At 46.9% G+C, this 140,541-nt stretch overlaps 4 protein-coding genes and 1 long non-coding RNA gene across 6 annotated transcripts; 1 reads left to right on the plus strand and 4 right to left on the minus strand.

Annotated features, from left to right (window-relative positions):
• Positions 1-11,620: 11,620 nt before the first annotated feature.
• SPARC (secreted protein acidic and cysteine rich) lies at positions 11,621-21,882 on the minus strand. Its single transcript, XM_066196825.1, has 10 exons — positions 21,776-21,882; positions 15,822-15,890; positions 15,574-15,624; positions 15,334-15,418; positions 14,797-14,918; positions 14,479-14,599; positions 14,174-14,307; positions 13,870-14,018; positions 13,152-13,300; positions 11,621-12,917 (listed from the first exon to the last, which is right to left on the minus strand). Exons 2-10 carry the CDS (start codon positions 15,876-15,878, stop codon positions 12,889-12,891), a joined length of 897 nt encoding a protein of 298 aa, XP_066052922.1. The 5' UTR covers positions 15,879-15,890; positions 21,776-21,882; the 3' UTR covers positions 11,621-12,888.
• Positions 21,883-36,363: 14,481 nt separating this feature from the next.
• Positions 36,364-41,182, minus strand: ATOX1 (antioxidant 1 copper chaperone). The gene is made up of 4 exons (XM_066197251.1): positions 41,111-41,182; positions 39,723-39,798; positions 38,303-38,459; positions 36,364-36,581 (listed from the first exon to the last, which is right to left on the minus strand). Exons 1-3 carry the CDS (start codon positions 41,114-41,116, stop codon positions 38,329-38,331), a joined length of 213 nt encoding a protein of 70 aa, XP_066053348.1. The 5' UTR covers positions 41,117-41,182; the 3' UTR covers positions 36,364-36,581; positions 38,303-38,328.
• Positions 41,183-43,294: 2,112 nt separating this feature from the next.
• On the plus strand, positions 43,295-61,087 carry G3BP1 (G3BP stress granule assembly factor 1). Of its 2 annotated transcripts, none has more exons than XM_066197065.1 (12): positions 43,295-43,383; positions 53,596-53,709; positions 54,893-54,974; positions 55,347-55,520; positions 56,287-56,377; positions 56,875-56,968; positions 57,337-57,541; positions 57,984-58,085; positions 58,481-58,592; positions 58,918-59,043; positions 59,131-59,261; positions 60,008-61,087. In XM_066197065.1, the coding sequence occupies exons 2-12, from the start codon at positions 53,615-53,617 to the stop codon at positions 60,212-60,214; spliced, it is 1,419 nt and encodes a 472-aa protein (XP_066053162.1). In that variant the 5' UTR covers positions 43,295-43,383; positions 53,596-53,614; the 3' UTR covers positions 60,215-61,087. The 2 variants fall into 2 exon arrangements, with proteins under 2 accessions (XP_066053162.1, XP_066053163.1); XM_066197066.1 differs by having other exon boundaries at positions 59,152-59,261.
• Positions 61,088-74,994: 13,907 nt separating this feature from the next.
• GLRA1 (glycine receptor alpha 1) lies at positions 74,995-112,251 on the minus strand. Its single transcript, XM_066196976.1, has 9 exons — positions 112,040-112,251; positions 96,835-96,965; positions 92,678-92,745; positions 84,063-84,286; positions 81,072-81,154; positions 80,281-80,418; positions 79,354-79,568; positions 78,623-78,769; positions 74,995-75,384 (listed from the first exon to the last, which is right to left on the minus strand). The coding sequence occupies exons 1-9, from the start codon at positions 112,093-112,095 to the stop codon at positions 75,094-75,096; spliced, it is 1,353 nt and encodes a 450-aa protein (XP_066053073.1). The 5' UTR covers positions 112,096-112,251; the 3' UTR covers positions 74,995-75,093.
• Positions 112,252-129,688: 17,437 nt separating this feature from the next.
• On the minus strand, positions 129,689-138,705 carry LOC136297473 (uncharacterized). Its single transcript, XR_010723179.1, has 4 exons — positions 138,643-138,705; positions 138,497-138,549; positions 131,476-131,570; positions 129,689-130,580 (listed from the first exon to the last, which is right to left on the minus strand). It is a non-coding gene; the product is annotated as an uncharacterized lncRNA (long non-coding RNA).
• Between the last annotated feature and the right edge of the window lie 1,836 nt (positions 138,706-140,541).

Below are 140,541 nucleotides of genomic sequence, written 5' to 3' on the forward strand. Positions count from 1 at the left end.
AACCACTAAATCCAAGGGGCTTAAGGTGAACAGAAATGACCTGCTGGGCTATGCTCTCCTCCGGGGAGATGCAGTTTCAGGGGTGAAGCAGGTGCTGAGTGACTGTGCTGGGCATGCACTGTGACTCTGGCTGTGAGTCCTGGGAAGCAGGACATCCATCAGCAGAAGAGCCAAGGCTGGTGTAAAGTGAGGGGCAGCTCCTGGTTCACAAAACAAGTGCCTTGAGCCAAAGCTTGCAGTGCTCCTGGAGAGTGGGGCAAGTCAAGAGGCTTCCTGTGGCAGCTGGTGTGCCTGCTGGCCAGGCTGGCTCCAAATGTGGCCCAGTGTGTCCAGCAGAGAGTGTGTGCATGGACATGAGCCCCACAGTGCCCAGCAGGGACATTTGCTTCCTGGCTGCAGGACTTGACATTCTTCTGCCCTTTGTTTTCCGGCAGAACAGGAGAGTATGTGGATCCTCAGGAGTTCTGGTATCTCTGATTTATCTCCTTTCTCTTCATACCTGAAATCACTAAGGGTGGGGAGAAGAAAGTCTGACTGCCAGCAGCACTGAAAGGGCTCTCTATATTACCCTGTGGTTTATAATTTCCCAAGTGCTGCTGTCCAAAACGACCAGAGGGCAGAATGGCTGTAGGGAATGTGGAAACAACAACAGGATGGCCACAGTTTACTCTTGTTTATACAGGAATGGACCAGCAAGGTAGTGGGAGCAAGGGTTTTCAGCAGGCATGTGAGTGCCAGATGGACAAATCCCTGGGAACTCCTCACATGGCTGTGCCTGGCCAATGTCCTTTTCTGTGGCGGATTTTTGCATGTATGGACTGTGTAAACAGAGGGTAAAGGCAAAGTGACCACAGGTTGTGGTGTTCCACAGAGGAGTCAATCTTCCTGAGTGTGCTTTTATTCTTAAAGAGCCATGTGGACCTGTGTGGGGCTCAGGAGACAGTAAACTGAAGGTGGGGGAAACTATTCTCTGCCAGGGCCTTTGATGAGAGCCAACTCTGAAAGCAGAGTTAATTCCAAGGGGAAGAACACAGATGTTTGGGTGTTTTTAGGATCAAGGGATTGCCTTCAAAGCTGGTTGGGCATCTTAGGCTAACCTAAGGTAGGTGTTGTAAATAAAACAAGTGACCTGTAAAATACATCAGGTCTTCACATCTCTGCTTTCTCTTCTGCTGGGCAGCCAGGATGCAGAGGCTGGGGCAGGTTGGGGGGGAATGGTGCTGATCCAAGGATATGACACCAGCAGTGGAGAAAACCATGCCAAGGTTGTGCATGTACAGAAATGAGTGGTTTTAGGGACACAGGATAAACACTTAATGCACACATGTGTCAAAACATCTCTGTAAGGTGCAAAAGCAGCTGTTGATGCAGAATGTATTTATGTGGAAATATGTCTGGAGGTAGTAAACAGCAGTTTGTGCTCCTCTCCATGTATGTGCACAGATGCCTTTCGTGGCATAACATGAACATGACTGAAGGGGAGGTCTGGTAATCGAGATGAGAAAAGATATGGAAGCACATAAAAGGCAGAGATTACACATTCTTGTAAAGCCTTCAAAGATGAATTCATGCACTGGTATACAAATATGCAGGGTGAGGGGGAAGAGATGTACCCAAACACATCAACAGGGAATTATACCCACAGAGAGATGAGCAGTCCCCCTCTCTTTTTGGATGTATGTTTAATACCTTTGTGATGATAATTAAAGCCCCTGTTTGGGTGTTGCATCTTGTGATTTACTGCGGTCTTGTAAATCTTTCAGCAACTTGAAATCTGCAGGGAACAAAGGTACTGCAAAATTTGGAAAAGAAACAAAGAGAAGGAGATGCACCACATTCAGCAGAGGGTACCCTGGGCTATCTGGAAAGAGTGGCTGACAGGCAGGGAGGGTAGGAGGTCCCACAGGGCTTTCCAGCTGAGGAAACCAAAACCCGTTGCCTGTGGACCCCAATTCTTCCCACCACAGGGAGGCACCCATCCAAAGTACCTCTCCCTCTGACTGGCTTATGGAAGGGGATCTGGGTCAGGCTGATTTCTCTCCAAAAGGGCAGAACCTTTTCTGATGGCTCCATGCCCTCCTAGAGAGCTTGAAGATGAGAGGGCTGAAGGTGGGCAGGGAAAGCCACGTGTGAGGTAGGCAGTGCTGACGGAAGCTGTGGGTGGAGGTGGGCAGAGAATACACTTGAGAGCAGACTGAAGGGCGGTGGAGGTGGATTTTGGGGAGCTGGGGAGGGAAATGGAGCCAGTGAGGGATGTGCTGGTGCGTGACAGAAATAGAGCAAAAATACTTAGATGAGATGTGTGAAATGGGTGGCTGTGGCAAGGGGCTCTGGAATGCAGAATTAAGATGGTGAATATGGTAGAGTCTGGAAGGAAGAGCCAGAGATCTGGAGGACTGTATGGAGACACACAGAGGAGTGGAAAAAAAGATGTCACAGTGGGATAGAGAACAAAGATGAGATCTCCATCTGAGGATGGACATGTATGAGAGGCAGATGGGCCAGGAGGACTCCACTCCACCACAGGACATCCCTGCTGCAGATCAGGGAGTGATGCTGAGGAGGGATCTCTTCCCATCCAGTCTGAGCCTCTGACCCGCTGACAGTGGGAGCATTGCAATGGGTGTCTGTGCACAAACCACATCTCCTCCCTACCCTCTCTGTGACCTTGGCAGGGTGCTCCCTCGCCTTGCTTCCAGGAGCTGAGCAGGCTGTGTCAGCAAGCCAAAGCTTGAGGGCTTGGTCTAAGGTAGAGCTGTGGCTGCAGCGTGATGGGTGGAGGCTGAGTGACCGTCAGAGGAGCTGGATGGCTCCTAAGTCTCAAAAACAGAAGCTGTAGCCCCTTTTTGGAAAGCACAGCTGGGAGGCAGACAGGAAAGGGCTTAGAGGCAGGAGGGGGCTCAGGTGAGAAATGCAAGCAGAGAATGGTGCAGAGCAGTGGTTGCATTGCTGGCCTCCTCCCAGGACTGAGAAGGGACATCCTGAGGGCTGCACCAGAGCTGTGGTGCCCCAGCCATGGATGTGCTGTTGCCTGGGCCTGCTAAGGGACTGCCACAATGGGGGAAAGAAGAGGTGACTGGGACAACACCTGGAGTGCAGAACAGCCCCCAGCTCTGTGGATGATGTCCAGGCTGCCCTGTCATCATGAGAGCAGGGAAATGGGGAAGGGACAGTGCAGGGATGGGCTTGTTGCAGGGAGACACGATCTGCCTCTGGCCCAGCAGCATCCACCACACCACATGTGCCATCCCAGCCCTTATCAGACAGATTGCTTGCTTGTGCCACCCTTCTTCGGGGTTTGTTTTGCTACTCTGACACTGAACTTTTTTTCTTCTACTTTTTTTGGCCAGCTTGCATGAGGTCCAGTTGGTATTTGGTGGCAGAGTGGCTCTGATAGCAGTCACAGCCATGACAGCAGTCCTGACTATTCCTGCCAAGAAATCAAAGCTGAAGAATGTGGAAGTGGAGGTGGTGGTGGGACTGAGGGGTGGAGAGGCATGACTGATCATCTGCAGAGAGCATGGGGTGGTCTGTGCACTTGACAGTGACAGTGAACACCATGACTTGCCTGGTAGAGATGGTGATTTCTGGCTTCCTTTCTAGAATGAGATCATTCATTGGATTCCCACCAAAAAATCATCACTCCCTCCCACAAACAGTTCAGCCCTGCTGAGGGCATCTGTGCTGGTTTTTGCTGTAGATGAGTCTCCAAGAACGCCGAGGGGCTGATTCTTCAGGGAATCAAAGCCTGGCCACGTGTGGGTGGAGGAAAAAGGAAATAAAAGGATGAAGAACTTGGTCAATCAATGCCTCCCAGTGCTGAAATCATGCTTGTCATCATCGGAGTCAGGAGAAATGGGAGGCACTGGAAATGAGCAAAACTGGAAATGAGTAGAGGTCAGTGGAGGTTTGGGGTAGTTTTTTTTCAATGATCACCTCTATGCTCATTGTTTCACCACTCCCAAAACAGCACATGACTAAATTATGAGTTCTGCAAGGAAGAAAAATGTTGTTGCCAGGCTACTTCTGATACCCTAAATAATCTACAAGAAATCTAACCATCTCTTCTTCTGCAATGAAGGGTCAAGCTAAAAGTACTCAGATAAGAGCTGAACCGCACAGCTAATTCCATTCCTGGGGTGCCTGCATATGAATCAACTCAGTTGGAAAGCTGAGACCCTTCAATTTGTGTTCATATTTTTCAACTTTTCTCCTCTGCAGGTCTCTAGGCAGAGGTCACAGGCAGGGTCCTGGTAGGAAGACATGCTGAGAGATCAGTACCTGCGCTTTCCCAACACCTGAGGCTGAGAGGGGAAGGAGAGACTGATGGGACCGGGAGAATGAAGGCTGATATTCCCCTGTGGGTGAGCAAGGGACTTGCCAAGAAGGTGGGGAGCAGAGCCTCCCGTTTAGCTCTGGGGGAGAGTTGACTTCACTCCAGAGGGATGGGGGTAGTGCTGGGGTGGCTGCTGGCTGTGGCACGTCTCTGGTGATTTAGATTTGGAGATATGTAGGTGGTTTCTCTGACTCCCGGAAACTCCAGCACAGAGAGGCAGAAAATCCCTTCCAGCATTTCCTGGGAAGTCTGCTGGGTTCTGGAGAAGGCAGGATGGAAAGTGGGCAGGACAAAGGGGTCTTGGGGTGCTCAGAGTAGCTCAGAGAAGCTCTCCAGCCCTGTGTGGGGACCAGTTTGGGGATAGCTGTGGCCCTGAGGAGCTGGCTTGGTGGGATGGGATGGAGGCAGGGAGAGGGAGTGCAGAGATGGACATGGGGTTTGGCTGGCAGCAGGGTTTGAATGGATGACTCCCACACAGGGGCACTCACCCACCAAGAGCTGTCTCTTGGGTTAACAAGCCCCTCTCCTGTTCTCTGTGGGGCTGGTGTGGTGCCCGTGGGGCTGGGAAGAGTCAGAACCACCTGGACTCAGCTTTACTCTCAGCTTAATTCACTGGGATGGAAGGAGTTGTGCAAGGATGAGCTGAGCCCGGGGAGGGGCAAGAGAGGGAACAGAACGTGGAAGAAGTAGAAACTTGTCAGATAACCCAAGAACCCCTGTTTGTGTGTGGGTGTGCACATGTGTGTGTGAGGCACGGCTCTGCCATGTGGTCTTGGTTCAGTCTGCGTGGAAGGGGAAGATTTTTGCTCTCCCACCTGGATGGAAAGAGGAAACATTTACAAAGAAGCAAGGATGCCAAGGCAGGTTCATTCACTCTCTTCACAGATCCTTTGGCCCCCTCACAGAGGGAACCTTTTGCAGCAGGGGCATGTCTCAACCCCATCTTGTTTCCTGTGTTTTCTGTCTTGTTCCCTGTGGCTGCCAAGCAGAGCCGACTCCATCCCTCGCTGTCTCCTCCCTGGGTCCATCCACAAGCCTTCCCAGACAGGGCTGGATGAGGAAGCCAGGCCTCTCCCAGCTTAGGCAGTCCAAGGCTGGCCTTTCCCCAGCGATTCAGTCATTCCTTCTCTCCTGAAGGGAACGTGCCCCAACACCTTTGCCTTGAACCGAGCTATGTTCAGGAACCCAGGTTTGCCCACACATGTTGGAGGTACAGCTGCAGGCAGGAGCAGGGGAGCCAACCACAGCTCCAGCGTGGAGGAAAAGGGGAGCCCTCAGCAGAGCCCCGAGCTTGGGGCTGGGGAAGGGGGGCTGGCTGCTGGAGCAGCAAGGTGTGCCCTGACATCCCAGCCCAGCTCCTTTCCAAAGGAGTTCCTCCTCAGCTAACATTTGGCTTTTCAAGCCAGAATTGAGCCTCCTTGGGGAGAGAAACCATCCAGAGTAGGATGACTGGGTCTGCCAGGGGGTCAGTGCTGTGGCACTGCAGCTGCATGGTGGTGATGGGGTCTGGAGATGGTGGGAGAAGGGATGGACACAGCAGTGTGGGCGTGCTGGGGGCTGTGAAGGCTGCTGGGCTCCCGCCCGTGCTGTCCTCCCTGGAGGGCTGCCCCTGTGGGCAGCACAGGCAGGGGTTTGTAGCTGTGAGCTCTCGGTGCAGCACTTTCATCCCTGCCAGTTTTTAGGCAGAGGCAGCCAAGAAGGAGGATGGTCTTCTCCTCCAATCCTCTTTTGCCCTTTGCATATGGAGAGGGAAATTTATTCCCCTTCCAGTCAGTCCATCATGCCAAGATCTTCAGGGGAAATGAGTTTCCATGGCAGGGGTTGAAGTTTGCCAGCACTGGCTTGAGAACATCTGTATGCACAGGCCCTGTGTTATGGTTAAGGTGCAAGGGATATGGACATCTACCTCTGAAGAGGAGCAAACCTCTGGAGCCCTCCAGATTTCCCCTCTGATTATTACAGCATGTTTCTTCCTGCCACAGGTAGTTCATCCCATGCCAGCTGCCAGGCAAAGGAGAAGGATGCAAACATGTTAAGTAAAATGCTCTTGGATGAGCAAGCTGTAAAGGAAGAGGAAATTATTCCTGTGGAGCAGGATAAAGGCTCCCCAAACAGACAGCATGTGGGCAGTGCTCAGAATAGGGAACGGCTCTTTGAAGGACACGAAAATCCTCGCCAGAGCTAAAAGCTGGAGCTGGCTCACAAATGATGGGGGAATCATCTGATGGAAGATAAAGTTTTCATTAAGAACACCATGACCAGGAGGAAACAACAGGAATCCTGCAGGATGAATGGTGCTCCTCAAGCCCAAGCAGACAGGGCATGATTGCAGGTGTGGTTAGTGCAGAAGCGCAGCAGGACTGGGTCAGACCAAAGGTCTGCCCTGACTCATCTCTGCACTCAGGAGCAGATGCTTCAGGGAGAAGGAGTAGAGCAAACAAGTGGTGATACTTGACCCAGATATTAAACCAGCTTCCAAACTGCATCCAGTTCAGCCACTTGTGAGCTGAAGGGGAACTTTAGTGTTGGAGGAGAAAGAGCCTCCAGTTTCCAGGAGATCCCTCATTTCATGGGATGGAAATGCATTACATGGCTGCTCAGCACTGGATGCTCAGTGTAGGAGTCCTGTGGTGGTTTTACACTGCTCCTGGCTGTGAAAAGAGCCAGGTACAGCCCCAGCCACCAGGAACTGTCCTGCCAGGCATGGTTGTGATGCCATGACTGCCCTGGGCAGCCGCAGACAGTCACCATCAGGCTGTGGTCAGGCTTGGCTTTGTGCACAGAGAATCTCGCCCCCAGAGCTGGCTGCAGCAGAGTCTCCAAAACTCAGGCAGTCAAGGTGATCAGTGAGGTGTTTGGACAAGAAATAACAAGAGACTTGTACAGTCTCTTGAATCCAGATGGAGTAGCAATCAAAAGGAATAAGAAATTAAGAAAAATGTAGGGAATGCACATAAAAATGTGTCCTGGGGCGAGTTGTTTCCCAAGAATCACAGAATCAGAGTTTCTTTGATTAGGAGCATAAAACTAAGTCTGAAAAAAAAAATAGGCTGAGTTGGGAAGTGGCCCTGGTTTATGTGGCAGGACATAAAATAGAAAGTAATGGAAGATCTCCATGGGCAGTGCAGAAACTGGATAAACCCTGACACAAATAATTACTCACTGTGCAATTACCTTGGCACCAGAGCATCAGGCTGAGCCCAGCTCCTGTTAGAATTCAGCATCACTGTGCAGTGAAGTGCTTGTCTGTCTGTCTGCATCCTCTCTCTGTCCTCGGGCCACCTGAAGGAACACCATGGCTGTGGTTTTATGCCCCACCAAATCAAGTTAAGACCAGCCAGTGGGTTCAAAAATTAGAGGGAATGGTACTGGGAAAGACAGACCAAGCTGCAAAACACAAAGCTTGGAATCATATAAGTCATGAGTCCTTTAGACTGCTAAATCCTCAAAATGCTCCAGAAGGGCTGTGGGGTTTGGGCACCTCTGGGTGAGATGGGATGGTGTCGTGAATGAGTGGCTTAGGTCACTTAAAGAGTCACTGACAAAGGTATGAGCAAAAGTAAGTTTGAATGTAAGTTTGTGAAACTGTAACTTGACAGAGTTTGATGAGCAACATCCACTCTATCACTTCCTACATGGATGAAGCATATGGAGGAAAATTGACCAAAATCATTTTAAAAGGATTTTCTTGGAGACCAGAGGCACAAAAAGGTAAGTGTACACAGGGTAAGGAAGACCTGCCCATTGAGTCATGAGGTTCAGAGTTGACCCCCTGGCCAAAACTAGCCTCAGATTTGATCAACTGCTTTGTGTTACAGTTCTGGTTTCTTTTCCTCTGCCGAGGTCAGGATACACGGGAAGCATAGGTTCTCGAGTTTGGCCATGGATATTTATTATTTCTTATGTACTTACAGACTCACGAGGCGTGAGCTCCAACTAGCGAGTTAGAGAGAGGAGGTGCAATGGACTGCTTCTAACTCTTTCCAAGGTTATTTAAGCTCCAAATACCCAATAACAAGATGACACCTATATTATTTATATTTTTGACCCAATAATGACCACCCAAGGCCCGCAATGTAGGCCTTTTTCACCCAATTAAAGAAAACCTCCCAAACCGATGAGGAAGAAGGAAGAAGAAGGTGAAGGAGAAGGATTTAGACAATGCCCCAAATCCTCCATCTTGCCCCACACACATTATACTATATACCAAAATCCCAAAATCCAAGTTTCCAGAATTCCAACAGCTTCGTGTCTAAGGGATTTAGCAAATAGGACGGGACGGGATGTGATGGGACGCGGTGGGATGCGATGGCCGAGCGTGGTGGGGACGTAGCCCTAAAGGGCCCAGGGCTCTGAGCCGCTCCGCTGCGAAGGGCAGAGCCCTCAACTGAGCGATGCGGGAGCGGGTCCCTCCTGCCCCCGGTGCCCGGACACCCCCGGGACAGCCCGCCCGTCCCGCCCCGCTCCGGCAGAGCCTCCCCGCAGCGCCCGGCTCCATCCCCGGCCGCATCGCTCCCCCCGCCGGCCGCTCCGCGCCGCTGCCGCCGAAGGCGTCGGCCGGGGAGGAGCAGCAGCAGCGGGAGGAGGAGGAAGGAGAGGAGGCGCTTCTCACACTTTCAGGGCCAGATAAAAGTGTGTCTTTCTGCTTTCTTCCCTTCCGCCCGCCCTCCAAGCCGGCCGCAGGGAGATGCGTCCCTCCAAGTGTTTTCCCCGGCATTTTCTCCTCGCTGGAGGTTGGGCAAGATTTTACTGAATTCGTCCATCTTTGAAATAGATGAGATTTCAAGACAAAAGGATGCTCCGCAGTGGATATAGGCGGATTGGGAGCTGCCTCTCAAGCCGGAGCTGGGCAGAGGTGTGGAGGTGATCCTGGCACTGGAGGACACTCTGTGCCAGACCCATGATAAGACCCCCCTCAGCAGTAATTCTGAGTGTGCTTGAGCTGCTGTGAGAGAGACCTGTGTGTGAGATTCCCACTGGGAATGGTAACTCCATCAGCCCCACCATGCTGGGTACCTGGACACGGGTCAAATCCCTCAGTTACATGGTTCAATCTTCCTTTGCAGGGCCGATTTTAGCTGATGAGACTTGAACCTGTGTGAAATACCAGCCTGAGGGAATGATGTGAAGCTCTGTCTGGGGAAGCTTAGGAGGATATTATCAAATATCCAGAGGGTGTTGGGCACAGTGGTCACAGTGCCTGCCTGCTTGATTTCAAGAAGCATTTGGACAACACTCTCAGGCACGTGGTGTAATTCTTGGGGTTGTCCTGTAGCAGGAGTTGGACTCAGGGATCCTTGTGGGTCCTTTCCAACTCAGATTTTTTTGTGATTCCATGACTCTGTGCTGTAGGATGAATTTAATTCCATGGGTTTCCAGTGTCACTGTTAGCTAGAGTAGAAGCAGCTCCAGGTGCAGCTACACCTTGCAAACAATAAGGCTCTGAGTCCCCAGGTATGTGACTGGAGTAGTCATGGTGATCGCTGGCTTGTCACCTGCATTTTGTACATAATGCAGTGTTTATGCCACAGTTTGTTTCTCTTACAAAAGTAAGGGTCGGCAAAACAGACAGGACAGCACAAATCTCTACAGAAATCTTTGTCTGCCCCATCTTTCCTCTCTTCAATCCAGGACATGGCTCAGTGAGTAACTGCACCACAAGGAACCATCTCTGCAGAGGCACCATAGCACTCAGGTCAGGCTGGTGCTGGTTTTGGATCCAGATCTGTCTGTTATTTTTCTATTTCGGCTTTTTTTTTCAGGTTTGCAAACTGTGTCCTCAGTCAGCACAAACCACAGGGAGAATTTCCACTGGGAAAGTACAGGAGAGTTTCTTTACTGCTGTGCAGGCACGGGAAGGCTCGATTTCAGCTCTAACAGGGAAAGGGCTGTTCTGTTCCACCCTTGCTGACTGTCTGGGTCTGAAAGCTCAAAGAGGCCAGCTTATTCCTCAAGTCCTGACATAACCCCTTGTATGGCATTTGCCCCAAGGCAGTGAAATTCCAGCCACTTGATACTTCAGGCTGTGACCTTTGAAGGGTTAAGAGAGCCTCAGCTTCAACCTCCTGAGCTCATTCTGATGCTCAGCTAAAGCCAGGGCAGCTGCAGTTTGTTATAGCACTGGGCTGGCTCCTTTGGGCTCTGCCAGACTGCTGGGACACGAGCGTTGTCCCATGGGATGGGACATGGCCTTGGAGATGGATCACTGCCCCTTCCAGGGCTGTGATAACCAGCTCTCCTGGTGCAGCCACATGGCTTTCCTGAGCTTGCTGAGACTTAGAGCTGACTTGTGCACCAGAGGGGAAGGCAGGGGAGAGGAGGGCTGGAAAACCTTCCCTTGCAGCACTGGCAGTGGTGCTGAGCTGGATGGAAAGCAGCTGCATGGAAAGCAGCTGCATCTCACGGGGGGGTGGAGTGAGGGTTTCTGGCTGAGAGGGAGTGAGTGGGAAGCAGGTTTGCACAGGATGGCTGATCTACTCCAGCCCCTGCCTGTCTTCCTGTCCTCTCCCCGGCCCAAACCTTCCCTCAACAGCTCTCCAGGCTTGGAGGTGGGTCACATTCAGCTGGCTCTTGCAGTTGTGCCCCTCTCTGTGTCAGGTCTGCCAGTCAGCAGAGCAGCAGCTGCTCCCACAGTGGAGAGGCATTCACTGTGTCTCCACTGAGAACCCCCCTTTGGCTAATAGCCCTGGGAATGGGTGCTGTGCTTCAAGGCAGGGGTGGAAAACCCTCACCTAGCCCCTTTGGGCAACAGCTTTCCCACTGGGGTCCAACACCTTGGCAATACCATGTGAGTGTTCTGTGGGATGTGCCCAGGGCTCTGCAGCTGGGAGTGACCCTGTTCAGGATCCGACCCGACAGCTCTGCTGGGAGCACAGCACATCCCACAGGGGCTGTCAACAGCGACCTCACAGCTGAGCCAGAGCTCTTGCAACTTGGCTATTTTTAGCCCGTGCAAATGGGGGTGGTTTTTTCCCTACTGTTGTGTCTTTTTGCCTTTCCCAGGGATTTTATTGCTGATGAAAGGAAGGGCCTGAGAGCAATGTGAGTGTCTGTGCTGGCTGCTGCAGTGACCCCGTCTCTGCCCATGTTATCCGTCCAATATTCCCCAATCCCTTGACAGTGATGGGCTGGAATGGGCAGAAGCACCTCAGCTTGCCTTGGACCAGAACATTTTTAGGGGCTGGGAGACCTGTGGTAACAACCTGAACCCATGTGTGAGGCTGGTGTTGAGGGGGCAGTCCCTCTCACCAGGATGGGATGAAACAGAGGAACATTGCAGTCTGGTTTATTGTCGGTGTTTCAAATCAGTATTTTTTATTACAGAGACTCATCAGGTTGCTCACACTGTGGCAGGAATTTAATAATATAAGGCACAGGGAACATTCAGAGGTAAAAAAAGAGTTCTCAGCCTGTGAGATTTAACCATCACTTTGCTCCTGTCAGGACCCTCTCTTATAAGGCAAAATCCAAATACCTTCTCTCTTCCATCCTTTGCATCCCTTAAATCCACAACAGGAAAAAAAAAAAAACACATTACAGTCTTTCCCTCGAGCATGTGGCAATCTTGCCACTTTCTGGGCAGGAAAAACCCTTCCAAGTCTGTCACAGCTTCCCTGGGAAAGCAGGGCTGGAATTTAAGCACAGGCAAGGCAGAGGGGTGGGAAGTGCTTAAGGGCACTGTGATTTGGGGAGAGTCAAGAGCTTTATCTCACCTACAGCTGAATCACAACATCAAGGTGAGCCACACACACCCCGGGGAACAGGCACCCCATCTCACACAGAAAACACGACGACAGCGTGGTCATTGAGTGATGGTGAAGCATTTAGCACTTTCAAACCTTTATTATTCAAGAGGGGTTTTACAGGATGGGAATAATTTCGTTTTATCTGTTTTAAATTCTGTGCGCTTCCCTATTTGCTTGTTCGATTTATCTTTTTTTTTTTTTTTTGTGCCCAATAACTGCTAAATTCAAGCCCTGGCAATGGGAGGGATTAAAAAAAAAAAAAAAAAAGGAAAACAAAATCCTACCACTCTTTGTCTTTCTTACCCCTTTCCATACTTCCTACCAAGAGCTGGGTGGCCACAATGTCACCTGCAGCTGCTCTGCTTGAGAACCCAATCCTCCTACATCCTCTGGCTCTGCTTTCCCTCTCTGGCATCTGTGACTGGGGTGCTGAGCCAGCTGAGAGGGTTTCGTGTCTGACGTGTCCAGGAACGTGCTGTTAGTGAGAAGTTAAGAGAAGTCGATCCGAGAGCGGATGGAGGCAGGGCGGATATTTAGCACAGGAACAATCAGCGGTAAAGACACGTCGGAGAGAGAAAAGGCTGGTAAGAGTGTGTGGAAACAGCTGGGTGAGTAATCTAGTGGTAATAGATAAGGCTATGAACGAGGACTGTTATTTCTCTTAGCACCGTTACTACATATGTTTAGACCTATATTAGCACCTTGTTCCCAGGGAAGAACAAAACAAAACAAAAGCAGTTTTAAACCCAAAGGAAGTGGGAAGGTTAAAACATGACAAAGTTGGCAGCAGAGCAGGAAGGTGAGCGTTTAGATCACAAGATCCTTGTCTATGTCCTCTGTGGAAGGAAAAGAGAGAGACACAGTCAGGAGGTGGATGCTGCCAAGGTCCCACTGTTCCTGTACCCTTCCCACTCCCCCCTGCTTCCCCTCCCCCAGGGCTGATTCCTCAAGTCCTGACATAACCCCTGGTATGGCATTTACCCCAAGGCTGTAATGCATTGCTTCATCCACAGTGGGGGCACTGGGGGTGCCTCCCTCCCACCCCCATTCCTGCCCTCCTCAGCACTTACTCTCCTTGATGCCAAAGCAGCTGGCCCACTCCTCCAGGGCGATGTACTTGTCGTTGTCCAGGTCACAGGCCTCGAAGAAGCGAGTGGTGCAGTGCTCCATGGGGATCAGGGGGGCACGCAGTGGGGCCAGCTCGGTGTGGGACAGGTACCTGCCGAGGTCACCACAGCATCACAGGAGGGAAGAGGCTGGCCCCAGCTCTCTGGTTTGCCTGCTTGTCCCAGTGCCCTCCCAGTATCAGCCAGTGAGTGTCAAGGACTGGTATTTGCCTTTGCAGCCAGTTGTGCTGGTCACAAAATAGCCACCAGCTGGGGGTCCCTGCCAGCTGCCCCCACCCCACAGGCTGTGTGTGTGATCACTCTCATGCCCATCTGCAGCCCACGGCTAAGCCAGCAGCTGCTACTTCAGCTGCTGAAGTTATCTCAGGGCCTTTGGACTAAGATATTTTAGGGCACTATCATAGAACAGCAAATCTGAGAAGAGAGAAACTCCCCACCCAAGGGAGGTGGGAGCAGCAGGGGCTGGGAGAGGCCCTTCTTCCTGCAGAAGACCAGTTTGCAGAAGGCATATCCGAGCCTGCTTTGCTGCAACCTCTGCCACCAGCCACCCACTTGTGTCACATCTCCAGCCTGCCTTGACACCTTCTACTACCAAATCACCCTGGTCCTCAGGCAGGGAATGGTTCTGATGGGGTCCTTGTCCTGCTCTGCTGGCACTCACCCATCCATGGGGTGTTGGTCCAGCTGCCCGAATTGCCAGTGCACAGGGAAGATGTACATGTTGTAGTTCTTCTCGAAGTCCCTGGCCAGGAGCTCCACGGTGTGGTCACCGGCCTCCAGGCGCTTCTCGTTCTCGTGGATCTTCTTCACCTGCAATGGGAGAGGCCTTGTCAGCAGGGAAGTGCAAGGGGGCACCTTGGGAGGGTCTTTACAGGGATCCCACAGCTTATTCTGGACAGGCTCCCTGTCTGTGCTGGCCTCCCTTGTGGGGGTGAGCTCCCAGGCCCCCTCCCCTGTCCCCCAACCTTGAGCTTCTGCTTCTCGGTCAGCAGGTTGTTGTCCTCGTCGCGCTCGTACAGAGTGATCAGCACGTTCTTGAGCCAGTCCCGCATGCGCAGGGGGAACTCGGTCAGCTCTGTGTCCAGGCAGGCTGGGATGACTGCAAGTCATACACAGGGGTCAGTGCAGCACCTGGACATGCAGCTCCACACCCCAGTGCCCTCCCACTTCAGCCCCGAGCTTGCCAGGACCTTTGCTCTCCATCAGGCTGTGAACACGGGGGCTGTGCCCAGCTAGGGATCCCCTTGTCTGAGGGAGTGGCTCCACTTACATTTGCAGGGCCCAATGTAGTCCAGGTGCAGCTTGTGTCCCTTCTTGGTTCCCTCCAAGGTGCACTTGGTGGCAAAGAAATGACAGGAGGAGTCGTAGGTCTTGTTGTCAGTGCCACAGACCTGCACAGGAAGGGGAGATTCTGCGTGAGAGGCAGGGACAGTCTCCAAACGAGATGTTTAACTTGTTTCCTGGGGTGGGCAATGGCTCCTTCTTCACCACCAGATGGGGACCAGCCACCCTGACTCTGTCTCCATCTGTGGCAAAGCCCATGTGGGTCCCTCCCTGCCCTGGGCCACAATGCAGGTCCTGCCCTCACCTTCTCGAAGACGCCGGCGGTGGCGGGGCAGCTGGAGGGGTCCTGGCACACGCACATGGGCGAGTTGTTGTCATCCACCTCGCACACCTTGCCGTGCTTGCAGTGGTGGTTCTGGCAGGGGTCTGCAGCGGGAGGGGAGCAGTCAGAGCCAGCCACATCTTCACCTCCCACGAGATGCTCAGGGCACCTCAGCACAGAGGGTAGACTGAGACTGCCAAAAACAGCCCCCAGCATCTAATCTTGTGCTGGGAGGATTTGAGGATTCTCAGAAGTTCATATTAGCCCTGGGGCTAATCCTGGACTCCTTTCTGTAGCCACATCAATGGCTTTTCTGTTGCAAAAATGGGCTTACAGAGAGCCCAGGGCTGGAAGGGGCCATGTGCCTCTTTTGCTTTACATGTGCATCCAGGCTGCCATCGTTCTTGTGCTACAGCCCTTCCCAAAAGAGCCCCTCACTGTTTGGGGTGGCTAAAGCTCCCTCACACAGGGAGGGGACAGTGTCCCTGCTGGCTGGAGGGCGGGGGAAGAGTGACTTACTCTCTGCAACAATCTCTTCTACATCCTCCGTGGGCTCCTCAAACTCTCCCACCTCCACCTGGACGGGATTAGCCCCCACGGGCTCCTGCAAAAGAGGTCGGTGTTTCTGCTGTGGGTGCACAGCCCCAGCTCCTGGGAGTCAAAGCAGCCCCCCCATGGTTCACCAGAGCTTTGGAGATGCTCTTTCCAGAGCAGTGGGTGCTGAGGGGACGGGTAAGGAGGAGGGACAGAGCCACTTACCTCTGTGGTGGGATCTTCGATGACCTCTGTCTCATCGGGCAGAGCCTCCTGCTGCAGAGGAAAACGCACATGAGCGGGGGGGTCCATGGGACAGTCCCAAGGGGGGTGACCCACTGGAACAGGCAGTAGGGCCACCCTCAAGTTGTCCCTCATTCCTCAATACTTTATTTGTTATAAAGGAAAATCCACATCAGGTACTCCAGATGGACAACCCTGACAGGAGAGGCTCTGCTGTCTCCTGCACTTACCGGCGCTGCCAGGGCTTTGCCTGCCAGGCAGAGAAGGAAGAAAATCCAGGCCCTCATCTTTCAGCAGACCTTGAATAAAGCAGAGGAAAAGGAGGGATGAGGAAAGAGGCCACCGTGTGCCGCTGGGCTCCAGGCTGAGCGCTCAGACACTTCGAGAAGGGCGTTCTCTCCATTTCCTGCCTCGTCTGTTCAGTATTACAGACCCACATGCTGCCTTTTCTAGCCAAAACCTTGGGCCAAATCGTGTTTCCAAGATAAATTCGTTTGATTTAGCAAAATGAGACATTGGGGTTTAGATGTCTGTTACTCTCCTGGATGCCTCTAGGAAAATCACAGTCAAAATGGCTCTTCCCTCCTCTGGAGGCTTTTTTTTTCACCAATCCTCCCACATTTTTCATGTTAAAAATCCCCTGATATGAGTGCCAGGTACAAGGAATAAAACTCTATCATCTTAGTTGTCAATCAGAAAAATATAGAAGTGGATGAAGGAAAGAGAGGACAGAGAGACAATGAGACAGAGCACTTGAGAATTAAATCCTTCAGAAAACCGCTTCCCCCATGGACACAGGCATCCCTAGGGGTATCAGAGACCAGTCCCTCATCCTCAGCACCCCAAAATGTTGGGGTGCCTGTTGTTTTTCCCTTTCCTGCTCAGACCTGAGGGTCCCCAGACTGGGTTTGAGAGATCCAAGACACTTTGGGGTTGTGTCCTGCTGGGAGATGAGCTCCAGAAGGATGAGCCCTTTGCACCCTGGGCTGTTGCAGAGCCTCTGTAGGACAAGGCAGCCCAGCTAACACTGGCTCTGATGTGAGCCAGGAGGGCGCAGATGGTGACATCCCGGTGTCCTTGTCCCCCCCCGGTTCCTGTTTGGCAGGGCTGAGCCGCTCTGTGTGCGGGCGGAGAGCAGCTCAGCTGGCTGCTTAATATGCGGGTGGCATCCCCCTGCTGACAGCCAGGGCTGCCCGCTGCCTTCCGCCCGCGGGGACACTGAAACACCCCCGTTCTCTCTCCTGCCAGCCAGGGCACCTGTCCCCCTGCCAAGTCTTCCCTTCCTCCTGCCCTCCTCCTCCTCTCCACCTGCGTGGCCGGGGCACCACAGCCCGCCCTGGGGCCACAGAGAGGGATTTGCTGGGACAGAAAGTGTTGGACAAAGTTTCTTCTTCTCTCCCAGGATATCTAATATCACTGTGGCCTTTTCCTCCTCATACACAGGAGCTCTCTGGGTATAAACCCACACCAAACCTGTGCTGCCAGGACACCAACCAGGCTGGGCTCTGCTTCCTGATTTAGTGAGGTTTGGCCACTCAGAGAAAATCCTATTTCCCATCTCAGGACCTCACCCAGCTTCTAGTGGGGTGTCTGTGCAAAATCGGGGTCAGGGAATGGAGGGCAGCTTTCTTGGGATGTCAGAGGGCTGGGAGGTGCTGGGAATGGCTGCTGTGGTGGTGTCAGGGGGCTGTGGCAGAGGAGCTGTGGGGTGGGGTGATGTTTTGCTGATGTTTTGCCCTTCTGCTCCATCGAGGCTGCAGCTGAGCAGCTCCCTCCCCTCCTGCTTGGTGTGAGCTGTCCCTTCCCTTATCTTGATTTGTTCTGGAGACTTCTGTGAGCTCTGTTGGCATTTGCCAGCAGAGATCACTGGTTCTTCACTCCTGGAAGGTTTGTTTGGGGAGGGAGGTGGAAAAGTACAGGTGATTCTGGCCATCTCCTCCTTTGCTGGTATCCCCTGGCTAGTAAAGGCTCCTCCTGGGCTTCTCCCAGGGGCCTGTTTGCTTTGGAAGGTGCTCTGAGGTTCAGTGGTGCTCACTGGGCAGTGCCCAGCCTGGAGGAGAGGGCAGTGCATGCACATGTGGAAGGTGACACTAAGAAGAACCCAACCCCACACCAAGGCTGTCTTAGATCATTTCCCTAAGCTTTAAAAAAAGCCTTGAATTTCAAAATCTGGGCATGCAGTAAGTGGGGTCAGGGAATTACATGTTTGCTAGGAGCCAGCAGACAGTTGGAGCTGCTAGTGTTGTGTTTGGAGGAAGAAGGAGCATGAAAAAGTCTGAGCAAACAAGCTCTGCAGAGCTGTCTTGTGCCTTAGATGGTAAAACAAGTTTATTATAAAACAACAACCTTTTGGAGGCAAAGCCTGAGCAGTGAGGACATTGCAGTGTCTGTGAGCCCCTGGCAGGGTTGCAAATGGTCATTCCTGAATGCCTGGTGGTCAAAAGTCCTGAAATAACAGCTCAGGAGCCCTGCACACAGGGTTGCTCCATTGGGATTACGTGGTCCATGGTGCAATGTCCCCCCTTGTGGAGCAACCCTGGTCCTGCTAGTCAAGAGGATGCTCTTTGGGGCTGGCACCTGGGCCACACCATGAGCTCAGCATCTATCCCCCAGCTGGAGGGACTTGGGAGGATCCCTGAGGGGCTCTGCACTGGGAATGCCTGGCACTACCCATGGAGGGCAGAGGGCAGCAAGGAGGGTGCAGCCAGGGGGTCATCTTGGACAGAAGGAAACAGGGAGAAAGATTTTAGCAAGCAGGGACTTAGGCCCTTCTGCATCCTAAAGGAATCGACAGACATCAGCACTTTGCAGGATGCTGGAAACCAGCAGAGAAAGGGCTGCTGAATATGGAATAAGAGAGGCTCCATGGTCACCACCCTCTCCTCAGGCCTGCACTCTTGAATGCTGTGGATTGAGCAGACAACAGGGCACCCATGGGCTGTGCAGACTTTTTAATGCCTGATCCCACTTGCATCCTACATGGGGACTTCAGCTCCCAGTCACTCCATTAACAGAGCCTGAGGGCTCCCAGAAACCCCTCTCAGTGGTTCAGCTCTCCAGCACAGCCCTCAGCACCAGCTGCTCATTGGATTTCACAGTCATTCCCCAAAGAAGAAAACAAGAGGGTGTAGAGAGGTCTGAGGCTGACCCTCTGAACCTGCACAGACTCAAAGCCAACTGCACTGGGGAACTCTTTACCACTCTCTCCCCAAGGTTGTGGCACCATCATCAGTTTCTCCTGATGGGGAAAATACCCCGCAGCGATGCACAGAGGATAGTCTATGTCACTGGGTCTGTGGGTCTCTGATGGGGACCCCAGCCTGGGGGCCTTGGTGGCTTGGGGGAGGGCACTGAGGAGGCGGGTGCGGCCTCCAGGAGAGGCTCTGTGGTGGTGGAACATGGTCCATGTGGCGCTGGCCCTGTCCAGGGTTGCGTAAGCCCTTTGGGATGCCACGTTAGCGTGGGGAGGAGTCTCTCCCAGGCCACTTTGACAGCTCCTCCTCGAGGCCACCGGGCTCACCCCAGCTGCCACCTCTGCTAACCAGGGTGAGGGTCTCTGCTGCCTCCTCCCACTGCAGCCATGGAGGCAGGAATGGGCAGTGGCTGGGCAAAACCCTCCCATGCCTCAGCTCCTGCCTGCACCCCAGCCTGGCAGCAGGGTCTCCTGCACCCACCCTCCCTCTGCTCACTGCTTTTCCAAGCCTCTGGAGGGTCTGACATTCCCCCACCTCACAGTGAGTGTAAAGGCAAAGCTGGTCCAGAAAAAGATTCTGCCAAACCCCGCTGGGGCCACAGTTTTCAATGTGTAGGTGGGTGACGAAGTGTGACCCCCACAGAGACACAACACAACACTGCCTGGCCCTGACCTCCCTATGCAAGAAAGACCCTCTGAGCTTAACTCAGGAGCCACTCCCAGGCTAAAAATCCATTTGAAGCCAGAATTGTTTGTGTGAGTCCCCATAGAGCTCCCTGCTGAACAGGTCCCTGCATGTTCAGTGCCGGCTCAGCCAGATGTGCTGTAGCTGCCCTGGGTGCCTGGGCAGCAGGGCAGGGGACTGGGCAGAAGCCAGCCTGGCTCTTGCCACCTGCACAGACCCCTCTCACACACTGTGCAGGCTCAGAAAGCCACACAAGGTTTAGGTGGAAGTGAATTTCCCTTTAGCACACACGCACACTTACACACTCCAGGTAAAACATGGCAGGGAAAAAAATCTCCCTACCCCATGTGCCCATGTAGAGTCACTAAAGACACGGGCACAGTGCAACACTATGTGAACCCATTCCCTGCTCTGGGAGCTCAGCAGCTCTCTGTGAACCCAGAAATGCTCAGATCTCACAGGGCTTGTTGATACAACAGCAGGAGCCCAGTTCCATCACAGCTGTGTGCTGAGGCTGTCACTGTTTCTCCAGGTTGCAGATTGAATCCATAATACAAAACACTTAAATTAGTACCAAGAAAAGTGCCTGGCTGAGCCGTGGGCTGCAGGCAGCCCCTCATGGATGAGCCCTGTGCAGGCAGGTGAGACGTAATTTTGCTGTCCTGCCTGAACTTTTTCTTTCGTATGGGCTGGACCTAAGGCAGTGTCAAGAGCAGCCCGGATGTTTCTGTGCCAGGTGCGGGAGGTCCCTCCGGCCCCCGGGGGTGCAACCAGCTGATCCCGCACAGCTCCACGAAGGAGGCAGAGAATAAACTGTCAGATAAATATCCTGCAAAAATGCAAACCATCCCCAAAGCATTCCCTGGACCTGCCCTGCTGCAGCGATAACAGCCCCGACATCCCTCGGACCAGAGGACCCAGAAAAGGTTTCCATGGGAGCCGACATTCCTCTGGGGCTGAGTCATGGAAGAGTAGAGTGTTGTGGAAGGAGGGGCTTGAAAACAAAAAAAAAAAACTTTGAGAAGTTTATTTCTGCTCTTCCCCCTCCCGACACCGCCCGCACCCCTGCTCCTGCCTATGTGGCAGACAATGGCTTGGCTTTAGCTGCTGCGCCGGACGCAACAGCCTTTCATTTCCACTTAAAACTCGCCTGATCCACCCCAACAAACGGCTACAATTAACTTTTGTCCTTTTGGAGGGATGCTGAGTTTCTGGGCTGTTTCAAGTTGGTCGTCTCTGAGGACTCAGGAGTAGTGGTGACATTCCTGGTACCCCCGGTTTCATTCCTACTTGAAACTTTTGCCTTGCGGTTTGGGTGGGAATTCAGCCCCTAACCGGTTAAATTTCCCTGTTTTTCGGCTAGAGGCAATGGAGTGGAGTTTTCTTAGAGAAGGGACACAAAGAGCAGAGTTAGATTGTCCCATCACTGGGCCGGGAAGGACAGCGGCTGCCTTTAAAGGAAACAAGCTCTCGTCTCTTCAGGGTGCACCTAAAATTGTGCCTGACGGAACCCAAGTTCTTAAAAAAACACCCCAAAAAAAGAGCTTTGCTCCTCCCCTCCTGCAATCTCTGTCTCCCTAACAGTCGATCAGCAAGAGTTCGGCAAGCCAGGGCAGCAGACTTGAAAGGCTTTCAAAGTTTGCTTGGAACAAAAAGCCGAGTGTCTTTTTTTTTTTTTTTTTTTTTTTTTTTTTTTTTTTTTTTTTCTTTTTCTTTCCTCCAGAGGAGAAATAAGACCGGCTACACTGAAAAAAAAAAGAAATAAAACGGCTGAGATGAAGTCGACAGCTCTTTTGTTCTTCCCCTGGATACTCTGGTGAGTTAAACATCACCTGCCAGCACACCTCAGGCTGGGAGAAGTGGGGACTGTTCGTAACTAGATCTGATTTTCTCTGCAGGCTGGTTTGAAGTGCCCAGACCCTGGTGCCAGGGATCTCGCTAAGGAACTACTCACCAGCTGAAAACCCAGAGGGGAAAAAGGGAGCGGAGAGAAGAATGAGGGCGAGTTAAACCTTTACAGTCAGATGCCACCAAAGCAATACAGCTCTGGCAGCGAAGTTGAGTAAGAGACAGTTTAGAAATGGAAATGCTGCGAAGAGGAGAAAGGGGTGAATTTAGGGGGGTCTCTAAATGCACAACTTGGGGTGAAGAGCGTCCAGCTCGCCATCCCGAGTGACGCATGGCCAGCACTGGACACATCCCCGGGCCGGGACAGCGGGTCCCGGGCCAGGGACCCCCGGGGCTGTGGGGACCCCCATGCTGGGAGGAAAAGCGCAGCAAAGGCAAACGCGAAGCTCGGGCCATACCTCGCAGTCCCGGCAGCACGGCTGAGGGAACTTCAGGCTCTTGGAGAGGCTGGAGGAATCTGCAAGTTTTAGAAGGAGGCAGGAGGAAGCCAAAAGGTGGGCTGGGTTTCCCTCTGCCTCTCCCCCTCCTCCTCCTCGCTAGCTCTCCAAATCGGTCTCTTCCTCTCCTCCGCTTCCCAGTGGGCAGTCCCTGAGCCTGGCTCCAAAGGATAGACCAGAGAAATCAAGCTGGAGATCAAAGGGTCCCTGTCAGGGGCAGACCAGCCCGCAGCGCAGCGCTCCCGGCAGAGTCTGCCACAGCACCTGCCTGCGCTGCTGCCATGAGTGTTCAGTTCTCTGTCTCTCCCGGACTGATAGCACTGGGGGATGGGGGAATGCCATCTCTCTGCCTGGTTTTGCACCTCCGAGCGCCTTTACCTGCCGCGATTATAATGTTAAATTCTGTCATTTCTCAGCAGAGTAGCTCAGTCCCTGAGCTGGTGTTTCCCATCCTGCAGAGGAAAGCAGGAGAGTTTTGCTCCTGCATCCTGTCTCCTAACATTGCTGATATCTATGGCTGCCTTGTGGAGAGGGAAAGAATGACGCAGAGAATGTGGAGGATAAAGACATATCTGAAATGCTGTAAGCAGGCAGAGAAACGCTGGGCTGGTAGATGTGACTCTCAGCAAACTGGTTTCTCTGCTGTGGTTGTTGTCCAGCAGATCTGGACTGATTGAACAAAACCCACAGTCAGAATTTCCAGTCAGCTGAATTCAGTGGTCTCTTCAGACATCACTCACTATTTTGACTTTTACAGGACATAACTCAGCTGGAGCAGCTGCCCAGCCAGGGGCAGCCAAGCAGCAAAGCTGTTTGGAGTTGAGTTTTCCCATCTGTTCCTCTCATGCTCAGGGTGAAAACCCAGCTCTTCTTTCCTTACTTCTCTCCATGGCTGAGAGGATCTGAAGTGCATCTGCTCCCCCAGCACCAGTGTGGCCTTGGCACTGCACTGCAAAGGAGAACCAGTAGCCAAAAATTGCTACAGTTTTGGCACCCCTAAAGAATGTCTCCCTGCCATACAGGGTTGTCCTGAGCCCTGTGGATAATCCAGCTCCTTGCACCTAGTGATCCTCCTGTGGCATCAGAGCTCACCCCAGGGCTGCTCTCCAGGGTTGCTGGAATGATGGTGTCTTGTGTAGCCAGCAGGACTGGGGACATCTGGGCACCAGCAGTGTGATTGTGGATGCTGGGTGAAGGACACCCGAGATCAGAGCAAAATTCAACATTGTGTTTTGTCTTGGCTGCCTGGGGTTTGGGTTCATTCTTGTTTATGTGCTATCTTTGAGAGGGCTGAGACACGGACCTGGGTGCTTAACTCTTCCCACTGATGTTGCTGAGGATTAAATGTCAACACAGGGCCTGGACTCTGGTGACCTGCCAGGCTGTGCCGGCTCCTTGCTCTGCAGGATGCCTTTGTTTCTGTGGCTCTGTATCAGCTCACTCCTCATCCGGCCCATGGCACTTCTGCTGCGTGTGAGAGACCAGATGTAAGACTAAACATCCCACGGCCAACAAGGAATGAAACATAAACAGAACAGAAAGGGAAGGCAGAAGGGAAGGGTTCATGAAAACCCATCATCACTTCCCAGTGAAGAGGTTTATCTCTGTGATCAGGCAGCTCAGGAGGCTGGTGGCAAAGGGCAAGAGAAGAAAAATCTTCTTCACCCATTTCTTTACTTGGCTGCACAATTCCCAAAAGCCATCCCTGGGTGCTGATATGTGGATGTTGATACCACTCAGAGAGACATCCATAAATATTCCACATGATCCCCCTCCAGGTCCCTGTGGAAGCTGGATTTATGACGGTGTCTAGGACTCCATGGGTCCTTCTAATGCAACCAACTGGAGCACCTTGTCCTCCCACCACAAGTGTCTGTAGCTCCCAGTGCAGCCCAGAGCCACTTGTAGGTGCAGTTTGGCTCCAGAGGTCACACGTCCCCTAAGCCAAAGTTTCATTTGCTTGAGCCATAACCCAAGGAGTTGAACACAGCTGTTGAATGCTCTCTGCAGTGGATTAGTCACGGCTCGCATTGAAATTGTACCGCTGCTGGTTCTTCTCCTAAGGAAAAAAAAAAAAAAAAAAAAAAAAAAAGACATCTGGAAAAAATTTTGGAGAGAAAAAAAAAAAGAAGAGAAAAGAAACCACGACTTTTCTAACTGACAACGTGGCAATTGCTCTGCACTGTAGTTTGAAGTTAGGCCCTCTGCTGAGGGCTTAAACAAATGATAGTGCCACGGAGATAATTATAGCAGGGGTTTCTTTATGGATGTGGTGGCTTAGCCCCTGGGTCTGAGCGAGAGCAAAAAGCAGAGATGCAGTCACATCTGGAAATGGCCCCCAAGCTCATCCAGTGACCCCAGGGGGGTGGGAGTGAGGGGTTCTCACCGTGATCTATGCACATGGTGGGGACAGCCAGGTCCTGCACCTTGGGAAGGACACATTGCCAGGGATCAGCTGTGGGATGGAGGGGGATCACAAAGAGCCTGGAGCTACTGGCAGGCTCTCTAAACATAGCAGCTTTAAAGAGCTCCAGAAATGACTGAGAGCTTGCAAAGGAAGTCCTGGAAAGTCCTTTCCACTCTTGTAAGGCTTAGTGGGGTCATCAAAGAGGAGATTTTGGTGTCAGGCTGCCAGGAGGAAAACTGGACCTCTCACCTATTTAAAAAGCTGTCTTATGCCATCTGGGGCACTGGATGGGCAGGAGATTCCCCAAGGTCCAGCTCAGGCTCCTGACCCTGTGCCAGGGGGTGCTTTGGGCACAGCAGATGAACCCCAAGGCTCCTGGTGCTCAATCCCAGCTCAAGTGACTGCACAAACTCCGATGCAAAGAGCAAACAGGGCAAGACCCTTTGAGGCTTGAGCGCATTTTACAGCAAAGCCAAGAGGTCAGGAGGGGTGAGGTTTGAACTCCAGCTAACCCCAGTTCAAAATCCAAATTTCTTCATCCTGCTTTGAGCCAGGCTGGGCAGATCTGGGCTGGTGCAGTGCTTTCCAAGAGGGGAAAAAATTCTCTCTGTAAGAGATGGAGAAAAAGACAAGTGAGCAGCTCTGTAAGAGTGATACAAGTGTGGATTAATAATCCTGCTGTCCTCTGCTCACAAGTCTCTCAGTGTGAGGAGCCTTTCCTTCCCTCTGCTCTGGGAGGGATTCTCTAATGAGTTTTACTCTAGAGGATGTGTCTGCATTAATTTCTGATGGATGCTGCAGCAAAACAATGAACCTGAAGTGCAGATAAATAAACAGGATGCCCTGGAACCACTGTGGGAAAGTAATTTGCTAAGTCTTCATCCCTGGGTGTGTGGCTGAAGCTCCTCACAGGTGTATGGGCAGTGTGGGGGAAGTCAGTGGCTGCAGGGGTGGGAGCCCAGCACCCAGCTCTGGAAAAGTTGAGAATAAATGCAGAGCAGAGAGGAATCTGCTTATCCCAGGAATTTCCCATCTCTCCTGCTCTCTGGGAGTGTGTCAGATGGAGGCTTTCTGTTTTTTTCCATTTCAGAAGCAGATCAGAGGCAGAAGGGCTGTGCTCTCTGGGCTTGCACCAAGCAGATGCAGGGCCACTGGAAGCACCATCTGCACAGGGCAGGATGAGCCCAAACTGCCCCTGGAACATGCCTGAGAGTGGCTGTCTTTGTCCTACGTGGGGCAAGGAATTCTTCCCAGGGGGGTGGACTCTGCCCCTCAGCTGAGCTGTAGGACTGATGCCTGGTTCAGGTGGAGCAGATGGATGCTCACAGTCTCTTCCAATGCCTGCACTGGGGTGCTGGTCAGAAGCAGAAGGAAGAGTGGATGTCATTGCAGATTCTCAGCTGTAATCCAGAGGCCAGCAGGGCAGGGGATGGAAAGGCAGCTGTGCATGGCTCTGCAGTGAGTCATGGCCTGGGAGCAGGCTGCAGAGCTAGAAAGCAGGACAGGCTTACTGTGGGGTGTCTTGTTCTTTCCATGATGTGTCTGGTCTCTCACAGCTGTCCCAGGGTTCTCTGGTAGAAGGCTCTTCTGTGGCCCACGGGGAAGGTGTCTCCTCTGCCTCCCTCACACTCCCCCTGCATTATCATCTCACTCACTTGGAAATGTGTGGGGCTGCAGGCTTGGTTTCTGTCCTCCCTGAGACCAAACTGAGGCCAAAGAAGCAGGGGAATAAAATCCATCACCTTCCTCAGCTGTGGTGCAAGACAGCAGCTCTGTGTGCTGCAGCTGCCCCTGCACTGCCCAGGATGCTGCTCCTGGGCATCGCATCTGAACACCCAGAAAGGCTGGTAGATACATAGATAGATAGATAGATAGATAGATAGATAGATAGATAGATAGATAGATCGATCCCCTCTGGCTGTAGCCCCCCACCCTGTCCCTGTGACACTGTCCCACAGCCCTGTCTGGTGACATCACACCAGGCACCAGCACACAGGACACGTCCTCAGCTGATTTGAAACTCCCAGGCACATCCAGCCTGGCTGAGCTTGGTCCCAAGCCCAACCCCTACAGTATCCAAAGGGCCTGAATGTCTGTCCCAAAAGGCCTTTCCCTTGCTGCAAGGGGCTGTTCCCTGTTCATCCTGGGCACAGGGATGTTGTGTGCCTGAATTACAGTCGGGTGTCTCAGCCCAACTCTGCTGTTGCTTGAGACCTTGTGCTGGAGTTGTGCCTGTGACTTGCAAAAGGTGAAGTAAAACTTCTAGGAGGGAAGTGCTGCTAACTCCAGGTAGTCCCACCTTGCTCCTGGTGTTTACCTACGATGCAATTTTGAGTCCTCTTGAGCCTGACAGATGCGGTTTGGCAGCTTTTGAAGGATATGAATAGAACTGCTTGAGGAAATAAACAGGAATCCACTCTTGAGCCCCTGAGACATGTGGGGAGGGAAACTCCTGGGCTGCAGTGTCAGCTCTTTTCCATGGAGAAGCACAGTCTAAAAGGCAGCTTTGATGGGAGTACCTACGCAAAGCTGTGGCAGGCCCAGAACATCCAATGCCATCTGGAAAGCAGTGGCAACAACCATGGGTGAGGAAAAGACTAGAAAGGCAAACTCCAGAGCTCACAGGGCTCTCTAGGGCCAACTGCATTTGTTTTTTTGGGTCAGGAGTGTGAGGTCCTCTAAGAGAAGCTTTATTCTCAGATGAATTGGCCACTTACCCCACAACCCTTTTTGATTTCATCAGCCACACCAACTGACATCTAAGGGAAGAAAGCAATGGTTTTCCTGGGCCATGTCTGTGCTGGGAGCCCATTTACAAGGCTCCCCTTTGGGATCGTGGTGCAGTGGTCAGGCTGGTGAGTGTCCAGTGGGGCCAAGCAGTGATGGGGCAGAGCTGCCATGCACTGGGATTGCAGCTGAGGCAAAGTGGGCAGTGGGGCTTGGTGTCCTCAGCATCCAGCTGAGGACAAGGGCTGTAAGCAAGGGCTGCTTTCGCTGCGGGCTTGTGCATTGCTGGAGGCAAAGAGGAGGAAAAGCCTGTCTTGGCGAGGGGGAGGCACACTGGTGACAGGCAGGCTGGAATATGAGTTGAAGCCTGGAAAGTTTAGCAGCTCCCCGTGGAGGCTGAAGAACAGGACTTTAGTGTCCTCCTATTAACCCTCATTGCTGCCAAAAGCCTATCAAAACATCCCCGCTCCTGGGCAGCCCTGCCCCGCCTACAGGAACTCGGTCTGTGCCCGCTCTGCGCTCCCAGCTCCTCCCCATCCCCTGCCCTCTGCCCCGCGTCCTGCTGTGACACAAGCCCGGAAAGGCTCCGGACAGAGCCATTCCCAGGGGCCACATCCCCTCCAGCACTGCTGTGGATGAGCTGCTGCTGGATGAGCCCTGGCTGAGCTGTATCGGAGCTGTGGCTGCATCCAGACAGGACTCGGTGCTTGAGGTGCCTGAGGTGCTTGGGCTGAGCCTGCCCCATCCACCCTGAGAATCCACATTTTTCTGTCAATTGCTCTGACACTTTCTGCTCGAGCTGAGCTCACTACAGAACAAGCCCTGGCTTGAGATGTACCAGACGACTGAGCCAGATGCAGGAGGCTCAATGAACAGGGTGTCCCTTAGAGGAGACAGAACGGGATTGGTTTTGGCAACGTGCATTTGGAAGGGTTGGGTACAGAGGGAAAAGCAAGCAGCTGTGTTGGTGCTTGGCTGCCCACTGGGGTTACACCACCATAGCCCGTCACAGGCAGCCTTAGAAGCTGGCAAAGAAGATATTAGGCGAGAGAGTAGGAAATATATTTTGACAAGACTTTGGGGCAGGGTGTCTTGCGAGCCTGAGCCACCCCTGTTGTGCAGGAGCCGTGTGAAGGGCTGGAGGGTCAGGCAGGCAGGGCTGGTAGGGGCAGTGCTGGGAGTCATTCTAGGATTTTAACATCTGGTGACTGTGATTTACAAACACGACCACTCCAGGCTAACACCAAGTGCAAGCACAGACCTCCACACCATCTCTGCTTGCTGGCTCCTTTCAAATCATCTCCTGTGCACTTTTGAACCTCTCTAAGCTCCCCTGTCCAGTCTGGATTTTACCCTGGGGAGTTCAAGTTCCTTAATATCTCCTTACCTTGAGCAATTCAGGTCTTTAAGGCCACGTATAGGCATTCTGTTCCTAGCAAGGGCCAGTCAGTGGAAGAATCATTCACATCATCTGTGTGGAGCTTGATGGAATTTCACCGATCAGGGAGTAAAGGAAACCCAAGAGGACACAACCCCCTTAGCTGGATGAGAACACAGCGGACATATGTGGGGAGAAAATACCTCGTCCATCACTGCTTCGGTGTGATGAGTCCTGGGGATCTCAATTTAGCCCCGAGGCTTGTTTACTTCCCTTCAGAAAAAAACCATTCCCATTTGCCCGGGGTTTGGCAGGAGCGGTGCTGTGGGCAGGAATAGCTGGGCTGTGGGAAGGCTGGGGACTGGTGCCACACTGTGTCTGTGGGCTTGGGGCAAGGTGGGATGTGGGTAGCCCCAGAATAGCAAGGTCATGTGGGGCCCTGAGCAAACGCTGTGACTTTCCATCCTGTGCCTGGCCCAGAGCAGGGTCCCTCCCTCAGGACCTGCTGCTAAAATTAGCAGTGCTTCCCCATGCTGTATGCCCTGCATATGTTATCAGCAGCTGTTTAAGGAGACCAGAATCACAGTTTAAAAAAAAACTATTAGATACAGAGACCTCCCCTTTAAGCTTCTATTTTATGGGAAAAGCAGGGAGAAAACATCCCTCCTGAAATGTGGGAGAGAGAGAACACTGGACTCTTTCGTGTGTGATGCTGCTGTGAGACTGCTAATGAACATTAATTGTATCAGGCATCTGCAAAGACTAACCAGAAAATTTCACAGATGAGACACAAGCATTAGTGCTGTCACTCCCCAGCCCCTTAACTTCAGATGTGTTCAAAGGTACCCACTGCATCCTCTCTCCCGTGCCTGCCCACATCACCCCAGGGAGCAAGATAGCCCAGGATTTACTACCAGGATTAATGGAATAGATTTTTAATGGCATGAACATTCAAAATATTCTGTTGTTTACTTAGGAGGAAAAGGTGGGAACTGGGAAATTTAGGAAACAGCAGCTTTCTCACTGAGTGGGGTGGTGCAGGGGATTGTCTGGGACCCTCTACAGGTACTTAGCTGCAAAACAGGAGAGAGACCACACTGTGCTTTTGGATTATTGATGGTCACCCAGTTGAATCCAGGCACCAAACCTGTCGTGGGGATGTTCATCTGTTCCCTTCACTAATGCACACAGAGGCTGATGAAGCTGTGGACAGTGAGGGCATCTGGGCAGCTGCTGAGAGAGCTTGGCTCCTGCCTGTTCCCATGGGATCCTTTCCTGCTCCTCACCCCCAGCCAACTCTGGAAAATCCCAGAACCATACAAGAATTTGGATTGGAAGGGACTTTTAAAAATCATCCACTGCAACCCCCAAGAACAGAGGTCCTCACTGCCTGAGGTGTGCCTGGCCTGACATTGATGCCATCTCTCTCAAGGCTGGCCCATTCATGCTGGTTTTCCTCCAAGGCATTAGAAATAGCGAGTGCTACCAAGGGAATCTGCGCTGCTTCTGGATGGAAAGTGCAGGTGAAAAGGCTGGATGAGAAGTGACACCTGTTTCTCTGACTCAAATCTCTCTGTGTTCAACCATTTCCAGCAGAATCAGAAAATTCATCCCTCTTGCTGACTTTCTGGAAAAAATGAGGGGAAGAGCAAGATCTTATCTCCTGGCCCCTCTTTTTGCACCTGCCAATGGCCACATCTGGAGCGTGGTCCCAGCCTGATGTGTCTGGGAGGGGGCTCCAGCTGCTGGCCGCCAGCCCAGGAGCAAAGTCTGCCCTGCAAACCAGGGAGGGTCCATTGCAGCTGGGACAGGGACACTTTCCCTCCTGTTCCCCCACATGCTGCGAGGCTGAGACAGCCAGGGACAGAGGGACAATGCCAGCATGGGGAGCAATGCCTGGCTTTCAGTTTTACACAGACATACAAACAAGTTTGCTGCTCTGGCAGGAATTGGCTGCTCCTCTGTTGGGGCTGCAAATCTGGAAATAACAGCTGGAGGTTTTCAGCATTATCCCACACCAGGGATGAATTTTAAAACCCTCTGGCATTGGGTTGGGTCTATTGTTTTCCACGGCAAAGAGCAGTTCATGCCCAGCTCCCTTTGCCTCAAAGTGGCCCTTCAGTATTGATCCTGAGTGCAGCTCCTGCTGTTCATTGGATCTCTGGGTGGCCCACAGAGAAGTTTTGTTGGCTTCATGCAAGGCCTGGGATGCAGCTGAGCCTGTGCCATTCCACTGGCATGCTGAGACCCTGTTTGGGGGAATTGTGAACAGTTCTCTGCCAGGGAGAAGGAAAGCTAGGGTATGGCAGGAGGGGGTTGGAGACACTTTGCTGAGATGATTTCTGGACTTTGTGTTTCTGGTTTTCCTCTGGACATACCAGGACTTGTATCTTCAGCTGTTCATAGCAGAGGTGACCTGCACTAGTGGTAAAGGATGGTGATTCATACCTGGGGATACACGTCTGTATCTTCAGCACTTGGACCCTTGGTGGGAAACTCAACACAAAGTCTTTAGAGTCAGAACTGGCCTCCTGCCTTCCTGTGCTCTTGCTTTGACCATCCTTTGACATATTTTGACCTCAGGGCAAGGCAAGCTTGGAGGGCTGCTCCTGAAACTGGAAAGCTAAAAATCCTCCAGCAGTTGTAAAGCCAGCTGGGAGGACTCTGGATGTGCCACATCTCTGCTTTTTTGGCCTCTTCCCTGGCAAAGGACAGGCTGAATTAACAAAGCAAATGGAGAGGAAACTGTAGAGAAATAAGAGCAGCTCTGTGAGTCAAGGACACTCTGGACTCAGTCCCGTCCCTGTTGCCGTGGAAATTGGATCGTTCCCACTGAGCTGCCTGCTTTGCTGGCTGTTCCTGGGAGGGCACAAGCATGGAGCACTGGACAGATGCAGGGGAAGGAAAAACCACAGGGAAATAGAGATGCAAATGCTGGTGTCAGAGTTTTCTCCATCAAAGGGAGACCCTTTGTCCCATGCCTTGGTGGGGATAATAAAATAGTAATACAATAATAATAATAACCAGCTCCCACCAGCTGACAAAGGCAAGGGAAAAGCCAGAGGGCCTTAGGCTCTATTTGCAGAGCAGCACAGCACAGCACAAGCTCTGTGGCTTGCCCACAGAATCAGGGACAGCCGGGCTGCTCCCCAGGCACCCCCGCCCTGAGCCCTGGAGACAGCCCCGTGTCCCAAGCAGACCGATGATGCAACCGGTGGGATCACCCTGACAATAGCTGCGTGGGCTGGGGTTTTTTGAAGCTATGCACAACAGATTAAGCTCGAGGCCCCTGTTGTCATTGCTGGGCATTGTGCACCCTGCTGACATTGGCTTCTTCGGGCCAAGCTCTGCCCACAGCCTGCAGGAGCTTCAGAGGGGGGAAATTGTCCATCTGAAATGGAGCAGGAGGATACTTGCACAGAGTGGATTCCTGCTCCATTCAGGCATCTCCTTTCATTTACTAGGGGATGAGTTGTGTTTGTTGTTTTAACATTTTCTCACCCATCTGTTGAAAGTAGGTGAGCAGATCTCAGCTGGGCTGAGAGAGATGGTCCTGCCCTGGGAATTTCATGCCAGCCGGGAATTGTGGAAAAGTCTGAAATGCTGCAGGATCTCTCTTCTGGCTGTGTCTTGCGCAGGTGACAGCAACCTGCTAGTCTAGACTGGTGAAGAGAAAACATGAACCCAGCTTTGCAGCACCCAGCAGTGCCTTGGGAGGTGCTCAGGAACAGACATGATGAGCAGAGGGACAATAGCAGGAAGGGCCAGGCTGAAGGCTCCCATCTATGCAGACCAGTTTCCCTCATCCCTTCAGGGGACCTGGGACAGGCCCTTGTAGGAGAAGTCAGAGGGCAGATCTGCTCCCCCCAGAGCAGCCAGGGTCCCTATATCGTGTCCTGTGGATCCCACAGCCCCTCTGAGGGAGCTGCTCATTTATCAGAGCTGGCTCCCACCACTCCTTGCCGCTGCCCCAACGTGCCACTGCCTGCAGCAGCTGTGGGGCTGTGAACCTCGGCTCTCCAGAGCCCAATAAAGTAAACCTTAGTCCAAAAGGGGCTTGGGCTGTCTTTTGCAAACAGAGGCTGCACAAAAGCTGCCTTTCTCCCTCTCGGTTGACTTTGTTTTCTCTCCCTCCCCATCTGCTTTTAGCCAAATGGTTGAATAGCTTCAGTATATACTGTGGGAGCCTAAAGCCAAAGACTGGAGCATGGGGAAGGATGCAGAACAGCAGTGCCCTGTGGCCGCTGCCTTCCGGAGGGGCTGGGAACTGTTTGCTACCCTTGCTCTGTAACCCAGCCTCCATCACCTTACTGAACTCTTGGAGAAAGCAGCTCCAAAAGAAAATATTTGCGCTCTGGCAAGCACACGTGTGCACATTTCCTGCTCTTGAAGTCCTTAATTAAGCCTGGTTTTTGTTTGTTTGATTTGTTGGGCGTTTTTTTTTCTATTTATGCTGCCACAGTCTTGGAGGGGGAGTCTGTCAGAACGCTGTGTGTTTTCCTGTTTAGGAGGGGGAGTCTGTCAGGTTCCTGTGCGTTTCACTGCTTTGGAAGCTGCAATGTGGAAAGCTGCCTGTGATAATCACTCAGGGAATCTGCATGTATCAACAGGGGACTTGGGAACGAGCCAGGCCTTTGATGTTGCTCTGGATGTCAGTGCTGCATTGGGACAGTTCTGCAAATCACTCAGCACAGAGGGGCCTCAGCTCAGCTGTGGCCTCATGACAAGGTAGATTGGTCTTTGCAGACCTTATTGAAAAGATTCAAGACCAGCACATTTAGTTCAGAGAGACCACCAAGCTTTTTCCAGCCACTCTGGAGTCCTTCTGAGGGACCACGTCATTTGCCGAGATGTTTGACCACTTCAGGTGATGCTTTTGACTTTGAACACCCAGTCCAGGGCAATCTCCGGGTCCAGCTGCACAGCTTTAGCTCAAAAAGCAGCTGCTCAGGGCAATGTTGCTGATGTTGACCCCGAAGGTGTGGGGGCATGATCCTGCCCACCATCCCATCAGTCACGGTGCTCATCACCTCCCAGCTCTGCCACTGCCATCTGTGCCTGGGCTGGGAACAGGCAGGTAAGAGAAGGTGGAAGCCTGGGCTGGGTTGTTTCTTACAGCAAACATTTAAAAGCACAGTTAGACTAGACATTACCCTGTCTTTTGGTAATGAGTCCCCCATGTAACCACGTGTCTTAACACCCAGACACACCACGCCTGTGAAATTCCTGAGATTGCTGCAAACGAAACCCTTCTTTCCCACCCTGAAATTTCACCTCTCCAAGCCACCAGGAATCACCATTTGCAGGCACTGAGGGGGATCTCCTATCCCTTGCCTGCTTTCTGCAGCCTGTGGTACTATTTTGGGTACATTTACTGGGTGGTTCGACTGAGTTCAACTGCTCCTTTGGCTAAAATCATCTCCTGCCTGTCATCAGGTAATTAGAAAGAGCCCAAAAGCCAGTGGTGCTTAAGGCAGCCCTGGGATAACCACGGCTTTTCTTTTGTGGATAAAGGACTGGGCTTTGGACTGGGCTGTAGGCTTTTCCACTGAAATTAGATTTTTGTTTAAAAAGCGGGGGAAGGTAACGTTGGGTGAAAAATGACACCCAGAAGCATGGCAGCAATGCTGCAAACACACAGATGGGTGAGAAAAGCAAATGCTGTCGGCTGGAAACACTGTGGAGGGGGGGTCGGGGTAAAAAAATCATTTTGAGGCAGGGAAAACAAAAGAACTTTTAAAGCCTGTCCCTCAGGGTTTGCCCAGTTCTTACTGGTGCTGCAGCTAGAGGCCGTTTGTGGATTCTCACTGTTCAGCTGGAGCTGTGCTGAGACCCTTCTGAAGAAACCAGAAGTGAAGAAATGAAACAAAAAGAAATAAGAAACCAGCAGTGAAGTCTCCCTGTGGCTGGGATGACATATTTATGGATGGCAATGCACCATGGACCTCACCAGCTGCTCATCCTGCTGACACATCACTCTTCCAGCAGGTCACTGGGATGTCCTGCAGAGCCTGGGTGTCTGTGGTATAGGAAAGCTCCTTTTCCAAGTGCCACCCTTTCCTGTTTGCATTGCAAACTGAGCATTTCCTTGTCTGAAAACAGCCTCAGTGTCTGGCATATTGTTTCCTGTGGAAAATACTGTGGCCATGTTATCCATATGGGCTTGTCAGGGTCCCTCTCCACGAGATGTAGTCAAGTTCAGGCTAACATGATAAATGAAGATGTCACAGTTGGGCAGTGGTGGAACAAAGAAACTTTGTTTAGGTAATGACTCTCTTATTCTTTCAGTCTATGAAGTTGTTTTTTCTCCCAAAGCTTTTCCATAAACCTTTCAGGCAGCCACTCTGCAGGCCTGCAGCTCTGTTCAGACTCAACCATCCTGCCCTAATTTCCCTATCCCAGCAGTATTCAGCCCAAATGCAGCCCACACTCCAAGTGAGGACTGTCACAGGGTGTCATTACTCAACAGGCAAGAGCTTAAAGCAGTGTCTGGCCTCTCTGCCCACAAGGGAGGGGAGAGCTGGGAGACTGCAGCCCTGCAGATGGGTGCTGGAGCTTCAGGTATCTGCATGCACCTCCTGTCTGGCTGTGGGTAGAAACCTTTCCTTGTCTGCATCAGAGATAAGCAGGCTTTACCCAAAGCAGAGCAAGGAGAAGGGAGCAGAGCAGCCAGGGGAGCGTGGACAGCATAAAGCTGCACCCCAGACACCAAGGACAAGCAGCCTGCTTTCAGCAAGACAGAGTGGGAGTTGTCCTGTGTGGGCACCACACTGCCACTGCCCCCTGCCAGCCTGGCAGACAGCAAGTGCCACAAGGACTGCTGGCTCCAAGGCCACTGTGCCATCCAGCTCCTTGCTAGGCTGCCAGCACATGTCCTCCCCCAGACACTGCCACCAGAGCTGAGCCACCGGCACTGGTCAAGCCCGGGAGGAAGATGAAAGCAATAAATAATAACTGAGATTGGCAAAGCAATAAATAATAACTGAGATTGGCAAACACCAGCTCAGGGCAGCAAGGGCAGTCTAGGGAAAGGGATTCACTTGCTCCCCAGGACTCTGGAGGGGTCACACCGGGCATCTGAGTGCATGGACACAAAGCAGAAATAGGTTGTGGTTCTGGGTCTTGGCTCTGGAAACTTCCTGCCAAACTGGGAGACTTTAGGGCAGGAAAATAAAGCAATGATGTTACACTTGTAGCCTTTAGCTTCCCTTAATTTAAAAATAAAAATTGTCAGCAACACATTCCTTGAAGTGCCTCTCCAGCCCCCTGCAAGTGCATCTACAGCAATTAATCATGCTTAGATCAATGGTAAAGAAGGACTTTGAAACAGTAAACAACTCTAAGAAAGAATAAATTGCAGTTATTTCAAAACTAATCTAAATTAGTTACAAAAAATCTCTAAAATATAAACCTTTTCCTCCTAAATTTTAGCTGTTTTCCTTTCTGTACAAGCCCCGTGTGAATGGCAGGCGTGGGAGACATGCCCTGTGTGAAACAAGAGACAGCAGACTGGGACACACACATGCAATCCCTCCACTGGGCTGAAAACCTGAATTAAATGAAAGCAACAGTACAGGCCAAAAGACTGGTAACTGGGACAGGAAATAAGAGACCTTGGATATGCCCACACCCTTCTCCTTCCTCCATCCCCTCTGTATTTCTCATCAACTCAGGCATTCTCTTTGGCACACTTGTGCCTCAAGGCCACATCGAGCTCAAAAGGACACTTGGTTATTCTTGACTTACAGGGGCTGCAGAAGTCCCTTCCTCCCAGAACTTGCATCCCAAATGGAACATTTGTTTGTTCTGTGATGGAAAATAACTTCCAAGATGCAGATTCCCTGAATCTAAGTGACATTCAAGCATAGTTCTCCTGAGACATGTCCCTCAGGCAGAGGTTGCAGTCAGCTTCTCAGGATAGCTGCAATTTCCTGTGAGTCCTGTCTTGCATGGAAGGGGGAGTTTTCCACCCTAAAAGCCGCCTCTTTGACAGAAAACCACTCAAAGCAGAACAAAGACACACAGGACACACAGACATGCACTGAAAGGCAAAAGCAGCGCCTCAATTTACTGTGGGACAAGAAACAGCACAAAACCTCCTCCTCCAGACCCCTCCACTTCTGGAGGACAAGGCCCAGCTGTCTCCCCCCGCCAGCCCTCTGCTCTCCAACATCTGGCAAAGGTCAGACGACGCAGCAACTTGGGAAACACTCAAACAGTTAAAACAACTTTTTGCTGAAGTCATGTTTGAGTTCCTGCAAAGTAAATAAATAAATAAGCAAATGAATAAATGAATGGAAAAGAACACCAAGGGCCCAGAGGAGATAACGTTATACAGAGATGCCCTCTGCCGGTCAAGCAGGAAGAAGGCCAAAGGAAATCTATCCGTCAAAGCCAAGGATTTGCGACTTCCCTCCCTCCTTTTACAGATGGGCTCCTAAAAACAATCCCGATGTGGTGTGCAAAATTTTAATTTGGTGGATTTTTTAGCCTGACTGCTGAAGTGATCTTGCAAAGGCAGTCCAGCCCCCCACTCTCCTTTGTTTTGCGTCTCAAGATCCTTGGGTAAGTCAAAGAGCTTCAGTTAAAATGGAACAGGAAAACAAAGGCATCCAGAGAAATGTTCTGCCACGCTGGCCAGCTGAACTGACTCACCGGCTGCCTTCATGTCATATAAGGAAAGAAATGGGAAAACTGGGCCAGGAAAAGAGACACATCTCCATTATTTGAGACTGACTTTGCTGTAATAGTTGAATTCTGCCGGCACTTGACACATAGTCCACAAGTCCCTGCAAGCTGTAACAGGCCTTGTAGTCAATACCAGGAAACTGAAATACACTGAAAACTATTTGAGGCACTGATCATATCAGAGCGTGCCTCCCACTGTTGAAGTGGGGTTATTATTTGATTACAGCTATGATTTTAAACGATTTCTAAGAAGCACCGAGAGCTTGCTCAAAATGAAACAAGCTGCAGATTTTAAATCTGTTGTCAGCCTATTAAACAATGCAGATCTATTGCACACATATCACTATCAGCTCAGCTCTTTTTTGTATCAGTTTAATTCCAGCTGGTATAAATCCCTGATTTAATTTACTGACTGGAAATTAAATCAGCATGAACTGGTTTCAGTGCATCTGTGCTGGGTATTTGTGATGATCCAACTAGACCACAGGAAAAAAAAATCACTGGATCAGAAAGCTCCACTGACAGAAACAAATTCTTAGGGGGTGCCATGTAGTAATTTTGCACACTAAAGAACAATACATGCAGTGAGTGGGCAGCCCTCTCCCACTTTACTCTTTTCCACTGAAATTGAACCTTGCCTGCCAATATATTTTACAGTCAGCAGAGCTTTGTACATGTCTTTATAATGCTGGAATTCTGGGAAAATTGACAAGCTGCAACAATCAGGTTGTCACTGGAGCAGACGGCTGGCCAGGGAATGCGTGTACTGGGAGCTATTCTGAAACCCAACATTTTACATCCAGGGAGCTGCTGTTTTTCCATCCTTGAGTGTAGTGGAGGATTAACATCCTTATCAAGAGAATCAGCTGTTGGAGGTCCTTGTGCTAAGAGCCAACCCACAGCATCACACACCCAGAGGGATCTTTGTGTCCCATCACCCTCCCTTCTGTTGCTGGGCCCCATCATTCTCTCTGGCCAGCTGTTAAGTGTGTTTGGGATTTGTTTTCATGCACAATATGCTCTGGCACTCTTTAGGTTCACCTGGGAATGGCACAGAGGCTGTGTTCTACCTCTCCACTACAGCCAAGGCTGGGATCACACAGGCTGTGCAGAATAGCTAAGGGGTCCCTGTGTGTGCTCCAGCTGCTTCTCTGATATGAGGGGTTTGCTGAGGCTGGACCTGCAGGTCTTTTTAAATTTGTGCTTTCCAGGAAGATGCCTGTTTTACTGGGAGAGCTGGAAAAAGCTCAGATGTCTCTTTTCCCCACTGGATACAGCTGGTATATACCTAGCTCCTCACACGAGGCAAGGCTACTATGCAGACTTCTCCCCAAGGTAGGAAGCATTCTTTCCAGTCTTCTTGAGGGTTTCCAACAGGGTGTCAACGGTGTGCTCCGAGTCAATACACACCTTCTTGTTGGACAGGTCAATATCAAAGTTGACACCTATGCGGAAAAGAAATTTTCACAGTTAGAAGCAGCCAAATGGTGTAAGCACAGGGAAAGCTCACCTTCACACATCTGTGCTCCCCAGGGCATCAGTCAAATGGACATTTATATGCTGCCAGCACACTGATACCACCACCAGCCAGCAAATCCAACCTGGTGTCCTGTCAGGAGTGCTACGAAGGAAGTCAAATCTGCTCCAGCTCCACATCAGGCACCACAGTCTCTCCACTGCTCCAATCTGCTCACCCCACCTTGGGTCAACACAATCACTCATGCAGGAACCAGGGTAAGCTGAGTTCAAACCAACCCCTAAAATTTCCATCCAGATCAGTCTGTGCTCTGGTTTAGTGTGGACAGGGTTAGGAAAGGCTCAGGACAAGATGCCTAAACTGGTGGAAGTAAAACAGCTGGAAGTAAAAGGAGGGAAAAGACATTGTACCATGTGGATTTCCCAGTGCCTAATAACGGTGAACCACTCTCATCCCAGTGAAAGGAACTGGACACAGTGTCTCTATCCAGTTACCTGTTTTCACAAAACTTGTAAGCATGTATCAGCTTTGAGAGCTACACCTCATCATCACATGAGGCTGATACCGGCCAGCCTGTTGAAGAATGATGGAGGTGCTGACAACCACACACAGAGATAATGGGATTGTCACAGCCTAGTAATGGGGTCTGGAAGAAGTTGCAATGCCTTTGCCTTGATGACTGGAAACTGTTCTCCTTTGGAGGGCAGCAGGTCCTCACAACTGATGAGTACAAGCCACAGCCTTCTCTTTTGGAAATGCCAGCAAACAGGAGACATGGGTTATAATTTTTCAGGTGGTATTAAAAATAGGCTACACAGACAACCACCAAACGCTCTGCTCAGCAGCTCTTCACTGTCACTGCTGATGACACATCTCGGGAAGCACCACAGCCACCCCAGGCCTCCTTGGAAACAAGGGCAGGCAGGACATTCACCTCCCTTCCTTCTGGCAGCCTGAGCAGGGGTCTACCAGTGTCCTTCCTGAGGGTTCAGGGTGAGGTCCTGGTGACTCAGAGCCACCTGCAGCCATGGCAGCTCCTCCCTCCCTTGACACTTCTCCAAGGGTCACAGACCTGCAAACAACCAGCGACTTATTACCAGCTAAGGAGCAGGATCAGAGCAGAGCAAGAAGTCTCCAACTTTCAACTTTTACCCACAGTGTTATCCTTCAGGATGGAGGACCCCAGGGCAGTGCCCTGGAGCTGGCTGTCCCACACCCCGCACTGACTCACCTCCCAGCTTTTGCAGGACACGGGTGACTGCATTGGAGCAGCCTTCACAGGTCATGTCCACGAAGAACTCGTGCTTCTGGAAAGAGGCAGTTGAGGGGTCAGGGAGAGCGCAGCTGGAAATACACCATGAGCACTCCACACTGGCCTTTTTCCTTGGGCAGGTGGGGTCAAAGCCACCCAAGCCAAAAGGATCATATACATCCCACTAAGGGATCCTCACAGCATAATCCTGAGGGGCCTTTGGAGATTGTGTGGCTACCTCCAGAGTCAGCACAAATCATCATCTCCATGGCCTCTGCTGGACTTACTCAGCTCATCCAGGGGAACCAAGGAGAAGCAAATCTCCTGCCTCCAGCTACTCCCTCTCCTGACTTAAGTCTGTGAGGTTTTCAGTGCTTCCCCATCCTAATCTTCTTGTGTCTACAAGGCTTCTGGTCCCCAACACAATAAAAATACAAGCAAACCAGAAATTTAAGGATCATTAGTGCTGTTTTTTCATCCCTCCACTCCACTGGGGCCCCAGCAATATCTTCATTACTTGTGAGCAACAGTGGGTCAACAAAAGGCTGTTTGCCTGTAACTAACCACTGCCTTCAACCTTTGGCATCAGATGGGTCCTAATTTCCTTCTCTCGCATGTGCTTTTTACTTTCCTTAAAAAAGAAAAGTAAAACTACTGTTCATTTGTCAACTGCAACCCATACTTCCTTCTATTCAGAACCACCCTGTGCCCCCTGCCACTCTGAGGCTAAAACCCTCTTGGGATCATTCACCCAGGAAGGAGCTTGGGGGAGAGGTTCCCATTAGGGTTTTTTTCAGTGTAATTGCCATTTTCTTAGTTTTTATTTCCCAAAGGCCCTGTGTGCTTTGGGAAGGTGTGTGGGCAGGGAACAAGGAGGGTCCCATCTGTGTCCGGGCCCTGGGAGTTGGGGGGAACCTGGGGTTTGGGGGAATTTGGGACTGGGGGAGCTCCGGGAGACTGGGGGAGCCTTGGAATTTGGGAGAGCTGCAGGATCTGGGGGAACCTTGGGGGGCTGAGGAGGCTTTGAGGGCTGGGAAGCCCTGCGGAACGAGGGGAGGGAGCACCGAGGGCTGGGGGAGCCTCGAGGACTGGGAGAGTCGGGGGCTTCGGGGGAACCCCAGAGGCTGGAGGAGCCTCGGGGGACTGGGGAGGCCTCAGGAGGGCCGGGAGAGCCTCGGGGGCCGAAAGAGCCGCGGAGGTTCGGGGAACCTGGGCGACTGCGAGAGCACCGAGGGTCGGGGGAGCTCCCAGTAGTGGGCAGTGCCCTCCCAGCCCCGCCACGTCCCGCGGCCCCACAGCGGCCCCACAGCGGCCCCACAGCGGCCCCACAGCGGCCCCACAGCGGCCCTCGGGGCCCCCACACCCACCGGCATGGCGGAGCAGCGCTGGCGGATCCCCGATCGCGGAGCGGAGGAAGGGGCGGGCCGGGCCCGCAGGAGGCGGGGATGCCACGGAGGGCGAAGGAAAGAGCGGTGGAGAGGCTTTGGATGGTGGCTGGTCCGTGTGGGGCTCCGAAACGGGTGCTCTGCTCGGACAAATCAGCGCGGACAAATGGCTGCGGGAGGGAGGTGGGGAGAGCCATGAAGATGGGGCCGGGCTGCTAAAGAAAGCTCGTTCCTCTCCGTCTTTTGAGGTTTTGAGATTTATTGGCTTGGGGGAGCTCTGGTAGACTGGATATTGAGGGCGGGAGGTTTGGGGGGAGTCTCTAATACAGGGCAGGTTGAGAAGAAGGGTGCTGGTCCCTGAAGATGTGTCTGCTTTGGGTGGGGTTGTTTTTTTTTTTTTTTTTCCTTCCCTGGTTGTATGGTCGTTTGAAGGAAAAAATGAGCCCCTTTCTGAAAAACTTGAGTCAAGGTGGAGGAGGCTGTGGCGGGGGCTGGGAGCAGCTCAGGTGCTTTCACGGGGAAGCTGGAGAGGGGACAGAGCATCACATCAGAGCTGACAAGAGCTGGCAGAGCTGTGGTGTGTGTGGCACTTCTGACCACTTGCTGGGTTTCACCATCTTCCTGTCGAAACGCCCAACCTGTAGCAGGGAATGTAAGCAGCGTGTGCCTTGTTTTCTGCCACACCAGCTGAGGGTCAGGGCATTTCTTTTGAGGTGCACAGGATGCCGCTGCTTGTACTGATGGTTTTATAAAAGAGGAATTCCCTGCCCTGCTATTGCTCTGCAGAGAGATGTCCAGAATCCCCTTGTCAAGAGTTTATTCGGGACGAGCTGTTATGCTGGGTCACTGGGCTCATGTTAAACTTTGTAAAAGTCCGCGGTGCTGATTTATGAACTGGCAGATTGCAGCGTGGCTTAGGCTAAAAATAGCCAGGAGGTTTTGGGGGAGGATATTACTGCCGAACGTGGCCCCAGGCCAATCCACTATCTGTATCCCTTGCTGCAAGGCATAGCAGGGAGGGGTTTAGGCAGCGCCCAGGGATGCGGTGGTGGGCAGGAAGTCATTTTTATAGGGTGAAATCTATCTCTGAGTGCTTCATGTCATAGATACGTGTGGGACAGGACGGGACACAAACAAATGGAAAGCTATGGTTGCCTGGAAGCTGCTAAGCCCTGGCTCACTGCCTGCTCCCATTCCCTCCTGCTCTCCAGTGTGCCTGGACCAGCACCTGCTGGCGAGCAAAGGGATCTGAGAACGTCCAGACCTTTCTTCTTTGTAGGTGTGTTAGAAAACGCTCCTGCTTGGATTGTTTTTCCTCTGGGGCAGATGATGCTGAGTCTGCGTTGCTCAGAGGCTGTGAGGGAAAAGCAGCAGCTGGATAAGCCTCCCGGGCTGGGCAGGGTTCAGTGACCACCAGTGACCACCACCTTCCGCTTCCTGTGAGCGGCCGGGGCTCTGTGTGGAGGAGGTGCCTTGGGCTCAGCACTGGGGGTTTCTCCCAGGTGCGTGGGCCAGGTGAGCACCAAGCAGCCTCTGGAGACACAGCCAAAGCGGGCGGCCACCGCCTGTTCACTGCTGGGGGTCCGCAGCCCTCGGCCGTGGGGAGCCAGGCCCTGGGTGCCCCCTCAGCCCCGCACATGGCCCCGCCGCCATGCCAGCGCCTCCATCCTCCAGCAGGGGGCGGCGCGGAGCGCGGGACGCCGCCCCGCGTGGCGGCCGCCGGCCCCTTTAAGAGTCGCGGTGGAGGCCTGTCCGTCAGCGCCCTCCGCGCCCTCCCATTGGCCGCCGCGCCCCGCGGGGCCCGCCCCAACTATAACGGGGTTTACCAGCACCTTCTCAAGGGCGCTGCAGTGCGGCTCAACCACACTGCGGCGTCCGGCGCGCGCCGCCTCGCGCGCCTGCTGGCGCGGGGAGCGTCGTCCCATTGGCCAAAGGGCGACTCTATCAGCAATCGCCCAGCGTCCATTGGCTGGTCCGCCTGTCAGTCACATTCACCCGCCCGCGGAGTGCTGCCGCATGGTTGGCTGGCTGAGCTGCCCTTTAACTCTTTCCCCTCCTCCTCACGGCTATGGGCCAACCGGCATCCGAATGAGGGCGAGCGCCGCTCTCTGACTGGCTGGACCGCGCCCGCTGGGGTAGGCTGCGCGCCGGATATATGTAGCCGGCGGCAGAGCACGCCGCTGCGTGAGGCGCTTCTCGTCCGCCGGGCCCTGTGGTGAAGCGGCGCCTCCGCTCCCGTCCCGCTCTGCCCGCAGGTGAGGGGGGTGGGGGGCGCGGGGAGACGCCGGCGCGGCCGCGCCTTCCCGTGTGGCCGGTGGGCCGCACGCACCGCCCGGCTCCGCGGCGCCGCCGGCTCTCGGTAGGCCGCGGGCTGTGCGGGACGGCGCTGCCGGCGCCCCCTCCCCCCTCCATCCCGCCCGGGCCCCGCGGCGCTTTGTGGCGGGCGCCTTCCCGCCGGACTGGCGGCCGCGCCGCCCCCGCGGGGCTCCGGGAGCCTTGGCCCCATCTCCCGGTGCCGCGGCGGCCTCGGGGCTCCCGGCGGGAGCGGTGCGGGGCAGGGGGGCGGCGGAGGATCGGCTGCCCGCGGGCCCGCATTGTGCGAGGCGAGGTGTGCGGGTCGAGCTTTGTTCTCGGGTTTCCAGGCTCTGAGGCTTTTTCGTCCTCCGCTTTTGGGTTTTGTTTTGGGCAGGTGGGGCTGCGGAGGAGCCCACCCAGAGGCCGAGGTGTTCCCGCTTCATAATGAGGTGTAACCTGATCGAGGGGCAGCGCTGGGTGCTCGCACGGTCCGGACCTGGGCATCAGCTCCGGGTGGCTCCCTGGGTGTAACTTCATAGGTGAAGGAAGTTACAATTCGAGCAGGAGAGCATGACCTTGGCTGAATCCGAGATTAAGCTAAGATTTAAATGCGAAGTAGTGCTTGTAATGAGACTTTCCAGCATCCTGTAAGGCCCCAGATGTACGTGCTGGTGAAGCCCCAGAGAAAGGGTTTCGGTACATCTCCCAGTACCTCCTGGTGCTGATCTGGATGTTCTAACGTGTTCCTAATTCTCAGTGGGCTTACCTGGTGACCTTCTGGGCTAAGGCTTGTATGCGTATAATAAGTACTCCTTACCAAAAAAAGGATTTTTTTGTTCCACCATCGGGAGAAAGCAGCATTTGCAGCGAGCCGCCATGTTTCCAGTGTGTGCTATTTTTGGCAAGCCCCTGCTCTCACAGCCAGGAGTGACAGCTTTAGGAAATCTGGACACTGCTATCAAGCTTTGGAAGCTGATGCTTCCAGATGCCATAAATCAAACGTGGAGAGGGATGTGTTGGATTTTTTTTTTTTTATTTTTTTAGCTAACAAGGCTTGTTAGATTGATGTCATAAAGGGAAGTGCAGAAGTTGACAGACAAAAACTGCATTTCAGACCTTTCTTCATATTCTTCCCTTTGACCAGATTTTCACTTTTTTTATTCACTGTCTGTACAGAATAAGCCAAATGTAGATATAGCCCTGTGTTACTTCTATGATGCTGATGGCAGCATCTTCTCATCCTGTGAACTGAACTCACCTTTTCTGGGGTGTTCAGTCACCATATGTAATGATATAAAGTTGTGGGTCTAGCTTTTTTTTTTTTAAAGAAAAATGTTTAGTGGATGGCATGTGTAGCTAATCTGAAGGTTGGCTGGAAGTATTCATGTGCTTAAAGTCTTGTATCCTTATCTTTCTGATGGAGATCTCACGACCTTTTTGACAGCATCACGTGTTGCAGGGACTGGTTTGCCTGAAAGGCACTACTAAAAACCTCCTAGAAAGTGTAACTGTACAAAGTCTGTTAGGAAAAAAAAAAATCAGTGTTGGAACCTTTACAAATGTATATCATAATTTTATAAATAGAAGTCTTCCAAAACCTTAATCTTGTATACCTCAGGGGGTGAAGAGTGGCCCCAGTTCCTGACTGGTATTTTTTTGCTAGGTTGTGTTCTTTCAAGTGTGGACACCTTAAGTTGAAGGCAGGGAAGCATAATTAAAATTAAACTAGAAAACCTGGTTTTCTAAGCCCAGTCAGGATCTTCTGTTGGGAACTTTTGCTTTTGCAGTCTGAGGAACAACAAAAGCACACGAGGATTTGTTTGTGCTGTGGTGGCAAGACCATTGCTCTGCTGGCACAACAGCATCAGTCGAGTTCAACACAACTGATGGAGCTTGAATATCTGAATTTTAAACAGAATCTTTATGCACTTGATGTACCAGCAAGTTCATTGTTTCAGAGATTTATTTTTCAACTTGTGAATTTTAAGGCGAACATACAGAGCAACACTTTTTACTGAAAGGGAAATAAAGCAAAGGTGATGCTGCTTTAAGTACCTCTTTGTATTTGTGTTCAAAACAGTAGGACCTGATTAGAGAGCACTAATAAGATTGGCATGAATGGCCTGTTTGAATTAGAAAACATTATTCTAGTTTTTAATATTTGCACCTGGGCCATTTTGTCTGACTAAAGTGATGACTGAAGAATCAAAGAGGAAATAAATCCAAGCAGAGCAGGACTTCAGCAGGGTGGTGCTGGTTGCGGTGCTGCCTGTAGTCTGCTCTGCTTGGAACAAACCAAAACCAAAAGTGATAATTTGCTGTAGAAGACTGGGTGAGTTTTTTTATGGGTGCCTATATAAAATCTGCAGAGTTGAAGTAATTATTGGATTTCCTGGGGTACCTGCTAGTAGACTTGATAATCTTCAGCTACCTCATAGAGTAATTAAAAAGAAAAACTGAAGTCTGATCCTCAGGTACCATAAAAGAACGCTCAAGCTTTGCAGGTAGTGGGTGTTGCACTGGTGGAGGTCCCAGTTTTGCTCCATTCAGTCTGGAGCTCTTCCAGGAGGTTGTGGCTGGTGCAGTGAGAAGGAGCCCTGTCAGTGCTGTGGGAGTGATCTGTGATGAACCTCATTCCTTGCTGAGGCAAATGTGCAGCACTGCACTGGGGAATGCTGGTGCCCGTCTTCCATTTTCATCTGCTCTGCCCTATGTTGTTTCCTGGCTGCTCTGGGCTGACTTTGTTCTGTTTTTGGTGTGACAGTGCTGTGCTGGGTCAGTCCTGAGTGCCAGGATACAGCTGATACATCAGGGTTAAGCCTCTTCTCTGACCTCAGCGGGCAGAGGTGAAAGAGTTGATTCTCTTTACAGTTATCTGTTGCTTGGCATGCAGAAAATATTTTGAATCTTAATCTTGGTGATTCTAATCCAAGTGGCATTAAGCTTGAATTTCACTGTAGTGTTGGTGTAGCTCAGGGCTCTGATCTGCCTCTTCTGACTGCTGATGAGTAACTTTTGCTTTTTTACTTCAAGAAGCTGCACTGGAGCCAAATGGAAAATTTGCAGACCTAAGGGAAGATGGCTGGACCTGCTGCCAACTTCATGGAGATGTTGGAGCAGCTCTTGGATGTCAAAACAAAACCTGTTCTAATGGCAAAATCACAGGGTCTAAGTAGCTGCTTTATCATGAGGCAGTCTGGAGAGCAGTATAGGCAGGAAGCTGACTTACTTTTTGTTAAAGAAAGAGTAAACAAACTGTTCAGCACTATCCTAGGGCTCTTTAGGATGAAATTTGCATGTTTAATGTGTAATTTTGCAGAAAAACGTTGCTTCTAATTGAGGGTAAGTGAGGTTGAAATAGGTTCAGTTAGTAAGGCAAGTCCTTCCCCCCACGTTTAGGATAATCTGATTTCAGGATTATTAAAAATGGAGGAATATTTCTGGGAATTCTCAAGGCTTTAAGTTTTCAGAGAAGTCAGATTTTGAAGAGGAATTCCTTTTGGACTTCTGTCAAATCACAACGGCCCTGTGTTTTGCTGAAGTTCTAAATCCAACAGAACTCTTTTTGTGAGGATATGAAGTGTTGCTCATTGGGCTCAGTGCAGATCACCTTTGCTTAATGTAACTGCTGAGTAAAAGTGATGATTGAGTGGTATCAAGTAGAATCTTGGAAGCCAGGTGAAACAGCTTTAAAAAGGAAGGGAAAAACCCCCAAACCCACACCATATTAAGATGAGCACCCAGGGGAGGCGGAGTGTTTCGAGGGATGAATAAAAACCCCCGAACACTTTGTTGAGAATTTCCTACTCTATCACTTAGTTTTAATGGCAAGTTTTCAAAATTCTTCTGGGTTAGATTTTTTTCTTCTCTTGTGAACAGGACCTAATTTGTCTTTGGAGCTTTATGCTCTTAGCCACAGGAGTAGTGTCTGGTATTGTTTTCCTTACCCAGATGAATGTTCATCCTTTACTGTAGGGGTACAGATGCTGATCTCAAATACCCTGACTTACACGTCAGGTGATCTTTGTGTTTTCAATCTGCTTTTGAGCTTAATGCCAACGAAATAACATTTCTCCAAAATGATCTCTTTTCTTTTAGATTCTTTCTGATGTCTGAAAGCATTAGAAGTCTTGATTTCTTTTTGCTTGGTAGAGCTGAAAGACACAAGAAGTGCTGATTTTTGTCTAAAAAATGCCAGACTCCATCATACCCATCAACGTGTGGATCACACTTAGGTTTGTTAGCAAAAACACAGGCAGATTCTACACTGACAGCTCTTCAGCAATTGCTGGTTTGTTTATTTGTATTCTCCCAGTGTTTGAAGGGCTGTGCGTTGCTGCTGAGTAAGGCTTCCCATCTGCCACTGGCAAGCAGAGGGGTTTTTTTGGTGCTAGCATGGGCAGTGCTGAGTGTAATTCTGAATTATTTTTTAATCTTGGGATGAATTTTTTTTATTGTGCTTGAATTTTGTTTGATTGTTTGGATTATTTGATTAGAAAATAGTTAAGCTTCTAACTTAATTTTTCTTATCCATATGTTGGTGTAATATATGGCTTTTCTAGAGTGTCCCTTGTCAGTGTGTCTCCAAACTTCAGAAGGGGCTCAGGAATTGCTCTGCGTTTCTGTTGCATCTGGATAATTATGCAGAGAGAGCTGTTTGCCTGGTGATCCTGGTTGCTGTGTGATTATTTTTTTGGGATCCAGTTCCCTGTAACACCTCAAGTATCTTATGAATGTAGGCACTGCCTGTCTTTGTAGGTTGTGTGGGTCATGCAGTGGAGATGAGTCACAAGTGAAAGGAGAAATAGCTGTGCTAGGTCTAGATCTGTGTTTTATTAGGTGTTGGTTTGGAAGAGTATTCAGGGCAGTGTGAATGAAAACATATCATGCAGACAGAGGAGCTTTTTTAAGTGCCTGCTTCTGGAAGTTCCTGGTGAATGCATTCATCTCACAGACCATCTCAATGTTTCCTGAGGTGCTAGAAAGAATTGAGTGGTGATAACTTCAGAATTTGTCCCAGTTTGATCCTCAAATATTTATTTATTGCATAACTTATCCCATCATTGAACTTCCATTGACTGTGCCTCCTGTGGAATAGTGCTGACTCAAGATAACTTCTCCCAGGCTGAATACTTTGCCTCTGAATCTGTCAAAAGGCAGAAGAGATGAACTGGTTCCAGGGAGGCTGCTGTAATGGCTTGTCTGAAATCCAGGCTGTCCCAGTGACATTGTCTGCCTCTGCAGCCAGTGGGAGGCAAATAACGAGACCTGTTTTTTAAAGCAGATTAGTGTTTTGGGACTTAATTTGCTTGCTTATTTGAGGTGCATTTTCAGCTCTCTATAATTTAGGCTCAGGTCAACAATTGGATTGTTTTGGGTTTCTTTGTTCCCCTTGGATAGTTGAGGCTGTATTAAAATGAGGGTATGTCAGTGTATCTGCAGTCTTTGTGTTTTAAATATACATTCACTTAACATCACTCTTCCTACTTGAGAGCAAACTGGCATGATGATAGAAATCGCCAGCTGAGATGGGCCCTGGAATTTGCCATGGGATGCAAGTTTAGCTTGTGTTCCATTGTTCACTGTAATGTTTTATATCATGGTTCACACAGGTACCAGCCTCATGGGTTTTTTCTTGGATTGCTTACTCAGCAGCAGAGCAGATGCTAGTCATGTAAAATGCACAAAGAGTTGGAATTAACTGTATTTGTTGTTTTCTTGGTTAAACTTTCAATCTCTTATCATGCCTCTTAGAGGCCAACTGGGCACTTTTTTTCCCATAACAGCAGCACTAACTGCTTCTAGAGCTGGTTATTCCATCTAGATAAATGGTTCGTGGCTTTGACCATGCTCACCTGTTGCTAAGCAACTTGGAGAAATCCCAAATGACACTTAATTATGCAATCCTATTAACTATTGACCAGACCTTTAATTTTCAGCAAAATTGCTGTTTGCCACATTTGTGATGGTGTTGTGCTTGGATACAGACACCTTTTTTCCATGTGAGATTCTCCTGCTGTTTCTTCAGTTTCCAAAAAGCCTTTTTAGTGAAGGAATTCGCTGATACCAGAATGAGGGAGTGGAGCTGTGTGAGGAGTTTGGCATTCTGAAAGGCTGTTCTGGCACCCTGGAAACTCCACCAGTTTGCAGAGATGGAAGGACTGGAGTTCAGATGGTCACTTTATAGCACTTGAGTAGCCAGAGGAGAAGGGGTGAACTGCTGTGGAATATTCCAGTCAGGACTAGAATGCATTGTAGGAACTTTGGGTTTCTTGAGAAAGTTCCTTGTATTGAAATACAAGTCAAAAAAGTAGTTTAAGATGGCAGAGAACAAAGAAACAGGGCTAATGTTAAAAATACACAGAGGATGTTGACATTATGATTCAATTTTAACTTGCCTTCTTGTTAGTTCTAACTTTTTTCTTGACAGATGATGTTTAAAATTGCCAGTCTTTGGGAAGTGAAATTTGGATTTGGGTCCTTTGGTGTGTTACATCAGGCCAAGGGGCTTTTGCTTGAGTCTTGGGACTGGTTGTCCTGAGAGCCCAGACATGCTGTGATGTGCATAAGACACACTTCTGTTGTGTAGGAAGTAGAAGTGTGCACAGTAGAAGCAACATTCATTAAAAAAAAAAAATAAAAAAACCCTAAATCAACAAAAACCCCCAACAAATCGAGTTGGGACAGCAATGATTAGTTTGCTTTCACCATGTTGCAGTTTGGTAGGAAAACAATAACCAATGCTAGCTGTGAGTGCTGAGTCCATTTTTCTGAACAGTAACATTCTAATAGGTTTTGTGGACCTAAATCTGAATTTGCTAATGTGGAATTTACATAAATGGCTCTAATTTACATAACAGTATTTTAGAAATTCAGTGCCTGACATTGATTTTCTGCCAAGTGGGAGCATTGTAACAGATGGTGGAATTTTCCACCAGCCAGGTGATAACCACTGTAAAGGAGGTATTTGTCTTCCTCTAAGTCCTTGGCTTAAGGAAGGGGCTCAGTTATACTGCAGAGTTGTCATGGTGCACTTGTTATAATTTCACTCATCCAATTTGTTTTACATATGGGATAATAGGAAAGCATGATTATGAATGAATCTTAAATAATCAGATTTTCAGCTTTTCCTGTCAATTTTCACCCTTTCATCATTATGTCAATTGACAGGAAAATGTGTGGATAAGCTTTTATCAGGAGTAGCATAGTGACAGTTCAAACATTTGGTGCTATTATGTGCTGTGCAATGAAAATGTAGTATGGAGTATTTGCAGTTTTCCTTGGATCAGGGAATAGTGGAGTAGTAAATTGCTCATGAGTGGTAGGGAGCAAATACTCTCTGAGGAGATGCTTGGCTTCCACCATTCAGGTTGTGCTGGCTGGAGAACAGGAACAGATGGCAGCTGGCAACGTAGCAGCAGGTGCAGCAGCAGTAAAAACAGATTGTTGTCCTCTGATTAGGTCATGTAAAGGTTTTCCCACTTCTTTTCAGATCTGCTTGAGAACAACTGGGCACTCCACAATTCCTCTTTTCATGTTAGGAGTTAGTTCTGATAGATTTTTCACCCTTAGCTGGAGGGAAGTTCATTTTTAAGCATGACAGACCTAATCAAACCACTTCACTTCCAATATTTCTTGAGACCATCATGGAAGATGATGTGCCTGTGGGTTAATGCAGGTGAGGCTTTCACTGAAGAGCACCAATCTGAAAGGGCTGTTGGTGAATCAGCTGTTGAGATTTGAGTGCTACAGGAAGATTTTGCCATCATGTGAGAATGTCAGGCTTTGTACATTAGTGTTCTGGGAAGCACTTGAAAATAATTCTCAGAAGAGCCCAAATCATCATTTATCAGAACTGAACAGAAAACCTGCCTATTTACATCTGTAGGAATAAGCTTGAATTCCAGGGAAACTATATCTTCACAAAGAAATTAAGTGTACCTCCTGTCATTCTCCAAATGCTGATCTTGGTATATGGTAGGACTGGTTTCCTGGCTGTAAACCGACAGCAAAGAAGCAAATTTTTTAATTTGTGGAGCAAATAAATCCTGCATTGACAGTTGAGCTGACTGGAGCTAAAAGTGCAAGTCGTGTCTGTCTGCCATTTCTGCTCCCACTGCTTCAGGGTTGGCCTGCTCCTCCTGGAGCTTCACAGGTACTCAGGAGGAAACAAAGTGGGATGAGGAAGTCAGCAGTGGTAGCCACCACTTGCTTAGCTGTACTTTACCTCTGCTGTGTTTTCTTATTGTCTGATAATATTTTATGGAGAGCTCATTTAACATGCAGTAGAAGGCAAGAGTTCATCTCTTGGAGGTTTCTGTCACCTCAGACTGTGCTGTGGGTTGGACATCTATATCTGTAATACATTACACTTAGAGTTCAAAGGCTTCTGCAAAACCACAGGTAGTGGAACCTTCCTGAAATGAAAGTGGTTTGCAGGATCTGAGCATTTCCTGCAGGTCATATCCAGCTGTGGACTATTTCTCCCTTTCTGCATGGTTAGCTCTTGAGAATATCCTCAAACAGCTGAAAACTTCTGAATGCTTTGAAAAGCCTCTTAAAATTCTAGGTCATATTTAGTCTTATTTTCTCTGCACATTATCATGTAGGTAACATTTCTTTGTGTGGTGGTGATAAACACATGTCCTGCTGAAAGAGAGGGAGTTCATGGACATGTCTTCTGGAGCCCACCAGATCTTTTTCGCTGTGTTTAAACTTAGAAAAAAAAAGGTGTGTTTTAAAATGGAATGGGAAGACTTCTCATTTATTCTAGACTTCAAAAGATGATAAAGTGTGATAGTATTAAAAGCAGAGCAAAACACGTCAATGTATAGAAAATTACAGCTCTGCTGTTATGTCTTCTGGCTTGACTGTGGCTGCATTCCTCCAGCAAAGCTGGGTGCAGTGCATTCTGGCCACTGCTGGGAGTTTGGGTGTGATCACATCCTTGGGTCTGTTACCTGGATGTTCTGACAGGGTGGCTAAACATTGCCTTGTCCCTCACTTATTGTGGTGGGGGGTGTTCGACCTTTGATTGAGATATATGAAATTTACCAGGTTTGTTTGGACTTGGCTTCACCCAAAGTACTAGCTCCCATGGCATCTTTGTCTTTAGAGCTTAAAGCTTCTGTTTTGCATTCCTGGTCCATCCAGCAGTGTGGTTGTGACTTTCCTTGCAGCCCTGTGTGTGTGTTGTGTGTTTGAAACTGTCACTGTAGTAACACCAACCTCATCACCTCTGTCTTCTGAAACTCTGCTCTGTTGCCAGTTCTTGGTGTCTAAAGAACAAATTCTCTGAAATTCATTAAATACAGTGAGAATCAAACATTTAAGTTTGATTTAGGTTATAGTTTAAAACGGTTTTGAATGAGTTTGAACAGTGTTTGAGTATTTAATTACAAGGAAATGGAGGAATGTGTTTTGGTTTGGGCTGGCCTGTCCTGAAGATACGTGTATTGTGTGACCTACCTGCAAAGACTTAATTTTTGTAACTTACAGATCTGAAGGGTAGGTAGAAGGTACCCAGATGGATTTGTCCCTGGGCATGGCTTGACTGGTGGTCTGAATTTAAGTGAGATGTGACTTGCTGACATTGGTGGAAGCAGGAGAAGAACAGTATGTGTTTGTTTGTAGCATAATTATTTTAATATAATCTAATATTCCTCCAGAGCGCTTGACACTCACAGCAAATGGTGCTGGGCTGCTGATAAAAATAGATTGGACTTATTCTGACCTTCTAAAAATGCCCCTAATACAGTAGCACAGGCTTTGCCTGAGAACATCTGACTTTTAATTCTGATTGTGAAGTCAAGTGAGGTAAGTAGAATTTAGATTGACTGTAAATGTCTTAGCCACTTAGCAAATCCTCTTGAAGAACCTTACTTGCCTGCCACCTGTTTTTTACTGAGGATATGTGGGATGATTAACTACTGGCAGGTTATGAGTTGACCTCCCTTGGCCTTACAGCCTCTCCCACCTCTGGTTTGGTACCCAGGAATCCTCTCCCTGGCACCAAAACTCTGATGACTCTGAAAACACATTGCTTAAACTGCTTACAGGGGTGAAACAGTCCTGATGCGTGCTTCGCGCTGTGATTAGGTGGCTTGTGCTATCAGGATGTGAACTGCCATTTGAAATGCTCATGGTTGATGGAGGCTTTTGTTTTTTTCCAGTTTTCAGTTGACCAAAGAAATGGTGATGGAGAAGCCAAGTCCCCTGCTGGTCGGGCGGGAATTCGTGAGGCAGTACTATACCTTGCTGAACCAAGCACCTGACTATTTGCACAGGTAAAGCTCTGCTTCACTTGAAGCTGGTTTTCTGTGTGAATTTCTTAACATGTGTGCTAAAATTGATGAATGGTCTTATTACTGTGTCTTAGCTTGCTGAATTTGATCAATTCAGAAACTGATTTATTCAAGATGCTGAGTGTTGTTGACTTTTGGTTTTGATCAGCTGGGTTAAAAGATGGATAATAAAGATTACAGGAATTCTTTAAATATCTGACTTCTGGTTCTAACTGAAATGGTGCTTGCCACTTCTGGTTGTAATCAATATAAATTGAAGTTGGAGAAATACCACTTAGTTGTGCATTTCTGTAGTTTTGGCTTGATAAAATGCCCCCTGACTAGGAGGAAACATTGAATAAGTTGTGTGCTTGTGTATTGGTCTCTCTTGAGAGTCACACCAGCTCTTACTTAAAGGGAAGTCAGGAAATTATGGATATGCAGCAAACTATAATCCATTATGTAAACATGTGGGTCCTGTTTGTTTTGACAGGTATCCTTCCCAAAACTAGTCCTGTTTATGAAGACACACTTGGTTTTGCTGTATTTTGAGTAGCCAGATGGTTTCTGAATCCTTTCCCTTCCAGTCTCAGGAACAATTTCTCAGAGTGTTTCTCCACTTAGGTGGCCAGCTGCCCTCACCCCTCTGGGTCAGAGGAGAGTTGACTCTGTGCCATGGAATCCATTCCAGTCTGTATCTGCTGGCAAGTGCTGTACCATGGTGCTCAGGGCATTTCAGCTGGTAACCCCTCAGTTACAGAAAGGAACATTTACCTGCAATACTTCTTTTACTGTAGAAGAGCAAAACAGTCCCATTGCTCCTTGCTCAAGCTTGGAATTAGAACTTGATGGGGAGCCTTCAGCATCCCACATGTTCAGGGTGTTGCTTTGGGGGACCTCATACAGAAAGGGGATAATGGGATTGGATCACGAGCTCCCAGGAGACTTTGGTTTTGGCTGTTGGTGCCTGGGTCTCTGACACATGTGAATGCTGCAGCTTACATGACAAAACTTTGTTTTCCCTCCATCTCCAGATTGCTAACAGGATTATGAGATTTTGTGGCTTTATTCTAGTGATTCAAACAGGAAGCTTACTTGAAAGTGTATTATTTGTACTGCACTCTAATGTAGGGACTCAATGTTCTTACACAGCACAGCTTGGCATTAAAATATTTCTTTCCAACAGGTTTTATGGAAAGAACTCTTCCTATGTCCACGGTGGCTTGGATTCCAATGGAAAACCAGCTGATGCAGTCTATGGGCAATCTGTAAGAACTTTAAAAAAGAAAGCTGTTATTTCCTTTTATTTTGTTACCTTTATTGAGGTTGAGAAGAGAAATGTATCCAGCTGTGATTCCCTCCCACCTTGTTCAAGTGCTTTCTGTAAAGGAAAAAATGGGGAGAAAAAAACCCTCTGGACTGTAGACAGCAACAGTTGGGCAAAATGTGCTTCCTTTGTAGAAAGCTCATAATTTAAAATCGCTTGCAAAGCAAACTTAACAAGCCTCCTGCCAAGCTTTCTCTCCAGAGTTAGGGAATGTATCTCAAACCATTTTTTTACGGCTTTGCTTTCTCTCAAAGCCGCTAACTTGGCAGAAACGGCTTCTGCAGCATCACCCACGTGTGCCATTCTTCCCTAGGACATCCACAAGAAGGTGCTGTCACTAAACTTCAAGGATTGCCACACGAAGATCCGCCACGTGGACGCCCATGCCACGCTCAACGACGGTGTTGTGGTGCAGGTGATGGGGGAGCTCTCCAACAACATGCAGCCTGTGCGCAGGTTCATGCAGACCTTCGTGCTGGCCCCTGAGGTGGGTGTGCTGGCATCAGGGAGCTCTGTCTGCCTCAGGGCTGCAGTCTGAAGGGTTAGACTGGGGAGGTACCTTGCCACAAAATCCAGCAGTTATGGAAATTCCTACTTCTGTATGATTGGACATCAACCTTGGGTATTGAAATCGGTTATAAATATTCTGACTTTGGACTCCTAGGTTAGTGCAACACATTTTTGTCTTAAGCATATTAAAATTATGTTCTCTTTGATTTGCTATCTTAGCAACTGGTCTTTTTACTGAAAAAGAAGTAGTAAAGAGTGGAATGCTTCCTGTCACTTGAAAATATGGGTTCCAGATTTTCTTGTCAACAAAGTGCTGACTTAGCATGTGAAAAAATGGTATTTTTAAATAGACTTTTTTTTAACAAAGTAGTTCACAGAGAAGAAAATGATAGTGAAAAAGGAGTGTTACAATGTCACTCTATTTTCCAGTATGACTTGGAGATACTTTAGACACCAGGAAGTTATCACTCATGCTTCTTCAGTGTTGTGAGCTGTTGGAATTAAAAGCACTTCAGCAATTTCTTTTCCTTTTTTTTCCATCCATACTTGACTTGTTAGGAGTGATGTCTTTTTTTCTTTCTTGTTTTCCTGTCCCAAATAATGTTTTCTTAAAAGAGGCAAATTTGGGTTAATCATGTGGGAAGGATGATTTGCTCAAACCTTTCTTGTTTTCACATTATTTCAATTTTTACTTTACTGGGTTGTTGTAATTGATTCAGTCCTTCCCTTTGATTTGCTTTTAGGGCTCTGTTGCAAACAAGTTCTATGTCCACAATGACATCTTCCGCTATCAGGATGAGGTTTTTGGGGACTCTGATACTGAGCCTCCAGAGGGTAAGTGGCAGAAATTTTTGGATGGTTCTGTTGGTGTTTAGTTCTTGATCTGTATCAACATTCTATTCCCAGGTCAAAGGAAATCTTCTTGCTGGAGAAGACAGATCAGTGTTAAATTTCACGTGTTTGTAGGTTTTTTCGTTGGCTGTAGTTCTGTACAGTCCAGCAAGGAGTTGTGACATGCAGATGATTATTTTTCTGGCATAATCTTTCTATTACAAGAACTGTAAGACTTATTTTGGCAGTTGCAGTCAGATCTGTAGGTTATAAATCTGGTTTTCTAAACTATTTGGAACATGTCTTTTAACCTTGGTCAAAACTGAGTAACCAAAGTGATAGTGGAAATATAAAAAACTGTATGTTTCGTGTCAGATCTCAAAAATCCTTCCTGTGTGCTCTTTGGTAGAAACTTCACCTGTATTTTGTGGTAGGTGCCATGTGCTTGAGCCTCATACTAAAGATGTGTTATTTTTTTTTTCTTTTCTAACCTTGTTTAGAATCAGAGGAGGAAGGAGAGGAACCTGAGGAAAGACAGCAGACACCTGAGGCTGTTCCTGATGATAGTGGTCCTTATTATGAGCAGGCTGTCAGGTAATAATATATTTATAGATGAAGTCAGGTGTTTTGTGAGACAGGCTGCTTGTAGAACAGGTCACATGAATTTATTAATAGTTTCCTTCTGACAGTCAAAATTTCTGTTTATTGATCAGCTGGAATCAAAATGCTGTTAGGCTGAATATGGAGGCTCTGGATTTTCTTTTTCTTTTTTTTTTTTCTGCTTTATAGTGTACCAGTGCAAAATTTGCATCCCTGTGTAATGTGGCCTTACTTGACCTTGTTCTTCTTTCAGATGTCATGTGCCTGACTTCTGTATTGGATAAGTAGCACTGCTTATCACCAGTAATAGAATAAATACAATACCACCTCTTTTTCCTGCTTTTTGTGCTGCTCTGTAATAGCAATGACATTGAGGAACACCTGGAAGAGACAGCTGCAGAGGCAGAGCCTGAGCCAGAGGCAGAACCTGAACAGGAGCCTGAACCGGAGGTGCAGGAAGAAAAGTCTGAGCCAGTATTAGAGGAATCTGCTCCAGAAGAGACTGTGGAAAAGAGTCCTTCTCCAGCTCCTGCTGATCCAGCTCCTGCAGTGCAAGAGGATTCCAGGGTAATGGCAATGGATCTCTCTTTTCTCTGATGTGGTTTCATCAGTTATGGTTCTCCTGTCTATTTACAGAGCTTTATTTTTACCTGGGGGGTTTTGTTACTTCTCAGTGTTAAGGAAGGTAAAAGTGGACAGATTGGGACTCAGGAATCCAATACTTTGGTTAACCTTGATGTGATACTTGGTGGTGGGCCACTGCTGTGTCCTCTTTCAACTCTGGAATTCAGAAACAGAGTAGAAGTGTGACTCCATTGTCATTACACTGAGTCTTTTGAATTTAAATAATTTGAAGGAAATTGTGGGGAAACTGCTATTGGCTGGCTCCTGATTTTCAAGTACAAGTTAAAATTTGTTCCTGTTGTCCTGTGTCTGTTAGCTGTCCTATCAGTAATATATTTCAGAAGGAGATGTAGTTAAGTTATCATTCTCTTTTTTTTTGTTTCAGACATTTTCCTGGGCATCAGTAACCAGCAAGAACCTTCCTCCCAGCGGGGCTGTCCCAGTGTCAGGAATACCACCTCATGTTGTGAAAGTACCGGTCTCACAGGTACGAATCCAGCACCTGGAGAAGTTTAAGTGCTAAACTGGCTGACAGGGGAAAAAGGGAGTGAAATCTACTTGGTTCTGGTTTGACTTCCCAGGCCCCAAAGACTTAAACCTTCTGTGATTCCTGATAGACTTTATGAAGATGTTATTCCGTGGTTTTGGGTTGAGAATTAATTGTTTTTCATGGAGGAAAACAGGGAATGTTCATGTGAATGCTGCTTGCTTTTAGCATATAAGCCAACATGAGCTAACATGTATTTTAGTCACAGGTGGGAAAAACTATTACCTTTTCCTCCAGTTTTTTTTATTACCAACTTGACTGTGTGCTCTTAAAAGCTGATGCTGCTGGTGTTTCTGTCTGACTCTGAACTGTTGACTCCTTTTGAATTGATACAGCCCCGCCCTGAGGCAAAGCCTGAGTCTCAGACCCCCCCTCAGAGACCTCAGAGGGATCAGCGAGTGAGGGAGCAGCGGACGAGCATCCCACCACAGCGGGGTCCTAGACCAAGTAAGAGAAACTGCAAAGAAGCTGTTTTCTGTTGCTTAAAGATTTTGGGGAAGCAATGTGATAATTAAAGCTTTTAAAAGCTCATTATTTTTGTCAGTAAGCAAACAATTTGTACTCAAGTGAAAATTCAAGCTTGGCCTCAGCCACGTGATAAAAAGCAAATAGTTACACACTTGCTCCTGTAGGATGCTTTACTTTTTTATATATGAATGGATAGACAGTGTGAATTGATTCCTTTTAGTGATGATAATTCTGACCCTAGCTTGTTTTTCTGTTTGTTGTGGGGACTGACTTTTCTAAAATCAGTTTTGCTTTTCTGTTCAAGTACGCGAGGGTGAACAAGGCGATGTGGAAACCCGGAGGATTGTGAGATACCCAGACAGTCATCAGCTGTTTGTTGGGAACCTTCCTCATGATGTGGATAAATCTGAACTAAAAGACTTTTTCCAAAGTAGGTTGATTGCGTTGCTGTCCTCTGAGGGGTTGGGGGTTGCAGCCATGGGCGTGGTCAGCAGAGCATTCTAATGTATGACCCAAGAACTTGGCTTCTCTCTTGCAGGCTATGGCAATGTTGTTGAACTCCGCATCAACAGTGGTGGAAAGCTCCCTAATTTTGGGTTTGTGGTGTTTGATGATCCTGAGCCAGTTCAGAAGATCCTTAGCAACAGGGTAAATAAATCAGTGGGTTTTGGTCTGTTGACAACAGACAGTGTTTTTCAGCTTGACGGGAAGAGATTGTACTTGGTTCCTTTAGGTTTTTTTGAGCATATTAAAGTAGGTGTGATGTTTTTCCCTCCTATTACCAAGATTTGTGCAGTCTTTTGTCACTGAAGGAGCTTGTAGCAGCTCATTACAAAGCCCTTTTCTAGTGGGAGGTTGCTGAACACAGGAAGTGTATAAATAGCTTTCAGGAAGACAAGGTAGAGAGAGTCTGATTCTATGGACAAGTAGAATCTTGTTTGTCAGAGCTGAAAGGAAGAAGCTGTATTGGTGTGCATGCTGAAAAGAATTTTGCTAACAAAGGCAGGAGGTACCTGCTCAGCCTGTCAGCAGTGATTGCTAGTGCAGAATGTGTGCCCGTGCCTGCCTGCTGTGGTAGGCAGGGACTCTGGATGTCAGGCATGCAGTGAGCTTGCTTACAGCCCAGCTCTTTTCTAAAGCACATCAGAGTGTTCAGTGTTAAGCCTGAGATGGCTTTTCAAGGGTCACTCCTTTGCGTCTTTATTTTCTCCAGTAAACCCTCGAGACTGGATGCATGGTTTGGCTATTGTCATTGTTTAGTTGAGTAATCAATCCTAAGACCTTTCAGTCTTTGATGGAGAGGAGGATATGAGACAAAGTTGCAGGAATCTGCTTGACCTTGAAATGCTCCTGGTGACCCAGTAATGACAGTACCTTCTCTGCTTCTGTTGCAGCCCATCATGTTCAGGGGAGAGGTGCGCCTGAACGTGGAGGAGAAGAAAACACGAGCTGCCAGGGAGGGTGACCGCAGAGATAACAGACCCCGTGGACCTGGAGGCACTCGTGGGGGGCTGGGAGGTGGGATTCGAGGGCCTCCACGTGGAGGAATGTCCCAGAAGCCCGGATTTGGAGCTGGAAGGGGGATCGGGCAACGCCAGTGAATTCATCGCGGATGTTGACATGGTGGCGCAAACCGTTTTTCCTGCAGATTTGTGAATTTCAGCCTTGGGTATCTTGGAATGTGGCCCTAGCCTGTTATAGACTGCTACGTTTGATACTATTTTGCCCCTTTTTGTTTGTGTTATGGTTCTGTGATTTATTTTTTTTCTAGTCCTTGTCCCAGATTCCAGCTTTGTGGAACAACGTTTTAGGAAAAGTGGATTTTAAAAAGAAAAGAACTGAATTTTCTTGTTCACCTCAAACTTACGGACTGATTTTTGGTTTTTTTGGTACCAGTGGTTTTTCCTAGAGGAATGTCTCTTTCTTTTTTCTTTTCTTTTTTTTTTTTTTCTCCCCTCTTTCTACTGAATTTGGGTGCAGTCAGTGGAATAATATTTCACGTGCATGCGTTCAAGAGCCTGTAGGAAAACATAGTTCTTGGCAAGTATTCCAAGGGCAGAAAAGCAAAACTCTTGGTGTTTCTTTGAGGTCATATGAACATCCTCCAGTCTGGAGACATTGCCACATGAAAAATTGACTTTCACCTTTCTCTCTGTGGCGCTGTAAAAGTGGAATAATGGGTATCCATAGAATCTCTTTCCTTTTGATACATGATCACAGCAAAGAATTCGAACTACTGTTTTACCACTTTGAAATTTTGGATTGTGGGATAGGTTTTAAATGTCTAGAACTTGACTCTTCAAACACTTTTCCTGAACTTGTGAAATTTTTTATTGAAATAGGGAGTTTTTTTCATGTTTAGTTTGTATTTGTATAAAAAAAAAGCAAAATTGTTGTGCCTTCTATTTATCTCTCATTCCAGTTTTGGCAAATTGTTTAAAAAAAATAAAAAAGGTCTAGATTTGCTTTATCAAGTCAAGCGTATGTTGGAGTTTTTCCAAGGGAAAGAGGCTCCTCAGTCACTAGGTTTACAAGGCAGAGGTGGTTGTAGCTAAAGCTTTTAATACCTTCTGTGCACCACTTTGGCTGCATTTAAATTACTGAAAACAAATACTTTTTGGATGCAGAAGTTAATAACTTGAACTTGAAGCCGGTCCTGTAGTAACTATTGCAAAAGTATAAGCAAAGCAGAAATACCTGTGTCACATGCTTTACAGTTCCAACTGCTGTAAGTAATAGTTATTTTTGCAGTACTCCATTCCTTGCTTCACACCTGAAGTGGATAAGAAGGAATTTTTGTGCGAAGTATGGAAGGTGTTTGTCTGTCCTGGTGTTAAGATGCTGAATGCTCTCCACTGCCTCTGAAAGAAGATGAAACTGAAAATAATATACAAAACTGGGTTATTTCAATCCAAGAGATCCTGTAAGATGGTGCTGCACAATACAGTATTTCTGTAATGCCTGGTGTTAAACATCTGGATGGAAATGGTGGATCTGTGCCTACACCAGACCTCCAGGTCTCTTGGCAGCACGATAGAGCTGCGTAGGAAGTTTGCTAATCTATGTCAGGTGTCACTGTTTCCATGTTTTTTTTGTTTATGACTATAATGACTGTGCATATGCAGTGTATCATCTCTTGACCTGTGCTTGCTGTAAGCTCTGGAGCAGAGCTGCCCTCGGTATTACCTGTCCCCAGCAGTCATGTTTTGCCTTTTCTGTGCCGGACATACTGGTTGAAGCTGGTTGTACTAAATGTTGCTAGAGTGTTGGTTTCTGTTTTATTTTTCTCTTTGCATTTGTTATACTGTTTGTCCCTTCCCTCATTACAAGTGTCTTGGATTGGCCTGCTTACCATGTGCACCTGGAGATTTGATACCTTAGTGAACTGGGGGGGAAGAGTATGAGCTGTGGTGTGCTCTCACAGCCAGCCTTTGGGGAAATTCTGCTGCTTCCTCTTGTGGTGGTAACTGGTATTTTTTAAAAAAACAAAAGCTCTCTGCATTTTCCTATCAGGAATGCCTGTGAGATGAAAGTATGCAATGGAGATCTTTCACTGAACCCTGTCCTTGTTGTTTGTGATATGTTTTTTTTCCCCTTTGTTGGGTTTCTGCTGTTCTTGACATTAAATCCGAAGACTGCAGTAACAGGTTGCACTTCAGACTTATCAAAGTGCTTTTAATAGAAGCTTTTATAGCTCTTAACCAAATCTGCAAAAGCATCCGTAAGCTTGAACACCCATTTCTGTAGTGGGAGCTGGACAGTTCTGGCTCATTGCTGTCTGATTTGAAAGAAGAGTGTCAGTAAAGAATTTAAAAGGGTGAAGTGTGTGCTTGTTCTCATATGAATCATACTCAATATGTTGACCCAGAAAGTCATGTTCTTATCCCAAGTTGACAGGCAAAATAAAATATTTACGTAAAATTCTGTTGGAATGTCTTGTAAAGGAATACTTTTCAAAAGCAAGTTACGTTTGTAGAGTGACTCTTGATATTTGCATTTTGGTGGCTCTGTGTCTTGCTAATAACAAAGTCCTCTAAAGAGACCTGCTGTAAAATGTTGCACATTGTTTTTGATGTTCAGGCTTTCTGTAGCCTCCAACCCTTCTGGTTTCTGCCTTGCTGTTCTGTTAAAACCTCAGTTTCTCTTGTCTAAGGCCTCCAGTGCTTGGCATACATGCTTGAAGATGACTGAAGAAACCAGGATTTGATTTGCCTCAGCTGGCTGCAGTGGGCTACACGAGCTCCAGGAAGGCTGACCTCTAATAACCAAGGTGTAGTCCAGCTCTTTCTAGGAAGCAAATGCTACAGTCTGAAATAAATCAGACTGTGTATATGTCTCCTTCCTAGTGCCTCCAGTCAAGATGAGGTGGTGGTACTGAAGTGCTCTTGGTGTCTCTGCTCTGCAGGGAGTGAAGAAAAGCTGTCCAGAGCTGTCAGACTTTTGCACCCATGGCAACCACATGGACAGATTTGGAATAAAACCTTCATGATCATGATACCTTTATCTGCCCTCCTGAGAGTACAGAAGTACAAAGAGTGTTTTGTGTCTGACTGGTGTGATCTGGCCTCTTCTGGCTTATCTTAATAGCATAAGACAAATAGAAATAAGGGCATTTCACTTGCAGGGGAGTTTTGTAGTACCCAAGCCTGAACTGGAAGCCATGCTCTGCCTCTGCTGCCTTCCTTCAAGAGCATTGCACAATTAAAAAGGTTTAGTTGCTCCTTGAGCACAGAGGAACATCCTATGGAGTGCTGGTATGTACCAGCAGACTTGGCTGGGGCTGTTTTGTAAAGCTGAACTGAGATCTTTGTGTGTTTGGGAATGCAGATATTGATGATTTAATTTCCCAACAGTAAGATCTTTATCCTTATTTGCATGTTATATGGAAGAATGGAGGAAGGTGGTCCATTAATAACTTTCTTGGTTATGAGATGTGAAACTGAGTAAAATTCTTTCAAACTTCATCATTACTTAAAGACAGTTTTTAGAGTAATGGCATGTTCTCAGAATAGATTTGAAGGGCAGGATGCTGCCCTTCTATTTTCTGTCACAAAATGCCATTTGCAAGCCAAGAGGGATCTGCTGTCCCACTGGTGATATTTCAAACTTGACAAAGCACCTGACAGTGGAAGGAAAAATACTTTATTGTGACCATCTTTGTGATTCAGTGTGAGAGGCAGTCCTCCTACATTCTGAAATGTCATTTTGGGTGTTTGCACCAAGGTCACTCCATCTACTGAAGAATTTTAAAGCTGTGTATAAATAATGGCCTAGCTTGAAAAATAGTACCATAAATACCTTTTTCTTTGTGTTTCCAGCTGCTGTGTGGAACCTCCAGCAGTAAAAATCCATGGAGAGAAATTTCAGAAAAATCTTTAATTTTTTTTATTGGAATCAGCATGAATGTATGATTCAATAAATATATTTTATATACATTTAACAGCAGAAACTTTACATTCCATCTTCAAACTGCTGAAATAGAACTTCTGTTTTAAAATTATTTTACAAGCCAGAAAAATAATTTGCCACTGTGGCTGTGTGGTCATGCAAATTGTCTTAAGTTACAGTTTTATGTCTTCATGATGTAAAAATACTGATTTGAAGGAAGCAATTGCTTTGCACTCTGACCAATGCAGCAAAATATCCTTAAATGGAGTGTAAGGCCATACCAACTGTGTGTGTGTGTAGATTTATACATATGTATACGTAGTAAATTCATACAGAAAATACAGGGGCATCCCTTTCTAAGGTGGGTAGGGAGAAGACATGTAAGTACTTCGTGATTTAAACTGATGTATTCCTTATTGAAGAATTTTACATCTTACGTTTTAAACACGACTGCACTTCATATTTTGTATTTCTCACATTCCTCCTTTTTTTCTTGAAGGGAGACTAACGTGAAAATTAAAAAGCACTGACTTTTCCATTCTTTTTTCAACTTGTGTAAATGAACCAGTAGAGGTACTCAAAGAGCACTTGCATTGCCCATTTCTTTCCTCCTTCCTACGTTAACTCCAGGGATTTTACTCTGAATATTTTTCTGATGATCTGTGAGATGCAGATACTTCAGTGCCCACCTGGCAAAGAAGAAAATGAGAACAGCTGCATATGCAGCTCTTCCATTGTCTGTTTTAATGATGCTCATGTAAAGTTAAAGGGAGAGATGAGTTTTGTCCTATTAAGAGCACCCACTCCTATTTACTAGGCTGAAGAGTTGATCAACCGGGGCCAATTTAATGTCACTGCTTCTCAGATCTCGATAAGATCCAAGAAGGAAAACACTCTGACCTTGTTGCCATCTTTTTTTTTCTTACATGAAAACCCCATAAATAGCTCAAATCTGAATACTTATAAAAGAACGCTGATAAAGGGGCTGTGGTGGACATGAGGGTCTGTCCTACAGCCGAGGTTTGGGTCTGTGTTGGCAAACCCCACATTCCTACCCTGAGTGGGGGGTGACAGGCATTGCCCTCCCGGGGCACAGGAAGTGCTGGCACAGGGATGGGGCACCCCGTAACATCTCCCACTGCGGCTGCTGAACCAGCCCAGCCTTTGGCTGCCCCTGCTGTAAACAGCATCAAGGAGCTGTTGTGTTTGGGAACAAATGGGCTTTAGTAAGCCAAGCTTTGGAAACAAAGGTTTTCTTCATAAAAGTGACTTGCAGATGGGAGAGATACAGAAAATGGGGCAGCACAATGCCACTGCTTAATAGGCTTTTTTCAGAAGTTTTTGTGAGGTATTCTTCCTCAATACCAGATTTTGAGGGTTTGACTAGTGAAGTAAATGCTGAGGGAAACTCAGATAATGTTTATCAAGGACATAAGGAAAATGCTGTCAAGGTGCTGAACTGTTCCCACTTCTATTTGTTTTGCATATTTTCAACTGGAAGGTATTCCTGCTGTGTGTGTTTTTATCTCCCCTCCAAAGCAAAACCAAATGTGCAATGGTTGTCCTGAAGAGAAAGATCTTAATATTTTTATTTTTCTTCTAAATTCATTTACAAAACAATGTAAATGGGTGTGCGTTTATAGTTGGATGGGAGAAATTCCTGGGTCCTCCCTCCCCCCCCCTTTTTTTTAACGTCATTTAAGTCTAAGCTTTTCATTACTCCTTAGTTGTAATATAACAAGCATGATATGCTGTACACTGGTAAACGGTGAGAGACGACACAGTCCATAAACTGACACTGTCCACGATGTTTAGCCTGCCAATGGCTGTGGTTTGATCTCAGGTGGGTGGTGACAAACAACTGCTCGGGACAGGCTTGTGCATCTTCAGGGTTCCAAGGCTGCTTCCAGAGTGGTGTCACCAATGCTGCAGGATGGCAAACTGCGATGAAATGTGGTGACCTTTGCATGTCAGGCCATTTTTGGGTGAAGTCCTCTGTGTGTTGCTTTGTCTTTACATCTCTCAGTTCTCAATCCACTGAAGTTTTGCTGTGTCTCACACACACAGACACAAGTGTGAATGGCTTTTATCACAGTTACGTCCTATTTCAGTTCTTTTGAAACAGTCAAACCTTTGCTGCAGCTCGATAAGTCCATGAAAGAAGAGGTGAGCTCTGGCCATAATTAGTGCTGTCAGTATGTCACGACCAGATTTGGGAACCACACAAGCTTTTCTTTTTGTGTGGGAATTCCATTTCACTGTAGGCTTGAGATGCTCCCTCCAGGTGGTGCATTTTTCAGGATCATTCATTCCACAAATGCATGTGGTGAGGTAAGTCCCTTGGCCTTTGTGCCTCGTGTACCTCTGTAGCTGCCGGTGTCCCCTGACCCCCTGCCCTGCTCACAGGGAGCACCAGGCTGGTTGTACAGTGGGAAGGAGCTCAGAGGCAGAGTTCAAGCACAACAGGTCACTCTTCCCAGCGAGGGGAAGGTTAATTGCTTACCTGCCTCTCAAATTCTCACATAACATCACTGTTTGGATCTTCATGTTTGTTTCCCAAAAGTTACAATTTGAACAATCCCAAAGCTGACAGATCCCCAGATTAACCTGCTGTAGTGACCTGATTTAAGGATGGATGTATCAATTACGGTTCTGAAATGTGTCTTTTAAATGCCCTGTCAGGTTAAGGGGCACTGATCAGGGCTGGAGGGCTGTGAATGAGGGGTGGGAGATCAGCCTGGGTGTGGAGGTGCTGTTTTTACATTTTCCACTCTGAGGAGGTTAACTTGGGGATTTGTCAGCTTGGCCCACACTGTTTCTGAGCTTATTTTCTCTTCTGATCCCACCCTGAAATTGGAAGAATTACAATTTTGGACAAAAACATGGCAGATGTGGGAAAATTGGAATAGAAAGGAAAGTACAAATTCAGTGTAGGCAGAGCAGAGTGTTTCAAAGCCCTGGTTTAGTTGTTTCTCTGGCCTAGATAAGCACAAGGCAAAGGAACTTCTGCTCCCTTGTGCTAAGATTTTGTTGGGTCAGCCTCTAGCTGAGCATCTCTTGTATAGCTGAGCTCTACTGCTGTGACCAAAGGCACTGGCCACAGTCACTTAAAATGGTAAGGAGATGATATAACAACATCCTAACTCATTAGTGATTTTTTTCTTTTCTAAATATTCTAGTTATCCTGATCAAAAGTGGGATTGATGGCAAGTGGAGGCATGCATCTGACCGAGGACTTGCCAGGATAGTTACACTCCTGCCTGTGAAGGATGTACCTGTGTCCCACACCTTGGCATGCAGCAAGATGCATTCCCAGCACCATTCTTACATAACAGAGCCTGCTCCCTCTCCACTTCCTTTCCTTGCTGGTTTCTCGAGCCCTGTTTTCAGAGGTGACACATGCCCATGTCTCTTCCATGGGACAAGTCCAGCCTCCTGAATCCTCTTTCCAGCCCCTCAAGGATTAAGCAGCAGTATTTAAAGCCTTGTCTCCTAGGAAGACCATATTGGTTGTAGTGACTGCACTTAACTACAGCAAGGAGTGAATACTACCGGTTCCTCTGCCTCACATAATCCTTGATCTACTCTTCCTTTCTCTTTTTGGATCCCTGCCTTCACTCTGCTCTTGGCTGGGGAGCCGAACTCTTAGGACTCTTCTACATTCTAACAGTGCAGCCTCAGCAGAGCAGATCTGACTGAGAGGCTGTGGCCACAACAGGGTTGTGGCACATCTCAAGCTCTGCTCTGGCCCTGCTCCTCAGGAACTCATGGGTTCCTCATCTCAGCACAAGTGACTGTGGTGAGGATACTTCTGAAAATGTGTCAGAGCAGACCCAGGAGAGGTGGCTAAGGCACCGCCCGTGGCACAATCTTCAATATTGCATAGTTTTTGTTCAATAAAGGTCAGTGTTTAGGGATTAGGTGTCAAGCAAGAAACACTGGAGCCCAGGCCCCAGTTCTGTTATTGTTGCAGGTCATGCCCTGCTGATATCTGCAGGGTTCTGACAGGGCAACGCTGCTTTAAGCAGTTACCAGGCCTCCACTGTAATTGTGACTGTGATGGTGTCATCACTGCAAGGGTGGTTCAGACTTGAACCTGGACCTGTTATTTAGTGCCCAAATTCTGTGGTGTGTTTAACGCAGGCCATCTGGCTCAGCTGGTTTGCAGCCTAAAGCCTGATTCATGTTTTTGTCAGACAGGTAACCCAGCAGTGCTGCAGTATCACCAAGTGCCTGGATAAGGCAGATGTCCTCCTCCCACAGACCCTCTGGGGAAGGGGGTTGGGATTTTGGCTTGCCACAGTGCTAACAGTCCCCGGCCCAGCTTCCCAAAAGCCTTAGCAGAAAAAACTACCTGTGAGTACTGTGTCCCTCAGACCTGGCAGCTCCAGACAGCTCTACCTGCCCCTGCTTGTGCCAAACTTGCCTCATCTGCCACAGCAGTGACATGCTCACAGCCTGGGCACGTGGTTACTGATGATACCTCCTGCCCCAGTTTCCTGGATAGGTGAGGAGGATGTCCTTGTTTGACTTAAGCTACTTACGCAATTCAAGTGGCAAATCTGTAAATAAAAGCTAAATTCAAGCTGTGCTGATGGCTTATTTATGCTGGTATCATCCTCTGCCCAGGAAAACATGGATGATTTTGTACTGGAAGCACTGACGTACTTGACCCTCAATCTGGGGACAGGGTTTGTGTCCCCTCTCCTGGCTGGGAACTGCTGCTGTCAGGGAGCTGCTGCTCCCTCTCCCTTGCGCTTTTTGTGGCAGGAATGCTCTGAGTGCTGCAGGGATTGTTAACCCCACACACAGCAATCCCCCTGCCTTTCCCCAGAGTGGCAACATCAGCTCGTGCAGGATCTGTTCCAGCTTTTCCCTGTGCATGGTCTGGGTCAAACCACGGCTGACCCAGCTCCAGGACCCAGTCCTGTCCCAGGATGAGCTTCAGCACTGGCTGACGGACCCAGGACCAGGAATATCACAAACCTGAGTCCCTTATCATTTCTGCTCAGAAACCTGGCAGTGAAGCACACAAGGACTGCTGCTTAGGTTTGCCAGACTTGATGGTCTTATTTTAATACAATCATATAGTTCCTACTGCCTTGCACCATGCTGGTTGGCATTGTTTGCCTTGGATGGCAGGAGTGATGCAAACTAAACCTCTCCTAGTGCTTTTCCTTCCCCTTCCCCCTCTCTGCCACTCTTGGCCAGGATCCTCATTTGACAATGTAACCAGTAATAACCAGCAGTAATTTCCTCTGCTGGGGGCTGAAATAATCCCTCTTCTTGTTTCCTGCCCTGTGGAAATGTCCTTTCCAATGTTTCAGCAGCAAGCAGAGTGATGCTGGGACAGTGTGATTGGGTGAGGGACGAGCTGGACCAGGAAAGCTGCAAACAGAGAGGTCCTTGTTCCTGGGCTTGGGGGCTCTTCGGCTGCGATTTCTCACCTGGCTCAGGCTGTCTTCCCACTGCTGTGCTGGCTTTGCTACCCAGTGCTCCTGCAGCCTGGAATCACCCAAGGGCAGCACCCAGGGCTGCTCATCCCAGCGGCTCTCAGAGAAGAAAGGCTCACCCTCTGCAAACACCTGCAGGCAGAGCTGGAGCAGCAACGAGTGGGTGCTCTTCTCCAAGTGCAGCAGTTCCTTCCATCCTGCCTGGTTCACAGCAGCTGATTTCTTGTGGGGCCCTCTGCTCCATACCACAGTAGGAGACCGAGAGTGCAAGGACCTGATTTCCTATAAGCAGCTGCTCTATAGCTGGATCAATGTAAAACAGGGAGCTCTATAGGAATAACAGAGCCAGACACTGAATTCCCTCTAACTTAGGCTGCTTTGCTTTCACAGAGATCAGTCAGAAATGCCCTTAGTGGCCACCTTGGCATTCCCCAGGAGTCCTCTCCATGCCTGGTTGGCTATGAGAGCACTTCACTGGGAGCTGTCACCATGCCTGCCTTGGGAATGGTTTTAGTGCTGTTTTTGCCCTGTATTTCCCAAGACACTGATCCCAGGCCCTTCAAAGTTTGCAGTGCTGAGGAACTGAGCCCCACAGGAATGAAGAAAAGGGAGATGAACGCAGAAAAGTGCATTAGACTCGAATGAAGTGAGAGACTATTGTAGGTTCATTTGAGCAAGAGATGTGCAACTGCCCTTAAGAAATAATTGTTAAGGAGGAAGAGAGAAGGGAATGGGAAGACTTAAAGAACCTGAAGTAATTTAAGATGCTGAAATTAATGACTACTAGCTTCTGCTTTGGTGCTCATCCTAGCACCCTGAAGAACAATCAAGTATCTCAATTTTCTACTTAACTAGTACACTCTCTCCATGCAAATCATGGAAATCTATTGATGTAGCAGCAGCACAAGATGCCCCTTCCATCCACCTCCTTTAGAGAAAAAGACAGGAATGTGTGGGTGCTTCCAAGCTGGGAATGGATCAGATAATTCCTTTGCTGAGCTGAACTCAGCAGGATTGGGGTTTGAGGTACCCACACTGTGCTGTCCACTGCTGCCAGTATCAAGGTTTTGGAGTAAAGAATGGGATATTGAAGGAGATTGTCTGTCTTTGGCACAGGGATAGAACTATGTTTTATTAAGTAATGGTAGTATAGTACAAAAATATGCTTGTATACAATCTGTGAAAAATATGGCACCACTGAAAACAGCCTTTTCTCCTTTTGTATGTCCCTTTCTTTTAATAAAGATATATTGTAAATTCTTCTAACCCTTTTTCTACCAGCACTGGGAAATGAAGCAAAGTCTTTAAATCACAGTCAAGATAAAGGGCAGCCAACAGTGTAATTTGAATTGTCTTGGCTTTGCTTTAAAATGAAAGATCTTCAGAAGAATAAGAAAAAGCTTCCAGAAAAGTCTGGTAAAAACAACGCCAAAAAAAGTTCTCACATTGGAGGATGTGAGAATATTCGGAGTTTGAAATTGTTTGATGATTTTAGGAGCAGTCTCCCAGGCCAGACAAGCATAGGCTTCTAGGACAGGCGAATTAGGGCACCACAAGGGCCATGGAGGGAATGACCTGAGTGTTCCCAGGCAGCTGGTGCTTGGCCAAGGCCAGGGCTGAGCTCTGCAGTTTGCAGCATCCCACATGCTCACTGCTCTGTCCTGGACCCTCTTCAGCACCTCTCTCATTTCCATGGCACTGGAATCCCAGACGGAGCAGGGATTAAAGTGGGAGAAACTTTTCTACCTGATCAAAATATTGTAAGATGGTGGGGTTTTTTTATTCTGGACAATTACATTTATGTGTAAGGAAAAAGAATTTCGGCTCACAAAGCATTACATCTCCAGCAACATCTGGAAATAATATTTGGGATAAAGCTGTCTTTTTCCAAAGAAGCCAAGTGAATTAGGACCCAGTTTTCTCTCTTTACTGCCAGACAACTGCTGTTTTATTCAGAGGTTTTTCTTCTGAGCCTCATTCTTAAGAAGAGATAACAATTATGGAGTTAAATTCAATCAGTATGCCTGGAAGTTACCCTGTAATATCAAACCCTGTGCATTCTTACTAATAAATATAATTGCTGGCACCATTAAAGTAGCCTACTTTCAGGATGAGATAAGTTATCAAAACGAGTTCTTTTGCAATACAGAGACTAAACACAACCTGGTACAGATGGAGAAAAACCTTTGGTTTTGAAAACTACCCAGACTTGCCAGGGGCTCATAGGACAGTCCAAAGTCTTGTCTAGGTGGTGAAACTCTCTGGCAGGACATCCCTGGGACAGTTATCTCAGCACTGGCACACCTCCACCGAGATTTCCAGATTCCCACGTGTTTCCTGCTGGGATGTGAGTGCTGCTCACTCTCACCCTGCAGGCAGCCCTGGGGCTCAAAATGGCCCAAATGGAAACTGGCTGCTTAAGGAAGAGAAAATAACATTGCTTATGGTGGGCATCAAACGTGCCCAGTGCTGGGCAAAGCTGAACTGGAAGCCAAGACAGGCTGGTAAGAGTGTGATTCTTATTTCAGTCCCTAAACTTCCATGGGCTCTCCTGCAGCTCAAGTGCTTCTGTATGGGCAAGAAACAGCCCATCATCAACTTTCTGATGATTTTTAGTCCCTACATGCCTTTCTCCAGCCTTTTTCTGTGCCCAGAAGTGGCACTGGAGCTCTAGTGAAGCAGTAGCTGTGACATAACTACATCTGCACCCAGGAGTTTTAGGATGGACACAGAATTATTCCATGTACAGCTGGAGCAGAATGAAGTGAGGTGGAAATCTCCTCCTCCTCCTTGCCCTACTCCTGCCCTCAGTCTTTGGGTTTGATGTAGGACCAAAACTCAGCTAGGTGGGAAGATGCTGCATGGAGTTTGTTGACCTACAGGCAGGTCCTTCAGGAAGGAAACCTGCAGCCCTGCTGTCCCCTGGGGGGATGGAAGGTGTGTGAACCACGGCCAGATTACCCCACTCCAAAGTGCAAGGTCCAGGCACCGGGACAGGATATTTTTACCCAAATGACAGCAATTTGAGGGCGTTCACCTGCATGAGGAAGGAGCTGTGGTATGTGGGTTGCCAAGCCTCTGCTGTGCTGCTGGGCAGGGAGGGAAATCCCCTGGATTTGCCTTTCATCTCAGACAAGGACACACCGTTTGAAGCAATCGCAAACCGCAGCTGGCACAGCCGGCCCTGGCGCACGCAGGGAGAGTTCAATAATTCAGCAAAAAAACTCAGAGCCAGCAGCAGACTTGGGCTCCAGCCAAGGCTTGGGACGTTGTCCCAGCATCAAATAACGCCTCTGCCTGAGATCTCCCTTCTTGGGAAAACACTGTCTGCCAGGGGAAGGAGAAACCCTCAGCCCACAGGTTTTCTGCTGCTCCAGTGGAGGGAAAGGCTGATGTGCCCGTTCATGCTCCCACTGCATGACCTTGTGACCTCTCCCTGTCTCAGCAGTACAAAGGGACTCAGAAAACTGGGTGGCCTTTGCCAGAACATTTGCCCCGGTCCACACAGTGACCACTGCGGTTTTAATCTTTTTTTTCCTCCCTTTTTTCCTCTTTCTATCTTTGTCCTTTGTTTCTTTCTTTCTTTTTCCTTTTTTTTTTTTCTTTTTTTTTCCTCTTAAATTAAAGTGTGTTTAGTGCTGGTGAAAGGTGCTGAATTGGCAGCCTTGGAGATGGGTGTCCCTCTACCCAGCCCCAGCAAGGCCTGGTGTTTTATCTGGTGCTTCTCCCCCTGGCATCCCCCCTGTACAGGACAGCTGGCAGGTCCCAGGCTCTCCTCTCCTCTCAGCTGCTTCTTTCTGTGCTGGCTGGGACCCCCATGGCTAAGCATGACTTCAACCTCCCATCCCAAGCTTGGGTGCTGCTGACCTGGGCCAGCCTGGACCTGGCAGTGCCCCAGAGCACTTTGCTGTGAGCTATTCCAGCCTCTGCAGGAGGGAGCCTGGCTGCTCCCACGGTAGGCAGCAGATCCAGCTCAGATCAGCTCTGCTCCCATCCTGAGCAGGAGAGGGAGGAGAGTGGATGCCCTCCCATGGGTGCCACTTTTCTCTCTGCCTCCTTTTGATGCCTAACCCAGACCTGACCCCAAGTGCTTCAGTGCAGACTGATTGTCTCTTCCTTCGTGCTCTCTTTCACCTCTCTCCCTAAAGTGCAAACAAACACAACGGAGCCACCCTGGGTGCTGCAGCCAGCTCACACCCAGGGGCCCAGAGGGACAAGTGGGACATCAAGCCCTTGGCTTGCCCAGAGGCCCCAAGCCAGGCTTTCAAGTAACACCCTAAAGGCATTTGACACATTTGTCCCCACCCCAAACACCAATGCCAACCTGTGCTACCACCTGGGCAAAGAGAAACCCCTTTGCTCACCCCTTCCCACCTCCCTCCCCCCTTTCCCCATCCCCACCAAGCTGTGCCAGCCTCCCCCATCTCTGCCAGGCAGAGAGGGGCAAAGCAGCCTGCTCCATCTTCCCATCTGTGTTAAAGGTAAATGCAGCACCAAAATAGATACAAAAATAGAATTTTGGGTCCATCGGCCCAGCTTCACTATTAATATAACTGTTATGAAATGTCAGAAAATAAAAGCTGCTCTCTCTATACACACCTTCCCCCCACCCCCCTTACTGACAGTATTGCCACACGCCCGGTCCTGTCAAAACAAGGCATCAAGATGCCTGTTTTCTCTATATTTTAAATACAATTGCTTCCAACCCCCCATTGTAAACAAACATGGCAGAAAGAGGTTTGGAAAACAAACAAACAAACAACCCCCTCCCCATTTTAAAAATCCTTCATCCTCTCTAGTGTTCTGATTAATATTTCTGCCTCCTGGGACTCAAATCCTGCCAGGTTATTTGAAAGGACAGAAGGTACCTGTGATTTCTGATGAAGGCCCTGATGTCCTTCTTGGTTTCCTTTGGATGCTCTCTGGTGGGGACGACAGAGATAATGTATTTGCTTTCCTCTATGCAAAAGTCACAAAGTGTTTGATCGGCAAACCCGTGACTAAAAAAAGTAAATGTATAAAATAAACAGCAATCCACAGTCTCTTTCTTAAGCTTCCCCATCTATCCAGTTTTCAAAATGCAAAACCTAGAGAAGCACAGAATGATTTTCTGGTGTTTTTCTGGTGTTTTTCCCTTTTTGTTAGGGCTTTTTCTCCCCACGTGCTTGACTGGAATGGCCTTTCTATAGCAAAAGTCAGAAAAAGCGTAATTACAGTAGTTTCTGCACATGGAATCATGAATCATTCCAGTGACTTGAGAATCTAAGCTGTTAATAGGCTAAAAAAAGGATTTTTTTTTGTTGGTCTTTTTTTTGTTTTGTTTTCTTTTTGCATTATAATTAAGCATGAATATATATTACTATATTACACTGCTTGGATTGCTGGAGCAATCCACACCTTCCTATGCTGTAAAACTAACTCCCACCCTGCACTCCCCAGATCAAGAGCTTCTTTTCTCCTCCCTGTGCCAGTTACCCTCAGTTCACATGATTAAAAGTCCCTCCCCAGGCCCCCTCCCCCTTTTTTTTTTTTTTTTTTTTTAAGTAGATATTGCCGCATTCTTAAATTCATGCATTGCTGCATTGCTATTGCACATATATAAAGGATTGCTCGCTCCCCTCCCGGCGGCTCCCCTCCCCTCACTGGTTGTGCACATCCTCTCTGCGGACGATCTTGTAGATGATCCAGTAGAAAATGTTGAAGATGAGGAAGGCCATGGGGAAGCCGATGCGGGAGATCTTGTCGATCTTCTTGGCCCTCTGGATGAAGAGCTTCCTCATCTCCTCGGGGGAACGGGATGGCGGCGGCACCGGGTTGGCCGTGTTGTTGTTGTTGGCTCCCTTGACAGAGATGCCATCCTTGGCCTGCAGGCAGGCTGGCCCCATCCCGTAGGCGGTGAAGTTGAACCTGCCTTCGCCAGCTTCGTCCTCCTGGAACAGATTGAGCATGGGACTCTACTTAAAATGAGATATAGACAGTGCACCCTCGCTATAAGGCTCTCCGCTGGCGGCGTCCTGCACTGCACGGGAAAGGTGCTCCCACCCTGCCCCAGCCTCTGCACCCTTGGGAAAAACCCCCTGCTCTTGGGAGACCAGCCTTATAGAGGGGTGCCAGCTGTGTGATGCACAGACGCAAATCAGGGGATCCAGGCACCCCATGGAGGACTCACTTCCACCCCGTTGAGGTCTTTCACATATTGAAGGGTTTGTGGCACTGCTTTCATTTTTCCAATTGCATCCCCTGTTTTGCTTCTGCCTCTCCCTAACCAGCCCCCTCCCTCCCCCCACCTCCTATCAACACCTTCTTTGTTTTGCCTGTGCAGTTTCAGCTTGCCCAGAAGGAGTGGGCTCCATGTAACTCACGTAGCCAAAGCTGCAGCTGCTTCCTACAGAGTTACATGGATGTGCAGGAGCCAGGAGCTGTCCAGGAAAAGAGCTCTGCAGGCAACGTGCAACCAGCTCTCACTGGCCTGCCCACGGCACCCCACAGCCGTCCCCACCAGCCAACTTTTAGGTGAGGAACTAAGTGCCCTTCTGTGGGTCAATGCTAACACATGGCTGCTTCTGGTAATGCCAATTTTTGAGAAAAAAAATATAATTTGTGTTCTGATCTAAAGGAAAATGGTGTTGCTGGGTTTTGGGTTCTTTTTGTGGTTTTTTTTTGGTAAAAGCTTTTCTGGAACCCCAGAATGATTTAGCCCTATTTTATTGAACACAGGGATGTAATGGCAGGGAAAACTAAGTTTGGCCCAATAATTCAAACAGTGAGTTGCAGAGGCAGTGTCAGAATCCGAAGTCTCTTGACTACAGGTCACCAAGGCTAATTGTAGACCAGTGACACTAATTAATCATTAAAAGAGGCTGATCCATGCTGTGTCCCCCAACACTGACCTAGCAGCCCCCTTCCTTGTAACTGCCTGCCCACTGTGCCCTGCTGCCCCTTCCCCTGTCCTTTGAAGAGTGTCTTTTCTGGATGGCCCCTGCATCCCATGGGCAGCTGTGTGGGATGGAGGAGCAGGGCACAGAGGACACTGCCATATCTGAGCAAAACAAAACTACCCAAATAAAATCTAGTTCTTCCTTTCTGTGATACCCAGAGCTTATGGACCTTCTCATCATGTCTGTAATGCAGGGGTTCAGGTAGAACTGCCTCTGCTCTTTTCCCACTGCACAAACACTGGCACATGTCTGGCTTAACCTAAACCACTCAACCCTTAATTTACTGGATGTTTTAATCTTTTCGTTGCTGAGGGGCCACTGGCTGTGACTTTGCTTTGGCCACTGTGTCTTTGTTTTGATGAGTGCTGTACTGGAGTTAGAGAAGACAATAATGCCTTTTTCAAGGTGCTGTGTCAAAGGGGAAAGGCAAAGACATCACCAGCCACACTGGGAAGTGTTTCTAAGTGTACTCCATGTGTACATCACACTGATGATGGTGTCATGTTGACCAGACTGGTCCATACCACTGTGACTTCTCACTTTTTTCTAGCCTTGTGTGTCATTCCTAAACCAGTCAGTGCTACCCAGACAGGTCAGGACATCAGGACAGAACAATTAGTGCCTTTGGCAGCTGCATTAACCCATTTGCATATTAGCAGTCAGCTTAGTTTTCTGATGAGCCTGAAAACCTTGTTCATTTAGCTTTTGCAAGTGTTTTTGTTTATGCTTTGCTCCAATTAAATATCTGTGAGATTGGGCAGGGACTGTGCTAACAGCCTTGTGTTCAGTGGAACAGCTCTGGCAAATATCTCTTAAACTCGTCTGTATGTTAGTGGCTTTTTTTTCCTTCTTACTGATTTGTCAACAGGCTGATCTGCATACAACAGCACAGATCCAGAGGCAGGATGCCTGAATCCAGATGAAGAGATAAATGCACTATGGAGGCACCCATGTGGGTGCTCTGCCTCTATTCAGCAGGCTGCATCTTCTGAACCAAAGCTTTGTTGATTTTGGGGTGGCAGAGCCATGCTATGGTAAGACAAAATCAATTTGTGCTGAGGGTTTCATCTATTACTTCTTTTCCCTTGCATTTGTCCAACACTTTTCATCCCTGGTCCTGACTGGGTTGAGCACAAATGAACAATTATCTCCTGTTCTACAGATAGGATGACTGAAGCAGAGAGAGACAAAACTAGAAAAATACAGGGATTCCTGCTCCTCAGCCCCCACTTCCTCCTGGGACGGTAGCAGTTCTGCAAACACACACTGTGAACCGCTGCAGGACAGGTTAGACCCTGGGAAAGACTTTTAATGGCTGGGACAGTGAAACAATGGAATGGGGGTGGGTTTCTGGATGGGATGCATCACGGAAAGTAGACAAATACCTATGAGGAATGTTTAAGACTGACCTTGGTGGTCACCTATGGGCTTGCTTGAGATTTTCATCAACAAAATTGTCTTTGTTTTTTCTCTCACTAGCAAATGTACTGAAAATTCCCTAACCCCTTTTCTAATTCTAGAAGTTAAATAGGAACAATTTTTAAGTGCCTTTGGCCTTGTTATCACAGACACCTTTTTGTTTCTTTCTAATGTGTTCTGTGAGGTGAAATCTTTGCTGTGGCATCTCAGCCTAAAAGCTGTTGGAGCTAAGGCTGGGGAACAGTTGGAGCTGCATGCATGCTTGGTTTGGGATTGGGATCAGCCATGGCAGGTAAGCATGGAGCAGGCTAAGGCTAAGAATAAAGCTCTTTCCTTCCAGGAGGAATTTGCAGTCAGTCTGAGAAGCAGATGCTTTTGAACACGGAGATGGCAGAGACAAAAGAGGTGTCACTTACCTCTGGGCTGCTGCAGACTGTCGTGTTGGGGGTGCTGCTCCCAGACAGACACCCCTCACACGCCCCTGCCTGCCTCCCCCCAGCCCTGCCTGCAGCTTCTTGGGAGGAGAACTCACACCAGAACACTGCTGTGTGAAAATTGCCCTGTTGAGAGCTACCCTTTTGGCTGAGACTGCTTGGCTAGCTAGAAAAACCCAGCTTGCTGGGCTCCTGGGATCAGCAGGCTGTTAGAACAGACCCAGCTCATTGAGGCAGCCCTTGTTTTAGGTGTATGAGCCTCCTTAACTTCTGGCCAGATACTGGGGACTTCCCTGGGGGCCAGTGGCTTGGTTCAGTTGACCACGGTGTTCTGCTGGGACAGATTTCAGCTGTGTCCTTCATGCTTTATGTATTACCTTATGATGCCTCCTCTTCCTTCTGAACCTGAGCAGCTCTTTGTGCTGCCGAGACACGAAGTTGACGGCGGCGTATTCCAGAAGGGCAGAGAACACAAACAGCAAGCACACAGCCATCCAGATGTCTATGGCCTTCACATACGACACCTAGGAGCCAGAGAAAGAGACAGAAATGGGGTGGCTTCCTTACCCAAATGCATTTTTACTTGGCATTTTACATGGCTGACATCTCTTCTTGTATACCAGAATATCACTCATTTAACATGAATGTGTTATCAGGTCACTGAAACCCCTCACGGGCTCTTAAGTAGCAATAATTCCACAACTTTTAATTCATTCAGGCCTTGACTGTGACTCTTTATATGCAAGGAAAACGGTAATCCACCATACCAGAAGCCCTTCATAAAGGGAAATTCAGTACTGTTATAAAAGTAGGATGGTCAAGTGACTAAAAAGCTAAAATGTAGAGTGTACATCCATGTGTGGTTGTTGCAGGGGCTTGTAAAGTACAGAGGTCTTGGCTATTCAGAACTGTGGTGAGTGCTGAATCCTAGGGGAAGTTTTGCCTCTAGTCACAGAGAATTTAAAATTTTTTCAGGACAGGACTGGAATTTGTTCAGTTTGCCCTTAGACTGGAATTGTGCAAAGGCAGCAGGAGGATCTGTGTAGGGTTTAGGTGCTGTCCCCAAAAGGAGCATGATTTCCCTAGTGAAGACAAGGGTGTTCCCTACCTTGGGCAGTGATGCTCGGGAGCCAGAGCTCTGTGTGGTCATGGTGAGCACAGTGGTGATTCCTAGGCCCACTCGAGCAGGTGCAGCATCCATATTGATCCAGAAGGAGATCCAGGACAGGATGACAATGAGAAGGCTGGGGATGTACATCTGGATCAAGTAATAGCCCATCTGCCTCTCCAGGTGGAAACGAGCTTCTATACAGGTGAACTTGCCTGGGGAGGATGGGAGAGACATGGAAGGTTATTGGTAAGGCGCAATGAGCCTCCTGTTTTCAGCCAGTGTCTGGGGATTTTCCTTGCATTGCCTAAACCAGAGTCTTGTTAGGGGAAGAAATGAACAGCTGTTGTCCTGGACATGTAGTGGTAGGACAAAGGGGAATGGCTTCAAATGGAAAGAGAAATGGTTTAAATTAGATATTAGGAAGAAATTCTTCCCTCTCGGGAGGCTGTGGCACAGGTCACCCAGAGAAGCTGTGGCTGTCCCATCCCTGGAAGTGTTCATGGATATGGCTTGGAGCAACCTGGTTCAGTGAAAAGTGTCCCTGTCCATCGCAGGGGGTTGGAGCAATATGGTCTTTAAGGTCCCTTCCAACCCAAACCATTCTAGGATTCTGTGAACATTCACATAGCAAGGAAAGCCCTTTGGCAGTGTGTCACTTAAATTTCAAAGACAAAAGAAGGTTCTAGGAGAGAAGATCCTAACCAAGCACCCATGAATTGATGCAGTTGTTACCGGGGGCAAGAGGGTTTTGCACATTTATGTCCATTAGCTTTTCATTTGCTATATATGTTTCTACATGTCTGTTATCTCTGGAAGTGTAGGACAAGGCCAGAGTGCCATCAGACAGAGCAAGAGACTCTGGCAAATGCACAATGTTGAATTCCTCTCTACTGAACCCCTCAGTTAAGGGTTAACACCACTGACCTGTGTTGTAGTGCTTCGTGCAGTATCTCAAGTCTTTTTCTTCTTTGAGGATAAACTGAGGCAATGTGAGCCCGTCAGCAACTTGCACTGCTCCTTTTTCTTGCCACTCAAATATGAGGTCATTCATTGTGTAGCCAACTGTTGAGAGGAAGGGACAAATGTCATGTGAATCACATTAAATACTGGTGTGGAAAGGGACAGTGTTGCAGGAGAGAGCTTGGAGGCAGGGGTGCATCCTGGCCTTCCTTGACAGGGCTGCCATGAATGGGATTTGGGTTGAGGCAAAACTGTTTGTTCATGTGTTGAGAGCCGGGCCAACGACCTCCACTGGAGCTGGAATGGATTTTCTGCAACAAATAACATTTTTTTTCTTGAATTTGGCTTGCTGAACTGTTTTCTACTATTTCCAACTTGACCTCTTTCTCTGGAAGAAGCTCATCATCTTTCCCTCCTTTGGGATAAGCAACACGTACAAGTGGCAGATGTTCATCCAGAGAGAAAAAATCCCACTTGCCGCTGAAAGCACTTTCACTTCTCTCCTGCAAAGTGAAAGGCCACTGTAAACATAAGCAAGCCAGGGCTCCTCTCATGGGACCTTTTGAGGTTTGGCTTCTCTAGCAAATGTCACATGCTCTGAATGAATGGAAAATCCTAAGCAAGAGGTTCTCCAGCAAACCTCCAGTGAGGGCTGGGCTGGGAATGGGTTGCAGCTGGGAAAGGAGATTTCAGGGGAGAGCAGCAGGGAAAAGAGATTGTCTCCTCTCCAAAATGGGGATGCACACAGGACTCACAGCTTTCTAACTGCATGATGCAGGTCTGTACGTCCATGGGGAAGTTCTTCAGGTCCATGGGGCAGGCCAGAGTCAGCGTGATCCTGGGGAGAGAAGAGAGCACAGGGAATGCCAAACAGTGGGCACTACTGGGGGCTGAGCCCCTCAGACACACCGAGCTGCTCACCCATCACTTCCCTGCCTGTGCTCTCACTCTGGTGCTGGAGAGCAGCAGAAATACTGAACATCTGGGTCTGTGACACCATTCCCAGCAGGCCCTGCTGCAGATGGTAATTCATTACAATGCTGTTTGAGACTCTGTGTAACAAAGAGTTCCCTCAGCAAACAGTTCTGCTGCCTCAGATTTCCTGTCTGCCTCAGGTTCACAGCAGGCTGGATCAGCAGAAAGCCCAAGCCCACCCTCTGGAACCCCCAGATGCATTTCTAGAGACTGGCACTGTCCGTAAATCTTTGAATAGAACATTTCTGTGTTGTAAAAAAAAAAAACACCAAAAAGAAGTTTAATCAAGATCATATGTTTGTGTGTGAGGAAAGAAAGACTTCAGTGGGATTTTCTGCAGGTAAAATGCCTTGTACTAAGCCAGTATGAACTCCTGTATCTTCCTGAATTCCTGCAGAACCCTTGAGACCTCTATTTCTGTCTCAATTTTCCACTAGGTGCAGGCTGCATTTTCTGCGTTATATTGCTGTGCTGCTCTGTACCATGATCTATGCTTAAAATGTTTAGTTGGTTCAACAAGCTGATACTAAATGATTTGCTCCAGATAGTTAGACTTGAGTTATTTGGTCTGATAATGTTGAAAATGCTGTTCCCTGAAGTGTTTAGGGTTTTCAGCTTTTTGCCTTGATGCAGAAATAGCAGAATTACCCAGGGGACAGAAATTGAATTTTTCTATCATCAGACCTACAAGAAACTTATCAAGAGGGAAAGATACTTTAATTTAAAATCTTATGTTGTTAGAAATTCTCAGCTTGAGTTTAGAGGCATGTTGGGACAGGAGATGTGACAAAGTCCACCTTCTTGTAAATGCCTTGCCTAGAGTTTGATTATTGCAAATAGTAGTAGCAAAGAACCAGTTAGAAAATGGCAGAGCACCTTATAATGATTTTTTTTTTAAGGGAAAGACTATTTCTCCTTCTAGAAACTCTTTGCATTCACAGTGTGCTCTTCTTAAGGAATGTCCTCTTCTTAATTTTCACAGGAAAATGTACTTATAAAGAAACCTATATTTTCATTTGGAGATAAGTGAGATAGGAAAGTTGTTCTTTTTAAACAAGAACTGAAATATTTTCAAGTTTTTGCCTTGAAAATGATGGTTTTTCCATGTTCCCTGCTGAGCCATTGCTGTTTGGCAGAGCAACCCCAGGGCTGGGTTTTCATTCCCCCTCTGTGCCCCTGCAGACCCTCCTGGAACAGGGCTCTGTGCCATGCTCACTACCAAGTTTCTGCTGTCAGTTTTGCTCCCTGCCCGGTTTTTAAAATTAAGAAATGTGAGGTTTCCCCATTCAGCCAACACGTGTGGCAATTCTCTTACTGTTTTGGCCATCAGGGAGCTGGTCCTTGGGCTGGAAGCACTTTGGTGTTTGGTGAAGGCCATCTACTTTGCAGCATTAAGCTGTTTATCTCCCATTTTACAGCTCCACACTGCTTTTCCTTCCCACAGCTGCCTCTGGGAGCTGCAGTGTGAGACGGGGTGTGCATTCCATGGGCAAATTTACATTATACATGAGATGAAAAACTCTTCAATATTAACTTCTGCAGTCTAAGCCCGTGAAGTTTGATCTTAATTTCATTGGTTTAAAATAAAGTGTGAACGGGATTGGAAGTGAAGGTGGGGGCTAAGGTTGATTTCCTGTGGGAAATTCAGTGCAATTAGTTCAGTTTTGTTGATGGATTCCTGGATCTAGCAATAAAGGGATAACTAGGAAAAACTAGGCTGAGACAAAGCCATGGGGCTCTACTTAGCATTTTCCTTGATTTTTATTTTGGGTTTTTTTGGTCATAAAATGCTGCATCTTTGAAAACAGGAGTGTTCCTGAGCTTCTACTGGTTTTCATATAGCTGGTTTTTGGCTTGTACTAACAAAAAATACCTGAAGTAATTTTACATATTAAGGAACCTATTAGCAAGGAGCAGAAATCCTTGAACTGAGAGAAGGAAAAATGAGTTAAATTCCATCCCAGACCAAGCCTCTGTCTCAAAATGCTTTAGCAGAGGTCCCTTCCAGACACATTGCTTCAACACTGCTAATTGTATGATCTCCCACCTTAAAAATGTCTAAATTTTCCTTCTCCAACAACATGCTCAAAGTCTAGGCTTGAACAGGGGGGTTCAGCTGTGCCCTTCCCCACTGTTGGAACCCTGGAAACTGAGAATTTCAGGCTTTCTGTGCTAAAAGGCATTGACCCTCTAGCAAGCACTGCATTTGACCCGAGGCTGTGGAACAGGCTTCTGAAACTGAGTGATAGCATTGGGATTATGGGTGTGTAGTTTGAATAGAAATGCGTGACATCACAGGGTGGAAAACTTAGGATTTAAGGTTTTAGTATTTAGTAATATACATGGGGCAATATGGAGGATTCAGGGCGTTGGCTAAGTTCTACAACTCTCACCTTCTTTTTCATGGTTTTGGGTGTTTTTTTCTAATTGGGTGAAAAGGTCTGCATTGCGGACTTCGGGTGGTTAAAAGTATCAACACTTTCAAGTATTTACTTAAGTAAATATTAAGTATTTATTAAGTATAAATACTTAATGGGTTAAAAGTATAAATAATATAGGTGTCGTTTCGTTATTGGATGATTAATGACTGTGGAAAGAGTTAGAGATAGAGCCAATTTCTGGAACTCACAACCTGTGGGGCTGTGCTGTAGATAAGAATTAATAAACAACTCAAACATGAGAAAACTGCGTCTCCTGTGCATTAATCCCGGCTCTAACAGAAGAAAAGAGGGCAAAAAACCCCACACCCCACCTTGGTGGAGTCACCTCACCTGATACTGTAGAGGACGTTGCCGTTGCGGGAGATCCTCAGCAGCTTGTTGTCCGTGGTAATCTCATGGAAATGAGCCCCTTTCTCATTGGCAAAGAACAAGTCAGGCTTCCAGATGGAGTCCAGCATGGAGGGGTCCAGGTCCAGGGAGTCGTCGGGGTACTCGTTGTAGGCCAGCCGGGGGTCATTCCACTGCTGCCTCAGGAAGATGTTCACCCTGTAGTCCTGCACACACACACACAGTCAGAGCTCAGAGAGCTGACAGCCAGGGAGCACACACTGAAACAGCCCTAAAATGAGCCAGACCACGTCCAGGCCTACGGTTCCCAAGCTATGCCAAGTGTTTTTGGTTTTATTCCTCAAGGAGCTGTTAATAATTTTTAGCTTGGCAGCTTGCAGCTATGTCATAGAATGAGCAGCTGCCTGTCCCTGCAGCCCTCTTGTTACAGCAATTGTCAGCTGTGTGGGAAGTGTCAGGATCTCTGTGTCAGGACCTCTCTGTCTGAACCCTGGGGCTGCAGGGGCAACGAGCAGTGGTGGAGGTCAGAACAGCCACTGTCAGCAGGAGGATGTTCCAGAGGAACATTGAAGTGGGGAAAGAAACTGAAATCAACTTCCTTTCAGAGCTGAACTATTCCATATTCTGACTATCTGTGGTTTCCCCAGCACTGGGAAAGGAAAATGCACAGTGAGGTGGGTTGTGCATGAAAGAAATTCCCTGTGTGTCTGCTAATACAAGGATAACTCAGGTGAGCTGATGGGAGCAGCTGCCCTTGGTTAGAGTTTATGAACAGGAGAGGGATACGCTTGAAATCTGCTCTCGTATTCCTGAGTGCTCTGGGTTCCTCTCTCTAATGTCAAAATGCCATAAAGGCAACAGATTTTATGGGATAACCATTTTCCTTAATTGAAGGTAGTCCCTCAGCACTATGCAAAATTATACTTGCTCCATAACCACGAGTCTTACAGCTCCCCTAAGTTCCCCAGGTTGAGGTGGGCTGCTGAGGCTGAGTTCAGACACTATTTGAAAATTAGGGGCAGTTTCCCTTCTCCCTGTCTGGCCAACAGCTTCCCAGGGTGATCTGCATGCTCCTTTTCTTCTGACTTTCACATAAGAAAGTGAGCCAACAAATTGAAATGGGGAGAGGATGTGCCAGCTATCAGGAGAGGGATGAAATCTCCACAACCATAAATTAATTGACATTTTCTAAGTATAGAGGCAGACTGCGTCTGAAGAGCAGCATATAATAAACCAATTCCACTGCCCAGGCCCAAATGAATAGTTGTCCTCATGATTAAGGGTTTCTTTGCTGCCTTTCTGACACAAATGTACTTTGAAGACTTTCATCAGGAGGCAGTTAATGGAGGGTGTCTGACGTGCTTGCTGGTGTCTGGTACCTGCTGCAGGCAGGTGAGAAGCTCCCTCCCACTCTGCCACCTGGTCTGTTCTGTCCATCTGGGGAACACACAGCTCTGGAATTGCTGCCTGTATAGGAGAGACTTTCTGATGCTGCTGCCTCAAGAGCTCCCCTGACTGTGAGCTCACCTGCAGCCTCTTGTCCAGGAGGACACGGCTCCCGTGGTGTCCAGTGGCACTGGGGGGTTGGGGGAGGATTGTGTTTTGGATGAGGCATTCCTAGGCAAGCACATGGTCTAGAGTCTGTTTCAGGCCACTTGGTGCCATCTGCATCCTCGGAGCACGGAAGCTGCTAATGACATTAATGATTGTGACAACAGCAAATGAACCACGGACTTGACACTAAAAGGAGCAGACCACTGAACACAAAAAAGAGTTGCAACACTCTTTCCTTCTGCTGATATTCCAAGTGTCACCTTCACAAATCCTAGTGCATCCCTCTGACTTAATTATTCATCTCTGTCGACCCAGGATAATGTGTCTGGAGGAAATGTGGATAGCTGGGGACAGCTGGGAACCAGGGTCTCAGCACAGGCCCAGCCCATCACACAAGCCTGGGAAAGGAAAGGAACCATGAATTCCCACTTTCCACAGCAGGCAGCAGCTCCCAGAACTACGTGTGTATTTTCAATTCTCCCTTTTCTGTGTGTTGCAGTCAGGGGAAATCAATGTCACTGACCTAATAGGTAGAAAGCAAAAGGTTGTTTTGCTTATTCAGCGACAAATAAGTGAGATGCTAGCAGGTCAGCTCCAGTTTGGGACTTCTGTCATGTACAACACAAATTAAACTCATGTTTGGAAGAAACTTCAGTGGTAGCTGCCCAGAAGTGTGCTCAGCCTGATGGAGTAGTAGAAGGGGGGAGGGAATGGAGCCAAATTCCCTACAATAGCCTGAGTTACTGTGGGTAGGCTTTGTTGATGGAGTAAATTCATTGCTTCAGCTCCAAAACTTCCCAAAAGGACAGGGAGGAGAGAGACAAGGAGGTGTTGGATGGTTTATGTTGCCACCACAACAACAGACCGCAGGCAGAATGAGAGCCATAGTCTTTGTCACCATTAGGAGGCTTCTTATTAAATGCTTGTGAGCCAAAGGAAAATTAACTTCTCACAGTGGAAGGCTGTGAGAAGGCCCCTCCTAAGTCACCTCTAGAGTCACAGTGTCCTGTCCTCATGTCCTGTAGAGAGCAGTCCAGGGGCACATGGTCAATGTGTGGTGCGAGAAACTGCACCACCTCCACCCCAGGGATGTGCAGCAGTGAGGGGAGAGACTCTGGTTTGTGTTACTCTGTGTTCCTCCTTTGGAGACAAGTGTTTGCTGGGGATATTTTTTGTTTTGGAATACAGAAAACAAAGCACTTATGTTGTGATACAAAAACGGCAAGGATGAAGAAATATGATACATGCACTGAATGCAATTCTCTGGCTTTGCCATTTCAGGGCATTAATATTTTACCTCTGTGTGTGCATTTATGCAGATCTTCCTACTCAGGGAGAGTAATCCACAGTCCTGGCCTGGTCCTCACTGAGAACATGATGTTTTCCTACGTGTTCTTGCCCTTATGTCATTGCACTGCAGTGTTGAAGGTTCTGAGCAGTGTTTTAGGTTTCTTGTATCCAGCCTTATTTGAACATAAATGTAAAACCAAGCACTGTGACTGCAAACTGGACATGACACTGCCTGAGGAGCCAGCAGAAGGCATGGACAGCAGTCAGGGTATGTCTGTGCTGTGGCACAGACTATGAGAAGGGTTTCAGTGCTCTGTACCAGCTGAAGATTCTCTGTGCTGAAAGCTTTGTCCTCAGCATTGCAGTCAGGCTAGAGGTGATGAGCCAAGCAACACTCATTCCTTGGCTACCTGGAGATCTGCAGCATTTCTCCTGGATGCTGTTAAAGGAGATCTTAATTAGCATCCCCAAGAAGTTATTCCTAAATGATGGACAGCACTGGCCAATTTCTGATGTGAACTTTCAAGCAAAGAAAAAAAAGGTTTGGCTGGGGCTGCAAACTTGGCAAAAAAAAAAAAAATTCTCTTTCTCCATATCCTTCTTATCCCTCATGTTCCTCATTTGTGTGCCTATCACATCCAGGCATTGATTATCTTGTGCAGCCTGCTCCTCTGACTGGCTGGGAAGAGGGGAGCAGCAGTTCTGTGCAGCGAAGGCATTCAGGAGCTTTGCAATTTGGCACAAAGGCATTTCACTCCCGAGAGGGAAACGACACAAGGCAGGAAGAGAATAACTGGAGTGATCAAAGTAGTTCAATTCGATAATGCTGAAATGAAATTCTGCTTAGTGACCTCGCAAGGAGACAGGGAAACAGAAGATCATTTGAGACTTTCCCTTCCCAGGATCTCATAGCCTTGACATCTGCTGGAAGCAGAGGAGGCTGGAGGCAGTGCTGAGCAGAAGGGATGGAACCTCTCAGGACACTCAATAGGTTTCCCTCCTGACTCAGGGGTCCTGTCAGAGCAGCCTCTGCACTGAACAGTTTTGGGGAGAGATTTCCCCTTTGATAAATTTACATTTTGCTGATGGATAAAATGGGGTAGAGACTGATTTTCTTCAGAAGAGTATTCTGAGACCCCACCTGGGCAGCAGAGCGTGAGGGGCTTAATTAGCATTGGGTTAATTCTCTAGAATGGGAACGAACAAGCATTTTGAAGGCAAACTGCCTTGCCAAGGAGCACTACAACAGACTGTAAAAAAACCAAGCACACCAGGGGCAGCCCTAGGAGGGGTTAATAGCCAAGTGTCCAATTTGAAGTCTGTGTGAAACCACAGGCAAGGGGAAGGAATTCTGTATCAGAGAAGGGCAGGCATCTGGTGAGGGGTGAGAGAAGTACCCTGGTGCTTAATAAGTGTGGGGATTTTTATCCTGGAAACCAAAGCAGAAAGTTTTTCTGTGTCTTCCTACAAAAAGTGGGTTATATATATCTTCCTGAGCCAGTAGAGCTGCTGGGATGTGTGTTATATCCAGCATCTAGAATTGCAAATGTAAGTATTTAGTAGTGAGGTCTTGTTTTTCAGCTTGAGGGGGTTCTGTGTCCTTGTATTTGAGTTGCACAGTCCTATTTCATGGCTTCTTCATATTGTTTTTTCTTTTCCCCCTCCCTTCTCCATTAGAGCACAGACAAACTCCAATCACAGACAGCTGGAACCCTGCTTGGCTAACACTGAGATGGAAGCAGATTGTGGGCTGTTGTGAAAACCTTTTCATTTTGTGCTGCGTGACTTGTTAGGTGCTTATCATCTCTGTGGGACTGATGGCTGGGTTCAAGAAAGACTGACTGCAGGAAATTTTGCTCAAAACCTAACCTTTTCTATGGGCTTTGTGTATTGAAACTGTCATCTTTTTCTGATTTTGGAGCGAGTGGGACCAGTATTAAATGTGTGACCCCATCAGAATCTCTGCTCTGCTGGGGCTTGTGGGTCTTGATTGAATTTCTTGGTCTGTTTTGCAGGATGCTTTGTTTTCTCATTGGAAATCTCATGTGCAGATGTCTCTGAACAAACACTTAACATTTGGACAGTTGCAGCCTCCAGCTTCTCCTGTCCTCAGGAGATGCTGGGAGCCCAGTTGTGGCTGTGCTGCAGCTGGCTGGAAGGTCACATTTGCTTTGCTCTTTTCAGATGAGATAACTATGGCATGAAAACAGCAAAAATGAATTTGCATATTTACACTGTGTCTAAGGGAGGCTGTCCTGGCTCTTCTGTGATTTTTCTTTCTTTTTCAGTCTCTTCTTTGTTGTGTGTGGGTCCTTTTCAAAAGAAGAGTCTAGAAAAGCTCATCCTGAGTCCAGCTGCTAGCATTGCTGGGTGATGATTTACAAATATATTCCTTCTTCTCCCCATGCTTCCACTGTGTACAAAATGCTCCCAGCTGCCTAAGCCAGTGGAAGGCCATGAAAATGCAGCTGCCACTGGAAAAGTGAGCAAGGGCATCACTTAATTTCAAGTTTGCTGTTGTAGAAGGGAATTTGTTAATGGAATGCTCAGATAATCCTATCACTTGCCTCATGCCCCAAAGAAAAGCCAAAGCTGATGCAGTTTATTCACTTAAAACCCAAGACCTGTTCCCAAGGGGCTTCACTCCTGTTTATTCGGAATGAGGAATTTCTCTGTTTGCTATGGGTTTCACAATCTGGTAGGGAGCTTGGGGAGTCGTTTATGCTTTTGAACAGCAAAAGGGGATTTAAGAGCTTGTGCTTGGGGGTTTGTTTGGTGTTTGTCGTAAAAATAATTGGAGAGAGTGGCTGCATCTTGCGCTTGTCCTTGGGAATCCCTTGCTGCTGGATGCACTACTGCAGTGATGCTTTGGGACAGGAGTGTCTGCACTCATCTGGCTGTTGGGGTTGGTCCTCTCCTTCCCTTTGGAGCACTGGCTGGGCTCACAGGGATATGTTCCCAGACTCAGCCTCCCTTGTCCTTAGAGCTCCAAGCTGGATACAAGCTCTGAGCTGCGATCCAACATAAATGTCCAATCAATTATGTGCACCACTAGAGGCTTTTATGTTGGGTCTCCAGCTCTGCGGGATGCTTAAAGGAGTTACTTCCCTTGCTCTAAATCAGCTCTGCCTTAGGAATTCAGTTTAGTGGATGACTTTACCTTTTATTTTATTTTTAATTTCCCCATACCTTGCAGCAGTTTTCAGATCTTCATTTCTTGCCTCATTCATTTTGAACCTTTGTGGGGCAGATAGCAGCTTTCTGCCCACTCTGGACTGAAACACATTTTCTTTCCTTTTGAGGTTTGTGGACCCAGCTGTCTGCATCAAATGCCTGTGGTTTTTTCTATTTTTCTGTATTTTCTCCTCTTTCTCTACCTTCCATGAGGCCTCAAGCCACAAGTGAGCACTCACCCTCTAATTTCTCTAATCCTCTGCATGGTGAGCTCGTGGTTTACACTGATTTGTGATATTCAGGCAGTGTAAATTTAGAAGGGACCAGCGGTATTTTCTGTAAGAAATATCAGGAGAGTGTATAAGGAGATTTTTTAAAGCCTTCTCTAACTGCATGTGGGATATCCATAAACCCCTGTGACTTCTCCTACAGGTAACAGTATCATAGTAATGAAATATAAGGTGATGTAGTACTCAGACCTGAACCTGACCAGGCTTAGAGAGCCTAAAATGGGGCTTTGAAACATAATTTTCTTTCTCTTTTTGGCCAGTGAATCAGCTGGGGGAGTTTTGCCATCATCAGTCCCAGGGGTCAGTGATAGTCTATGGCTTTCTTTACAGTAAAACACTGATTTGCCCCTCTGCATTTTGCAAGCTGCCACCCCTTCCTCTGATGTTTGACCTCTTGTTCCACTTGTTTGAACTCAAAATGGTCAGGTTTTTCTCAAGAGCCCTTCAAGGTAGGACAGTCTATTCTCCCCAGAAGCTTTGCTGGGGAGCCGACACTGCCTGTTTGTCCTACTCCATCCTCAAAGAGTGGGGAGGGACTGGCTGCTCTGCAGAGCAAATCTCAGGTTACAAATCCCCGGGACCTCTCCAGCTGGCTGAGATCTTTTCAGCTGTTCCAGTACCTGTGTTTCTTGAGTTGCTGTTGGTGTTTACAAGCAGAACTGCTGCTCCCACACAGGAGCATTAGCTCAGGCTGTGTGCGGTGCTGCGTCAGCCTGACATCTGGGCTGGCTTGTCAGAGCTGCCTCGGGTATTTCCAGACAAAGCAATGTGCCCACAGGGTGTTCTTGGGCTCCCAGGGGATTTTTTTTTTTTTTTCCATGGAAGACTGGCTATGAAGTGAGTGGCATCTGGAGATGATAGCAAGTCCCTGCAGCGTGGCTTGGAGGTGAACTGAATCTCTCTTGTGCTAGTCTGTGCTAATTTTATGGAGCATCCTGCTTACAGGGATCATGTGGCATCTTTGGCTGCTCCAGTGCATCTTGCAGTGTGGGACAGATGCACTGAAAAACACGTCAATGGAATGTGCTCTGTACATTGCACAGATCCTTTGTTGGCTTGTCCTGCTCCCTTGCACTCTGGATTGGTGTATAGGAACAGCCTTTCTTGCCTGTAATGCCAAGTGAGGTAACCAATAAACAGTAAATTAGGAACAGATATGTATTTTGGTGGCAGTTCTTTCTATTTTGCTTTATATACCAACGAATCCACGCTACACTCCTCACCTGTGAGCTCTGACAAATTCTGCAGACCAGACAGAAAATATATTTCTTTGTGCTTGGACAGAATAACAGCTTTTGTTTTCTTCTCCACTACCAGAACTGAACTGTCCCAACTCAAATATTTCCAGCAGAATGATGTAGTGTCAGAAGAGACTTATAACCTGAGCTGTGTGGCTGTGGCTCTCCTCTGACAGTGGTGTGCATGCCAAGTAATTTGTTCAAGTCAAGGGGTGTGATCTATATGCAAAACCTAAAACTTCCTGCCTGAATGCACAAAATGCCTGAAGCTGGAGCCTTGCATTCTTCATTCAGCATTTTTCTAGAAAAAGAATTACCAGAGGGTAATTAAACACCATATTTCTGGATTATCTTTAATTAGCACAGCAGTAAGGCACAGTACCTCCAGAGTTTTCCTTTGCTGTTCACTGGTTATGTCACAACCAATCTTTAATAGTTTTCAGATGGAGCAATTATCTCCTGTTCTAGTGATCCTCTGCTCCTAGTGTCTTGCCAATTAGATACAGCCTTTAGCCATGCTCAGTAATTTTGTATGAAGTGAGCCTGAACTCAGAAATATTGGTTTTGATTTTCTACTAAAACTCATTGTCTACCAGAAATATGTCTACAAGAAAACAATCATCTTGATCTTTAATATAATAATTCTCTTAATCTCTGGCAATCTGAAGTCCTGGTGCAAGCTGAATTTGGGTTCAGCTGATTTCTCTTCTCTTTGGATTCAGATTAATTTTGGATTTATGCCCACTTAAACACAAAGTATCTGTAACTGTTGCTGAGCTTGGAGCCTTGGGCAAATCTTCAGAAAAAGATTATTTTTTCTTTCTGACCCTTGTCCTTTGAGTGTTTTTATGAGATGCAGATGGAGACTGTGTGATCTTCAGCTACATGAAATGAGTCTTGTGTGTTGAACATTAATTTCCTCAAACTTTGAGTAATCTTGGGCACGCTGTTTTTCCCTGGCCGCTCCGAGGGGAAGGGTGATGCTGCATTTTCTGGGAGTGCAGTGAGGCTGAGCCAGTAGCTGAGCAGCTGTGCTGTGATTTTTACTTACCATAGTTGTTTCTGCAATCGAACCGAAGCTGTTGATGAAAATGTTGCAGCTGACGTTCACTGGTGGGCCTGCATGACAAACACAGATTGGAACAGCAGTTCACTGTGTGCTCTTGAAACAAAGGATTTCCACTCTGTGGAGTTAAATAAACCCTGCTGTGGGGATGGAGTACTGAGGGGTGAGGACGGGAGCAAGGCCTGGGTGACCCGACCAGGTCCAATCTTGGTTCTGACACCAGTTTGTCACCAGACAGTGCCGGTGCTCTGCCTCTGCTCCCCTGTTTGCAGAGTGTTTATAGAGCTCTGCTGGGAACTGCTCAGATGAACAGCAATTGATCAGAGCCAGCCAGGACAGGTTCTAGGTATCCTCACCTGGCTATATGGGTGGCAATCTCACCTTGAACGTGGCAGCAAATTACCCCAGAAAGGAGCTGAGAGAGAATTGACTTTTATTTAGAGCTATACTTGTGAAATACTCACTGTTCCTGGACTAGCATGATGTGCTCCCAACAAAGGCAGTGCAGCAGAGTGAGCTGTAGGGATCAGGCTGGCTAAAGCAGCAAATACCCCACATGATGATGGTGGTGTTGGGGAGCTGACACTGCCTGCTGACCCTCTGCATCCTCAAACAGCAGGGAGGGCCTGGCTGCTCAGCAGAGTAAATCCCAAAGACCTTTCCAATGCCCTGAGATCTCCTTTATAGACGTTTCAATACCTGAGTTTCTTTTGTTGGTGTTTCCAAGCAGAATTGCCTGTAAACCCCAAACCCCAGGTGATGATCCTGATCCAGTCTGTTAGGGGTCAAAGGTGGGAAGGAGAATTCAGGGCTCTGCCAGCAGGAATTCTCTGGCTGTCCTGTTTGGACAGAAGGTAATCTTGGTCTCTGGGCTGTGCCTCTCCTGGGCTTGATTTGCTTTCAGACCAAAGCTTTGCTCACCCTGCTCATACTGGAGTTTAGGGGTCACCAAAGGAAAGGAGTGAGGGTTAAGGGATGAAAAGATTGTGGTTTGGGGGCATGGGGGTCAGTCTGTCCTTGTGGTACTGATGCCCAAAGGCGTGACTGGAAGTGTTTTACATCACTGCCTGGAAAATGTGAGGTGGAAATGCTGCATTTATGCACAGGGAGATGCCAAGAGCTGCAGTTCAGCACAAAGCAAAAAGCTGGGAAATATTTTGGAACCAGGACATACCTGGCAAGCCTGAGACTTGCCCACATATAATGAGAGGATTTTTTTGTGGTGGGTTAAAGCAAAAAGGGTCTCTGCTCTGGGGGCTGCCAAAGACTGCTGTGGGCACTGCCCAGGATGTGGTGGGGAAAGGCAGCCAGGCAGAGAGCAGAGACACTGCCCCAGGGACCAAGGTCCCCTTTTACACCAGACTTAATCTCTTATCATCCCCATGGCAGGTGCTTCTGGGAAGATAAGATCTGTGAAAGTGGAGACCGTGGATTTTCAGATTATTCCCCCATTTTTTATGGAGTCGGAGATGGTGTCTGCATTTCAAGCACTGCCTGGTGGCTCAGCCTGCTGGGGGAGTGATGTTCCTGTTAAGGTCACATCTGCAGTCAGGCAGTTGCTGCAGCATGAAATACTGGGGGGGAGGAATGGCTTTAACGAGAGCCTTGTGCCTCTAATCAGTGCAAACTTCCTCCTGTGTGGAAATTAATGGATTTTCCTGATTACTGAGGAACATTTGGAGCTTGGTTTTCTCCATTTCCCTTTCCTCCTCTCCTGCTTTGGCCTCCTCTGAAAGTTTGTGCCTGTCCCCTGCAGTGATGTTCTCTGCTGGGGTTTTCTTGGTGTGAGTCCCAGGCAGTCTGAGCAGGCAGCTGTGTAACCAGCCCCCAGACAGCCACTGCCAGCTCAGCAGCATCTCACACTGTTCAGTCTGTGCAGCTTTCTCCAGACTGTTAAACATTGGCACGGGATGAGCTACCAGACACAAAAATTATATCTTTTCTTCCCCCGTCTGCCTTCACCAGCCCCTCTTACCCAGAAGTTTATCCATAAGCCAAAGCACACAGCTATCAGGCTTTAGTACTTGTTTCATCCCTTTGGCTGAGCTCAGGGGCATTGTTTTCCTGTTCTGGATCCGTTCATCAACCACATAAAAGGTCTTTGAACATGTGATTCCCCTCCCAAAGGGCAGTATAAGGAATGGCTGCACGTCCTTGTGACTCTGACAGGTATGGAATATTTTGGATCCCCTGATCCAGGGCTGACATTAAGCTGGGTGTAGGTGGGTTTGGCCCCGTGCATGTGGAGGCTCCTTGGGGCAGCCCAGCTCTTGTTGAGACACTGAGCTCTTCTCAGTGTGTCTGGTGAGCCATGAGCTCCCTGCAGGGTTTGGTGGTTTTTTTTGGTATTTTTTAGCCTGTGAGAGGCTCTAGAAAATTCCCTGCCTGCCACTGAAATATTCCTCCTCTGTGCTGGGATGCAGCTGTAGAGGAATGGAGTTTTCCAGCGCAGGGATAAGGGCACAACCTGGGTGAGAGGTCCCCTGCCCAAAGCCTGCCAGGTTCCTCTCTGTCCCTGCTCGAGTACCTAACTTCATCTTCCAAATTAAATCAAAACCCAAATACTACCTATTTGTTCTCAGAATGTGAATCCACAGCTAAGTCCAGACTTTACAGCATTTACAGAAAAGCTGCAATCTTCTTTTTGTTAATCTTCCCCTCCCCAAAAATCAATCTGATATGGATCTTCGGTATTATTTGCATTTAGATCTAAGCAATTAAAACGTCCTTATGAGTTACTGCAGTTAATTTAAATGATGTGCTTTGAGAGCTACAACCCCAAGCTCAGTGAAACACCTCCTATGCTTCCCATATAAATTGGAGCCTGATTTATGTGTGGGAGGCTAAGCCAGCAAAACTGCCCTGAGGGGAAGGTGTAGTTCATTGAAATAAAACTGAAATTAAATTATCTCAAATAAAAATGCAATACAGCTGTCTTCAGCAGGAAGTGAATGTATACATTTCATTAAATATTAAAGTTTAATTTGTGTGTGTGCATAATTTAGAGGTAGGCAGGTTTGCTCGGTGGTATTTTAACTCCTTTATATTTGTATAAGAACAGCAGTGTCCTCTGTTGACTGGCTGGTTACTGGGACACAGGATTCCCACCTTTCTTTGGGTTTAAAAGCCCAGCACAGAGTTTATTGTTCAAAGCTGGGTGCCAGGTGCTGTCACCAGTGATTAATGGGTCCGGGGAGTCCTGTCAGCCCTGCCAGTGGCTCCAGGGGAGAGGGAACTGGTTGCAGGAAACAAAAGAAGCAAACAAAATGAGCTTTAGAAATGGCTGAGAGGGGCAGGTCCTGCTTTATCTCTGGGCGGAATTTGGGAAAACTAGCTCAGTTAAAGAGAAAGGAAAACAAAACAAACCAAAATCATAGAATGGTTTGAATTGGAAGGATCCTTAAAGACCCTCAAGTTCCATCCTCTCTGCCACGTGCAGGGACATCTTCCATCAGACTAGGCTGGAAAAGCCATCCAAAACCCCATCACAAAACCCCACACCTCACTTGTTGAAGAGGTGTTTTGAGGAGAAAACAGGTTTTGTTGCCTCTGCCGGGTCTTATTCAGTGCTGCTTGGCTGCAATGGAATATGGAGTACGCTGGAAAACCGGGTGGGAAAACCAGAGCAGTGTTTGGCTTAAGAGCCCCTTTACTGGGGAGGACAGGGATGAGTTCAGGCTGCCCCTGGCATCTTGTGGAATTTTTTTGGAGCTGATGATAGAGAATGCTCTTGGCTGCAGTGGCTGTAAGGGGGGAACATTTCCTGCCATTAACAGGTGCTGTGGGCAGTGACTTCAAGGGAAATGAAGGTTGGGGATTTTATTTAACTTCTAGAGATGTTAAGTTCCCTGCCAGTCCCTGCTTGGTTTGACAGGGTCCTCGATCCCTATACTGAAGCAGGATTGGGGGGCCCTATATTTACAGTATGTGAAGTTCTTACAGGGTTGTTTCCACTCTGAGCAGACATTTGTTGATGTTTTTCCCAGACATTTACAAGGATTCATGTGCTGAGTATCATTATAGTACACACTTCATAAGAACATAAATATTCATATTTCCTGTAGCATTAGGAAGATATGAGGATTCCATGCAGTTTTCAGTCCCAAAATGAAAAACAAAAACAAAGTGATCTTTTTGCATACCTTTAAAATTTGGTCTGATCCTGGCATCGTATCCTGAAGTCCGCCCCATCAACTTATCCAAGAAGTCAGAAGGAGACATGGGTTTGGGGGCAGATCTAGCTGCTGCTTCAGCTTCCTTGGAGGCTGCCAGGCTGTGCAAGGAGAAATAAAAAGGAGGTTTCAGTGTGTCTCCCATGCTGGGGAGGGCTTGGGGTCCAGAAACAGAGCCGTCAGCATCTTATTCCTGCTGAGGCAGGATGGGTACCCATGTGAATTCCTAATGAGGCTGGTCTCAGCTAATTTGTTTGCCCAGCCCAAACATCTCCAAATACAGAATCCCAGCTGCCACCAGAGTAGAAGAGAGATGATGAGCAGTGAAAATCCTTTTGTGAGTTTAGGTATAGCTTCTTGGTGTGCCACTAAATTACAAATGTGAACTCTGGCGCTAAGCTCCGCAGGTAAAATACACTCTGAGATTAGCCTTGGGCAGCAATTACTGCTTAATTACAGGGCAAATAGCAAGGAGCATATTCAGTACTCTGACAGTATGATTTTCCAAAAGGCAGGTAGGATCAGAGAAATCTGGGGTTTGAGGTTTAAATGAGCACCATGTGATGGCACAGCTCGTGCAGAGCCTTTGGGACCGTAGGAGAGAGAGGAGGTTTTGCTGATCAGTCCAGCCTTTGCTATTGGTACCTGCAATGCAGGGTCTGAGTTCAGCACAGAACTGGGATGGGATGCTGAAATTTTACTCATGTTGGGTTGAAGATGAAAGGAAATGGAATCTTTCTGGAACCTGTATGGACTCCGGGACAGAGAGAGTGAAATAATAAATTTATCTGCAGAAGTCAGAAACCTATGGCTGGCAGTATTGACGGGGGTCTGCAAGATCTGCAGGGTGATGATTTGGGCTTAGAAAGTCTGTTGTTGTCATCTGCACAAGAGCAAGTGACCCTTGGTATTAGGTGCTCGTTCTCAGCTTTGCAGGAAGGTTTGACTTCCTAGACAGGAACAGACACTATTCAGTACCCTCCCTCTGCTTGTATGGTTCCTACTTGAACACCAGTCTGTTCCCAGGCTGCAGGTGTTGAGTAAAATTGCCTAGATCATCCAAAAAATCCCCCAAATCACCTATGCCATGTGCTCAGGGTGAGCCTGTGGGTTCAGGTGCCTGGTGCTGGGTAAAGCCTGCAGGCAGCATTGCAATGCAAATGTACAACGAGCAAAAGGAAGCTGCTCAGGAGGAAGTGAGGCCATTCCTTCACGCTCAGCAAAACTCTTGAATTTTTTTAAGTACAAAGGCTGTGTGGGAACGGTGAGGAGCCCCTGACAGAGCAGCTGGGAAGTCTAAGGGTATTTACAACAGGCACAAGCTATTTGGCTACTCGTGTCCTCACAAATGACACCAGAGCCCTCTAACAGCATGAGGGCCTCACCTTGGGAAGTTTTGCAGCAGTCAAACCTGCAGGAGTAGTGCTAAGTACTGACACAAGATCTTCTGGGAAGAATTTGGGACTGCAACTGTGCATGGTATTAATGTGATCCCACCCCTTAAGATGAGCTCCTCCAACACAAGTTTGAGCTGAAACCCCAAAGAGGCATGTTATCTTGACAAAGTCTTGATAGAAGCATTTTGAACCATTTGATTCCTCAGAACTTAAAAAAAAAAAATCAGATGGGTTTCAACAGTGCTTGGGTGCATAATTTCAAGATCAGGAGTCTAGTAACCTGCATTGCATTGACTTTCTTTTCTGGTGTCAGCAGTGATGGCTTGCCAAGCCTTGCTTTTCAATCCTGCAAACTCACAACTGCGGTCTGGCTCCTTTTGCAAGTTGCAACAGAGTTTTCCAATTGCTGGATTTTTAACTGTTAAAAATAGTTTAATTTGCAGTGAAGAGGGGAGATTAATTCCAGATCACTTTCAGTGAGAGCCCAAAACCAGGGTTTTATTCACTCCTTTGTGTACTCCTAATCCACCCCCACACTGGACCATATCTGAACAGTCTGGTGCACTTCTTTCTCGGTGGTGATCTCGGTAACCATGTCCCCTTTCTTATCTTGTCCCCATCTCTGCCCCAAGAGAATATGCAAAGCAGAACCAATGTGTTTCAGGGATAGATGGGATTGTGGAATGGGTGACTTTTTAAATTTAATTCGTTTTTAGAAGGAAAGCAACAGGGTGCAATTGATTTGCAAATGCAGAAGAAAGCTGGGAGTGGGAGGACAATCAATACTGGGCTTGACTACTGCATTCCAATGGAGTGTCTGCAGGCAATGAGTCCAGAGAAAAGATTTCAATTAAGCAGCAAATGACTTGGTAACCAAAGACTTCTGCCACTTCAGCAAGATGCCAGACAGTGCAATACACTGATTTCTTCTCATTAACTGTAGACTGGATGAAGTATATGTAAATGGAAAATGTGTGTGGGAGGGGAGAGGCAATACAAACCTAATAAGCATCTAATAATCTTTAAGTGGAAAAAGATAATTAGAAACTGCAATTCCCCTGGCATTTGTTTTAAAAAATGAGGTGGAAAAGCAGAGAAATCAGTGCCCATCTTTCCTGTAAATTCAGTGTGAAAGCCTCTACTCGATATATTCACCCCACTTCCAATGAGTGAGTCTGTAATTCTTGAGTGCCATTTTCTGCATCAAAGTTGCAAATAAATTAATTTGATGGGCTCACTTCCTGCATGGAAATAAATATTTGGATAACTGAAGCTCAGAAACCTCTGGGAGAGGACCACCCTCTCACAGTCCCACTGCTTTCTGCGGCTTCGTGCCCATCCCTATGACCAGCCCCTGAGAGCACCTTTGGGGATGTGCTGAAACTGTTACACCAGGCTTCAGTGTCTTGATGCATGTTTTAAAATCTGTCTGGCTGATGTGTGATGTTGACGTGGGAATGGTGAGTTCTGAGTTCCCTCCAGTTTGTTTGGTTATGAGATGCTTTCCTAAAACTCAGCTCCCCCTGGATGTAACAAGAAAAGGCAAGAAAGAAGTGCATGGGGAGCAGCAAAGCCTTTCTACAAGCAGGCAGTTGAGTCTACTCTCTGTCTTAGAAATAACAGCAGAAAACACCACTGGGAGCTACAGAGAGGCTGATCCACCCCACTGCTTTAGGTGGATGGATTTCAACAGAGCCCCAAAATCTTCACTCTGGTTGTGACAGCTGAGCTTTGCAATAGCAGCTTAGCACAGACAGCACCCAAAATATCTGCCAGCTTTCTCTGTCTTCCAGGACTGTCTGGACTAGTGCTTTATGTGCTGCCTTTGGAGATTTCTGGGATTTTCTCCATCCCTCAGTCCTTCCAGAACACCCTCGAAAGTCCCCCAGGACTGTTCGTCTCCTGGCTCAGCAGAGAAGAGTAGAGGGAAATTGCCAAGTGATATGAAAATTATTGGCAATGGAAGAGAACTGGAAATCTAGTGTGGGCTGTTGTGTTGCTGGGAGAGAAGATTTATTCTGTGAATAAACAAAGGGAGGCAGAGGCTGTAACAAACCCACGCAGGATGGAGTTTGCACTGGTGTAAGAGTTGTCTGAGCCGAGCATCTCGGCGCATTTTAATAGCAGTCAGACAGAGGCTTATCTTATTTATGCTGCTGTAATCCCTAGTGGATCTGGCTGAGAAAGTGCCATCAGGCAATCATCACAGCAGCTACAATGGGAAGGATCTCTTCAAAGGGTCGATGAACTAGCATAATCTTTTGTGATATTAATGCTGGCGTGTAAGCAGACACCAGCAAGCCCCCGGGAGGTCCAGCCCAGGAGCAGCATGTGAAACTGGTGATGAGCAGCCCAGCAGCTCAGGATTGCATCCCTTAAAACAGAGCAGTTAAGCTTTGCAGGACACCTATTGCTGGTTTTTCTCAGCCTATACAGGCACTGTTTACTTTCTCTGCATCATTTTGTTTCAGCTAAACAGATATATTCTTATAAACAATTATTTGGTTTAGAAAGTGGCTCTCCTGCTGTCTGGATGTGTCTGCTCACTCGACTCCTGGCTCCCCAGCTGGCTGTTTCCTTCTCTTCCTCCTCCCATTTGCATGATCCTTGGGCAATATTTTCATAGTTTCTTTTTTTTTTTTTTTTTGGCTGTGGCTATGGTTGTCCATCTCATTAAGTCCAACATCACAAAATGCCCTGTTCTGGCTGAATGCTGATACTGAGAAATACTTTTTTTTTCTTTTCAAAGAGGAGTGATGAAGGAATTTAATTAGCACAGGGCCTGTATTCCCTTGTCAAATAATTTAATTGTTAATCATTAATTCTGAGTGTAAAAAAATTATGTCTGGCAGCAGAAATAAACTGTTGCAAAACAAGTGTTTGCAGAGGAAATATCTCTCTGCAAAGTGTGGAAGGCTCAGGTCCCTGTGAAGGTAAAGTGGTGCCACATGAGTGACTCCAGAGAAGTGGGATCTCTGCAGGCTGGGGAGACAGAAGATACCTCACCCCCTTCTCTGGTTCTGAAGTGGTTTGTTTGGAGTTTTTTCTTTTTATTTTTGAAACACAGCAAACCAGAAGCCTTGGCAGGGATGTGCTGGGAATAGCATTCAGGTGAGCTGCTCACACATTTGTCCTTCAGATGTGATGAGTTCTTTCAGTAGATGTCCCAGGGGAGGGAAATACCCATCAGGGCTGAGGCGGGCTGAGGTGTGAGGAATAACTACTTCCCCCACTATCTCCAAAGCCAGGCTGGGGCTGTGCTGGGGCTTGGGGACATGGGAGAATTCATCAGCTTCGCTTTATTGACTCCAGCAGGCTCTGAGAGGTGCAGAGAGAACATCAGATAGCACAGAAAGGCATCGTGCTGTCCATGATGAACAAGTGCATCCTAGGCTAACACTCTTTCCTCTTCCTGAACCCTCTCCCTGGGCACAGAGGCCCCTGAGCAGCTCCTGGAGCTCAGCACAGCCCAGCCTGGATTCAGAGGATGCTGGGGCTGCCTGTCTCTCTCTTCTCCTCTGCAGCAGGAAGGACACATTGTCCTGGCAAAAAGAAAAAGAGGCAGCCCTAAACTCTGCACCCAGACATTTATTTCTGACTGCATACCAACATGTTTTCTGGAGGGGAATGCTGCCAGACCCTTGCTGGGAAGGCTTGGCAGAAACTGCAAGCAGACTTTTTATTTTAATGATTAGATTTACTATCAAAATTAATAGCACAATCAATATTGATATGCAATTCAATTAAATAGGATGAAACTCATTGCCTGCCTGTTTTTCTCCATCACCTTGTCCGAATTTCTGGCCTGCAGCAATAGAGGTGGAAAGGAGATGGAATAGTGGAGGTGTGTGAGAGAAGGGAGCCCCAGTGCTGAATTTTTGGCCTATCCTGGTGCTGAGTAGAAGCTGTGAGGGATGCAGATGTGCTGGTTGCACAGGAGTGATCTCAATCCCTCAGTCATGCTCAGCTGCTGGCGTGTCACAGCCCCTGGCGTGTGGGTGTGGGGTGTTCTCAGGGGTGAATTTTAAAGTCAATTCTCACCGGTGGGAAGGAAATTTGGACATGGTTGTTTTCTTAATTCAGCTGAGTGTTTATGCAGGAGAGGCAGGGAGCAGACCTGAATGTGGGAACAGGACAGGAAAGTAGATGTGTCCAGTGAGACTGGAGAAATACAGAATTTGAGAACCTGTGGAGAGATTTGACTCTCAGAAAGAAATGGGTAATGAGCTATTATTTGTCTCCATTAGTGGCAGGAGGATGGGGACAGGAAAGAAAGAGTAGGCTTGTTAAATGTTCCTGTCCTGGAAGGCTGTGCACTGTTGCTGTGAGCTCTTTAAACCAGTTCTAGCTCTCGCACCAGAAGTAGCTGCATTGCAGTAGTCACAGGATGTAATCAGTTAAAGTTTTAACCCAAAGGATCCCAAAACACACTCAAAGGTCCTGCACAACCCATCCTGTCACTGGTCCTTGTGGCTGTACATGAAGAGAGGAGCTGGGAGGCACTTCTTCATGAAGCTCAGGGAATTAACCCTCTGTGATCATCGCCATCCAGGGAAAGCTATAACAACTTTACTGGAGTGAGAAAAATCTCTTCAGACTGCAACATTCTGGTGTCTCTGTGCTCTGCTGCCACATTCCTGCAGCCCATGGCTCCTCTGCCATATGGCAAAACACTCTGTCCAGAACTATAAACCATCCCAATTACACTGATTAACTCCATGGAAAGACACCAGCACTTGGAACATTTGCTGACGCTGCCTGGACAGAGCAGTAAGAAAATAATAAATGACTACACAATTGGCTGGGGGGGGAGGAGAAATCTGCATGTTCTATATAGTTTGGAATAGCACAGGGAGACCATTAAATTGTATGGGAATAATGCTCAGTTTTGTGCTGGGTCTCTGCTCCTCACAAGGATTGTTGTTGTGTGGTGACTCTTGCTTATTGCATTCTAAAAGGTGTTTGTTAAATTAATTTTTGAGCCACAGGCATTATCTCATGTGATTTTCTCCACTGTTCCCTCTTCCAGAAGGATCTACAGCTCTTGGAGCCCATGCAGTGACTTTCTGGTGATGTATGATCCTAAGCCTCTGAGATAGGTTTGAAAACAGTTCAAACAACAGAGAAGTCAAAGCACAGGTTTTACCCACTTGTAAGATAAATTCAGCACACACCAGCATTGACTCTTTCCTGTGCCTATACTGAGAGGTTTACAAACAAAATAAAGTCATAATTGCTTTTTGGTGTTTTTTTTTTTTTTTTTTTTTTTTTTTTTTTTTTTTTTTCGAAAAACAAAGGGGAAAACATCCTTGCAGAGACAAAAGCATGTGTCTGTAGCATCACACACACACCCTGAATATTCCTTTTAAAGTCAGGAGGGCTAGTCAGATATTCAAAGTCTTGCATAAACAGCCCTCCTGAAGGCAGTAAATAAAGAGGGGAAAATGTCTTAACAAGATGAAACTTCATCATCTAGGTAAGAATATTCTCTTTGCTGATGTGCTAGTGATTTGGTGTTTGGATGGAGAGCTGCAATGGGAACCTCAATTGACGTCAGAGGGTTTTAGATCACAGACCAGACAAGTGTCAGAGAATTACGAGAAGTCGTGGCTGCTCTTCTATCTATAGCTCTGCAGCTCTCGGGCGCGTTTTCAGCAGTTCAAATAGCTCACTACAGCAGCTTTTTAAAAATTAGTTTTAGTTTAAGGATTTATGCTGCTCATTAAGATCAGGCAAGGGTATTGTAACTTTATTTTTGCTAAATCAGAAGTGGCATGAATAGAATTCTTTTAAGAGGTGTGACATGTAGTTCTGAGCGGTGGTGGATTTTATCTTCTGAGACGGGAACTTTTTGCTGCAGATCCTTTGAAGAGGTCTCCTGAGCTAACCCGTGTAACCTACCTACAAAACTGTGGGTCCTGTGGTAAAACTGGGGCTCTCTGATGAATTCTGTGCTGTGCAAAAGGAGTCGTGTGATGAGAGCACTCATGTTGATGTTTTCTGATGGAATTGGTCATTGTCATTGTAACGCAAATACCCTCCTAGACTTGAATGTTCCCTCAGTGCCATCTGTGATTCCTGGTGTAATTCATTAGTTTATTCCTGAGCAGTAATGAAATGAAACTTCTGGAATGTATGGCTAAAGCCCTGGGTCTGCTGCCCAGGAGGGATTTTCTCCTCCTCACTCCAGGTGCCCTCTGACTTTGTTTTGTCAGGGAACTGAAGAAGCCAAACCCCATCTTTACAGCAAGGGAGAGCAAGTTGTGTTTGATGAGGCTGCTGCTTTGTCAGCCCCACTGCTGGGAGATGGTTTCAAAGTCCACAGCCCTGTGTCAGGGTGTGATGGATGGGGCTGGAAGTTAGACAATGCTTGCAATTCCCAGGACCATGGGGTGGCAGGAGAGTGGGTACACACATTTTGGGTTGTAAATGAGATCTTGGGAGACCTGGTGCAGGAAAGAATTCTATGTTGTGTGTAGGTGTGCCAGCAACTATTGCCCTGGTCGGCAATGCTTCCAGAGGGTGAAAGAACTGGGAGCAAACTGAGACAGGATTGTAAACATACCCCTCAGAAAGTCACTTTTTTATCCACAGCCTGTCTTCACATTCTTATAAGGAGAGAATTCTTATTCCCTCAGCCAGTAAGCCAGAGGTTCTCCACTCCTCACTGAGCTAATACCTGTGGTGAACATATCCTGCTGTAGTGGGGGACTGGACCAACAGTGCACAGGCACTGTTGGCACCAGAAAGGGCATTTGGGGCTTTTTAAAGGGTGCTGATAACAGCTGGCCCTTGCAAGCTTTCAGGTTTCATAACTCCCCCATAAAAGAGGGGAGGAGGCAGCTCTGCTTGAGGCTTTATACAATGCATCTTTTTACTGGCATCAGTGACGCAAAAGAATAAAAACAAAATCGGAAGAAATCAAGTAAAGCTGACCAAACCATGACTTTGTTCAGATTTCCTGCAGGATTCCTGGCCCAGCTGCGTTTTGCTGCGTGGCAGTGGGGACATCCACCCCCGATCCCGCTTGTGCCGCCGTTTAATTGATTTGTGTGTTTGCTCCGGCCCTGCCGGGGCCGGGGGACGGGATTTGCATTCCGGGCGAGCGGTGGCAGGCGCCGCTGGCAGGGCGAAGGGAGCTGCTGTCGGCAGCTCCGCTCTGAAGGCAGCCCGGGGATGATTGATGGCACTGCAAGCCCTGCCGTTCCAGCCATGCGACACTCCTGGGCTTGAGAAACCCCCTGGTGCTCTGTTCCCTCTTCTCCCACCCCACAATGAGGCACTGAGAAACACGAGAGGGTTCCCTGGCTGTCTGCTAAGGCACTTGGGTGTTTTGTCCTTTTTTCTTTTTCCTTTTCTTCCCTTTATTTTTTTTTTCTAGCAGGATGTGAGCCTCCATGGAAGAGCGAAGAGGGAGAAATCAAAAGGAAAGCAGGGGTGCTGAAGTGCTTTCTTTTGTTTTGCCCTCCTCAAAAAAATCTAAATTTTGTGGGGCTTGGTAAATTAAGATTTCTCCTGCTCTTCTTGCTGGCACTCATACCCAGCAGAGATGTATTTACAGGATGTCAATGGTGCCCATGTTCCAGCCAGACGTGGCGCAGTCCCCAAATCAGCAGCTCACCGTGGTGCATTGTATGGATGGACTAATTGTCTGCATAACGGGATGAGCTCAGCTCCTGTGGGCAGTGGGTGCAGCTGCCTCCATCTACTTCTGCTCTGTGCAGGCCTCCTCTGGGCTTTGGCCTTGCTGAGGGGAGGACAAATATTGAATTTCTGGATTTTTTTCAGTTTTTGTGCATTAGTCTCTTGAAGCATCAGAGAGATTTAAGAGCAGCTTGGGGGTGTGTATGTGATCGATAGCACCAGATCAGCTGGACTCTATCAGCACTTTCCCGAGAGGGGAAGGGAACTGTAACATTTTGCACCAATCTTGGCGAAGAAATCCCAATGCAAACCAACTCCTCTGGAGGGAAATGGTTTCTGTTCTGTCCGCCTTTGTAAATACAAATGTAAATTGTTTGGATACTTTGGGGAAAGGGTGAGAGAAGAGAAATCGGTGAATTTTTTGTCTCTTTAAAGGGTACTGACCTGTTGAATTAGCAATAGTTTATTATGCTGGGTGCAATGCAAAAGTTGCTCTTTCCTGGGCTGTGCAAGTAGGTCTGGAAGTCAGCAGCCAGACAGTCTGGTGTTGAGTTTTCTGGTCATGGCTGCTAATGATCCTTCCAGTACCTTGCAGGAGGAATTCCTGCTTCTCTCACTCCTTCCTTTTTGCTTCATGTATCATCAAGCTGATGTTGGGTTTTGGTGTGTTGTTGGTTTGGGTTTTTCTCATTTTGTTGGATTTTTTTTTCCAAACTAAAGTTATCAAAAGTCCTTGGAATTACTTTCTTCATCCTTCAAAAACTTGAATCAAACTGTGGTGGGTGGGAGAGGATGTGCTGTGACATTTTTAGCTTTTGAAATCTTATGATGAATCCTTTCTCTTGGGAGGTGTGAGGTGCACAGGTGAAGCCACAGTTCATAAAAAAACCCAATAATTTGTGCTTTTGCTGATAGATAAAGGTCAGTAGAAACATGCCAGGTAATGACAGCAAAACGATAATTTACTGGAAATAGTGAAACCCTGATTTAATGTGCCACAACAGTGAGAGTTGATACTGGCAAATAAACCAGATGGAAGTCATCATTTGTATACAGCCTATCTGTTGTCTTAACACTGATCACTTTGAGATCTCAGAAAAGCTCCAGGTTATAGAAAACAAGCAAGTGAGAGTAGGTGATGTGATTTGACATAAGTAAATGTTGTGAGTCTGTGTGATTTGAAAGCATGATTTATTTTTTTAACACCCTTGTCTTTCATCAGTACCTAAAGAGCAATTATGTTCATTAGGTGGTCTGACATCTTGTTCTTGACACTGGAATTTGGAGAGTCCTTTTAACCTGCATGCTGGTGTGAAATGAGAACAGGCCTGTCAGCTGGTTTCCTATTGCAGATGAATGATTGCTGCTTGGGGCTGGGATAATAAAGTAATTTAATTTTGGACATTGATTAACTTCTTAATTTGGATGTTGGGATTCTTTTCTATCCAGGCCAGCTCATGAGGGTTTGGTGAGATTAATTCCCCAGCTCACATGGGATGTGTTTGCCCAGGACCAGGGGGAGCTGCCCTGTGCTGTTGCTTTCCTTTCTGGCTGGAATCACTTGGTCAGCAGCAGAGTGAATTCCTGAGCCTTTTGCTGTGCTGTTAAACCCGGGACACTCTGAGTCAGAGGCCTGATGACCTGCTTCATACCTCAGGGTCTCTAACACCTCCTATGGGAGAATGAGAATTCCCATGCCAAAATTCTTGTTTTTGAAGGAAGTTTCTGTGGTGCCTTTGCATGTAAGGGCTGGGTCTGACCATTCCCTCCACATCTCAATCTCTTTTCAAAAGCAGCTCCTCCCTGGTATTTGAACAGTAAATCTCTGTTCTGCCAGTGGGGCTTGCTGCAGTGTGGGGTAATGTTCAGAGCAAGCCAAGGTGGACAGTCAGCCTACATTACCTAAAATCTGCACAGCACCAGTGCCTCAGAGACCAAGGGTGTTTTATTAGTCCACATGAGAAACTGCAACATTTGTTGCAATGGTTTTAATAAGCAAGTTGGTTATTTAGGGTTTTCCTGCTCTTTGTACTCAACCTAAGGTTGGAGGGGAAAGAATGGTTTTCCTTCACAGACATTTGTGGACCCTGTCTTTTGCTCTGAACCGTCCACAGAGCAGGTCTGGAGTTGTTCAAGGCAGATGTTTGGCTAAGAAGAAGGTTAAGACTAGGCTGTTAGAAAATGTTTTGGGGAGTTTATGTTGATTTGTCTTAAATGCAAGAGTCAGGATGGATGGATCAAAGTTCCTGCAGAAGGCAGGGTCCCAGACATTTTGTGCTTTTCATGCAATGACACCAAATTAATCTTTCTTTACGGAATGATTTATAAGGGTTTCTAGAATTGTCTACATAGTCACATTTTCAAACCTTGGCTCTGTAACCCTTTTAGCAGGGTCTCTAATGGGGTTTTTAAGGGTTGCAGACCATGGCAGCTAAAGAGTATTCTCAGAACCATCTGGTCCAAGACTTTGCTAAATCATTTTTACTTCATGGAGATGAGGGACTCTGCAGAGGCACAACAGGTCATAAGGCACAACTTCTAGTAGATTTCAGTCAGCACAGGGAAAATAATCTGTGACTATTGAGAATATCTGTTACATTGTTTGTCTTGTGGGTCTGGAAGTCTCTGGTTAGGGCTTCACTCTGTTTTGTTACCTCTCCCTGCAGAGCTATAGCAGCAGCCTTAGAGATACAGTGCAGACTATTCTTCTCCTTCTTCCCCTGCCTTTTCTCTCATGGTATTTTCAAGGAGATGAAACCGGCAGCTCTCCAATCATCCCCTTTACTTGCCGGGAGAGTTTTAGGAGAAGGTTTGTTCATAGTGTTTTGTTTTTGTTTTTTTTTATCCTCCCCACAAACTTGAGGCTTCATGTTCACAGGGGCACATTCTTGTTGTTTTTAAAACTGGCAATGAAGAGTTCTGTTACTGACAGGAGGGAATATAAACACGCCAGTTGGAGCAATCCAATAGGGACGGAGGCTGGCAGCAACTTTTAGCCTGTGACTCACTTGGAGCAGTTGCCTTGAATCACTCCTGTGAGCTGACAGATTGTTGTTCATGAGGGGCCAACCCTGATCTTGAGTCACGAAGATCATGGTGCTGATTCCCGATATTAGGACCAAAATCAGGCCCAGGGATTTTCAAAACCTCACAGGGCAGTGTCCATTTGGGCAAGGTGCCAGTTCTAGGGCATCTTTTCTCTCCTAATTTGATAAGGGGCATTCCTACCTCCAGCTTACACAATGCTGTTTCTGGACCATTACAGCTATTAAAATTTAATGGTACCACAGAAAGTCCAGGCAAGATCATCACAGGATAAGGGACCATTTTGTTCTACATGAGGGAATTCACAGCTGGACATTCAGGGTGTGTAGTTAGACTTTGGGAGAATGATTGATTATAAATATCTCCACAGATATAAGCAGGACATCTGGAAATCCTGATGCCCATTATTGCCCCAAACTACCCAATTTACTTTAAAAAACTAACACGTTGCTTTACCTAGATACCTGCAAGGAAACCTTGGTCAAACAAGCTGTCTTCCTCCCCCATCCCTACCCAGTTCCCATCCCTGCCCCTGCCCAGGTTCCCAGTAAAAGCCTGAGTCACAGCTAAGTGACTGCAGTCGGAGAGGCAGGTAGCAGGATGGGAAGTGCTCTTCCATGAAGAAAGGCATGTCAGAATAAGCCACATATCACAAATTCCTTCTAAAACACCCCAACTGGAACAGAAACAAATATTATATTGGCAATACCATAATGTTTGCATTCACACACCAGCTGTTACTCTTTCCCACGGGGTCTTGTTTTTTAAAAGGCTGGTGGAGGACATTTCTGTTAAGCAATAAATCTAGCCTTAATTTCTATATTGGCTGTATATAATTTTCCTTGGAATGTTAGATTTTCTTTTTTAAATATTTGTGTATTAAATGTGCTAACATATAATGGATTCTCTTTCCAGAATATTTTTGACAGACTGACAATAAAGCATGGTGCACTTTGTAATTCAAAGCAATGCATAGTTCTCTTATGGATTATTGGATTATCAGCTTTGGGTTTGTTAAACATGATGTATGACTGAGTGCAGGAGTAATTGGCACACTAAATTTATGAATGACTGTTAATTAATAAACTTCTCCTACTGAAACTGAAATAGCAAAACTATTCCTGGACTAGAAAGGCTGGTAGATTTTTGGCCTGTAATAAATTGAACACATAACACAAAGAAGGAGAGAAAAAAACCCCGAAAAACATCGCGTATAGTCAGTTCTGAGCAGGAATTACTGATTTTTTGGTGGGTTTTTTAAAAATGTATTTCAAAAATGATTGCAGTATGCAAACCAATTTGATTTCATCCTTTCTCTGTAATTGAATTAAAACATTTTCAAATATTCTTAAATGTTGATTTTGGGGAAAATAAAGTTCTAAAAATACATTTTGGATGCAATATTATGTAATACCACATATGTCTGTGTATAATCTATAACATTACAAACCTTTGCATTAGAATCTGAAGTGACTGGTTTCCCAGCGGTTTGAATGCCCGTGACGGTGATTGATGTGCTGGGAACCTGTCAGTGCTCACACTTGTGGTGTGAAGCACAATTGTGAGCAGGATCTGCGGGACGAGTGTGTATCAATTTCACTGTTCTGGCACTTCAGAGGAGACTCAGGCAGAAGCTTCAGTAGCAGGGACATAGCAAATGCAAGCCTGGAAATGCTCCTTTTTCAGTTGTGTGATTTTCATTTTGCTTTCTGGTGTTTGTGTTGTTTAGTCTTGTTTTTTTTTTTTTTTTTTTTTTTTTTTTTTTTTTTTTTTTAACCCAATACTTCCCCACTGTTGAACTAAGAGTTTATTGCACATCCAGTTGCTCCCTGTCAGCCCATCCCACTGTGTTGTGTGGGGCTGCAATATACTTGTGACCAAGATGAGAAAGGATGGTTCTAAAGTGTTGGCTGTTGGACACTGCTTCTCAGAGACTGGTGATTTTAGTTATTTCTAGAACTCTTGTTTTACCTCACATAAACATTTACTGCTTTGAGTTCATGACACAATCTTGCTGTCTCTGAATTTCTGTGGAATTACAGGAAAAAGTGGGCATATTCCATTTTTTATACCTAGAAAGACCCCTGTGTTCAAAAGGACAGAGAATGCAAGCTCAAAGTCTGGCCAGTATCGGCAGGTCTGCTACTGTGATTCATAAAATAATAAGTATTATGTCAATGATTTTATGCAAATGATATCTGTGTTTTCACATTAAACTACAAGATGAGACTTTGGCTGAACACAGAAGTAAGAGCCACGCAACTGAAATGAAGGCTGAGACTGATGAGCAAGTTCAGGTCATGAAACAGGTTTTTTTTTCTCCAATTGCCTATATCTGGTGTCTCCCACTTGCTACAGCAGGCTGCATTTTTCATTGAAATATAGAAGCTTCTACCATCCAATCTTTTTGTCCATTTAATAAAAGCACTCCAAGGATAGATGGACAAGACGCAATTCTTTAAGACTAAAGCTGTTCCTTGTATCTTAGACTTAATGAGAAACTGAACACATCTAAACCAGAGTCAAAATACAGCTGGGTGATAATTGGCACAACTGGAAAAAAGCTCCCCCCCCCCCCCCCCATCCTCTTTGGTTTTCACTTAGATTCTGCAAAGAAAGAATGTTCAAAACAACATGAACGGAAAAAAGTTGGGAAGGAAGGAGATAGTTCTTTGCTTTTGGCGATTTTAAGCACAACCAGCTAAGGATAGAGGGTGAGCCCTCAGAGGCAGGCACTGAAAGCATCCCACGGAACTCACCTGCAGTCTGAGGATGGGGAGGGGGCGAACTGGGAATATTTACCCGGGCAAATTCAAGTGCAGCATTGCCAGCCGCCACTAGCTGTCACTTTGCAAGCAGCCGGGGTCGGTGTTTTCAGCACTGCGGTTAGCAAGATTGCGGTGCTAATTAAACGGAGTAACTCCCCAAGCCGCGGAACGTCCCGAGCCCGGGGCTGTGCGAGAGCAAGCCCAGGGCACCGAGGGGAGGCAAAGGGCAGCTCGGGGGAGGGCACAGCTGCCGTGAGCCCCGAGCTGGGATGGGCACGGCGCACAGCCCGGCCGCGCTCCTTGCATACAGCCCAGCCTTACCTGAAGAAAACGATCGTCTCCCACACGTAGACTCCGAGCGCGTTGACGTTGCACATTTTTCCAGCTCTCGCTGTTGTTGTTGGTTTGTTGTTTTTTTTTTTTTTTGTTTTTTTTTTTTGTACTCCGTGAGGGGTGGGCCGGTGGGGTTGGCCAATAAAGTACCCGGGCACTTGGGGAGAAGCGGTGGGGAGAGAGAAACAACCCCGGCGCGGCCGGGGCACGGGACGGGCGGCTCCGCTCAGCACCGCGGCCAGCGGTGGGCGGGCGGCGGCGCTCAGCGCCCGGACAGCGCCCGGCGTGCCCCGCTCAGCACCGCGGGCAGCTCCGCTCAGCACCGCGGGCAGCTCCGCTCAGCACCGCGGGCAGCTCCGCTCAGCACCGCGGACAGCTCCGCTCAGCACCGCGGGCAGCTCCGCTCGGCACGGCGGGCAGCTCCGCGGGCAGCTCCCTCGGCACCGCTCGGCACCGCGGGCAGCTCCGCTCGGCACCGCCGCTGTCTCCGCTCGTCCCTCCTCCGCCGGGCCCCCGCGCCGCCACTGCAGTGCTGCTCGGGGCCGGGGCTCCCGGCTGCCCGCACGGAACCCTCCCTTCAGCGGGATGTCGCTCCGGACATCAGGCTGGCGACAGGGGCGGACGCAGCGGGTGTAGGTTTGCCATCAGGGTGCTGGCGGTGAGGTGGGACCGGGGGGGACGACGACCCTCAACAACCCAGGGTTTAATCTCCGCTGCTGGCCGGCGTGTCTTCCTAATTACATCCACAGGAATTTGTCAGTGTGGAGCCGTGCTGCAGTCCCGGTTGTGTCGCTTTCCTGCCCGCCGTTTGGCTGCTGTTGATTCCTCCTTCCTGGGCTATTTTCCTCCCGAATAAGTTATTGCTGCTGTAGGGAAGGTGTCCCATCGCTCAGGGCTAGAGTGGAGGGGAGCGAAGGGGAAGTTTCTTGGGAAGCACTTCCATTGTGCTGGGAAAGAAAGTGGCTCAGTGTCCTCCTAATGCATCTCATCTCCCCTCTGCCCTCTCTCCCTTGCTAGGACTCGCCAGATCTTTGAGAGTTTCTTGCTGCATTAATTTACTAAACTAAAGAAAAAAAAAAAAGAAAAAAAAAAGAAAAGAAGGGAAAAAATGAGGGGGAGGTGGAGAGAGGGAAGGCAGAGGGGAGGGGGTAACTCAGCCTCTCCACCATCCCAAGGCCCTCCTCTTAGCTGTGCTCATTGGTCTCAGGGCTGAAAAAACTACTCTAGGATGTGGTTGGATAAACGCATGTTGTTCAGCAGAGGCCGTTAACCTTTAAAGCGCTGATACGTTTTTGTCTATTTCTACTTTTTTAACCCGAATTGCTGTCTTTTTAAGAAGTCTCTGAAATCGTCTCCTTGACAGGGCAAGCGAAATGTGCCTTAAATCTCCATCTCGTGGAAGATCTGCTTGACTGGCAGCTGATAGGTGTTGCTGTTGGCTTTTAAGGAACATCTCTGCGTTGTGTTCTTATGTTGTTTAGCTTTGATTCTTTCCCCCTTTTCCTCTTTGTTTTGTTTGATTGGGGTTTTGTTTTGGCTTTTTTTGGGTTTTTTTTGGTCTTTTGCATTTGGTTTTTCAGAGAGCTTTGGCAAACACCAGAGCCATCAAGGCCAGGGCAGGTAAGGAGCATTCAGCAGTTTCTTATCACAGCTCCAGGTGTGCTGGCAGGGTGATGAGCTGGTGGTTGGGGAGGGGAGGATTGGGCTCCTTGGTTTCTTTGTCAGAGTGTCACTCAGCTCGGCTTCACATCAACTTCTGAGAACTGAAAAACTTAGCTCTCCTAAATAATCCAGGATTATGTTTTTTCTCTCTATTATCCCGCTGTAATGGGATTATTCTTCTTTAAGTTCTGTTTTGTTTACTTGTCCTGTGCTTTGCAAAACTCCCCACGGCAAAGATTCGCTTTTAACCCCTGTTTAGCTGTCTTTAATCTGTTCAAGGACTCTTCCTATCCCACGCTGAAGGGTGGAGGAGGACTGCTTTCTCCTCCACTATTGCAGCACTCCAGGCAAGGAAATACCTAAGTTTTTCTCCTCCCTTTGGGTTGCATCTCAAAGGACCTTATTGCCATACTAAAATTCACCTGATCTTTTTGATCTTCTGCTTTTCTGCCTCTTTTTTTTTTTTTTTTTTTTTTTTTTTTTTTTTTTTTTTTGTTTCGTTGTTTTAAAGCAGTGTGTTTATGCAGTGAAACAGACAGAAATATCCTTTGGGTCACCATTCAAAAGAAAAGAAAGACCTGCTTGGCTTCTAGCCACTGGTACAGTGGGAATTTAATCGGATTTACTCCAGCTCCTGGGTCTCGGTGTCTGGATAGATTAATAACAGGCTCTGATTTCACCTCATGGAGATTCCTGGGGATGTGATTCCATGCAGTGTTTCCTGCCTGCTGCTTGCTGGCTCCTCACTGCCCCTTCTCTCCTGACATTTATCCCCACACGGATGAGCCTCTGTCATTGTGCTTTTCCAGCCCCTGTGCACTGACAGACCAGAGGAGGAGCTCCAGACTGAGCGTTAACAGGACCCACACAGGAGGAAAGAAATGGTCTTTCCCTGTTTCTTTTTACTGAGAAGCAGTACAAAGAGCAGGAAGCAGAATCATCTCTTGGCATCTGTGGGTTAATCGTAGAGGCTGTCAGCCTTCTTGTTCCCCTAGAAATGGAAATGGACTCCGTAGGAGATCGGAATGTCTCATGTGGTATTTCCCTTGCTTGCAAGTTTGATCTTTACACCAAAGGTATCTGGGCTTGTCTCCTCTTGTCCCCACTTGCTGTCCTTGCACTCTCTTGGACCAGGGAGCAGGAGGGCTGTGCTTAAGATCAAAAAAAGCAGATAAATCTGTGTGTATATAGGATAGAGTCTTCTTGGCTGCTACTGTTGAAGGGTCTCCAAAAACAGCCTCACTGAGGCTCATTTGTAGTTTCTATGTTCTGTAGTTCCTGATGTTCTTTCATCTGTAGATGCCTGTGATGACATTTCCTGCATTTGTTTTTACCATGCCAGATATTTAGGTTTTGTTCTGTTCTCCAAGAAGTTAAGGGCAGATAAACTGGAAATAGGTCTGGGGATCGAATAATGGCTGGAAGTCAATTTTATCACTGTTACTTTAAGCCACCCTTGTCATCAGGTACTTCTCTCCCTGGGGCTGTCCTGGCTTCCTCTTCGATCAGGTTTTAGCTTTCTTCTTGGTTTTGCTGCAGTGGTTTGTGATTTATTTTTTTAGAGGAAAAATTCACTTGCCAGGTCTGCTGCTTTTCAAGCAGAGTCCAAATGGTTTTGAAAGGCATTCATCTTTCTCTGGTGGCATTTGTACAAATTATGGAGTTGAAGATAACTTATCATTATGTCAAATGAGGCTCTTAAAATTAGAATTACCTGCTGCGTGTTCATCTTGTTCTTGTTTTTAGTTTCAAAGTAGATGGGTCTTGTAAAACTTGCTTGTAGGTGAAATTGTCTGGGAAGATTCTTTGTCATCATCTCTCTGGGCTGTGAGTGATGGATTCTCTTCAATATAAGGAACCACAATGATAATGGTTTTAATTTGCTTTTCAGCACTGAACTAAAACCTGGGGACACCTGCTGGGAAGGGTGTGCATGAGGACGGATAAAAGCCAGGGAATATTTGTTTCTCTGGTTTCCTTTATGTGGCTCCTCCTTGATCCTTTCCCTCTGAACAATGTATGTGAAATTCTTCTCTGTGAAGAAAACTATTCTTCCTGGTAGGCTGTGGCATCATTTTGTTTTTGATAGTTGATAGAATTGCTTAAAGACAAGGAGAACAAAGAAGACCTTGAAAATCACTCTGTAATGAGGTGACCATGCACTCTATGCTGAGAATTAACTCAAAGGTTCATTCACAACTGCAAGGTGATTTCATTCCTGACCTGTTTTCCATCTCTGGATTTTATAGCAGGTAGAGTAGCTCTGATTTCTTCTGCTGGCTTTTTAGAATCCAAAACCTGATAATAAATTCATCATGGTGATAAACTCCTTCAAGCTGACCATGCACTGCCTTCCTTCCCTGGATAAATGACAGGATTTTTGGTGAAGAGGTGGCCAGCACAGCAGTAAAGTACACTCAGCATTATCTTGGGAATACTAAATCCATTATTGTCAGTTTGTTCTTTGGAGAATGGCTAATGAGGAAACAGTCCCCTAAGAACGTGGATTGTTCTTCCCAAGGCAGAGATTCAAATTGCTACAGCAGCACTACTTGCCTTTTTGACACTGAACAAATGAAAAACAAATTTTAGATTAGAGTTAAGTTCACAGAATTTTACAGAAGGTTCTATAAAGTAATTTCCTATTCAGCTAATTTCCATGTCGAGTAAGCTATTTCTATGCAAGATGGTTCAAGTAAATACAATTTTCTTAGAAACTTGAGAACCTGGGATTCTCTCTCTCTCTCTCTCTGTTTTTTTTTTTTTTAAGAAAGTAGTTGCTCATAAAATAACACCATAAAGAGTTTCTGCAATAACTTCATTATTTATAAAGTGCAGAAAAGGTTCTTTACTTAAAAGATGTACAGATGAAAGAGTTGACAGGAACTAATATAAAGGTCCATCTTCCACTACTTTTGGAAGTACCATAGTCTAAAAATATTTTTAGAATTGAACACTGTTGAAAAGTTTGATAAATTCTCTTTTGATATGCACTGGCTCTTTGTCAAACAACCACTGATGTCTTGCATGGGAAATTCAGCAGCTCAAGACTGGAAGGCTACGAGGGATGGAGGTGAGAGATTTATGGTGTAGGTGATTGATATTTTTGACTGAAATTCAGAACAAACATCACTGTTGTGCTGGCTCTTACCCCAAATGTTTTTAAAATTACAGGTCCAACTATATTAGAGGTTTAGCCCTACAACTTCCTCTGCAGTTCCATGGATTGTCCTTGACCTTCCCACTCCTGGGCACTTCATTTCTTGACAAGTAGGGTAGGAACTGATTTCTCATCCTTGGAAACATGGAGCCCATGGACCTGGTGGCATCCAGGCTCTTCAGTGATCACAGACTCTTTGGAAGGGAACTGGAGCCCTGGGCTAGGATGACTTCATGGCACACTAAAAGTTTGCAGGCAGCCAAGCAGAGATCTCGCTTGAGATCAACATGGTTTGAATGTGTGTTTGTCCTTCCATGCCCAGGTTAAGGCAGTAATCCCCAAGGAAGAGGAAACAAAAAAGAAAGGATGGTTGTTTCCCCCTAGGAGTGCTGAGTTATTAATAAATTTCCATGTCTCATATGTCACATAATGACACTTGAGCTCTGAGTAGTCCTGCTGAGTATCATAGCCTTGTCATGGTTACAATTTATGTAGTGCCTTGCAGTAAGAAAGCAGCAAGGACCTCGTAGCCCTACAGAAATCCCACTGCTGGAATTACAGTGCAATCCTAAAATAGAATTACACTCCCACTAGAAGCTTGCAGGATTTAGGTTAATTGTTTCTGACCTCTACAGAACAATTACAGGTGATTCCTTAAAATCCAAAAGTACTATTTCTTTCAAAAATCTTGACCAATAAAACTTTTTTTGGTTACATTACTGTGTGAATGAAAAAGAAACCAAGGCTACTTTTACAGCCAGTCTTGTCAGAACTTGTTGGGTGTTAAGCATCCTGCAGCTGTTGGAAATATTCTCTTAGCTTTCAGTGCTGTGAAGCCCATTGCTCCTGCCTTAGCTGCCCTCAGGTGCTGTGGGAAACTGAACTTTTTTACCCTTTATCTTGCTTTTAAATGAAAGAAACCCTCTACTTATTTTGATGTGAGCAGGCACCAGGTTTTGCAGAGGTATAGGAGGATACAGGGCAAACCTAGAGCTATTCACATTACCCTCTTCGTTCCTGTTGTCTTGGAATAAAAACAAGCAAAATAATAATCACCCAATTAAAAAAACCCCACACCTCAAAAAAAAAAAAAAAAAGGATAAAGAGGGAAATAAATGGAAACAAATATGTACATTGACTTCAATAGAGCATATGTGGGAAACACTAACAGTGGAACCCTTTAGAGGAAAAGTTTGACTGCAAACGACAGACTTGGAAAGGAAATTGAGAAACAACCAGTGATGCTGAAGTGGCTCCTCAGTGTCCAAATACTTAGATACAGGAGCATCCTCTTACATGCCCCAGTTCACTCACAGGACTAAGCAGCAAAATCTGGCTTCTGGAGTGAAAGAAATTATGTGCTTTTTCTTTGATTTTTTTTTTTTTAAGCTTTTGGCAATAGAAATATTTGCATGTCAGACATCTAAAGGATAAAAAGAATCCTGGTAGGATCCCTCCTCTTTTAAACATTGCAAAGGGGTTGATCCTCCATTCATTTTAATGAAGCTTTTTGGCTTTGAGGAAAAGGTAGGGAACTGCTCTTGTTCAGGATCTCAGATGCCGAAAGAGTTGATAATAGGCTGGGATTCACATTGCATTAGCAAAAGAAAGGGCTTTTCACCCATCTGAGGTGCCTCCAGGACTGATAGCTGCTGAGGTGTCACATATGAGTAGGGATTTCCCTCTGGTAGAATGTGAGTCCTCCTTCAGTGTCACAGTCCTCTTGATTTGTCCAAGTGAGTAATTTTGTTTACGTGGGAGTGGCAGCTTTGGGCGTTTCATTGCCATCAACAGCAATCCTGCCATCCCTAGTGGGGTAAGCAAGGATTTTGGGAGGTCATTTGGCAAAGGATTTATTACCCAGATTTATTTTGTTTTATTGTTCAAAACTGTAATCCTATGGACTTGCAGAAATTTCCCTGAGCATCACTGACTTGGGTTACTTGTTTGGTTTTCACAAAAGCATCTTGCTTTTGCGCCTGTATTTTAGGCCAAGAGTGCTGATGCAGGGCTGGGTTAGTAGGGACTCCTCGGCACAAGATTTACTGATAACTGTTTCTGAAAGTCCTAGAGGGAGGTGAAAGGTGCCATTTGGAAATCTCAGCCGGGCTGTAAGTGTTGAGATGCTTACCTCGCCTGAAATCCTTGCCTCAGGTGCTGAATCTCGTGCCTCAGGTGAAAGACAGAGAACAGAGAATTTAACGAAATTGCCAAGTTGCTTGTTATTGCCTTGGGCTACCTACTTCTTTGCAGCTTGCTGAGCTAAACCCTGTGACAGGTACAAGGCCTCTTTCATGCCCTCCCTCAGCTCAGTGTTTGCCCAGGGCTTGGACAAAATTCCATCCCCCCCCCCCCCCCCCCCCCCCCCCCCCGCCACCCCCAAGGGGGCTGCAAAGTTTGTTCAGTGAGCTCTGATTCCAACATTTTGTCTGATACAAGGGATTCACCAGCTGAAGAAGGGGATTAGCATGGGCCACTCTTTGGGTTCAGCAAAGGGAGTTTGGCAGCTCTCAACGCTGACTTATCCTCTGCCAAATATGAATGGAGTGAGTGCTCCTCTGTGATCAAGCTCTGCTTGATCGTAGCACTTGATAAAGCTCCTCCTCTAAACGACTGCCACCATTAATGAATGGAATTCCTTGATTTTCCTAGATGCTAATGATTAACTTCCTCTTGCACAGTGAGTATTCTTACAGGTGCACGTGGGAGAATCTTAGATCACAATTCTTTCTGCTCTAACTGCAAGACTGCTTTTTCTGCCAGAATCAAAATTCTCTTTCCTCTTCAAAATGTTAAAATCACGATGGATTCTAGTGACTCTCCAGGCAGACAGCTTCTATGTCTACACTTCAGCTGACACAAAACCAGACTGCTACTGCTTGCAAGTTTTGCAGCATTGCTCTGTTGCTGCCTTTATATGCTGCGTGCTGGCAAAGCTCAACGTTGCAAAGCTTTTGCAAATCCCTGCAAGGATCAGTGGCCTGTATTTATTGAAAGGAATGAATGCAAAAAAGTCAGGGTGTAAACAGAATGGATTTTTTTTTTGGTAAAAATAAACCATCTCTGATTTTTTTTTCCCACAAGCATCAATACAATTCTTTGTAGTAAAAAATCGGAGTGTTACCATGAATTTTTCCTTTGGACAAATCAGAGAAAAGAAACTCCAGCCTGTTCATCGTGTTGCACCACACTGGCATTTTTGTCTTCTGTAGCTTTCCCTCCCCATGAAAATAGTTCTCTGCCAAGGCAATTGAACTGAAGTGATTTATGTAGTCTATGCAAAGAGAAAAGGCTTTGTTAGATTTCAGGGAGGACATGGAAACACCGAGGGTGAGAAACAGCTTGGCTGAGACATGGGAATCACAATCCTCTCATTAAATCTCCATGCCTGTGACTAGACTGGCCTCACTTTGCATTTGCTGCCTGATTACTGAGTCTATGAAGCTGCTGTCTGGAAACAAAAAGCAGTAAATCAAAGCAATGGGCAGCTTTCAAAGGGGACTGGAGGAGCTTGTGATGCCGTGGTCTCCTTTGGTTCATTGTCTGAACGTAGCAGACACCAAAACCTGTCCCTGCACGTTTCTCCCGGCACGCTGAAGTGCAAATATAACCCAGCTTTTTTAACTCTTCATGTCATGTCATCATGGTGTAGGGGAGACATCTCCTCATGTAAATAAATCTGCCATTCTCCTCCCAGATGACTCAACCATGGGAAAAGCAGTCCCTTCAACTGGTAGAGATTTTGGTTTGACATTGTGGGCTGTGATGGGGAGACAAAACCAGGGAGTAGCCTTGGTTTGAAGCAGTTTAATTCAATATTAGGTAGAACTTTGGAGACAATCACCTGACTCCTGTGTGGACAAAAACACTGGAGATATTTCTGATATTGCACTCTTTGTACTTATAGAATTTTAAGTGGAAAAACTCTATCAAAGAGTCAGAGCTTGGTTGCTGAAATACATTTTGAAAAACTTTATTTCATAGACACGAGCTATTCTGATGTACTTCTCTTGGTATTTGAGAGGTGGCTGAATTGTCTGTGAAGGAATCACCAAAATATTATAACATACATATAAAACTACATTTGTATACACAAACACACACACACACACACACACACACACACACACACACACACACACACACACACACATTTTTGTACCTCCAAGTTATTTTCTCGAGACTCACAGGGAAAGTATCTCCAAATCTGAGCTGTGCAACATATCCTGCCTCGAGGATATTCATATGCATTCCCAGGAATATCAAAGAACTTCCAAAGTCTCTTCTTCCCACATAAAAGTGACAACCATCTCTTTAGAAAAACCTTCATGGATCTTGGACTTTTAAACAGGAAAATACTCCTTTTCTTAAGTCTGTGAATTGAAGCTCTGTCCAACTTACTGAATTCCTTTGGGCAACTCTTTGGATAAGGAACTGACAATGAGATTTGAACCACTTCAGAACTTCCAGAAGTGAACTGCCAGGGTGATTACTTTATCCCACATTCAAATAATCTCCAGATCCTGGAGCTGGTCCACTTCTCATTTGGCTGATGTTCCTCAAAAACCCAGGGAATCCTGGAAAAGTCTCTTACAAGTCTCAGCACTCCAAAAAGCTCCAAAACCTTGGATATGAGAACTTGAAGATGGTGTCTATGACAACTGAGGCAGTCTTTGCTCTCCCAAGGATGTGCTCAAGCAATTGTCCAGTTGCAGGGGAGAAGAAAGTTCTGAGCACTTCTATGAACTTATGGGAACTGAGGCTTTCCAAGGACTCACGGCTTGGCTGAAAGTGGACAGGTCTCACTGGGAAGTGTAAGAGAGAGACATGTCCCAACCCTCTGGATCTACCTCTTCACTCCGAATCGCTGGGAGCAGGTTAGTGCTAATAGAAATTATGCACAAGAAGCTTTTTTATCGTTTTCCTAAAAAAGTCTGCACTATTTCGGTGGAATGCTGGAGGAATCCAGTATGAAATTGCCATAACAGAAGGTGGACAAAGTACTAAATGAAATTCGGTGTTGCAGTGGGCAGCCTGACACGCAGGCTCTGCTCCTGGCACTGGATGATGTGATGTATTTATTGTCTAATAAATTCCATTACACCAGCTATCCATAGAGGGTGTGCCTATACTCCTGGCTAAAACCTGGGCCCACTGGGACCTTGTCTGTTAAAGAGTTTGTTGGCCCAATAAACTGGCTCACGTGGCAGTGCTGGATGCTAGAAATCAATACAGCTGCTCTTGCCTTGTCCTAGCACAGGAAGAGAAAGCTCCAGGGACTGATTAAGTTCTCTTTGCTGAAAAAGCTACTGCATCCTGAAACATTTTAAATAAATGCCATGTGTCTACAGGTAGTTCTGCATTTAATTCAGATTTTATAAGAGGCTTGCTGTACACTAAATAAATGCAACTTGATTATAAATAGCTTATTCACTGTAAACATGCATCTTATTTAATAGATTGTACATCTCATTATGCTACTGTTTTTTAATTAGTACAGTGAGCTGTCACAGTGAATTGTCTTCGGCCAGGCTTTCTTGGTGTTGCTGTGACTAAACCCAGTTATCCATTTACCACCACAGCCCCAGAAAGAGTCATTTACTTATGAAATGTTTTAATAAGAGAGATAACATTCCTTCTCATTTCCACTTGGCTTGACAGGCTCAAAGATGTTTGATTTCATGTCCAAAGCTCTCAGTGGCATCAGCTGGCCTGCCTGTCCCATGGAGCTGGTGCTCTGGAGATGAAGAATCTCTGGGAAAGGCACATGTGGTGTGGGTTTGGAGTGTATTTGACAGATTACCAAATTTGGAGGTGCCCAGAGACTCTGAGCACCTCTTCCTCTCTTGGGCTTGTGTTGCTGAGGACTCAGGGTGAGGGCTTGGAGAAGTTTGGCTGTGGTGGTGGTTGGGTTTGTGTGTGGTGCTGTGAGCGTGGTACTTCTGCCAGCCCTGGTGATGGTCAGTGCAAGTGACACAAGTCTGATGAGTCAGGTCTGTCCCTACGTGCCCCTTAAGGATTCAGGACTAAAATACCACTGAGGACCCATTTGGGAAGGGAACTGGAGCTGCCTCAGGGCCAACACGTGTTTTTCTTTCCTGTTCCAAGCACCAAATGGGAAGGGTCATGCAATTGGGAATGTGCCAACACCTCACACTTGCATGTCTATGTAGGTCTACATGTCTTTGTCTATTTTATGTGCCTGTGTTTATCACTGAGCACCAAAAACCCCCTTTCCCCAAAGAAATAAAGAAGGACTCTGTTGGTTTATGCTGCCCTGTAAATGACTTAGGTGAAACTCTATGCACACGACTTGTGTGGTTACCAATTACCATTCCCAGAGGAGGAGCAGAAGGAGGGAGAAAGGGAGAACTTGCCTTTTTGGTATGATGGGAGTTAATAGTCAGTTTAATTCCCAATCTCCAGCTCTTCAAAGGAGTTGCTAATAAGTGTTTGTCTTCTCTTTCCCTCCCACTCCTTTCCCCTTAGGAGCTAATGAGAGACATAGACAGCACTGATCAGAGGAGGCAAATTGTAAAGGAGAGAAGAAATCCCCAGTGGAAACTCTTTAATCTGCCTCTGGAAAGGCCAATTTGTGTTAATAGGACAAAACTGTAACATTTAATATTAATTATAGGGATTGGGGGAGGAGCATGTGAAGGATGGAGGCAGAGAATAGACTGGAGGGAAGGAGAGATCCCATTGCAAGAGTTTTTTTGCTGCACTAGGAAACAGAGCAGCCAGATGAGCTGATTTTTCTCTCAGTGAAGGAAGGTTTATCTGTAGCAACTACCAGTTGAATTCTGCTGCCAGCAAAGGACCCTCGTGTTGCAGACAGACCCTGTTCCTCTGTGTACCCTCAATGCACTCGTTGGGCATGGCTGAGTTCAGGCAGGGTGTGTAAAAGATGAGGATATGTGGACTGGATTTCACTGCACAGAAATCCCTGCTCACCTGGGCTCTAGAGTGCCCCAACACCTCCAGCCTGGCCGAGGAAAGGGACCTTCCCCCTCTCTGAGGAGTTCACCTCCAAAATTTGTGACTGGGCATTGTAGGCGGAGAGCAAAGGGGGAGGGATGTTCTGAGGGCAGCAGTGACTCCTCTTGCATGCTTGAATTAATGCAGCCCTATCAGCCTCAGCCCTTGTGCTGCTGCTCATCCGAGCGCTGCGTTTGGTTCCCATTTCTTCCCTCCAAAGTGTGATAAAAAGATGATAGGAGATTTAATTTCCAGAAAGGGACACCCAGGCAGGCAGGAGGATGCCAGCTGTTGGTTAGATTAATGTGGGAGGTTTTCTTATCAGATGTTTAGAGTCTCTGTTACAGATAAGATATGCCTCTTAAAAAATAAAAATACATATAAATGCCCCTTTGGCGATGAAGCTTCTTGGTGATGTTCCATTACAAGCAGGATGAACATGAGCTGGATTTCATCTGACCTTTAAATTACCTCCATTTTATCAGTCTTATTTCATCAGCGGCTCTTTTGAGAATGAGCCCCTACTTGGGATTAATAGATTCCTTCAATGCAGAAAGCTGACATGGGGCTGTGAATAGCCCAGGCAGAGTGTGCTGCTCCAGAAGAGATCACATCTGGAGAGAGGAGCACACTGACACACAGGAAGGGTGCTTGGCAGGACTGGCTCTGACTTGATAAGCCTGTGTTCCTTTTAGAAGAAAGTTCATCACAGAAAAACAGTGACAGTGGCATAAAATCCTAATTCCGTCTTCTCTCTGCCCTGCCAGATCTGTGAGGGCAGAAGACAGATTATCTCCTTAGCATCCAAGAATAAAATCAAATAACTTCTGTAATTCTGGAGATAGAAATCAAATCACCAGGTATGTGAAGGGATTGGATCTGGAGATCGTTAGGGAATGATATTGGATTCTTTTGTTTTCTCTGGTGCCTAGTGCTGGCTGACTTTTGTTACACCTTCCCAAGGCTGACTTCTGCAGCAAAAGCCACCAGCCAAGGGCAGCTCTTGCAGTGGAGTGGTTTCCTGGAGAGGAGCACGGGGTGTGCTGGGCCTCCATCCCTCTCACATCTTGATCTGCCTCTTGCTGGCACCACTTGAGGGACAGAAAGAGACCTCAGAAAACACCAAGACTTTGCCACTCCCCTCATACAGCTGTTCAAACCCAAGCCATCACAGTAAATGGAGTTTTAATCTCACAGACAGCTGTGTCCCAGGGTTGAAATGATGCAGAGGAGCTCACAAGGCTCAGACCTCCTTTCCTGGCCACAGAGGAGCTGGGGGCATGTTCTGTGTTTGTGATGGTGCTAAACTTGAGCAGCCTGGTGAGGGACAGCTCCCAGGACCTGTAGATACAAAAAGGATTTGAGAGGCAGGCATGGCTTTCCAGCAGAAGGTTGCTACATATTTAGCTGGGTTCTTCCCCTGAGTGACCTTTTGGGATGTGATTAATCTCTGGACTGTGCATGCACAGATGGGCTTTGTTGTCTAGACTGTGCTTTGTCATATCAGTTCCTGACAGTCTCGTCTACGTTCAAGTTAAACATTTTTCTTTTCATAGTTGTACAATTAGAAAACTCCAGGGTGAACCATGGTCATAATGTCATGTATTGTCTTCCACAGTCATTTTTAGGTTGATCCATATATTTATATTGCAGGATGTCAGCTCTCTGATTGAACCTCCCTCCTTGCATCACCTTTAAGGCTGCTCCAAACAAAGATACTCCTGCATTTGTTGAGGAAGATGGAGTTTTATAATGAAGAAATTGCCTGTTGATAGTAGTTAATCTCCTTGTTTAAAGAAAAAAAGACCCATTTCATCTTCTAATTTAATGATAAATTGCAGTGATTCATCAGGGAAGGAGGGTTTATTAATAGAGAGGATAATAAATGGGCTGCAGAGAGATATGAGAAAATAGTTTTGTCAAATAAGGGATTTAGGGGGGGAAAATGCAGAGTTTGAAGTCAGATCTGGAATCTTCAAAATCACTGGCACCTCTCTGTACCCCAGACATCAAATCAAGGACTTTCTCTCCTTGTCTCAGACTTGCTGCTTTAGGTTAAATTCAGACTGTAAATGATCCAAAAACGGAAATACCTACAAACCTATGACATGTCTCCAGATCCAGAACAGGCATGAAAATACTCAGGGAATGTTCTGAGTTGAGGGGAACTGGAACTGGTTCTGAATTTGGGTTGAACATAGGGAATCGTTTCTGACAAGACTTCCAACTGTAAGATGAAAAATACAAAATACTTATTTTTTTAATAGAAAATGGGTTTTGGAATTCTAGAGTCTGGTGTTCACTTCGCAGAGATGGTGTAGGCAAAGCCATCCATGCAGTCATTTCCCTTCAGTACCATGAAATAGGATTCTTCTTAGGTTTGGGTTAATACTAACTTAAGTTTGACATCTGTCCCTGCAAATGCTGTTTAAATTTGCTGGGGACAAAAACTGGGGCTGAGATTTTTCAAAAAGTCACTGACAAAGTCCTTGTTGTTAGGAAATGTTTGCTTAGGAGTCAAGATACAACTCTTTTTTTTCTCCAGAGAGTGGGGAAAGTAAATCTGCATTTCCCTTTCCCAGCAGGGCTTTTATTGAACAAGGGACAGGCAGAAGCTGTTGATCTTTAGAGAACATCTACGCCTTCCTGTCCTTTGCTTCTCTCAGGGGAGACCGAGGCAGAACATATTTCCTGTAGGGCACTTGAAAGGTTTCATTGGGGCAGAGAAATGAGATGCTTTAAAGTTTCGTTTATTAAAAAAAAAAAAAAAAGTGATATTTTGATCAGATTTTTGTGGGGTTTTTCTTTTGTTTGTGTGGTTTTTTTGTTTTGTTTTGTTGTTTTTTTTCCCCCTATTTGGACCAGCAGCTACACTGATTTTCCAGGCGCCAGTGCTGGTTCTGACCAGACAGGCTGGAATAGCCCAGCATTCTTGCCTGCCACGTTTGTGAAGTGGGTGATCCTCCTGATGCTCGTTAACAAAGAGTTATTAATCATGCTTGCTTTTAACCTCCTTTGAAAGAAGAAGGTTGGGAGGTGCAATACTCTGCTTCTCTTTGCCTCGGAGGAGAGGAGAATATGGGTCAGGGAGAGGCATCACCTGCTGTGCCAGGGGATTGCTACCGATGTGTGGTGTGTTATTTAAGGAAACAGATTAGAAGAGGGGAGGGAGAGGGAAAATCCCTCTATTAACAAACTCATTAGTGCTGGGACAAGTCAGACCAAATTGCTTTTCAGAAAAGCACCTCTAGCTGGATTTATTATTCTCTGTAATTAGGGCCCAAACAGGATGGAGTGTGGTACAAGCAGGGGCTGAGAGAGGAAACGTGGCCTGTTCAAAGCCAATTATTCGTAATTACTCAAGTCGAGATGTGACATTTACACCAACGAGAGAATAAGAACACAACGCAATTTCCTCACATAAAGAGCCTGTGCTGTGCTTGCAGGCTGTCTGGACCAGAAACACTGTGAGGGAGATGGTTTAAAGGGATTTGGGAGTGACAGATGAGAGGTGGGATGCCCGGACACATTTGTGTGCTGACATCGGGTTACACCTGGTGAGGTGGATATTTGTCTTCCTTGGATCCTACGGACCCAGCAGCTCTGGGCACCATTCAAAGGCAGGCAGAGGTCAGAGCTGGGCATCCTCAGTGAAAAAGAGCCTTGTGTGGAGTGACCCCACAGCTGCTCTTTGATAAGACTTTCCAGGGAGGATTTTTCTCTGTCGGATTTGAGTTCTTAGTACCCTGCAGTAACTGCCCTGGTGTGGAGCAGCAAAGAGAGGGGCAGAGCCTCCCAAAGCAGGGAACAAGAGCTCCAGCTTCATCTGCCCCAGCTGAGGAGTTCTGGCTGAGCTGCCAGCAAAGTTGTCCTTTGCAGAAACTGGTGCAGAAGGGAGAAAAAAACGCGTTCCCCAGGGAAATCTACCCTTACCCGCCTGCCCAGGGGAGGCTCTGCAAGCACCAGTTGCAAAAGTTTTTGTCTCTGCCTCTTCAAACGCAGCAGCCTGAGGGGTTTCTTTGAAAGAGGCCTTTTGGTGTGCTGCTTTCAAGTGGCAGGAGATGCGTGCCTGAGCCGCAGGTGGTCAGCTCGGAGCCTGAGCAGTGTGTTTGCTGGGGCTGGCAATTCCAAACTCCTGAGCAGAGAGGAAACATCAGAGAGATTTGAGGCTTCTCCGTGCCAGGATGTGGCCCGGATGCTGGAAACAGCACAAACTCAAAATGCTTTCATCAAAAAAGTGTAAGCATCTCTGTGGAGATCCACAGCTGGCTTTAAAAGTTTTCTTTTTTTTTCAAGATAAGTTATTGATTAGAGTTCAAGCATCTTACTTTAGTTTAAGTCTTCTTCAGTTTAGCAGCGTATGCCTAAAATGTATTTAAAGCAAATACAATATAAAGTTCATCTGGTGTTGTTCCCCTACTCCCCCACTCCCTCAGTGTGCAGTTGTCAACTTCATCTCGCAAATATAACTCATACTGTCCTTCTGTGAGGGTTTCTAACCACCCCTTGCAGATTTACTTCCAACAACTTTGGATCTCCTCGGTCCCACAGCAGTCATGGGCAGGGCAGTTTGACAGCTCTGCCAGCTCTGCCTCTCAGCTGCTCTGAGATTGCCTCAAAACCCCCTGCAGAGCTCTGGTGCTTTTTGTTCCTTGGCTGATCCTACAGTAGCTGTTCTGAGCCATTCAAAGGTCCAGCTTTAAAATGCTGGTCTCCAACAGCATCAGAAGTGGATGCCCGTGAGAGAGTTGGAAGAACAAGGCGAAGGTTTCCAGCAGTTTGCAGCTCAGCAGCTGCTTAAACCACACTTAATATCTTTGTCTTGATGGAAGTTTTCTCCCCTGAACTTCTCCTTGTGCGTTCTGAATCCTGGTAAGTATTTGGCATCCTGAACCTCCTGTGACAAGCAGTTCCAAAGCTTAACAAAGTGCTGTGTGAAGCTCCTCTTCTGGTCTGCTTTGAACCTGCCACTTGCTAGTCCATTTGATGTCACTTCGAGTGCTGTGAGAGACGGTGAACAATTTCCCTTTTCACATTGCTAAAATGGTAAATGTCATACTCCTGCTCAGCTCTTTTCTGCTCTGCTCAGTGCTTGGATGCTCAGGTATTACACAGAATGGTTTGGGTTGGAAGGGACCTTAAGGATCGCCCAGGTCCAACCCCCTGCCACAGGCAGGAATGCCACCCACAAGATCAGGTTGCCTGATGGAATGTTTGGAGGGGATAGGGATAACTTCTCACCAGATGTCACACTGATCTGCACAGACTTCTGTGGAACAGTCTCTGTGCTACCCAGGTGGTGCTGGGGCAGAGAAAATGCCATTCTTTGCACATCCCCGCTACTCCCAGGTTGGAGAAATGGGCGTTGCTGGACTCCATTGTTAGTCCAGCACCTTGGCTGGCAGTGCGGTCCTCCTGTCTCAGCATGTCTCATAGCTCAGCAAGTGTAAAAGCAACCCAAAGCTTTCTGTCTCTACCTCTCAGTCACTTAACATTAAAAGGACTTGATGTGAGCCCCTTTGGGTGGTGGTGGACACATCTTTGTGTTTGGAGATGTGTCTGTGGTGCAGGGAGCTGCTGGGCAGGGTGGACTGCTGCACTGTGGAGCTCACCTGGCACTGTGTAGAGGCACAGCTGCAGGGCTGGGTGCAGCACTGTCCCTCTCTGTGGTCCTAGGAGAATCCCATAGCTGCCTCCACTCTCTCCCTCTCCCTCCTTTCCAACCTCGATTTACCACAAAACCCCTTTTGCTTCTAATCAGTTTACTCTCTGAAGTCATGTCTCTCTGCAGCACTGAGCCGCTTCCAGATATGCTCTGAGAGTACAGTGAGGGGGAAGGGAGACAAGTTTCTTATTGATAATAGCTATCTTTAACTCTAGAAATAGCCCAGCCTCCGGGGATGTACCTGAGCTGATGAAAGAATCGTTTATGTTGGTCCAGTTCCTGTGCAAAGCTTGAAAACTGACAGGAGAATAATGGAGGAAATGTCTTTCTCTAGGAAAGCAGAGCATGACTCGGTGCTTTCTTATATTTCCTTCAGGGAAAACGGGGTTAAGAGCTCATTTATACAGAAAGAAAGGAAGAGCAAGGAAAAAACTCAGTGCAAAACAAGCAAGGCTGAAACTCTCATGTTATGAGATGGTTTCACAAACTAGTAGAGAAATTGGGTGCTGAACTTCAGCAGAGATGAATGTTATGAGACAACTTAAATTTTTGCTCTTGCACCTACTGAGCCGAGCATCCAGAGAGGATATGTCACATAGCAAATGGGCTTGTCACCCTCTGGAAAACACAGGTTTTGTAGCTCAGGACAGGAATCCAGAAATGAGGGAGGGTGATCCAACACCAGGAGCCTTTCAGTGGCACAGGCAAGGCTGCCATGGGGTCACAATGCAAAGGAATCAGGGACAGAGGGGGGAGACAGGAAATCTACACTGATGATGTGATTGTGTAGAGGAAGAAAAGGTGGTTGAGCTCTAAACATTTTGATTTTCTGTAGAATTAGATATATCTTGTCTGCTTCGGCTGCCAGAGACAGGACCCTGGGCTAGAAACTTCTGCCAAACGCTGTGTCAGTCGTAATTTTCTAATCAAGTTCCTACTGCAGCCCATCAGAGACAGATAAACAGATTCTCTTCAGTCTCCATTCACGTATGAGCCATCACTGTGTGCTTTGGGGCATTCACAGCAACATAAGAACTTCTTTTTGGGAGGTGGCACTTGTGTACCTAATAAAAATAAGGATAAAATGAGTGTGGAGGATCAAATCATGACAAACAAAATAATACATTTGGTTTGTAAAGGTGTTTGTTTTTGCTGGTGTTTTGTTACATTTCTGTGATTTTTTTAAACTTCAGCAAATGACCAAGATTGTTAAAATATGCCCTTAAATTTGACACGGTTTTCAAATTGTTCCTTTCGACTTGTCTCCTGCTATCCATTATTCTTGGTGTTTGAGGGGTCATTTAAAGTCCATGGTATCATTAGTGAATCTGAACTGGAAGAAATCCAGACTAAATTATGTCTGGACTATTGTGAAGATGGTGAAAGAAATTACACAGTTTCGACGCCTCCATACGAGCAATTCTTCTGAATCTATCTTTTTGTTTGTGCATTTGTGAGCTTTTTGATGCCTGTGACTGCATCTTTGGGGGAAAAAAAAGGCATTTCTGTGCATGCTTGTGGATGCTGTTCAATAGCATGATATATTTGGATGAGTCTCTCCTCTTACTCTGATTTTTGTGAATGTTCCTAACCTTTTTTATCTTACTTTTTATTTAATTTTTTTTCTTTTTCACTTGAAAATTTAACTCCAAGGGTTACTTGCAATACACTTGCTAAAAGCTCCCTCCCCATTCTGTTGCAGTGGAAACATATTAATGGACTTATTAATAATCTCCAGCCAGACCTACCCAGGGAGATCCGTGGGCTCTGAGTTAACGTGTCTGTGGCTACCTCTGCCAAGTGGACATCTATTATTTTCTCACCTCAGTCCAGAAACGACTCCCATGACAGAGGCACTTTGCTTTACCACAATAGCCAGAGATTGCTGAATATTCATTATATCTGACTGCCCAAAGTGCTTTGCCAGCACACGGTATTGGAGCCAAGATGTTTTATTACCTTCCTGCCTTTTGCCTTCCTCGGAGAACGAGCTGTGGCTCCTGTCGGCAGCTCAGTTACCTTCCCCATGTGAGCTCCTTCATTCCTGCTCTGCTCTGAGAACGGGGAACAGAGGGGAAAAACTGATTCAGCCCGAGTGCTTTAGTTCCATGAAAGTGAAATTTGCAGCCCTATTATTCTGCTGGAAGATTGATTAAAGAAGACAAGCCTTTGAACTTTGTTTCAAACAAGAGGCAGCTGTAATAACTGTAATCTTCTGCTTTATATTTCCCCATGTGAGGGAGGCAGGAACTCCATTTACCTCTCTGTCACGGTGAAAATGAGGGATGGAGGTGGCCTGCATTCAAACAGCAGCGGCCACAGATCCTCTTTGTACCTCTCAAAGTAGCATATGGCCATTTTGTGTTGTTTACTGAGGCTTAAAACTGGCTCAGATTCCTTAGTGGGCTCCTAGCCCGAGTAAGGGTTCGTGGGCTGTGAACTCCACCTTCCAGCTGGGGTGGATCTCAGTCTCCTGGGACTTCCCAGACTGTCTTGTTTGCTGCTGAAATGCAAACACCCCAATGGTCATAGAGAGACAATCTGCAGGTCCGGCCACGCGGGGGATTGTCTTTGACCAGCAGCACACCATGCAAATAAAGCGTATTGAAGTGAATATAGACCTAGCTAGCTTCAATCTGTTCTGTAGTAGCAAATGCCAAATCCTTGTGGTCAAAGAGCTGTGTACTCTTCAGGCTTATGCAAATTTTCAAAATTACACTTTTGACAAAAACCCTCTTTTATTCACGGTCATTGTAAGAAAAGGGCAAAAAATGAAATGCATCTTTGATCATTATGTAATTACTTGAGGATTTATCTTCATGGTTGTAGGAGATTACTTTAAAAAACAGCTTTTTGTTATGGCCCTTCTCCCAATGTTTTCAGTGACTGAAGTTTAATCTTTTCCTCTGTCTGACTGGGTTCAAACCTGCTTGAATTGTTTCACAGAACATTTCGCTGGCAATGAAATTGTAGGCAGGGGTTTGTGCATGTGAATGAAGGCAGAACTCCTGCTGCAGTAGTTGTGCTTTATGTGTAATTCGATATTCAGCAAGGGAAAGAGCATCTCTTCATCCCAATGTCGGGCAGTCCTGCACATTCTGAGCAGCCAAAATACCACGTCTGGTGGGCAAGAGGCCTGGGGAATTGTGGTTCATTTGGTGGCTTGGAGAGGTCTCTAGAAATGTAAATTCAAACAGGTTGAAGGGGGAATTGAATCCCAGTGTTTTGCCTGCAGCACAGGGCATGAAAGAAAAGATCGCTGTTATTGTCTGATGTTTGTGGGTTTTAGTGCCTACCTAAAGGATGTGGCTCAAATCCCTGATAACCTGCTAAGCTGTGCCTAACTGTTGTGCTAGTCCTGTCTTTCATTAATTCTTTTTAAATTAAAGGTCTCGTCCCATGAATTTAGTGCCTGCACTTGCTGAGATGCTGAGCAGTATTTAACTCTAAACTGCTATTGCATAATCGTTAGGGCTCCACTGCACTGTCCGAGACTTTTTTCACGGATTGCATAATGAGATTTCTACTTTTCCTTCTTCTGCAGGTGATACTTTCTCTCCTCTAAAGTAATTTAGTTATCAAAAAACAGGGGAATGGAAGGACAAATATTCCTTATATCTTGGATACTCTGCAGAGATCCCTTTTCGCAACGTTTTATGTGCAAGGAGTGCAGGCAGGAAGATGTACATGGAAAATCGTGTCTGTGATGGCAGTGATGTGGAGCTACTCTGTTTGATACCAGTTTAGTTTGAAGGTCTCTATTCAAACTCTCTTGACATTACTGTTGTAAGTTAATTCAGAATAATTATGCCACAATTTACTCCCCGTAGGTCCTACAGTCAAATCTCTTCCTATTGATGTCACCTAGTTCTCAGCTCAGTAGATGAGCCTTCAATGCTGGAAATGAAATTATCTAGGTTTAAAATACATTTTCCCTATACTTAAAAAACCTGTTAGGCAGTTTTAATACCAAATCCGTTCCAGCCATAGAAGCAGAATGGAATAAACTATCTGTGTGTCTGGCTAGAGGCAGCAGAAAATCCAGTTAAAGAACTGGATTTTCTCCTTACTTATTCAATGTTTGCCTTCACTGTATCCAGCCACACTTTGAAAAATAATAGGTTCATGTGCTCTCTCTGCCAACAATATTAATATTTCAACACTACATTGCTGAACCAGGCTTCTTTGTTTGTTTCTGTATTAATTCTTTTTATGCAAGTAAATACTGCCCTTAGCTTGGTGGGCTCTGTGGAGAGCCTGCATTTCCACTTGCTTTGGGGTTCAACTGAGTTGGTCAGGACAGGGGATTTATGGTTTTGCTTTCCAATCGTAAGGACATCATAAACACACCCTGGTTTACAAGCAACCTGCAGACTTGTCAAATGGACAGCATGACAGATCTCCTGAACTTGAAGCAGGAATTATAACTGGGATAGATGTTGCCCATGCCTTCATATAAATTTGCACGGTATTTATATATCCATGATGATCGAAAAATACACTAAATTTTGTAGTAGCTTTTATTCTCTTGTCTAGAGTTCAACTGGGAATTTTGCTGTGCAGTCTTGAGGGATGTGGAAGTGCTGAGCAGTTCTTTCAGCGATCTTTGGTATCATGAAACTTTCTTAGGAGATCCCAAAGCTGGTCTTAGAACAGCTGAATGCTCATGCTAAACCCCAGACAAAGCTGGGCTGTGGGAGGGCTGTCTCAGGGCAAGATAATTCTCTTACCCTGGCACCTGTGCAACATCATTTTCACCATTCTGTTCGTTTTGCCCTTATTTATTGTACTGCCAAACTCCGAGCTCCTTGCCTGCATTTTTCCATCTTAGTGGTGTTCCCTTTCCCTCCCAATCTAATCAGCCTGATCTGATGTTTCTGAAGCCTTGTCCTTGCCAGGTCTCTGTCACTCAGGTGTATCAAACCCTATGGGCCCCTGTGACTCAGACTCATGGAACTGAAGGCTCAAAGTGGTGCAGCAGCCCTGAAAAACAGCAGAACTCAGGAATTAACGAGTTTAATGAGTCCTGCCTCATTCAAAGATGTGAGTGAGATGAAGTTAGAGGAAGTGTGGTCAAATAAAACTCTGCCTGTCAGCCATCAGTGGGGGCATGGAAGGTGGAGCTTGTGCAGCAGTCATGGGCACTTGCAGGTTCACTTGGTGGCTGATTTCATCTGGACACCAGGAGATGGATGCTGGAGATCTGCATTTGTTGCCACCTTACACAAAGGATTCAGATTATTTGCCTCATTTTTTTTTTTAATAAAAATTTCCATTTCCTTTGATTCAAGAGGATACCAGTGAGGAGATTACTGTGTAAAAACGGCTTTTTTTGTTTACCTGAGCATCCTGCCCAAGTTCAGCGCACCTCAGTAAAGGTCAGCCCTACATTCAGGCAGGTTTGGCTACAATAGTCACCACATAGGTCTCCTGCATGAAGAGAGATGCAGGGAAACAACAACACTGTGTGAGGGTGGAAGTGTGTTCTTCATGACCGGGCCAGGCTGGACACAGAACTGGGCAGTCTGATGAAAGTGGAGAAGCCACAATGTCAAAAAGGGGCTAGACTTACCCAGGTGATGGGAAATTTAGTCATATTTCAAGTTTCCATTTTAGATGCATTACAGCCTTGGAAATTTATTGCCATCATATGGCTTAAATTTCAAACTACTTTAGAACTAACCTTGGGATCAAAATGTTCTTAGATTTAATTTTTTTTTCTCCCTGGGACAAAAATATTTAACTTTTGATGGAGCAATGCCAAGCTTGTACCTTTTATGAGCCAGCATATTTTTAGCTAAATCACAACATCCATGCTATCCTTTTTTTTCTTTTTCAATTTCTCATACCAAATACAGGATTCTTTTTTTCTTCAAAAAGAATTTTTGAATAAAAGCAATTTTCATTTATCAGGAAGGAATTAAGCCCCTGTTGGCATCCTTTGATTTCTTCAATGTACAAAAGGTAGGGCACAGGGGATTTTTAATTTCATGGTTTTTTGGTATTTCAGAGGCAATGAACATGAGCGGTTAGATCAGCTGATACTGGATCAGAAATCACGACATGTTGTGTAGCTTTTATCAACTCTTTTAAGTCTTCTTTTGCCTTATTAATCCCTTCTGATAGAGTGTTATTGATATACTACTTTAAAATGGGAATAAATCCTCACAAATTACAAATCCACCAAAAAGCAGTAAAAGATAATAAGTAATTTAAGGCACAAAAATGAAAGGGGATGTGTGGGATTCCTTCATGGACTGGAGCTGTTAAACCACTGCCCCAACTCCATCTTGTTCAAATCCACCCCAAGAATGGAGAGCTCTCTCTGGGGTTACCTGGGGACACCCAGACCAGACAAACACCTCCTCTCATGAGGAAAAGTGTCCTCCACCTGGTTGCACATGTGGATAAAGGGGCATTTTGGGACAATGTGTGTACTGGCATTTTCCACGATGTGCTTGCTTGCGGATAGCTAGAAGAGGTCAATACCAGGCCAGTAATTTTTTTCTTCTCTCTTCTAAAAAATTACCTAAAATGCCAGAATATTTGTGCTGGTTGGTTTCTAGGGGATTAAAAATTATATGAATTGTCAGAATTAGATTCTGGTGAATTATTCTGCAAAATTTTGAGCAAAACAAATGCTATTTTAACAGGGATTGTTTTCAGAAGTAAGATGTATGAAACACAGCATAATAGCAATGATAATTCAAAACCAGAACTTTGAAAATCATTTTGGGCAAATTCTATAGAAATCCTAATGAGAAGAAAAAACCCAGAAAAATATGAAGCAGGGGCTGTTTCCCAGAAGAAAACTGCCACCTTTAACAGTAAATACTTTACCTATTCTGATGCATCCATTAATGTTTATAATTCAGCAGTTATTTAGGCTTCTGTTGCATTCTGTATTTTAATGCCCAATTGATATCTAATTACCCTTGTGATTACTAATGCATTTAATTAAGCTTGTTGTTCCTTCCTTACTGGAACAAAGGAATCCTGGTTTCTTATTTCTTTTAGGATTGGTAGGAAATCAGTCCCTGAGGTAGCTAAAGTCTCCTGAAAAACTAAGCCAGGTTCCATGCACCTGAAAAGGGAAAAAATCTCTGTCTCAGCTGGGAATGTGCTGTTGGTCCCCCTCAGCACCTGCCTTCGGTGCTGCTGGGAGGAATTCTGCTCTGTCTGTACTTTAGGGAAGGAGGACTAAAGGATCAGAATAAAACTCAAAGCACAGCAATACTTTCTCCACCTGACCTCTGGGCATCTTTCCCTTGTTCATAAGGGAACCCTTTATCCTAGGAAATTCAATAGAAATATAGCAAATACAACAGAAATACAGCAAATAAGAGTGCCGTGAGTCCTCTCCCACACTGCTGCTCTTCACTAGAAAACTCTGTACCTCCACCTGATAGAAACTCTTATCTGACCTGACAGCAGCTGATTTATTTACCAGCTACAAAAGCAACATCAACAATTCTGTTGTTGGGGAGGAGAAGACGCTGCACTAGGGAGGTGATAACCTAGAAAGGGATATTTCTGCATAGAGAATTTTGACTGAAGTTTGATTTTTGGAAAGGAGAAGGAAGAAGTTACTTTCATAGGTGCAGAGAAAGGTCCTGTGAGCAGGCTCTTGGACTTGTCTGATTCTTGAAGTGCTTTCAAATGTCAGATTTTCTGCACAGTGGTGCTGGGGAATTGTCCCTACTCGAAGGTGTGTACCAGAACTGCAGAGTGTTTGTTTTGGACAGGATGTTCTTATTTACTGCTGCTGGTAAAGCCTCTGGCCCAATGGGATTCCCTGCCTTGCGGACACGAAGATGTTACCACAGCAAATATTCCTGCTGTTCTGCATGCCTGCACTTGCAGTGCTGTTGGGGTGGTGGGAGAAATCAATCAGAGGATCAGTAAAACCCATGGGCGGAGATGTTCAGAGCTGCCAGTTCCCCTGGGCATCCAAATCCCCCAGGCAGCTTTGGTGAGCTCAGCCTGTAATTATTATCAGTAAACACTTTGCTGTTGGGAGCAGGTGAGAGCAGCTAGAAGGAACTGGCTTAAATCCAAGAAATTTATCTGCCACCTTATTATCATAGTAACTGTGTCAGGGAATGGATGGGGTGTTTCCTGACTGCATTTCACCACTTCAGGCACTGAGACACACAAAAGCCCACAGTCTAACCAGGAATCCCTGTCCATTTGGGAACTTGAATAGAAATGTTCTACATTCCAGGCCAATGCCCTAACGTGCATCTTTCCTCCCTTGTTATCATGCATTAAGGGAGAGATGGATGATTTCAGTATGTTTTTTCATAGGGAGTGTTGACATTTCCTTATTTTCTCCTGTATTCCTATGAAATAATTTCTGAAATTCTTTCTTGTAGTAAATTGGGCATTTTGGAGTTTCAAATTTTTTTAAAACAAGGTTTTCTTACTATTTCTATAATAATCCATGCTATTTCCAATTCTCAATTAGTTTCATTGTAATTTTGCTTTACAATAAAGCAAAATTTTAATCCAACCTCATGATTTGTCCCAAATCATCATCTTCAACAAAAATTTTATTTGTGATTGATTTCACAAAATGTCCATGTGACAATAGAAAAGTGCAAGTAATATCAGTGAACTGTCAGCATTCCAAGATAAAATAAAAAAAATCCAGAAGTATAAATTCCCGAAAGATCCAGGTTTTTTTTTTCATTTAAATTTATATAATATTACTGAAACACAGAAATCAGTTTTGTGCCAATAGCTTTCCCACTGTGAATCTGTTGAGATGAAAAGATTGCAGCCAATGTTGTCTGAGACCAGCTAAACTCTCACAAAGTAGATATAAAAAAATAGCAGTAATATTTCCCCAGCCATGACCAGAAATTCTCCTACAAAGCCACTGCTATGCAAAAGTTTTGAAACAGAGCAAAGATGAACATTAAACAACAAAACTGGTATTTAGCACTTCTCTTTACCGTGTTCTGCCATCCTCTCTCACCTTGTAAACCACCTCCATGGAACCTCATCCCTCCTGTTTTTGCCGCACTGAACCTGATAGGAAAACAGAGTGAAAATTAATTTAATGTGCGTGGGTAATTGTGTCCCACCTCGATTCCTCTGCTGCTGCTTGCAGCTCTGTAGTACCCGAGTGCCTTCCAGGAGTGCAGTGAACAGTGCAGCCCACAGCTGGCACGTGTTTGTTCTCTCATCCCTCCTCGGGGGAAATCACTTTCAGTCGAGTGATTTGGGAGGAATTCTTTCTAAATATGTGCACATGGGATGCTAAATATTTGCTAGGAAAAGGCCAGGCCAAATGAATTCCTCCTGGAGTGGAGGAGAATGGAGTTTGCAAGGATTACTTTGTCTCGGGAGTTAATGTTGTTGTAATTAGTTTTTACCTGCACAGAGCTGTGGTGCTGCTGCCACAGATGCAGAATTCCTTTTGGGAGGCTGTCAGGGAACATGTGTCAGTGAACCTGGAGGTGAGGACTCACAGACAGAGAGAGGAGAAAATACAAGAATTTAAATGAAAATATTTACTCCTTACTCTGCCCAAGCAGAAGAACTCCAAAGCAGTGCCCTGGCCAGGAGGCAAATATCGCTCGTGGAGTCTCACACAGAAATGTCAGGATCCAAGTAATCCTGTTCCCAAGTTATCCAACATACGAAGTAGAAACAGGTCATGTTCCTCCTGAAACACTGAGTCTCCAGGGTGTTCCAGGGTAGAGGATGCCTCGTATTTATTGCCCTGTGCAGATTTTTCCTGTGTTCCCATATGTAGAGCTTTGTCCCTGACAACTGCTGGCATCTGTCTCCCTTTCAGTGCTCCCCTGTGGGACTCCTGGTTGTGCTCTGTGCATCACATCTCTGCCTCACTGATTCTGCACTGATCCAGAGGCACAGCCTCCCTGGGAAGGGTTTTCCTGTCTCCTCACCATGTTTTCTGGAGAGGAAGGAAGGGAGTGTGGAGGGGAACAGCAAGAGAAGATGGTGAGCGTTTCACTGCTCTTGTGCCTCAGCACCTCTAGCAATAAAAAAATGTAAAATTTTCTCCTCTACTAAACTTTGAGGTTCAATTTTTGACTGTTCATAGGGGCAGAAGCTACTATAGAAATGAATTTTTTTTGAGTGTTCAGTTAATTAGTAGCTTTAAGAATTTTTACAGCTCTGAGCTGGGTTTTGCTACACATCCATGTTTATCCCTCATTTCCTACAGCAATTTGTTTTTCCTGTGAATAAAACATTTACTGGCACCTTAAGCACTGTTTTCATACACCAGTGTTTTTGTTTCGGATAAAAAGCAGATTGGGGTGACAATTTTTGCTGGCTTCTAAATAACCTCATGCAAGGGTTGAGTGTCTTAGCAGCACAAGTTCTTTTCCAGGAAGCTTGTACCTGGACAGTGCATCCTGTAATGGGACAAACAATCAAATTCAGCAAGTTTGGGTGAAAAATATAATCAAAATGAAGGTGATTTCTTCTTTATGTAGCTTTCCTGCTTTTCCTTGCCCAACCCCTGCTCGTTGCTGTTGTACTGAGCCCCTTCCTGGCTCTTTGTGCTCTCCTGCCCCTGGTCCAGAGCATCACCCCGGTTCCCAGGAGGGCTTCAGGCTGTGCCGGGAGAGGATTGCCAAAACAACCCCTCTGGTGCCTCTTTGTAGGGGAATTAAAGGTCACAGGGAGCTCTTGGGAAGGGATGAATAGCATGAAGGATTGGCACCTTCACCTGCTGCTTTCTGTGAATCATTGGACACCCAGTTATAAAGTTTTGACTTTGACTTTGGCAAAACCCTCAGAAGCTTGATTTCTGAGGATTTTGCCCTAAAACAGACTCTGTTCCCATCACTGGAGAAGCCATGACTGTGTGCAGGGTTCTGGCTGAGGCTGTTTTTTGGGAAGGCTCAGTGGTTTCAAGATGTGGTGTGAGGGAGCTGCTGCTCCCTTTCCTCTGCTCTGTGACTTTCATGCATTCACACTCTGGTCTTTAACCAGCTTTCCCAAAAATTGGAAATGAGCTAGCGGGGAAATTAAAAAACTATCAGC

This window comes from Chamaea fasciata, unplaced genomic scaffold (assembly GCF_029207755.1).
Source record: "Chamaea fasciata isolate MVZ Bird 193981 ecotype frontalis unplaced genomic scaffold, bChaFas1.0.hap1 SCAF_15, whole genome shotgun sequence".
In the NCBI taxonomy this organism is placed as follows: domain Eukaryota; kingdom Metazoa; phylum Chordata; class Aves; order Passeriformes; family Sylviidae; genus Chamaea; species Chamaea fasciata.

What these genes read in the sequence shown, in the direction of transcription:
- G3BP1 (XM_066197065.1), top strand. Translation starts at nt 53,615, where the DNA reads ATGGTGATGGAGAAGCCAAGTCCCCTGCTGGTCGGGCGGGAATTCGTG. An exon ending in TGATACTGAGCCTCCAGAGG is followed by an intron (nt 56,378 to 56,874) that starts GTAAGTGGCAGA and finishes AACCTTGTTTAG; the next exon opens with AATCAGAGGAGGAAGGAGAG. An exon ending in ACTAAAAGACTTTTTCCAAA is followed by an intron (nt 59,044 to 59,130) that starts GTAGGTTGATTG and finishes GTATGACCCAAG; the next exon opens with AACTTGGCTTCTCTCTTGCA.
- ATOX1 (XM_066197251.1), bottom strand. An exon ending in TGTCCTGCAAAAGCTGGGAG is followed by an intron (nt 38,460 to 39,722) that starts GTGAGTCAGTGC and finishes TTTTCCGCATAG; the next exon opens with GTGTCAACTTTGATATTGAC.
- GLRA1 (XM_066196976.1), bottom strand. Translation starts at nt 112,095, where the DNA reads ATGTGCAACGTCAACGCGCTCGGAGTCTACGTGTGGGAGACGATCGTT. An exon ending in CATCATGCAGTTAGAAAGCT is followed by an intron (nt 80,419 to 81,071) that starts GTGAGTCCTGTG and finishes TCCTCTCAACAG; the next exon opens with TTGGCTACACAATGAATGAC. An exon ending in GGAAGAGGAGGCATCATAAG is followed by an intron (nt 75,385 to 78,622) that starts GTAATACATAAA and finishes AATCTGTTCCAG; the next exon opens with GAGGACGAAGCTGGCGAAGG.
- SPARC (XM_066196825.1), bottom strand. Translation starts at nt 15,878, where the DNA reads ATGAGGGCCTGGATTTTCTTCCTTCTCTGCCTGGCAGGCAAAGCCCTG. An exon ending in CCGCCGGCGTCTTCGAGAAG is followed by an intron (nt 14,600 to 14,796) that starts GTGAGGGCAGGA and finishes CTTCCTGTGCAG; the next exon opens with GTCTGTGGCACTGACAACAA. An exon ending in CTACATTGGGCCCTGCAAAT is followed by an intron (nt 14,308 to 14,478) that starts GTAAGTGGAGCC and finishes TATGACTTGCAG; the next exon opens with TCATCCCAGCCTGCCTGGAC.